General features: G+C 43.2%; 1 protein-coding gene across 1 annotated transcript; it reads right to left on the reverse strand.

Moving 5' to 3' along the window:
- Positions 1 to 42,509: 42,509 nt before the first annotated feature.
- KIAA1210 lies at positions 42,510 to 104,368 on the reverse strand (the record flags this gene model as incomplete). Its single annotated transcript, XM_079728104.1, is given in 12 exon segments — positions 42,510 to 42,658; positions 44,122 to 44,221; positions 45,175 to 45,338; positions 46,791 to 49,508; positions 52,180 to 52,288; positions 59,895 to 60,050; positions 63,333 to 63,482; positions 63,797 to 63,923; positions 70,636 to 70,804; positions 77,735 to 77,798; positions 77,802 to 77,805; positions 104,334 to 104,368. Coding segments are annotated over 12 exon segments (3,945 nt in total).
- Between the last annotated feature and the right edge of the window lie 39,811 nt (positions 104,369 to 144,179).

Here is a 144,179-nt window from a genome sequence, read left to right on the forward strand (position 1 = left end):
GAATTGGCTGACCAATGGTTATATAACTGGAATAAGTGACGGTTTCAGCCCACTTATCAAGGAGGAGCCTGAGGTTGTGTAATATGGCCCTATTGTTAGGAAGGCCTTCAATCTGGGGTGGGGATTGGGGGTTGGGAGTATATATGATGTGTACATGTCTTCAGGAATGGGGGTGAGGAGTGCCCTAAAGAGTGGGAGGACAAAACCTGAGAAAACAGAAAGTCTAAGACTTCATTCTGAAAAGCTTGGTGCTATTCAGACTAGGTAATCCCTGCTGGTCTGGTTCCCTGGCAAGAATGGGCAGGCCTCCTTTTTGGGGGGAAGGGTGGGTGGAGATGAGTACAAGCCAGATGTACTTGAGAGTAAAGTGATGTGTGGGCAAGAAAACACAGGAAGACCAGGATGGCATGCTGACGGGTACCAAAAAACAAAGAAACAACAACAAAAAACCTAGGCCTGGGAACCTGAGGATTTACCAAGATTAAAAGGGCTAAATTGCCCAGTAGACACGTCCCCTGCAGCCCTCAGTCTCCCCCATCCCAAACCTATGACAACAACCGGAAATTCCCATTTATGCTCAGGTAGAAAATTGATGATAAGTATAGAGACTGCTGGAAATGAATACCCACCATTAGTTTCTTTTATCTCAGCCACACCTCTGCAAACCAGATGTAAATAGATGAATCAACCCACTTTCGCTAAATGTGGGGAATTGCAGAGCCTCATATAAGGCAGCTACTTTATTTTGCACCTGTGGATGAGAATGGTGTTTGACTTAGAGAAATTTGTTCCCAGTCTGGGTAATACGTTGAAGGAGAGAGAGAAGGAGATGCATTCTATTTTCTCAGCATCTTGTGGGAGGAAAGTCTGTCACCTGATCAACATCAGCCCCACCAGAGGGGCCAAAGTCCCCATTCTCACCAGCTACGTGAATGTTGAGAGACCGGTCTGGGGGGGCTGCCCAGTTCTTGGACCCTGGAAATTGCTTCTGTGCCAGCCTCCCTTTTGTCTCAGAACACACCTTTGCCCTCCCCATCCCCCAAACAGCACAATCAGGCACCTTATTTGTGTCTTTGATCACATTTGTCTGAGAGAAGGCAGGCGTGTGAGACGGAAGAATGTTTAATTCCGTGGGAGTGGTGGTGAGGGAGGTCAGTTTGGGATAACAACCAGTGCCACAGCACTCATGTGTTGGCTCTAATACTGAAGTCCAGGTCATTTCCAAGTTGCTGAGTGACCTTCGGTCTTCTGTGAGTCACAGCTGCAGCTGAGTCATAGGCGCAAGGAGAGAGGGTGTGCTTGCTTCTTATAAGCCTTCTTCCTTAGCCCCTCCCCATATTCTTCCTAGTTACTCGAGGAAGGGGCTGTGTCTTCTGTTACTATTAGGACAAAAGTTGATGGCTTTGGAGTCACAGAGATCTGTCATTTACTACCTATAGATGACTTCCTCTGTCTGAGGCTTAATTTCCTTGGCTACAATATGGGGAGAAAATAGTACCTCAGGGTGTATATCAGAGGATTATTGTGAAGTTTAAACAAGATCAATCATATAAAGAAATTTTCAGAGTCCCTGTCACACATAAGTACTGACTGAGTGTGAGTCATTATTAAGTCATTCCTCCAAATTATTTTGGAAATTTTTTTTTTTTTTTAGGGTACGCGGGCCTCTCACTGTTGTGGCCTCTCCCATTGCGGAGCACAGGCTCCGGACGCGCAGGCTCAGCGGCCATGGCTCACGGGCCCAGCCGCTCCGCGGCATGTGGGATCTTCCCGGACCGGGGCACGAACCCGCGTCCCCTGCTTCGGCAGGTGGACTCTCAACCACTGCGCCACCAGGGAAGCCCTGGAAATATTTTTGGAAGTTTCTCTATTATGAGCTTGGTTATTGAGAATCATTTCCTCAAAACCTCATCACCCTGCAGGAAGAGGCAGTGATCCAATCTAACTTCTCAAGCGAAGGGCTGAGCCTAAGCATGTGTTGACCACATCAAAGGGCACATACCCCACAAAGTTGTGCATGAAACATCACGTGGGCTTCTCCCTGTGCCTCTCTTGTACACGATAAGGTGTGGATTATGCAGTAAGTACCTCCCGCTTGTTAGACTTCTGTGAGGGGAAGTGGTGTCCCAGGTTTCTCCATGTTTATGCTAATGGGATGGTTTGTCCAAGCCACATAGAAACATGATGCTTTTCCTCATTGTCAGTAGAACCTGTCCTTTGGCCACCTGGGTGCCCCCTGGGTTCCCTGCACACTTGACATCCCTTATAGGTATCCCTTGGGTGCCCTGACATCACACTCAACCAATGGAACTGACCAACCCTCAAACTGAAGGCTATTTTGCTAGTTTCTTTCTCTGGAAACAGCACATTACGTTAATTGAGATGCTTCCCTCTAAACTTCTACATGTACCTTTTTTTTCTTTATTTTTTTCCTCCAGGGAAAGGGAAGTCTGCAAGTGAGCTTCTATGAAATGTCGCTTAGTCTTTTCTACAACAGGTGCAGAGAGACAATTTCAGGACTGGGTGTGCTTTTAATATCCTCCCCCCGAATCAATAAGGACCAATTTTCCACACGGCCTTTCAATTCCGGATTGGAGTCATGAGAAATCAACAGGCTTCCAGGCTCTGGAGAGAGCTTTTTTTTTTCAGGAACAAATTTTCGGTAATGGTTCATGCACACAAAGCCAAAGGGCAGATCAGTGCGATGTTTTAATTGTTCCAGACACAGTCATCAAAGAACTATTATGGGGGTGCCTCTGAAGCACCCCCCCATGTGTTCCACATGCGAAGGGTAGAGGCAACATAAATGTCGATGATAAGGCGTGGGTTCCTCAGCCTCGTTTGGTGTGCTCATGACGCACCCCTGGACTGTGCCAACCTTCTCCTGCAGGTTCCTGCAGGGCTCCCGCTGTCATCCACCCCTCACGACAGACTACAGCCATGGGCAGAAAAGTTCTGCAGTGCTGCTGAGGAGCCTGTGCAACTTTGCCTCTGATCATCTCATGGATATATTCTTAAATCCAGTCATTTACACATTTTAGTTTTTCTTACCTTTGGGCTAGTAAGGAGCAGAGAGAGTGGACTTTTCTGTCCATTTTATGGAATTATTGTGCAATGATATTTAAAATTGGGCAGGTCCTTAGAAACCATCTAGTCCAAGGTCTTCATTTTTTACAAGTGAATAAAGTCCAGAGAGATTTTTGTCATTTACCCAAGGCCATTATGGCAATTTAGTAGCAGAATCAGAACTAGATGGAATCCAGTTCAGTGCTCTTCCTGGGACAACATGTACTTTCCACTGTATTGGCATTTGTTTTACCCTAGATAATAACACCTAATATTTTTTGACCACTCTCTATGTGCCAGGAATTTTGTTAAGCACATTATCGTTTTCAACCCACAAAACAACGTTAAGAAGTAGGGACTTCCATTTTCTCCACTTTTATAGACAAAGAGGTGGAGGCTTAGAAAGGTCAAGTAACTGAGCCAAGGTTACACGTCATACCATACAACTCTCTTAATATTTAATTTACTAAACTAACTAATCTAATCCAAGAAGAAGACCACTCAGACTAGAGGGGATATTTATGTTGACCAGACTCTATAAGGCAGAATGTCAGAATTGATTTGTACATTTGTTAATTTGTATCCTGAGAAGATAATTTCCTGCATTAACATTTACAAAGCTATTTCTAGGAGGTTCTCTTCCCTTCTGAATGCTCTCATTGACATTCACCACTGTGATAAGCCCTTGCAAATGTGCACAAGTTGGAATTAAGAGGGGGAAGGCAACAATTGAAGAATTAAAATATTGATTGAATAGGTATCCTGGGATGTTTGGAAAGGATAAATCCATTTATTCCATTTGTCTTTTCCAATTATTCATAAATCTCCTCCCACTGAATTTTGGTAGAATAAAGCCACTTGAATAAAAGCCACTTGAGGTAATGGATCTATCCTCTGTGTTTGTACCTATCTGGTTTTTCCCCCACAAAATGTCTTCACACACACTTCCCACCTTCCTTCTCCTCTGCAACTGAGCACTCAGTACCCTCTACAGCACCCAGATAAACCATAAAGCAACACTTTGAAGCAACTCATTTAATCCCTCATATGGGCAAAAAACCCACAAGAGAAACCATGCTAGGATGTACAGGTTATGAGGACCTGCCTGATTATTTAGTGAATACCTCTTTCAGTTTCCATTCAAATCACTTGGGTCCCTATTATTTCCATGACACTGTCTAAACATTTTACTGTTCCTTGGAAGTAGAGTTTGAGCTGGTAGATGGAGTTGGTAATCTGGAGAGTTGGACTTTAGTCTCAGTTATCCTTTCAGAGGCTCAGTTTCCCCTAGGCTATTTAATACCTACCTTTCTGACATACAGAGTGGCTATAAAGACAACGAGAAGAAATATGTGAATGTTCTTGAAAAGTTACAGGTTATGAAAATGCAAATTATCATTTGTGATGGCTAATTTTATGTGTCAACTTGACCAGGCCATATGGTGCCCAGATATATGGACAAACATTATTCTGAGTGTGTCTGTGAAAGTGTTTCTGGATGAGGTTAACATTTGAATCGGTAGACTGAGGAAAGCAGATTGCTCCACCCAGTGTGGGTGGGCCTCATCCAGTCAGTTGAAGGCCTGAATAGACCAAAAAGGCTGACCCTTCCCTAAGTAAGAGAGAATTTCTCCTGCTTGACTGCCTGCAAGCATAGACATCAGCTTTTTCCTGCTTTTAGATTCAACTGAAACATTAGCTCTTCCTGGGTCTCAAGCCTTTGGCCTTCAGACTGCAATTACACCATTGGCTGCCTTGAGACCATGATCTGATTTATGTTTTTAAAAGATAACTCCGGTATAGAGACTGGAGTGTGTGTGTGTGTGTGTGTGTGTGAAGAATTAAAGCAGAAAGACCAGGTTGGAGGCCATTGTAGTCATCTGGGAATGAAATAATAGTGGCTTAGCTTAACGTGGTGGTAGTTGAGATGGAGATAAGTGGATGGATTTGGAATATGTTTTGAAGGTAGAGGAAATAAGACTTGATATGAGATTTCAGGTGAGAGGTAAAAGAATGGAAGGAATCAAAGATGACTTTTAGGTGTTGGGCTTGAGCAACTTGGTACTGAAGTGGGAAACACTGTAACTGGAGGTGGGGGGAAATCAAGAGTACAGTTTTGGACATTTTAAGTTTGAGATGCCATACAAGTGAAAAGCTGGATACACATGTCTGGGGTTCATGGAAAAAGTCAGTCCTGGAGATAAACTTTTGAGGGTCATCAGTACTGACAGTATTTAAAGCCATGGGACTGGCTGAGATTGCTAGAGAGAGTGTATGGGGAACAAGAGTCCCAGGACAGGGCCCAACACTTAGAGATTTAGCAGACCAGTGGGATCCAAAAAAAGGAAATATAAAATAAGGAGTTGGTGAGGTATGAAGAAAATCAGAAGAGCGCTTTCCCAGAAGTGAAGAAAGGAGAGTGTTTCATGAAGGAGAGTGTGAGCAAATGTGTTAAGTGTTGCTAAAAGGTAATGGAAGATGGGAGAAGAAATGACCGCTAGGTTTGGCAATATATCAGATTTATGGTGTAAAAGATCACTCTAGTGTCAGCACGGAGAAGGCATTTGAGTGGATGGGAGATGGTGGCAAGATTGGAAACCGGGAGATACCAGTTAGAAAATCACTGTTACCGAAATTTCAAGAGAAAGACCATAATGGCCTGGATTGAAGTAGTGGTATTGAGGGAGAAGAGGAGGAGATAGACAAGGAAAATCTCTTAAAAATAAAACAAAGTTCTCTCATAAACACTTCTTTCTCTCCATTTCAACTGGTCCTATTTCAAGACCTCATTAGCCCTAAAAGCACAGGGCTTAGAAAAACCCAGGGATTATCCAAACTAAGCTCTGATATAATGCTTCCCAAATTAAGCATTAAGAAGTCATTCCCCTGGGCAAAAGCTTTCCATAGCAGAAATAAAATTAATATACAAAAATCAGTTGTATTTATCTATACTAGCAATGAACATTAAAAAATGAAATTAAGTAAACAATTCTAAATACAATAGCATAAAAATCATAAAATACTTAGTAAATTTAACCAAGGAGGTAAGACTTGTACATTGAAAACTACAAAACACTGTTGAAAGAAATTAAAGTAGATTCAAATAAATGGAAAGACATCCTATATTCATGTACTGGAAGACTTACTGTTGTTCAATGGCATACTTCCCAAATTGATCTACAGATTCAAGGCAATCCCTCTCAAAATCACAGCTGTATTTTTTTAGACAAAATGGACAATTTGATTCTAAAATTCATATGGAAATGCAAGGGACCCTGAATAGCCAAGACAATCTTTTAAAAGAAGAACAAAGTTGAAGGACTTTTCACTTCCAATTTCAAAGCTTACTACAAAGCTACAGTAATCTAGACAATGTGGTTCTAGCATAAGGATAGACATATAGGCCAATGGAATAGAATTGAGAGTACATAAACGAGCCCATACATCAATGGTTAATTGATTTTCCACAAAGGTACCAAGACAATTCAATGTAGAAAGAATACTCTCTTCAACAAATGGTGCTGGGACAACTAGATATCCACATGCAGAAGAACGAAGTTAGACCCTTACCACATACTATACATAAAAATTGGCTCCAAAGAGATCCAAGACCTAAATGTAAGAGCTAAAACTCTTAGAAGAAAATATAGATGTAAATCTTTGTGACCTTGGTTAGACAATGGTTTCCTAGGTATGACACCAAATGCACAAGCAGCCAAAGAAAAAATAGATAAATTGGACATCACCACAATTAAAATGGTTTTCACTTTATTATGTATTAACTTGCTCTTATACAGATTGATTTTGTTTACTGACTTATTTTAGACTTTCTGTTGTCCCTTTTCTAAAAATTGAATACTAATGTTGAAGCCTGTGATTTCCTAATTTAGAAGACATGATCTCTAGCCATCTGATCAAGTTATACAGAAATATAATAATATACAGAAATAGAAAATGCCCATTTTATCATCAGTGGCTTCATCTGATCAGGCTTAAGAATGTTTTCACCAACAGGGGGTGAAATTTATAGTTGAATATAAGCCACAGATGTTCTTAGAAATAAAGGGGACAAAAACATGGATTTCCTAATTCAGGAGTTATCCACTATTTACTTCTATTGAAGTCATATTTACTTACTTCCTAAATTTACCGTAAATAAAAGTTTAAAAAATCCTAAAATAGCTTGATAATCACAACTTTCCTTATATTCTTGCAATTCTCTCTTGTTTTATTTGGTACCAACAAAAATGTTTGAGAAAGGGGGTCCAAATGGATAAAAGATGTTCTAGGAACATCAGTCAAAAAGCACAGTGCAGGGAAACCAACCACAAAAATGCCTGAGGGATATGTATTCTGATTTACGGAGGGTTAGATAGAATGCATAATTTACTATGTTTTGGCCCTTACAAAATTTCCTGCCCTTGTCCTAATATTGGTGCTCTTCTCAGCGAGGTTGTCCTTGGACCTCCTGTTTCAAAATCTCACCTCTACATTTCCTATACCTCTTTCCTCTATTTTTCCTTTTTAATTTCTTTTTTCTTTTCTTTTAATTTATTTTTAATTTTTTATAACATCTTTATTGGAGTATAATTGCTTAACAGTGGTGTGTTAGTTTCTGCTTTATAACAAAGTGAATCAGCTATACATATACATATGTCCCCATATCTCCTCCCTCTTGTGTCTCCCTCCCACCCTCCTTATCCCACCCCTCTAGGTGGTCACAAAGCACCAAGCTGATCTCCCTGTGCTATGTAGTTGCTTCCCACTAGCTATCTATTTTACATTTGGTAGTGTATATATGTCCATGCCACTCTCTCACTTCGTCCCAGATTGCCCTTCCCCCTTCCCGTGTCCTCAGGTCCATTCTCTACGTCTGCATCTTTATCCTGGTCCTGCCCCTAGATTCTTCAGAACCATTTTTTTTTTAGATTCCATATATATGTGTTAGCATATGGTATTGGTTTTCTCTTTCTGACTTACTTCACTCTGTATGACAGTCTCTAGATCCATCCACCTCACTACAAATAACTCAGTTTCATTTCTTTTTATGGCTGAGTAATATTCCATTGTATGTATGTGCCACATGTACTTTATCCATTCATCTGTCGATGGACACTTAAGTTGCTTCCATGTCCTGGCTATTGTAAATAGAGCTGCAATGAACATTGTGGTACATGACTCTTTTTGAATTATGGTTTTCTCAGGGTATATGCCCAGTAGTGGGATTGCTGGGTCATGTGGTAGTTCTATTTTTAGTTTTTTAAGGAGCCTCCATACTGTTCTCCATAGTGGCTGTATCAATTTACATTACCACCAACAGTGCAAGAGGGTTCTCTTTTCTCCACACCCTCTCCAGCATTTATTGCTTGTAGATTTTTTGGTGAGGGCCTTTCTGACTGCTGTGAGATGATATCACATTGTAGTTTTGATTTGCATTTCTCTAATGATTAATGATGTTGAGCATTTTTTCACATGTTTGTTGGCAATCTGTATATCTTCTTTGGAGAAATGTCTATTTAGGTCTTCTGCCCATTTTTGGATGGGGTTGTTTGTTTTTTTGATATTGAGCTTCATGAGCTGCTTGTAAATTTTGGAGATTAATCCTTTGTCAGTTGCTTCATTTGCAAATATTTTCTCCCATTCTGACGGTTGTCTTTTTGTCTTGTTTATGGCTTCCTTTGCTGTGCAAAAGCTTTTAAGTTCATTAGGTACCATTTGTTTATTTTTGTTTTTATTTCCATTTCTCTAGGAGGTGGGTCAAAAAGGATCTTGCTGTGACAAAAAGGACATAGAGTGTTCTGCCTATGTTTTCCTCTAAGAGTTTGATAGTGTCTTGCCTTACATTTAGGTCTTTAATCCATTTTGAGTTTATTTTTGTATATGGTGTTAGGGAGTGTTCTAATTTCATTCTTTTACATATAGCTGTCCAGTTTTCCCAGCACCACTTATTGAAGAGACTGTCTTTTCTCCATTGTATATTCTTACCTCCTTTATCAAAGATAAGGTGACCATATGTGTGTGGGTTTATCTCTGGGCTTTCTATCCTGTTCCATTGATCTATATTTCTGTTTTGTGCCAGTACCATACTGTTGATTACTGTAGCTTTGTAGTATAGTCTGAAGTCTGGGAGCCTGATTCCTCCAGCTCCGTTTTTCTTTCTCAAGATTGTTTTGGCTGTTTGGGGTCTTTTCTACTTCCATAGAAATTGTGAACATTTTTGTTCTAGTTCTGTGAAAAATGTCATTGGTAGTTTGATAGGGATTGCTTTGAATCTGTAGATTGCTTTGGGTAGTAGAGTCATTTTCACAATGCTGATTCTTCCAATCCAAGAACATGGTATATCTCTCCATCTGTTTGTATCGTCTTTAATGTCTTTCATCAGTGTCTTATAGTTTTCTGCATACAGGTCTTTTGTCTCCTTAGGTAGGTTTATTCCTAGATATTTTATTCTTTTTGTTGCAATGGTAAATGGGAGTATTTTCTTAATTTCATTTTCAGATTTTTCATCATTAATGTATAGGAGTGCAAGAGATTTCTGTGCATTAATTTTGTATCCTGCTACTTCACCAAATTCACTAATTAGCTCTAGTAGTTTTCTGGTAGCATCTTTATGATTCTCTATGTATAGTATTATGTCATCTGCAAACAGTGATAGCTTTACTTCTTCTTTCCGATTTGGATTCCTTTTATTTCTTTTTTTTTTCTCTGATTGCTGTGGCTAAAACTTCCAAAACTATGTTGAATAATAGTGGTGAGAGTGTGCAACCTTGTCTTGTTCCTGATCTTAGTGGAAATGGTTTCAGTTTTTCACCATTGAGGATGATGTTGGCTGTGGGTTTGTCATATATGGCCTTTATTATGTTGAGGTAAGTTCTCTCTATGCCTGCTTTCTGGAGGTTTTTTATCATAAATAGGTGTTGAATTTTGTCAAAAGCTTTCTCTGCATCTATTGAGATGATCATATGGTTTTTATTCTTCAATTTGTTAATATGGTGTATCACATTGATTGATTTGCATATATTGAAGAATCCTTGCATTCCTGGGATAAACCCCACTTGATCATGGTGTATGATCCTTTTAATGTGCTGTTGAATTCTGTTTGCTAGTATTTTGTTGAGGATTTTTGCACCTATGTTCATCAGTGATATTGGTCTGTAGTTTTCTTTTCTTTGTGACATCCTTGTCTGGTTTTGGTATCAGGGTGATGGTGGCCTCGTAGAATGAGTTTGGGAGTGTTCCTCCCCCTGCTATATATTGGAAGAGTTTGAGAAGGATAGGTGTTAGCTCTTCTCTAAATGTTTGATAAAATTCGCCTGTGAAGCCATCTGGTCCTGGTCTTTTGTTTGTTGGAAGATTTTTTGTGTGTGTGTGGTACGCAGCCCTCTCACTGTTGTGGCCTCTCCTGTTGCGGAGCACAGGCTCCAGACACGCAGGCTCAGCAGCCATGGATCATGGGCCTAGCCACTGCGTGACATGTGGGATATTCCCAGACCAGGGCACGAACCTGTGTCCCCTGCATCGGCAGGCGGACTCTCAACCACCGTGCCCCTAGGGAAACCCTGTTGGAAGATTTTTAATCACAGTTTCAATTTCAGTGATTGTGATTGGTCTGTTCATATTTTCTATTTCTTCCTGTTTTAGTCTCAGAAGGTTGTGCATTTCTAAGAATGTGTCCATTTCTTCCAGGTTGTCCATTTTATTGGCATATCGTTGCTTATAGTAATCTCTCATGATTCTTTGTATTTCTGCAGTGTCAGTTGTTACCTTCCCTTTTTCATTTCTAATTCTATTGATTTGAGTCTTCTCCCTTTTTTTCTTGAAGAGTCTGGATAATGGTTTATCAATTTTGTTTATCTTCTCAAAGAACCAGGTTTTAGTTTTATTGATCTTTGCTATTGTTTCCTTCATTTCTTTTTCATTTATTTCTGATCTGATCTTTATGATTTCTTTCCTTCTGTTAACTTTGGGGTTTTTTTGTTCTTCTTTCTCTAATTGCTTTAGGTGTAAGGTTAGGTTGTTTATTTGAGATGTTTCTTGTTTCTTAAGGTAGGATTGTATTGCTATAATCTTCCCTCTTAGAACTGCTTTTGCTGCATCACATAGGTTTTGGGTCATCGTGTTTTCATTGTCATTAGTTTCCAGGTATTTTTTGATTTCTTCTTTGATTTCTTCAGTGATCTCTTGGTTATTAAGTCGTGTATTGTTTAGCTTCCATGTGTTTGTATTTTTTTACAAATTTTTTCCTATAATTGATATCTAGTCTCATAGCACTGTGGTCAGAAAAGATACTTGGTACAATTTCAATTTTCTTAAATTTACCAAGGCTTGATTTGTTACCCAAGATATGATCTATCCTGGAGAACGTTCCATGAGCACTTGAGAAGAAAGTGTATTCTGTTGTTTTTGGGTGGAATTCCTATAAATATCAATTAAGTCCATTTTGTTTAATGTATCATTTAAAGCTTGTGTTTCCTTATTTATTTTCATTTTGGATGATTGGTCCATTGGTGAAAGTGGGGTGTTAAAGTCCCCTACTGTGATTGTGTTACTGTTGATTTCCCCTTTTTTGGCTGTCAGTTTTTGCCTTATGTATTAATGTGCTCCTATGTTGGGTGCATAAATATTTACAATTGTTATATCTTCTTCTGGGATTGATCATTATGTAGTGTCCTTCTTTTTCTCTTGTAATAGTCTTTGTTTTAAAGTCTATTTGTGTGATATGAGAATTGCTACTCCAGCTTTCTTTTGATTTCCATTTGCATGGAATATCTTCTTCCATCCCCTCACTTTCAGTCTGTATGTGTCCCTAGGTCTGAAGTGGGTCTCTTGTAGACAGCATATATATGGGTCTTGTTTTTGTATCCATTCAGCCAGTCTATGTCTTTCCGTTGGAACATTTAATCCATTTACAGTTAAGGTAATTATCGATATGTATGTTCCTATTCCCATTTTCTTAATTGTTTTGGGTTTGTTATTGTAGGTCTTTTCCCTCTCTTGTGTTTCCTGCCTAGAGAAGTTCCTTTAGCATTTGTTGTAAAGCTGGTTTTGTGGTGCTGAACTCTCTCAGCTTTTGCTTGTCTGTAAAGGTTTTAATTTCTCTGTCGAATCTGAATGAGATCCTTGCTGGGTAGAGTAATCGTGGTTGTAGGTTTTTCCCTTACATCACTTTAAATATGTCCTGCCACTCCCTTCTGGCTTGCAGAGTTTCTGCTGAAAGATCAGCTGTTAGCCATATGGGGATTCCCTTGTGTGTTATTTGTTGTTTTTCCCTTGCTGCTTTTAATATATTTTCTTTGTACTTATTTTTTGATAGTTTGATTAATATGTGTCTTGACGTGTTTCTTCTTGTATTTATCCTATATGGGACTCTCTGTGCTTCCTGGACTTGATTAACTATTTCCTTTGCCATATTAGGGAAGTTTTCAACTATAATCTCTTCAAATATTTTCTCAGTCCCTTCCTTTTTCTCTTCTTCTTCTGGGACCCCTATAATTCGAATGTTGGTGTGTTTAATATTGTCCCAGAGGTCTCTGAGACTGTCCTCAATTCTTTTCATTCTTTTCTGTTTATTCTGCTCTGTAGTAATTATTTCCACTATTTTATTTTCAAGGTCACTTATCCGTTCTTTCGCCTCAGTTATTCTGCTATTGATCCCTTCTAGAGAATTTTTAATTTCATGTGTTGTTTGTGATTGTTTGTTTTCTCTTTAGTTCTTCTATGCCCTTGTTAACCGTTTCTTGTATTTTCTCCATTCTATTTCCAAGATTTTGGATCATCTTTACTATCATTATTCTTAATTCTTTTTCAGGTAGACTGCCTACTTCCTCTTCATTTGTTAGGTCTGGTGGGTTTTTACCTTGGTCCTTCATCTGCTGTGTGTTTCTTTGTCTTCTCATTTTGCTTGACTTACCGTGTTTGGGGTCTCCTCGTGCTTTTAACACGAGCTTATGGGTTTTGAGGGAGGAAAACCACAGAGGTCAAGTGACTTTCTCATCACATCATATCAAGGGTACATGCTAGCAATGTAACTTGTCATTATTGATGTTCACTTTAGTCACCTGGCTGGAGGTACTGTCTGTCAGCTTTCTCCACTGTAACATTACTCTTCCCAGCCCACCCCCTTTACATACTGCACTCTTCAGAAGGAGGTCACTATGCCCAGCACACACTTAAAGAGTGTGGGGTTACACTCCACCTCCTTGAAGGCAGAGTATCTATATAAATTATTTGGAATTCTTTAGCACAGGAGCTTTGTCTCTTCTCCCCCATTAATTAATTAATTTATTATTTATTCAATATCAGTATGGACACATGGATATTTATTTTATACTTTGGGTTATAATCCAATATTCTCATTATATATTTTTTGGCTTAGCTTATTTCAGCTTTGTTCACTGGAAACTCTTTCATATTGGTTCCTGTGTCTCTTTGATATACCCTTATCATTTGGGGATTTTGTTTTTAGCACGTTCTTATTCTCTGTCACTACAAGATGCTCCAGACTCATCTTATGTATTCCCTGCCCCAGTCCTGGAATCAGCGTTTTCTCCAAAGAGACCTGGTTCTCTTTATTGGAGAATAGCATTAGAAACCAATATCAGGGGACTGGGTGTGCTCATTGCTACTGGATTGTTGTTGCTTCTAGGCCCCTTCAGTGACAGAGATAGGAGATATATGCATATATACTAACCCATGTATACTTGCATATCAAGAATTATTTCTCTATCTCTTCATCTGTATCTGTGTTAAGATGGACTTGAGTTCAAACTGATATCTCTAATTGGTTATCACATGTGTCATTCTGGCTTCCTCCCCTTGCTTATCTGTAGCCTCCCGCTACAACCTCCCACTACAGGTCAGAATCTGGTTCCCACCATCTGCCATCCGTTTACTTAATTGGCCAATGTATACATGTATAGCAATTTTAGAATTGCACCTGTACCTCCATGAGAAACATCTTTACCAAGTAGAGTGTTTATGTACTCTCTTATCTTTAGCTTTACATTAGCCAGTCAAAATACCATTTGCAAAGTTACTTAAGGAAGCATCATTTTCCACACTCCCTTCAGGGAGGTTATGTCATATATTTGTAATACAGCTAGATTCATTAGTCTGCATCTCATACTGGGGTCCTCCAACCTCCTGGTTGGTTAGAATTTTTTTTTCATATATTAAGGTTTACTTTTTGTGCTGTAGAGTTCTAAGCGTTTTGACAAATGCATAGTGTCATGTGTCTACCACTAGAGTCGCATACTGATTACTTCTATCATGCTAAAAAAATCTCCTGTGCTTCCACTAGTCAAACTCTCCTCCTCTCCAAACCGTTAGCAACCATTAATCCATTTTCCATCTCTCTAGTTTGCCTTTTCCAGAATGTGATATGAATGGAATTATACATTGTGTAGCATTTTTGGTCTGACTTCTTTCACTTAGCAAAATGCATCTAAAATCCATCCAGCCATATTGTTGCCTGAATTAGTAGTTTTTTACTTGTATCATTGAATTCCATTGTATGGATATAGCACAATTTGTTTATCCATTTATCTATTGAAAGACACCTTGGTTGCTTCCAGTTTTAGCTTCAATACAACGCTGTATATGTTACCATTTCAAACTTAGCCAGCCAAATTCAGAAACACTTGCTGAGTGTTTCAGTGTTAGTAATCTTAACAGGCTTTCAAGTACTTCTAGGGCAATCAGATCTCTATTGCTCCATGCTTCAGTTTGGAAAGAAAGTTTGGATTTAATGCAATAGGAATAGATGCACATCGCCAGGTGACACCTTTCCTACCTATATTGTGTCACCCAGAGAAACTCATCAAGAGACAAGTCTATGGGGGGAAAATATGGGAAATGATGTGAGGCAACTGAAAAGGTTGAATAACGAGAGACTGGGGTCCTTCAGAACTGGATTTCTGTTAACGACTCAACAATGAGATAAAGATAATAGGACTGAACATTTTAGTAAGGATACTTCGCATATGTCAAAAGTTTCCAAAATCATGGCACACAGACCTTCTCCACGTTGTTGCAGTGAGTGGGTTGCTCCTGTGCAAGTAGGGATCTAAATTTAAAGTTTCAGAGATAATTGGTACAGAAGTATGAATTTTAATTTGAATTTGTTATTGTGGGTCTGTGATTTATTCATAACTAAGGAAATACTATACTCAGTTTTAGAAAAACGTTGTCAGCATATTATTAATTGAAAAGATGATGCATCAAAATGTTAAGAGAACATTTTTTAAAAGAAGATATGTTCAGTAGCTGTAATCAGAGTTAACTTGCTTTGAACTGTAGTTCAAATACTTATCTTTTTTTAAAACTAATTAATTAATTTGTTTATTTTTGGCTGCGATGGGTCTTTGTTGCTGCGCGTGGGCTTTCTCTACTTGCGGCGAGCAGGGGCTATTCTTTGTTGCGGTGCGCGGGCTTCTCATTGCAGTGGCTTCTCTTGTTGCGGAGCACGGGGTCTAGGCACGTGGGCTTCAGTAGTTGTGGCACGTGGGCTCAGTAGCTGTGGCTTGTGGGCTCTAGAGCGCAGGCTCAGTAGTTGTGGTGCATGGGCTTAGTTGGTCCACGGCATATGGGATCTTCCCGTGCCAGGGATCAAACCCATGTCCCCTCCGTTGGCAGGCAGATTCTTAACCACTGCACCACCAGGGAAGTCCCTACTTATCTTTTTTTTTATTGAGGTATAATTGATGTACAATATTATGTTAGTTTTAGGTGTACAACATGGAGGTCAATATTTTTATAGATTGTACTCCATTTAAAGTTATTATAAAATAGTGGCTGTATTTCACTGTGCTGTACAATATATCCTGATCTCTTATTTATTTTATACATACTAGTTAATCCCCTACACTTATCTTGCCCCTCCTCCCTTCCTTCTCCCCGCTGGTAACCACTAGTTTGTTCTCTATATCTCTGAGTCTGTTTCTGTTTTGTTATGAGGAAATAAAATTATTTTTAGGACAGGATAAGAACATTTTTAAGCATAAAATTCTCTCTCTGCCCATTTGGGCCACTACCCCCTCCTATTCAGTATGCATTGTGTATCTGCATTATACGTGAACTAGACCCTCTTTGAAGACACAGGAAGTCCTGCTCACACACACACACACAAAGCAATTTTCTCCTGTCTCCAGCAAAGTAACTCCTTGGGAGATAACATTCCCTTCTCAATCCTGTAATAGGTCACAATGACCCACTACTCGCCTGCTGGACTATGTAAACTGTCAATATGCTACTTTGATGTATAACCTTTTGATGCATAACCCCTTGTCCCAAAAACTTATATAACTGTGTTTTGACCTCAGAGCTTTCTGAAAGACTGTCTCCTGGGTTATAATCCTCAAGTTGGCTCGGATAAAATTTTCCATTTCCTTCTTAGATTGACTATTGATTACTTTTTTTCATTGACAGTTATATTCATTTGTTTTTTATTTTTTAGATTCTACATATAAGTGATAACATACAGTATTGTCTTTCTCTGTCCAACTTATTTCACTTAACATAATGAGATTATTATCTTTGAAAAGATTAAGTAAAAGTTTAGCTATTTCTTCTACAAGAGATGTTTAATAGTTAGATTTAAGAAAATGATTTGACAATGTATTATGTAAGCATGTTTCTTCAATGTAGAGTAGGCACATAAAATAAAACTAAAATATTTTTATGCAGGAACACCTTGTTGCTAAGCAATTCTTTTGTACCCACTTTTGATTTTCTGGTCTATATATTATTTTGATACTGGTGACACTGATGAAAAGTGACTATGCTAAACAAAAGGGAAAAACAAATGGGACAATATTAAAAAACTGAAAAACTAAAACTTTACTAGTATTATGCTGGAAATAAATCACAGTAAAATTAATTTAAATTACTTAAAATTAAAATTAACAAGCCAAATATAGAATCATCATCCATAAAAGATAAACTGACACTTATTTCATAATAAATGAAATTAAAGACTATAAAATATGCAAAATATTTTATATTTTAGATTCTATAAACATGTATTTATACTTACTATGTGATGTTCCTTTCCCCATACATTATATTGGGTTTACCGTAATATTTTTATGATTTTAAAGGTAATTTATACACATCATTTAGAAAATTATAAGGGAGAAAATTAAAGTTTCCCATAATCCCACTACCCAGACACCACCATCATCTTTTCTAGTTTTTTTCTTTACATATAAATTTATAGCCATTTAAAAAATAAAATGGGACTCATGCTGCATATATAAAGTAATATAAGTGTCCTATGCTTACAGGAAAAAAAAAGATAATGACAGGATTTAATGCACGTGTCTACAACAAAGTTAAAAAGTCAATAAAGCTTATTAAGTGTATAGCCAAATAGGAACTTGTTTTCATGGTTGGTGGATATATTAAGCAGTTCAAATCTTCTGGAAAAAAAAAACTGGACATATATAATAGAAGTGACAAACACAGATATCCTTCCTTTCTCTCTCATGAGGACTGTAACTCAAGAAACTAAATCTAAAAGCATCAATCAAGAACAGGATAGAAAGCCCAGAGATAAACCCACACACATATGGTCACGTTATCTTTGATAAAGGAGGCAAGAATATACAGTGGAGAAAACCCAGTCTCTTCAGTAAGTGGTGCTGGGAAAACTGGACAGCTACATGTAAAAGAATGAAATTAGAACACTCCCTATCACCATACACAAAAATAAACTCAAAATGGATTAAAGACCTAAATGTAAGGCCAGACACCATCAAACTCTTAGAGGCAAACATAGGCAGAACACTCTATGACATAAATCACAGCAAGACCCTTTTTCACCCACCTCCTAGAGAAATGGAAATAAAAACAAAAATAAACAAATGGGATCTAATGAAACTTAAAAGCTTTTGCACAGCAAAGGAAACCATAAACAAGACGAAAAGACAATCCTCAGAATGGGAGAAAATATTTGCCAACAAATCAACGGACAAAGGATTAATCTCCAAAACAGCTCATGCAGCTCAATATCAAAAAAACAAACAACACAATCAAAAAATGGGTGGAGACCTAAATAGACATTTCTCCAAAGAAGACATACAGATGGCCAACAAACACATGAAAAAATGTTCAACATCACTAATTATTAGAGAAATGCAAATCAAAACTACAATGAGGTATCACCTCACACAGGTGAGAATGGCCCTCATCAAAAAATCTACAAACAATAAATGCTGGAGAGGGTGAGGAGAAAAGGGAACCCTGTTGCACTGTTGGTGGGAATGTAAATTGATACAGCCACTATGGAGAACAAAACTAAAAATAGAACTACCATATGACCCAGCAATCGCACTCCTGGGCATATACCCAGAGAAAAATCATAATTCAAAAAGATACATGCACCCCAGTATTCATTGCAGCACTATTTCCAATAGCCAGGACATGGAACCAACCTAAATGTCCATCAACAGAGGAATGGATAAAGAAGATGTGGTAGGGCTTCCCTGGTGGCACAGTGGTTGAGAGTCCACCTGCCAATGCAGGGGGCACGGGTTTGTGCTCTGGTCCGGGAGGATCCCACATGCCACAGAGTGGCTGGGCCCGTGAGCCATGGCTGCTGAGCCTGCGCATCCAGAGCCTGTGCTCTGCAATGGGAGAGGCCACAACAGTGAGAGGCCCACGTACCGCAGGAAAAAAAAAAAAAAAGATGTGGTACATATATACAACGGAATATTACTCAGCCATAAAAAAGAATGAAATTGTGTCATTTGCAGAGACATGGATGGACCTAGAGACTGTCATACAGAGTGAAGTAAGTCAGAAAGAGAAAAACAAATATCGTATATTAACACATATATGTGGAATCTAGAAAAATGGTGTAGATGATCTTATTTGCAAAGCAGAAGTAGAGACACAGACATAAAGAACAAACATATGGCTCCCAAGGGGGAAAGGGTGTGTGTGGGATGAATTGGGAGATTGGGATTGACGTATATACACTACTATGTATAAAATTGATAACCAATGGGAACCTACTGTATAGCATAGGGAACTCTACTCGGTGCTGTGTGGTGACCTAAATGGGAAGGAAATCCCCAAAAGAGGGTATATATGTATACGTATGGCTGATTCACTTTGCTGTACAGCAGAAACTGACACAGCATTGTAAAGCAACTATACGCCAATAAAAAAATAAATAATTAAAAAATAAAAAGTAAAAAAAAAAACCCAAAAAGCAAAAGAAATTTAAAAAAATAAAAAGAGTAAACAAGAAGGGTTATAAAAACAAAAAAGAAGGAACTTCTGCAATATACGATAACACTGATGCACCTTGAGGACATTATGCTAAATAAAATAAGCTAGTCACAGAAAGACAAATACTGCATGATTCCACTTATATGAGGTATCTCAAACAGTCAAGTTCATAGAATCAAAGTGTGGAATGATGGCTACCAGGGGTTGTGGGGAGGGGGGCATGGGAAGTTAGTAACCAATCGGCATAAAGTTTCGGTTAAACAAGATGAATAAGTTCTAGAGATCTGCTGTATAACATTGCACCTATAGTCAACAATAATGTATTGCACACTTAAAAATTTGTTAAGAAGGTAAATCTCATGTTAAGTGTTCTTACCCCAATAAAATAAAATTTTTAAAAATCTTAAAAAAAAAGAATGATGTTAACAACCACGCTGGAAAGAAGTTTTCACATTTATTTCTCTAAAGATATCTCATTAGTATAACTAAAGAAAATTATACTGCAATCAGAAACACGACATATTAAAAAAAATCACACTATATGGAATCCTGTGTATGATGTATTGAAAAAAATGAAACCACAGAGACATGCATGGGAACAAAGTATATGAAATGTTCTCTATAAAAATAAATATATGACCAAGGTATACGATACCTATCAGAATGACTAAAATTTAAAAATGACAATGAAGAATGCAGGTGAGAATGAATATCCATCACATGCGACAGGTGGGGGTTTGCAGATGCCAGTGATAGAGGAATTCTCCCTGGCAACCCTTCAAATCAGAAGTTGCAGGCCTTTACACACTTGTGATTTTGTGGTTTTTCCAAATGTGAGAAAATTTATATTTGATGAAATGTGCAGATAGCTAGCTGCTTGGCAACATTTCTCAGGAGAGTTAGGATTACAGTAAAAAGCGAACATTTCTAGCACTGTTTTTGTGAGATACTGGGTTGGCTCCAATGGTCTTAAAGGAGCATTGCACAATGCCTTCAAAATTAATTAATTATCCCAATTCATTTTATACTAAAGATAAATCAAAGCATGAAATGCTCCCCCTCCCAAAAAAAACCCTTTGCTCTAAAGTGTATTTTACCCTCCCTTCTTCCTCCACAAAGCCTTCCTAGGCACACTTGACCCTCAGTGAGCTCTTCCTGTGAGAATTCCTCCTGCATTTATGGGCCAAGCTCAGGTGGCATTCAAAGAACCGTGTAATTAGCATATTCTTCTGGGTTCATGTTCTTGTTCTGTTTGCTATCTCTCCAGTCAGGTGGTACACTCCTTGAGAATAAGGTTAGCATCAGATACCTTAGTTATACCACCTTTTCCACCCCCTCAGTAGGTCAGAACAGTTTGGAACCAAACGAATGTTCAAAAACAACACTTGAGAATGAACTGGGGGATGTCATCAACATAAAGTCGATGTTCCTCTAAAGCATTTAAAAAAGAGCTACAAGAGGGCTCCTGCATGAGAATTAGTTAACAAATTATGTTGGGCTCTGTATTTAACCACCCTGAAGTTTGGACCTGGCTCCCCTAGGCTCTTAGCCAGAGATTACAGGGAAAAACCAGCCATGGCTGCAAGTCTTGTTGGGAAGTGAAAAGACACTGTCCAGGTGTTGGTGTAGGAAGAACAGCAGAGAGGAGATGAGTCATCTCCCTAACTGGAGCGTGATCAGGACAAAAGGAAGTATGATGCACACTGGATTGTGGGATGGTGATTTGTTACTAAAAGAAGTCTTCCTCTGTCTCCACAGTGCCTAAGATTGCCTCTGTCATTTCATTTATCCTTCTGTGTTGTATTGTGAATGTTTCAGACATTTCTTGGATTGTGTCGGGATTCTTGAAATGAAACCGAGTGGCAGGTCTGCAACCATAGCCCTCAGTCATTTTAGTGATAATATCAACGTCCTCTAGCCAAAGACTCCCAGGAACACACATGTAGTCATCAAGCTGGGTTTGTCACTTGCTGCAGTGAGAGAGAATGTACACCACGGAGAACTGTGAAGCATCTCAAGAAAAGAGTGCTAAAGAAACTTATAGGATTTGAGCTTTGGTTGGGTGACTTGGGGGAGGGTCAAAGGAAGCTGTGGTTCACTCTAGGTTGGGTGCTGTCAGAAAGCAGAGCAGTTCTGTGATTGAGTATCTCAATAAATTTTATCTGGAGTTGGGGGCAGACTAGAGGGAGGCTGACACTGTAATTGGTAAAGAAGCAGTGGTCACTCATATTAGGCAGGAAGGAGAAATATTCGGTCATTTCTGTGGTTTGGACAATGTTCATATTTTGTCTGTGACTATCCATCATAGTCGCAGAGCTTCCTTGTCCGATATTGATGTCCTGTGAAATTGTTTGGGTTCAACAGAACACCAAGCTCTAGTTTGGTGTTGCTACTAGTGCCAGGCCAGCACCTAGCAACACCAAGGCTAGCTGATAGTACCAGGCTAGCTCCTGGATGTTAGGAAATGCTTTTCTCTTTTTAGTTTGGTGCTTTACCAGTAGGCCATGTGCAAGGGAGCTTCCTTAAATGCATTTCAAAGAGGTCTGACCTCCCCCACCACCCCACAGGCATTTCTGTGTCTAAGCCCACATTCTTTTGCCCCCACTGCATTGCTCTAGCTCCACCTACTCATCCCCTGGCATATTTCTGGATCCTACCGCAAGTCCTACATCTTTCATGAAGCCATTTCTGATCACTCCACTCCAAAGGACTTTCTTGCTGCTCTGATCTTGGTGCTTTTATAGTTTTCTCTACTTTATTGGCACTTTTAGGGCCTAACACTACGTGCAATCTATGTATGTAAGTGATAAGAGGTAACATGCACTGTTAATTGCCTTTTACTGCATGAGTCTTATCTCTCCAAATGAACCCTAAGCTACTTGAGGGCAGGGATCATATGCTGAGAATTCATGTTTTTTATGTCTCAGGCTCTGTTCTAAGTTTTTACATGTGTTAATTCATTTAATACAACAAGTCTATAAAGCACTATTATTATCTCCATTTTTCAGGTGAAAACAAAACACCTCTTATTAGCTCTTCTGCTACCTCGCCTGCCCCTTCTCCATCCAGTTCACTAATAGGCTGGTTAATGATGGATAACAAAAGGCATGTGGTGGAGTGGTGTGTGGAGATTTTCTCCCCAAATACTTCTCAGGTATAACTCACTCTACATAATATCAATACATGTTCTTGAAAATCAACATTAATAAAACTGTTGGCTTAAACAGAAGAGCTACCACTACTATGTGGATTAGGATAGCATTGTGAGGGTTTATGAAGATAGATCAATGCAATTTGGCATGTGGTATCTCCTTAGACTTTCACAACAATGCTACCCTTATCCTCATTTTACAGGTAAGGAAACCACAGCACAGAGCGCTTCCCAAAAAGAAAAGAGGAAGACAAGATAAAAAGGTAAAAAAGAAAAGAAAGAAAAGTAGAGCTACAGATTCAATGCAAACCCTATTAAAATTCCAATGGCATTTTTCACAGAAATAGAACAAACAATTCAATCATATGGAACCACAGAAGACCTCAAATAACCAAAGCAACCCTGAGAAAGAAGAACCAAGTAGGAGGCATCACACATCCTGATCTCAAACTATATTACAAAGCTATAGTAATCAAAATAACATGGCACTGGCATAAAACAGACACATAGGTCAATGGAATAGAAATAGAGCCTAGAAATAAACCAACCCATATACGGTCAACTAATATTTGACAAGGGAGCCAACAATACTCAATGGGGAAAGGATAGTTTCTTCAATAAAAGGTGTTGGGAAAACTGGATATCCACATACAAAAGAATAAAAGTAGACCCCTATCTTACACAACTCACAAAAATTAACTCAAAATGGATTAAAGGCTTAAATGTAAGACTTGAAACTGTAAAACTCCAAGAAGAAAACATAAGGCAAAATCTCCTTCACATTGGCCTTTGCAATGATTTTTTGGATAAAACACCAAAAGCACAAGCAACAAAAGCCAAAATCAACAAGTAGGACGATGTCAAACTTTTTAGTGCTTCTGCACAGCAAAAGAAACAATAAAAAATGAAAAGGCATTTCAGACTACCTAATGGGAGAAAATATTTGAAAACCATATATCTGATAAGGAGCTAATATCCAAAATATATAAGGAACTCATACAACTCAATAGCAAAAAAAACAAATAATCCAATTGAAAAATGGGCAATGGACCTGAGTAGACATTTTTTTCTAGGGAACTCATCCAAATTGCTAACAGGTACATGAAAAGATGCTCAACATCACTCATAATCAGGGAAATGCAAGTCAAAAACACAATGAGATATCACCTCACACATGTTAGAATGGGATCATCAAAAAGACAACAAATAACAAGTGTTATTTGAGGATGTGGAGTAAGGAACCCTCTTGCACTGTTGGTGGGATTGTAAATTGATACAGCTACTATGGAAGACAGTATGGAGATTCCTCAAAAAATTAAAAATAGAACTGCTATATGATTCAGCAATCCTACCTCTGGATATATATTTGAAGAAAGTGAAATCACTATCTGGAAGAGATTTCTGCACCCCCATGTTCACTGCAGCATTATTCAAAATAACCAAGACATGAAAACCACCTAAGTGTCCATTGGCAGATGAATGGACAAAGAAAATGTGATACACACACACACGCACAAATGAATATTATTTAGCCATAAAAAGAAGGAAATCCTTCCATTTATGACAATATGCATGGACCTTGAGGGCATTATGCTAAGTGAAATAAGTCAGATAGTGAAAGACAAATACTGTATGATCTCACTTATATGTAGAATCTAAAAAAGCCAAACTCATAGAAACAGAGAGTAGAATGGTGGTTGCCAGGGACTGGGGATTGGAGGAAATGAGGAGATGTTAGTCAAAGCCTACAAACTTTCCATTATAAGACGAGTAAATTCTGGCTATCTAAGGTAAACCATGGTGACTATTGTTAACAATATTGTATTATATACTTGAAGGTTGCTAAGAGAATAGACCTTAAATGTTCTGAGAGAAAGTGGTAGTACGTGATGTGATGAAGGTATTAACTAACTGTATTGTAGTAATCATTTCACAGCATATACATGTGTCAAATTATCATGTTGAACACCTTAAATTTATTCAATGTTATGGGCCAATTGTATCTCAATAAAGCTGGGGAAAAAAAGGAAATTGGAGGGCCAAAGTGAGAGAATAGTGGTGGAGCTTTGTGGGGGTGGGTTAGGAGAGGTGAGGGAAGGTTTAGGTAGGTTTTTTTTTTTTTTATTGTGAACCTGGAAGGACAAGGAAAAGAATCCAGGACTAGAAATTTCCTGGAGTCACTGCCTAGCCAAGCCTCCTGGAATAAGATCTGAGGTAAGAGTTGCCAACAAACAAACAAACACCCGAAACAAAACCCCACAAAAACTTGTAATTTGTCTTCTCTCTACCTATAGCAAAGCCCAATCTCTACTCCAAAACACAGTCCCACCGCTCCACCCGGTGGCAGTCTTGAGGTAGTGCACTGAGAATGTCTGCCAGAGCCACCCAGACTGCATCAGTACCTCGACGTGGCAGGGAGGAGTGGCCATGTTATTATCTTTTAATCCTCAGGGGATTCTAATGTGCTGCTGTATTTGAGAATGGCTGGCCAAACGTGCATTTTCCCCTATGACACAGAGACTTTTTCTGGTGCCAGTCAGGATGGCAGGCAGCACCTGGGCAAGGTGCTAACCTGGGCAAGGTGCTAACCTAGGTCATTGCTTTGTTTTTTACATTCTCTCCCCAGGAGTTTCACTCTTTCTCATCAATGCCATTTCTCAGTAAGGGACTGTGTATTAGGTGCTGGGAATACAGCATTGCACAAGACAAACAAGGACTCTGTCTCATGGAGCTTACAGTGAGGAAGATAAGCAAATCTGTACTTAAAGATTGTGATAAGTTCTATGAAGGAAATGGACATGGTGTTGAGATGGAAAATGACTGAGGTGAGAGAAGACTTCTTTGAGGAGGTGACATTGAACTGAGACTTGGAGAATAAGAAGTCAGTTATACCCTGAATAGCCAAAGCAATCTTGAGAAAAAAGAACAAAGCTAGAGGTATCATGCTCTGTGACTTCAGACTATACTACAAAGTTACAGTAATCAAAACAGCATAGTACTGGCACAAAAACAGACACATAGATCAATGGAACAGGATAGAGAGCCCAGAAATAAATCCACACTCTTATGGTCAATAATCTACAACAAAGGAGACACGAATACACAGTGGAGAAAAAAACAGTCTCTTCAACAAGTGATTCTGGGAAAACTGGACAGCTACATGTAAAAAAATGAAATTAGAACATTTCTTCACACCACATACAGAAATAAACTCAAAATGGCTTAAATATTTAAATGCAAGACCTGAAACCATAAAACTCCCAAAAGATAACATAGGCAGAACTCTCTTTGACATAAATCATAGCAATATTCTTTTGAATCTGTCTCATAAGGCAAAGGAAACAAAAGCAAAAATAAACAAATGGGATCTAATTAAACTTAAAAGCTTTTGCAAAGCAAAGGAAACCACTGACAAAATGAAGAAACAACTTACTGCATAGGAGAAAATATTTGCAAATGATATGACTGATAATGGGTTAACATCCAAAATATATAAACAGTTCATACAACTTAATATCATAAAAGCAAACAACCTGATTTTAAAAATGGGCAGAACTTTTGCAGCAACATGGATGGACCTAGAGAATATCATACTAAGTGAAGTAAGTCATAGACAAATATTATACCACTTATATGTGGAATATAAAACATAATACAAATGAATCTGTATACAAAACAGAAACAGACTCACAGACATAGAAAACAAACTTACGGTTACCAAAGGGGAAAGGAGGGGAGGGATAAATTAGGAATATGGAATAACAGATACAAACTACTATACATAAAATACATAGGGAACAAGGATTTAATGTATAGCACAGGGAACTATATTCAATACCTTGTAATAACCCATAATGGAAAAAATATATATATATATAAATTATTCACCTTGCTGTACACCTGAAACTAACAAAATATTGTAAATCAACTATATTTCAATTAAAAAACAACAAAAAATAGGCAGAAGACCTGAATGGACATTTTTCCAAAGAAGACATACAGATGGCTAGCAGGCACATGAAAATATGTTCAACATCACTAATTATTAGAGAAATGACAATCAAAACCACAATGTGATATCACCTCACACCTGTCAGAATGGCCATCACCAAAAGAACACAAATAACAAATGTTGGCAAGCATGTGGAGAAAAGGGAACCCTCGTACACTGTTGGTGGGAATGTAAATTGGTGCAGCCACTGTGGAAAACAGTATGGGGGTTTCTCAAAAATCTGAAAATAGAGCTACTATATTATCCAGTAATCTCACTCCTGGGTGTGTACCCGGGAAAGAGGAAAACTCTAATTTGGAAAGATATATGCACCCAAATGTTCATAGCAGCCTTATTTACAATAGCCAAGATATGGCAGCAACCTAAGTACCCAATAACAGATGAAAGGATAAAGAAGATGTGGTATATATATACAATGGAATATTACTCAGCCATAAAAAGGAATGAAATTCTGCCATTGGCAACAACATAGGTGGACCTAGAGAGTATTATGCTTAGTGAAATAAATCAGAAAGAGAAAGATAAATACTCTGTTACTGCTTATATGTAGAATCTGAAAATAAACAAATGTATATAACAAAACAAAAACAGACTCAGATATAGAAAACAAAATAGTGAGGGAAGTGGGGACGGGCAAGATAGGGGTAGGGGATTAAGAGATACAAAATACTATGTATAAAATAAATAAGAGACAATGATATATTGTACAGCACAAGAAAATATAGCCATTATTGTGTAATAAATTTAAATGGAGTATAATCTATAAAAATATTGAATCACTATGTTGTGCACCTGAAACTAGTATAATATTGTAAATCAACTATACTTCAGTTAACAAAAAAGAAGTCAACTATAGGAAGAGTTGAAGCAGGGCTTCTGCCAGCCCATAGAGTGCCTTTGTTCCAAAAGAAAAATTAACTCTTCTCTGAACACACATAGCCCTGCTGACTTGTGCTAAGTGCTCACTGTCACTTTGAGGTCAAGAGATAAAGCACTTTCTCTAGGGAGTTACAGTCCCACACCATGGCGTATGGCTTGGACAGTAGATTGTGGGCTAGGTTTCAGCTCACTCTACACCTCAGCTGGATACCCTTGTGTAGAGAACAACACACACAGTCTTAGATGGGAGTGGGGAGTAAGGACCCAGCTTCAACTCGTCCCATGGCTAACTTCAAGCAGATGGAACTGCATGTGCAGGAAAGAACTTCACGTGTTCTAGAAACTATGTGACCAGTGGCAGGCAGAGGCCAGATCACACAGGTTCTTATAAGGTAGAATAAGGAGTTTGTATGTTATTTAATCCATGAGAAGCAGTGAAGGTTTTTAAGTAGAAGGAGTGAAAGAATCTGAGTTATATTTTAAGAAAATATATCTGGTTGCTGTGCAGAGGATCTACTGGAGGCGCAAGACCCCTCCAGTATTAGCACCCCAAATTCCACCTGCCACCTTAATTCCCCTTTTCCATGCAACCTAACATAGAGTTCCAGGGATTAGGAGGTTATTGAGTAGTCAGATCAGAGATGGTGATGGTTTGGATTAGGACAGTAGGAGTTGAAGAGGTGAGAAATGGACAGATTTAAGAGATATTTTGGAGGTAAGTTGTGTAAAAGAATTAATGAAGGATAGCAGGATTTTGACTAGAGTCACTGGGTGGGAAGAAGTGCTGTTTCCTAGGATGGAGAAGACAGGAGGAAGAACAAATTGGGAGAAGGAGCAAACCAAGAATTCCATTTTCTTACAATAGCCAAGATACGGAAACAACCTAAATGTCCATTGATGGATGAACGGATAAAGAAGATGTGGTATTGGGACTTCCCTGGTGGCACAGTGGATAAGACTCCGTTCTCCCAATGCAGGAGGCCTGGGTTCAATCCCTGGTCAGAGAACTAGATTCCACATGCATGCTACAACTAAGAGTTCTCATGACACAACTAAGGAGCCTGCCTGCCACAACTAAGACCTGGTGCAGCCAAATTTAAAAAAAAAGAAGAAGAAGAAGAAGAGTGGTATATACATGTAATGGAATATTACTCAACCATAAAAAATGAAATCTTGCCATTTGCAACAACGTTAATGGACCCTGAGGGCACTATGCTAAGTGAAATAAGTCAGACTGAGAAAGACAAATACCATACGATCTCACTGATATGTGGAATCCAAATTTAAAATAAAACAAGCTCATAGATACAGAGAAGAGATTGGTGGTTGCCAGAGGCAGGGGAATGGTAGGTGGGTGAAATGAGTGAAACAGGTTTAAAGGTGCAAACTTCCAGTTATAAAATAAATAAGTCACGGGGATGTAATGTACAGTATGGTGACTATAGTTAATAATACTGTATTGCATATGTGACAGTTGCTAAGAGATATCTTAAAAGTTCTCATCACAAGAAAAAATATCTGTAACTATGTATGGTGATTAATGTTAACTAGACTTATTGTGGTGATCATTTCACAATATATACAAATCATTATACACCTGAAATTAATATAATGTTATGTGTCAATTATACCTCAATTTAAAAAAAAAATTCCATTTTAGCCATTTCAGATTAAAGATATATGTGTAATATAGAAGACCCCAGACCTCCCAAAAGGCAAGAAACTCCCCACATACCTGGGTAGGGCAAAGCGGAGAGATTCCCGCACAGAGGATCGGTGCCGACCGGCACTCACCAGCCCGAGAGGCTTGTCTGCTCGACGGCCGGGGCGGGCGGGGCTGGGAGCTGAGGCTCGGGCTTCGGTCAGAGCGCAGGGAGAGGACTGGGGCTGGCGGCGAGAACTCAGCCTGAAGGGGGCTAAGGTGCCACAGCTAGCCGGAAGGGAGTCCGGGAAAACTCTGGAGCTGCCGAAGAGGCAGGAGACTTTTTCTTCCCTCTTGGTTTCCTGGTGCGCGAGGAGAGGGGATTAAGAGCGCTGCTTAAAGGGGCTCCACAGACGGGCGCGAGTCACGACAGAAAGCGCGGAGCCCGGTGACGGGCGTGGGATGCTGGGGCTGCTGCTGCCGCCGCCAAGAAGCCTGTGTGCGAGCGCGGGTCACTGTCCACACCGCCCTTCCGGGAGCCTGTGCAGCCCGCCACTGCCGGGGTCCCGGGATCCAGGGGCGGCTTCCCTGGGAGAACGCACGGCGCGCCTCGGGCTGGTGCAACGTCACGCCGACCTCTGCCGCTGCAGGCTCTCCCCGCACTCCGTGCCCCTCCCTCCCGCCCGGCCTGAGTGAGCCAGAGTCCCCGAAGAGGCTGCTCCTTTAACCCTGTCCTGTCTGAGCGAAGAACAGACGCCCTCCGGCGACCTACACGCAGAGGCGGGGCCAAATCCAAAGCTGAGACCCAGGAGCTGTGAGAACAAAGAAGAGAAAGGGAAACCTCTCCCAGCAGCCTCAGAAGCAGCGGATTAAAGCTCCACAATCAACTTGATGTACCCTGCATCTGTGGAATACATGAATAGACAACAAATCATCCCAAATTGAGGAGCCAGGAGTCAGTGCTGTGCCTCTGAGGTGGGAGAGCCAACCTCAGGACACTGGTCCACAAGAGACCTCCCAGCTCCACATAATATCAAACGGCGAAAATCTTCCAGAGATCGCCATCTCAACACCAGCACCCAGCTTCACTCAACGACCAGCAAGCTACAGTGCTGGACACCCTATGCCAAACAACTAGCAAGACAGGAACACAATGCCACCCATTAGCAGAGAGGTGGCCTAAATCATAAAAAGTCCGCAGACACCCCAAAACACACCACCAGACGTGGACCTGTCCACCAGAAAGACAAGATCCAGCCTCATCCACCAGAACACAGGCACTAGTCCCCTCCACCAGGAAGCCTACACAACCCACTAAACCAACATTAGCCACTGGAACAGACACCAAAAACAACGGGAACTACGAACCTGCAGCCTGCAAAAAGGAGACCCCAAACACAGTAACATAAGCAAAATGAGAAGACAGAAAAACACACAGCAGGAGAAGGAGCAAGATAAAAACCCACCAGACCTAACAAATGAAGAGGTAATAGGCAGTCTACCTGAAAAAGAAGTCAGAATAATGATAGTAAAGATGATCCAAGATTTTATTTCCCAGATCCAAAATCTTGGAAATAGAATAGACAAAATGCAATAAACAGTTAACAAGGACCTAGAAGAACTAAAGATGAATCAAGCATCAATTAAAAACACAATAAATGAAATAAAAAATACTCTAGATGGGATCAATAGCAGAATAACTGAGGCAGAAGAACGGATAAGTGAGGTGGAAGATAAAATACTGGAAATAACTGCTTCAGAGCAAAATAAAGAAAAAAGAATGAAAAGAACAGAGGACAGTCTCAGAGACCTCTGGGACAACATTAAACGCACCAACATTCGAATTATAGGGGTTCCAGAAGAAGAAGAGAAAAAGAAAGGGACTGAGAAAATATTTGAAGAGATTATAGTTGAAAACTTCCCTAATATGGGAAAGGAAATAGTTAACCAAGTCCAGGAGGCACAGAGAGTCCCATACAGAATAAATCCAAGGAGAAATACGCCAAGACACATATTAATCAAACTGTCAAAAATTAAACACAAAGAAATCATATTAAAAGCAGCAAGGCAAAAACAACAAATAACACACAAGGGAATCCCCATCAGATTAACAGCTGATCTCTCAGCAGAAACTCTACAAGCCAGAAGGGAGTGGCAGGACATAATTAAAGTGATGAAGGAGAAAAACCTGCAACCAAGACTACTCTACCCAGCAAGGATCTCATTCAGATTTGATGGAGAAATTAAAACGTTTACAGACAAGCAAAAGCTGAGAGAGTTCAGCACCACCAAACCAGCTTTACAACAAATGCTAAAGGAACTACTCTAGGCAAGAAACACAACAGAAGGAAAAGACCTACAATAACGAACCCAAAATAATTAAGAAAATGGGAATAGGAACATACATATCGATAATTACCTTAAATGTAAATGGACTAAATGCTCCCACCAAAAGACACAGATTGGCTGAATGGATACAAAAACAAGACGCATATAAATGCTGTCTACAAGAGACCCACTTCAGACCTAGAGACACATACAGACTGAAAGTAAGGGGATGGAAAAAGATATTCCATGCAAATGGAAACCAAAAGAAAGCTGAAGTCGCAATTCTCATATCAGACAAAATAGACTTTAAAATAAAGACTACTAGAAGAGACAAAGAAGGACACTACATAATGATCAAGGGGTCGATCCAAGAAGAAGATATAGCAAGTGTAAATATTTATGCACCAAACATAAGAGCACCTCAATACATAAGGCAAATACTAACAGCCATAAAAGGAGAAATCGACAGTAACACAATCATAGTAGGGGACTTTAACACCCCACTTTCACCAATGGACAGATCATCCAAAATGAAAATAAATAAGGAAACACAAGCTTTAAATGATACATTAAACAAGATGGACTTAATTGATATTTATAGGACATTCCATCCAAAAACAACAGAATACACATTTTTCTCAAGTGCTCATGGAACATTCTCCAGGATAGATCATATCTTGGGTCACAAATCAAGCCTTGGTAAATTTAAGAAAATTGAAATTGTATCAAGTATCTTTTCCGACCACAATGCTATGAGACTAGATATCAATTACAGGAAAAGATCTGTAAAAAATACAAACACATGGAGGCTAAACAATACACTACTTAATAACGAAGTGATCACTGAAGAAATCAAAGAGGAAATTAAAAAATACCTAGAAACAAATGACAATGGAGACACGACGACCCAAAACCTATGGGATGCAGCAAAAGCAGTTCTAAGAGGGAAGTTTATAGCAATACAATCCCACCTTAAGAAACAGGAAACATCTCGAATAAACAACCTAACCTTGCACCTAAAGCAATGAGAGAAAGAAGAACAAAAACATCCCAAAGTTAGCAGAAGGAAAGAAATCATAAAAATCAGATCAGAAATAAATGAAAAAGAAATGAAGGAAACGATAGCAAAGATCAATAAAACTAAAAGCTGGTTCTTTGAGAAGATAAACAAAATTGATAAACCATTAGCCAGACTCATCAAGAAAAAAAGGGAGAAGACTCAAATCAATAGAATTAGAAATGAAAAAGGAGAAGTAACAACTGACACTGCAGAAATACAAAGGATCATGAGAGATTACTATAAGCAACTCTATGCCAATAAAATGGACAACCTGGAAGAAATGGACAAATTCTTAGAAATGCACAACCTGCTAAGAGTGAATCAGGAAGAAATAGAAAATATGAACAGACCAATCACAAGCACTGAAATTGAAACTGTGATTAAAAATCTTCCAACAAACAAAAGCCCAGGACCAGATGGCTTCACAGGCGAATTCTATCAAGCATTTAGAGAAGAGCTAACACCTATCCTTCTCAAACTCTTCCAAAAGATAGCAGAGGGAGGAACACTCCCAAACTCATTCTACGAGGCCACCATCACCTTGATACCAAAACCAGACAAGGATGTCACAAAGAAAGAAAACTACAGGCCAATATCACTGATGAACATAGATGCAAAAATCCTCAACAAAATACTAGCAAACAGAATCCAACAGCACATTAAAAGGATCATACACCATGATCAAGTGGGGTTTATTCCAGGGATGCAAGGATTCTTCAATATACGCAAATCAATCAACGTGATACACCATATTAACAAATTGAAAGAGAAAAACCATATGATCATCTCAATAGAGACAGAGAAAGCTTTTGACAAAATTCAACACCCATTTATGATAAAAAACCCTGCAGAAAGTAGGCATAGAGGGAACTTTCCTCAACATAATAAAGGCCATATATGACAAACCCACAGCCAGCATCGTCCTCAATGGTGAAAAACTGAAACCATTTCCACTAAGATCAGGAACAAGACAAGGTTGCCCACTCTCACCACTCTTATTCAACATAGTTTTGGAAGTTTTAGCCACAGCAATCAGAGAAGAAAAGGAAATAAAAGGAATCCAAATCGGAAAAGAAGAAGTAAAGCTGTCACTGTTTGCAGATGACATGATACTATACATAGAGAATCCTAAAGATGCTACCAGAAAACTACTAGAGCTAATCAATGAATTTGGTAAAGTGGCAGGATACAAAATTAATGCACAGAAATCTCTGGCATTCCTATATAGTAATGATGAAAAATCTGAAAGTGAAATCAAGGAAACACTCCCATTTACCACTGCAACAAAAAGAATAAAATATCTAGGAATAAACCTACCTAAGGAGACAAAAGACCTGTATGCAGAATATTATAAGACACTGATGAAAGAAATTAAAGATGATACAAATAGATGGAGAGATGTACCATGTTCTTGGATTGGAAGAATCAACATTGTGAAAATGACTCTACTGCCCAAAGCAATCTACAGATTCAATGCAATCCCTATCAAACTACCACTGGCATTTTTCACAGAACTAGAGCAAAAAATTTCACAAGTTGTATGGAAACACAAAAGACCCCGAATAGCCAAAGCAATCTTGAGAACGAAAAATGGAGCTGGAGGAATCAGGCTCCCTGACTTCAGACTATACTACAAAGCTACAGTAATCAAGACAGTATGGTTCTGGCACAAAAACAGAAAGATCAATGGAACAGGATAGAAAGCCCAGAGATAAACCCACGGACATATGGTCATCTTATCTTTGATAAAGGAGGCAGGAATGTACAGTGGAGAAAGGACAGTCTCTTCAATAAGTGGTGCTGGGAAAACTGGACAGGGACATGTAAAAGGATGAGATTAGATCACTCCCTAACACCATACACAAAAATAAGCTCAAAATGGATTAAAGACCTAAATGTAAGGCCAGACACTATCAAACTCTTAGAGGAAAACATAGGCAGAACACTCTATGACATAAATCACAACAAGATCCTTTTTGACCCACCTCCTAGAGAAATGGAAATAAAGACAAAAATAAACACATGGGACCTAATGAAACTTAAAAGCTTTTGCACAGCAAAGGAAACCATAAACAAGACCAAAAGACAACCCTCAGAATGGTAGAAAATATTTGCAAATGAAGCAACTGACAAAGGATTAATCTCCAAAATTTATAAGCAGCTCATGCAGCTCAATAACAAAAAAACAAACAGCCCAATCCAAAAATGGGCAGAAGACCTAAATAGACATTTCTCCACAGAAGATATACAGACTGCCAACAAACACATGAAAGGATGCTCAACATCTTTACTCATTAGAGAAATGTAAATCAAAACTACAATGAGATATCATCTCACACCAGTCAGAATGGCCATCATCAAAAAATCTAGAAACAATAAATGCTGGAGAGGGTGTGGAAAAAAGGGAACACTCTTGCACTGCTGGTGGGAATGTGAATTGGTACAGCCACTATGGAGAACGGTATGGAGGTTCCTTAAAAAACTACAAATAGAACTACCATATGACCCAGCAATCCCACTACTGGGCATATACCCTGAGAAAACCATAATTCAAAAAGAGACATGTACCAAAATGTTCATAGCAGCCCTATTTACAATAGCCCGGAGATGGAAACAACCTAAGTGTCCATCATCGGATGAATGGGTAAAGAAGATGTGGCACATATATACAATGGAATATTACTCAGCCATAAAAAGAAATGAAATTGAGCTATTTGTAATGAGGTGGATGGACCTAGAGTCTGTCATACAGAGTGAAGTAAGTCAGAAAGAGAAAGGCAAATACTGTATGCTGACACATATATATGGAATTTAAGAAAAAAAAATGTCATGAAGAACATAGGGGTAAGACAGGAATAAAGACACAGACCTACTAGAGAATGGACTTGAGGATATGGGGAGGGGGAAGGGTAAGCTGTGACAAAGTGAAAGAGCGGCATGGACATATATACACTACCAAACGTAAGGTAGATAGCTAGTGGGAAGCAGCCGCATAGCACAGGGAGATCAGCTCAGTGCTTTGTGACCGCCTGGAGGGGTGGGATAGGGAGGGTGGGAGGGAGACGCAAAAGGGAGGGGATATGGGAACATATGTATATGTATAACTGATTAAATTTGTTATAAAGCAAAAAATAAAAAAAATTAAAAAATTAAAAAAAAGAAGTTAAGTGATGGACTTAAATAAAATGTGAGAATTGAGCAATTTAAAAAAAAAGATATATGTGTAAGATAGTCAAGTGGAGATGTCAAGTAGAGTTTGTTATGACACTGTAGCTCAGAGGAGAAATTTGGGTCAGATATATCAATTTGGAAATTATCATCATTTGGGCTATTTTTCAGGCCATGAAAAAGGATTTAATCACTTAGGGAAAGAAAATGCAGAGAGGTAAGTCTCAGAACAGAACCCAGAGAAACTCCAGTTTGAGGGAATCAGGTAGACAGTGACCAAAGTGGGAAAAAACAAACAAACCCAGGAGACTTGTGGCACAGAAGTGCCGAAAGGCGACTATTTCAAGAAGAATTGTGTGGACAGCTGTGGCTGAAGGATCAAGAAAGATAAGAATTAGAAAAGTGATCCATGACTTTGACCATATGGTGGTCATTGAGGATCATAATAAGAACAAGAGGACCAGACTGGAAAAATAAGAGTGTGGGATGCTTGAAGTTGAGATTTTTGGAAGTAATGTCGATTTTCATTAAGAAAGGTCTGGGACCCTGGGCGTGACATGGGGAGTAGATGACAAATCATTGGAAATGAGGAAGCTAAGAACAGAGAGGCTTGGGTGTTGAATGGTGAAGCTGTCAAGGATTTGAGATGGAGAGGAAGTGTAGTGAGGTTGCCAGGCAGTCTTGAGTGTGCTTGTGATCACAAATTTGTGGCCAAACCAGTCAGGTAATTTTTAATATTTTCAGCTGTTTCAATATAGACAAAGAACCATGTGGTTCAAGTAGGCTTGGGGTTTTGCCTAGTGGATATGATAGGCAGCTAAGAGGAGAAAGGAAATGGACTGACTTTAACAAGGGAGTGTGTATTGGTTTCCTATTGCTGCTGTAACAAATCACCACAAACTTAGTGGCTTAAAACAATACAGGTTTATTATCCTACAGTTTTGAAGGTCAGAAGTCCAAAATGTGTTTTACAGGGCTAAAATCAAGATGTCAGCAGATCTGCATTCCTTCAGGAGACTCTGGGGGAGGACCTTTTCTAGCTTCTAGAGGCTCCCTGCATTCGTTTGCTTATAGCCCCCTCCTCCATCTTAAAAGCAAGCAACGTTGGGCTGAGTCTTTCTTATGCTGCCATCTCTCCAGTTTTCTCTTCTAATGCCCTCTTCCACTTTTAGGGACCCTTGTGATTGCTCTGGGCTTGTCGGCATAAACCAGGATAATCTCCTTATCCTAAGGTCAGCTGATTAGCAACCCTAATTCCATTTTAACCTTAATTTCCCTTTGCCATATAACCTAAAATATTCACAGGATTTCAGGGATTAGGTTGTGGACATCCTTGATGGAGGGGTGGATCATCATTCTCCCTACCACAGACTGATTATAACAATGTTAATGGATGGACTCTACACTGGGTAAGGAGGCAAATGGAGGAAACGGTGGGCAGATGAAGAATAAAAAAGTGGTGGAATCAATTAATTGGAGAAGTAATCTGAAAGGATTGAAGAACTGTAACACTAGAGTAGAAATTTTCAAAATGGAGCAGTTTCTGGTGATGAAAAAGGCTAGTGTAGGATCATATCACAGAGGTGAGTATCTGCTGTAAACTTGTAGAAAAGACCAGCTAAAGCAGTCATGGCTACCATATGACCCAGCAATCCCACTACTGGGCATATACTGAGAGAAAACCATAATTCAAAAAGACACATGTATCCCAATATTTATTACAGCACTGTTTACAATAGCTAGGACATGGAAGCAACCTAAGTGTCCATCAACAGAGGAATGGATAAAGAAGATGTGGCACATATATACAATGGAATATTACTCAAGACATAAAAAGGAATGAAATTGGGTCATTTGTAGAGACATGGATGGACGTAGAGTCTGTCATACAGAGTGAAGTAAGTCAGAAAGAGAAAGACAAATACCGTATGCTAACACATATATATGGAATCTAAAAAAAAAATGGTTCTGAAGAACCTAGGGGCAGGACAGGAAGAAAGATGGATGTAGAGAATGGACTTGAGGACACGCGGAGAGGGAAGGGTAAGCTGGGAAGAAGTGAGAGAGTGGCATGGACATATATACACTACCAAATGTAAAATAGATAGCTAGCGGGAAGCAGCTGCCTAGCACGGGGAGATCAGCTCGGTGCTTTGCGTCCACCTAGAGGGGTGGGAGGGAGATGCAAGAGGGAGGAGATATGGGGATATATGTTTATGTATAGCTGATTCACTTTGTGATACAGCAGAAACTAACACACCATTGTAAAGCAATTATACTCCAATAAAGATGTTATAAATAAATAAATAAATCGCAAGCTGGTTCCAAAAGGATGAAAACCTGATACTGTGTATAGGAAGTCTAAGAAAACATTGAATCAGCATATATTGATTGTGGATACATGTAGAGAGTAACAGGCAATGCATGTGAAAGATGTATGCAAATGTAGCATACAGAAAGGCATGCAGTGGAAAGATAAACACCACATTTAGGGTGGTGGTTACCCCTTGGGGAAAGAAAAGGAGGGAGATCCTACTGGGAAGGGCTCCACAGGGGGCTTAACTGTATTTGTAATATTACATTTCTTAAGCTGGGTGGTGGGTACATAGATGTTGATAGTATTATTCTCTATATCTCTGTGTAGGTCTGAAATATTTCATAATTAAAAATGAGAAAAATAAAAAGAGGAAAGGGAGAGAATAAGCTTAATATCTAGACTCTGTTTAAGAGGGGAAAAAAGGTTAAGTCATATTTGCTCAGAGGATCAGAGATAGGGAAAGGCCTGGAGGGTTGAGACTAGACAGCCTCATTTCTGCATTTAGTTAAGGCTTCCTCAGTGCCCTCCTGGTAGCATTGATACCTTCTCTCATATTCTGTGGTAGCACATCTAATATTCTAACTTATATGAGCATTGTTTTTTTATTTGAGGTGATGAGTTCACTTAAAAGCAACCATTTAAAAGCGAACAATTAAATGACATTCACAATTTTGTGCAGCCACCAATCTTTAGTTCCAGACATCTTCATCATTCCCAAAACCCTGTACCCATTAAGCAGTCACTCCCCATTTCCCCAGCCCCCAATTCTCTGGCAACCACCAATCTGCTTTCCATCTCAATGAATTCACCTATTCTGGACATTTCCTGTAAACGAAATCATACAGTATGTGAACTTTTGTGTCTGGCTTTCTTTCACTTAGCATAACGTTTTGAAGGCTAATCCACATTGTAGCGTGTATCAGTACTTCATTTTTATGGCTGAATAATATTTCTGTTGTATGTATATACCGCAACTTGTTTATCCATTCGTCTGTCGATGGACATTTGCGTTGTTTCCACCTTTTGGCTATTGTGAATAGCACTGCTATGAACGTTCATGTCCAAGTATTTGTGCATTATTTATATATGTGTGTATCTACCGCCCCCACCCCACCATCTCCAGGACTGTGAACTTCTGAATGGCTGGGGCCTTAAAAGCTTTTATCTTTCTTTCCCAAAGTCCTAGGCACTGAGTTTTCCACTTAGTAGGTGCTCAACTAATGCCTGTTAAAGTAAACTTAACACTTCCACAATCTTTTTTTTTGTCACCAGTGTTGATATTTTAAAATGTATTATCATGTGTTCCTTATGGCTAGAACCACATGGTGAGACAGAGGCACAGGCCCCTTGTCATCATTACTCAAAATGAAAGGGCAAGCCAATAGACAGTTTTCCATATAGGGTGATTTGAGGGGCTTCAAACTGGTTCTGATTTGTTAGTGTTTATGCTGTGCTAGTTGTTAATATAGTATTGCTTCTAGGCCCAGGCAAGAGATATCTCTGTCTTGAGCTCTATGCTTTAGAGGTCCCACTGGCCTTCTTCCAACCACACCCATCCCTATAGGGCCAGGAGCCCAGCCCATGGAAACAAGGGGTGTGTCCCTCCTAGCCCATGCTCCAGGCACCCCCTGAACAATCCCAAGCCTGCTTCCAGGGCCTGTGTGCTCCTCTTAGAGCTGTCCTGGGGAGGGCTGACTGCACTGCCGAGGTATGTGCTCCCAGGCCCAAGGGGATTGTATGCCCAGAACAGGGGATGGGGCCTGGCCTAGGAGCCAGGGTATGGGCAGGGGGAGGGGAGAGGGGGCAGCTGTTCCCACAGCATTGGAGCACAGCTTAGAGGAGCCTGAGAATTCTAAATCCCAACCTGGACTTTCAGGTCATTATGAAGTTACATTTGTCATGGAAGGAGATACAACTTATTTTATTTAATGGCTTATTAGTTGATTGAAACATTTCAAATATTTTTAGACATGTGGATACCTAACTGAACTCTTTTTCTGAACCCTGAAAATATGACAAATGTTACAGGAGGGCCAGGTTAAATATCCACTCTGTCACCCCTTCCCCTTGCTCATTCTATGTTACACTTTGTTACCTGAGCATAGCGGGGCCACTTCCTTTTGATAATGGCTTGTTCCAGTAGCCCATCTTGCAGTAGGACTCACACCTAGTCCCGGGGCCAGGCTGGAGTACAACCACCATCTTGTCCCCACTACTCATCCCCATCTGCATTTTCTCTCCCACCCGTCTCTTTGCTCCCTAGGTATTTACACATATGAAAACCTCCTCTTCAATACCACCTCTCCCCCATACAAACACCCACCTGGAGGCCATCAGCTGGGTCAGGCACACCTGCGTAGGGGTCTTTATGCCCCACACAACCTCTTAAAATCAGTTTGGTTTTCTGGCAACCCTTGGGTCTAAGTTGTCAATAACCTATTCAATTTCCCTCCCCATGTGACAGACGGAGACAGACTACAGAACAGGCTTTATTGAATTTATTTGCTTTGCATATAGCAGAAATCAAGAATGCTAAAAGAAGCTGAAAACTTGTCAGAATGTGCCTCTAGGCATTAAAAAAAGACTTAACCTCTTTACTGAAAACAGATTTTTGTTGCTAACTGTGAAAAGGAATTTGTGAATGGAGAGTTCTTAGAGTGAGTATAACCTAATAGTGGTCCACCCTGAGAAAAGGGGGAAGGGAGGTATAACAGTTAATCTACCAGGATTGCCTGGGTAAAGGGCATCTACCTTAATGAACTATGGGAATACAAAGGAAATCAAACCCAATCAATCAATCAAAAACCTAGCATTGGGGCCTCCCTGGTGGCGCAGTGGTTGAGAGTCTGCCTGCCAATGCAGGGGACGCGGGTTCGTGCCCCGGTCTGGGAAGATCCCACATACCGCGGAGCGGCTGGGCCCGTGAGCCATGGCCGCTGAGCCTGCGCGTCCGGAGCCTGTGCTCCGCAACGGGAGAGACGACAACAGTGAGAGGCCCGCGTACCACAAAAAACAAACAAACAAACAAACAAAAAACCCTAGCATTATCAAAAAGGCAAAGATATAGTATGAGGAAAAATAGATGTTTTACAGAGAAAACGCAAAACCAGCCTATGATTGTACAATATCACATTATACCATCATCAGGAAAACCAAGCACCAAGGGTTTAAATGAGCTCTGGCACCTCACAGCCTCTCTGAATTTGTTTTTTGCATGAGGCAGCACCCTACTTGGGATTTAAAGGCACAGTTATGTCTAGGTCTGCATTTCTGTTTAAGCAAAGTAGCCCCAAGGTGACAGAGGCAGACACAGTGAAAGGTATACTAAGACACTTCTGGGTTTCCTGAGAAAATGAGCTAGGTACTGTCCAGGCATCCAAAGGGAGCTCTCCATTAGTGGTTAGTGTGTTTGGGGTTGGAATAGAGGGGAAGGACTTGGGGAGAAGTGGTTCACTGGGGAGGCGGGGGCTGTCCAGCCTAGTGACTGTTGAGGTGTGTGTGCCTCCAGGAATGAGGGCAGGGAAAGGCTGCTTCAGTCACTTCAGGCTTCCCGTTAGCAGAAAGTCAGTTGTTCTGTGGCTTTGAGGGTGCAGTCTTGTCTTAGGCTAAAATCTTCTGAAACAGAGACTGCTGAGGGAAACGGACAAGAAACTGGGCTACTCGGAGCTTTCCACCTTAAGGCTGGAGCCAGGGCATAAGACAGCTCTCTAGTGGCCCCAGACTTCCTTGTGGAAGGCTTCCCATCTGCCCCACTGAAAGCACAGCTTTTGGAATCTTCAGAATTTTGAATTTCAACAGGGTCTTAAGTGCTTTAAAAATAGGATATGTATGAAGTGCAGTACACTTCTGAGCAACTAGAGAGGGTCACAGTGGCACTGGGGCAAAAGGTCAAACACTGATGGGCTAACCATCCAGAGGAGTATGATAATCCCCAAGGAATGCTATGCCCCATAGGAAGGTGCTCACTGCTGCCAGACTTGTGACAGGTTGACATGGGGCACGTGGAAAGAGAGCTCTGTATAAGTTGCAGGTGTTGGGAGCCCTCAGGGATACAAAGAAGGTGTTTCAAAGGGCAGTGGGCTGATTGGGGGACTGGCTGTGCAAAATTTTTCTTGGAGACCCAGAATTTTCACTTCTACCACATCTTCTTAGGGGGCTTTGCAAAGTTTGGAAAAGCAACCAAAGAAACTGAAGCATTTAACTAGGCTCATAAAGCCTAAAAGCCAATCCTTGGACCAAATCATCTGGACATTTCCATTAGAATGAATTTATTTGATCAAGGGAAATGACCACCTCTTAGTTGCTCCAACAAAATGTTTTAGCTTTCTCCCTTCTAAAGCACATTGTTCAAAGTTAAAGTTTTCTCAGTTCGACAGCAGTGCAAACATTTTATATAGTTTTTATAGAGGAAATGCTGGGTTTTCAGATGCTGGCAGTGACTGTACTGAAGGTTAGGCATTCATGGCATCTGTTTCATTCAAATAATTATTAGCTTTAATTTCCCTTTTAAGGCTCTTATGCTTAATAAAAATGGTTACAGTAAATAATTCACTACGTGACATTAATACAGCTATTGGCAATTATCATTTAAAATGCTGATACTCCACCCAGGAGCTATTTATTGCATGATTTTTGCTACGTGGCTACATGGTTTCATGCTTTGTCTTTCTTCTTGGCCACGGAGAACCAGCCTGGCTCAGCTGGCTTAGCCGGCTGTTGTAGCATGGCTGGGACAGTTGAAGATCTTCTGGTTTCTTTTTCCACAGAAGGTACTTGAAATATCTTCTCATCTTCGAATCTTACTGGAACCATAGCAAATAACACACAAGCAGTAAGAAGCCCCAGAGATACTGAGGTACGTTTATGGGATGCAGTAAAAATTTTCCTCCTTTCAGGTTTCCTCTGGCTTCTAGAAGTCAGTGCATGGGCAATGCCATAGGGTGGTATGTGAAAAGGGTAACATCAATATGGCTAGAACCACAGGGGCCTGACATGGGAAGGCCTGAGAGAAAATACCTACAGCTATAACTGCCAATCTTTGGGTGGTTATTATTGGATTGTCTTACACTTTTGAATTGAGATCAGAGAGGAAACATGTTGTATGGTATCTGTTCAGTTTTTAAAATTTCTTATTAGGTAATATTGTTTTTGTTTTGCCAATCCATTATGTTGTGTGAAATGATTGTTGATGACTCAATAGATACACCCAGTAAAAGTCTATATGCTAAATAACATGATATCAACTACTCCTACCTAGCAGCCTCCTTCACTATTCCCCAGGTCTACTCCTTCCCTCATCCTGCTTTATGGTTGATTGACTTAGTGGCTTAGACTCAACCAGTGGTTCTCAACCCTGGCCACACATTAGAACCACCTAGGGCTCTTTTTAAAAATACAAATGCACATGCTATTTCCTGAACTAATTGAATTAGAATCTCTAGCAATGGATCCAGGGCCATCTGTAATTTTTAAAAAGTACATCAGGTGATCCTAAAGCACAGTGAGAGTTGAGAACCACTTGATAGGATTACTGTGCCCGTGAGACTATTCACAGCTATAAGCAGGTCAGGTGCTGCTGTATCATGGCCAGATGGTGGGTTCCTAATTCCTAGTTTAATTTCTTCATGAGGCGGACTAAGTCAGAGAACAAAGATGCCTCAATATAAATCTATCCTCCCCTCCCCCTGCTCCTTCTGAAAAAAAAAATTCCTCTGGCACGTGACTCTGCTGATGAGACCCCATTCTGTTCTATCACAGCACAGTGTTTGTTTCAGCTTTCAACATTTCCCCACCTCTCATACCTCTGCTCAGAATACAGAGGGGCTGAAACAAGCCTTTTAAATAGTTAAAAGACAATTCAATACCATTGGGCATTTATAGTGGATTATTTTCCACAGTTTCCCTGGGAATGTAGAAGGTGAGAAAACACCATTTTGCTATGGACTAGAAAGTGGCTTGGTTCTTTCCTCTTGAATACCAGCCACAGGAAAGTCCTAGTGAGTGATCACAATTTTGTTCTGATACAGCTTCCTCGATGGGGTAAAAGACTGGAAGACCCTCTGAAAATTATACATTGGACTGACTTACAGTAGTCATAATAATTGGATTTTCCTAAAACAAGCTAATATCTGTATCTAATGGAAGAACCATGAGAGAATCATAAGCTGATTTGGGGGAAGAGAGACATGTATTGTCTGAAATTGCAAAAGTTTCGCAACTTCTGCCAGGGCTATTTTGGGAGTGGGGGTTGGGGTGTGTTTTTTACCTGTTTTGGTAGACTTCGGTGGCTTCCGTGCCATCTCCTGTCTGTTGACATCAGAAGTGAAAACACTCCTTGGTTGGTTTTCATTTGCAAGGCCAGTTCTCTTTAATACAAAAATGAAAACAGAAAGCTTGTAAGTCCTGACATGAAAACAGCAAATTACTTATTCAGATCACAAGGTGCAAGTCCTGTCCTGGGTATTATAAGTTCAACATTAATCAAAAGAAAAGAGAGAGATAAGGAAAGAAATAGCACAGAAAGCACCTTGGTTCAGAATTTAGGTTCACAAAATCTAAGCTGGTTCAACTTCATCACCTTTCTGAGGTGGGAGAAAAGGCTGTCTAATCATACAAACAGTGTAAACAGGTTAACAAGAGAATTATGTAACTTGACAACAACCTTTTCTCTAGGACTTTACCAGCACTTAACAGAAAGCTAACAGAAATGCGGTGGTCACAAACAAATCTTATCAGTTAATGGACTTGAGTTCCATAGATTTCTACGTAACAAAACCTATTTACATCTGACTTGCGCTCCTTGCATTACAAAGTGATATAACAATAGGTCTTTTCAAAATTATACAGTTTAAGCTTTTCAAATTAACCTCTCCACAACTGGTCTAAATAAATTAGTTTATATACCTTAGTGTATTTCCCTCTGACAAAGCTTTAACTAAGGTGGACTTTGCCCCCTGTATGATCCTGCTCCCTTAAAAATACTAATAATGAAATGAAAAGATCTTTAAAGCAAAGAGTTAAACAGATTTTCACATGATCCCACAACAAATTCAGTAAGCACCTAAAAGTATAGGAACTTAGACATCTCGATATGTAAATTTCATTGAGTTTTCTTGAGTCAGTTTTATGTAGTTTTGACAAGAGGGGTTCTCATTCTAAAACTTCCAAAGACATTGAAAATGGGACATTGGAAGCAAGACATCATCCCAGCATGCCTGGGATGCTGGGAGCTGCATGTCTGGGAAAGTTCCCAATGTAAGCTTAATCAGTTGGCTCCAGCACCCTTTTGGAGTGTTTAGTGGGCTGCTCCAGGTCCTACCCCATATCTAGGTTCCTTAGTCTCAGCCTTGGCTCCAGCTCTATTCTTGGTTTTTGGCTCTTTCACGGGAATGTTGGCCTGGAGACTCCCCTGCCTCTGCTTTATCATGGTTATCCAAGCTGGCTCTGAGGTGGCATGATCTGACTGTCGACCAGGAGCTTTTCCTGAGAAAGGAATGAAAGAAGTTAGAACTAAAGTGAGGCAGGGGCTTCCCTGGTGGCGCAGTGGTTGAGAATCCGCCTGCCAATGCAGGGGACATGGGTTTGAGCCCTGGTCTGGGAAGATCCCACATGCCGCAGAGCAACTAAGCCCGTGCGCCACAACTACCGAGCCTGTGCTCCAGAGCCCGCGAGCCACAACTACTGAAGCCCACGCGCCTACAGCCCGTGCTCTGCAACAAGAGAAGCCACCGCAGTGAGAAGCCCATACACTGCAACGAAGACCCCCCCAACGCAGCCTAAATTAAATAAATAAATTTATTTTAAAATAAATTAATAAAGTGAGGCAGGCAGGGTCTTGAGACTGGCTGGGACCTACCCACAATAATGTCCCAAATGGGGATCCTTGTTAACTGCCAAATGAAAATAAAAAGATAACATATAGAGAAGGGCCCCCTTCTTTTGTGCCCTCCCCACCACTTGGCAAGGCAGGAGTTCCTTGAGTAGATAAGAAGCTGTACTTCAAAGTTTGCAAACCATCCTCTTACTGGTCCCTTTGCCTCCCTTGTCCATCCCTCTTCCTATCCCCATTTCAGGGTAGGACAATAGTTGCCAGGTGGGCTGGGAAAATTCCTAGGAGGCCAGACGCTTAGGTCACTGATGTCATTTCTCTAACTCCAAGGAAAATCTTATTGCATTTGTTACTTCGTGGTCTCTAATGCAAGTGTGTGGTTAAATGGATATGGTTATAGGCATGTACAAGACTGTGTGATGATGAGCCTGAAGGTACAAAGGCTTTGAGAGCGATAAATGCTCAAAACATCACCTAGCTCTGGATTCTTAGACATTTCAGGTGAGTTAAGAAGCTGTGGAAGTACAAACATTTACAATAAATTAAGATTTCAAGCTGAGGGTCTGAACATAGGGCTCTATTAATGAGCCGGCTTTTAAAATCTACATGGTGGGCTTCCCCGGTGGCGCAGTGTTTGAGAATCTGCCTGCTAATGCAGGGGACACGGGTTCGAGACCTGGACTGGGAGGATCCCACATGCCGCGGAGCAACTAGGCCCGTGAGCCACAACTACTGAGCCTGTGCGTGTCTGGAGCCTGTGCTCCGCAGCAAGAGATGCCGCGATAGTGAGTGGCCCCCGCTTGCCACAACTGGAGAAAGCCCTCGCATAGAAACGAAGACCCAACACAGCAAAAATAAATAAAGTAAGTAATAAACTCCTACCCCCAAGATCTTCAAAAAAGAAAAAAGAAAACCACAGCTTTAAAAATAAATAAATAAATAAATAAATAAATAAAATCTACATGGTGCTGAGGGGAGCATAATCCACATAAAGGTATTTTGAGAAAAGCATAAACTCCTATCTACATGTAAGGTGCACGGGGAAAGGGGGATGGGGAGATGGTTATGTGTCCATTACAGAATGTGGACAAATGTCCAGAGGGGACCCCTTTGGGAAACAGAAGGAAGCTTGGTAAAATCTTTTTTCTCACCCTTATACTTCTGTGAGGAAGAGGTTTTTCTCAGTTGGACTCCAAAAACGTTTTCAACAACAGCCCGACTGGTGGATGAATTTGAATGGCTGTTACCTTGATCAGAGTAAGTGCCCCCAGAAGTGGACGTTTGCCAGACAGGAGCATTGGTGAACTTCACAGCTTTGGTAGCAGGAATCAGGATGTTCTTAATGAGGTCTTCAGAGCCTTGGCTGTGTTGCTTGGTTTTGTTTGGAGAAGCTGGGTCTCTCGGTAGGGACCAGCAGCTAGGATCGCTCTCCAAAATGGTTCCCTCAGCAGCAGCACTTTTGGGACTTGAATAAACCTGTTGCTGCTGTTCAGGGGCTGCAGGAGCCTGAAAAGGGTGTCTGGGAGGCAGGTGCTCCCCCGAGCCCCTCCACTCCACAGGTGCACTCACTGGGCCTGTTGAGAAAGTCTGTGGCTGAAATTCAGCCTCATCTTTGGCTTGGCCAGGGTGTCTGCAAGGCAGCTGCTGTTTAGAACTACTCCACCTTACAGGAGTGCTCTCTGAATGTGAGAAGACTTCTTGCAGGCCTTCAGGCCTCCCCAAGCACGGTATAGGGCTTTTCGTAGGCAGCTTCTTCAAAGAAATGCCTCCCTCAGTATCGGTACCCTTGTAGCCTGAGAAAACTTGGTGCTCGATTTTAGGCCTCGACAAAGATTTGGAAGGTTGATTCGAAGACAGAGGATCCACATAGATTCCCTCCTCAGTAGAAGGCCTCTCTGAAAAGATGTGCTGTACCATGAACTTCATGAACAACTGGAAAAGACTGGGACGCACCAATTCCTTAGATATGCCTTCTTCAACTGCCATGCCCTCTAGACGTGAGGACATTTCCTCAACTTTTAACTTTTTAACTGACCGGGCAGGGTGTCTGGGAGGCAGTGACCTCCCAGAAATGCCCACCTCAACAGCAGCACCCTCAAAACTTGACATTTCCTGGAGTTTAGGTCTTACAGTGGACCGGGAATGTTTGGAAGGCGGCAGCTTGGTAGAAGCACCCCCTTCAATGTCGACACTCTCTGGACCTGCAGAGATTGGTTGTTTGACTACTGGTCTCATCGGGGCCTGAGAAGTCACTCTGGGAGGCCGTGGCTCCATGGGAATGCCCCACTCCGCAGCAGCGCTCTCTGGACCTGCAGAGGCTTGTTGCTTGGATGTAGGGCCCACCCAGGACTGGAAAGGGTGCCTGGGAGGCATCTGCTGCACAGAAGCACCCCACGCTCCAGATACATTCTTTGAAGCCCAGGAGACTTGTTTTCGGTCTTTGGGCCTCCCCAAAGCCTGGGAAGGGGGTCCGGGACGCAGATTTTCCTCACAGCTGCTCCAATCCTCAGCCCTCTTGTACTTTTCGACGTAACTCTTTGATCCTGTGGAGACTTCATCTTCAGGCTCCCCCAAAGCCTGGGAAGTGCATCTGGGAGCCAGCTGCTCATCAGAACTGGTCATTTGCACTACAAAACCGGATTCTGCGAAGACTTCTTGGCCATCTTTGGACTTCCTCAAAGGCTGGAGAGAGTGCCTGGGAGCCCGCTGCTGCCCAAAGCCACTCCCCTCTTTGGAAGCACCCTCGTAATGCGAAAAGACGGCTTCCACTTCTGGCTTCCCCAAGGCCCGGGAAGAATATCTAGGAGCCCCCAGCCTAGGAGCCTGCTGCTGCTCAGGACCGCTCACTTCCACAGCTGAACCTTCTGATTCTGGGAAGACTTCTTGTTCATTTTTGTGCTTCTTGGAGGGCTGGAAAGCCAGCTGCTGCTCAGAACGACTGCCCGCCTCTGAAGTACCCTCTGAATCTGAGGCAATGGCTTCAGCTTTCAGCTCCCCGGAGGACAGGGAAAGGCTTCTGGGAGGCAGCCTCTCTGCAGTAATACCTCCCTCTACCAAAGCTCTCTTGGTATCTGAAATGCTTGCTGTAAAGGCCTGGACAACGTTTCCAGGAGACTTTTCTTTGTAGGTATCTTGAGCTGACTTCATTTTAAATTGGACACTTTTCAAATCAAAGCTGGACGCTTCTTCCTCTTCTGACTGGCTATGAGAAGGATCCATAAACACCTGATGCTCCAGTGTCACTGAGAAAATATCTCGGGTTGTAGAAGGGCTTCCTACCACGGGTTTTTTCTTCTTGGTTTCTGTCTTCTTGGCTTCTGTCTTCTTGGCTCCAGAAGCCCCATCTTCATGGGATGGTGACAGACCACTAACCATGGACTCTTCCATGTCTTCAGGTATGGGTTGTGATGCTGATGCTTTTCTGCCTTCAAAATCTATACCGGCATTTCTCCTTCCCATGTCATCTTTATCTGAAAGCAGCTCCTGAGGAGTAGCGCTTTCTATTCGTGCCTTTGGGGGCTGCTCCGTGACTTGCTTCTCCAACGGCAGGTGCCAGGAAGGGAAAGCCCTGGCAGTCTTACCAGCAGGTGGGGACCCAGCTCCATTACCTAGGCCAAGTGCTCGACTGAATGGTTTAAAGCTTCTTCCTTTGGATTCATGCTCACGTGTTTCTGAAGTACTTGAGCCTCTCCTTCCACATTGTCTTCTGTATGCTGCTGGAAATGGGTAGCCCTGGCTCTCAGCAGCATCTCTGTTTGCAGCCTGATCTGTTGTCTTCTGTTCATAAATCCCAGTTTTGTTTCTCTGTTCCCAGCCTGAGGCACCTGTACCAAATAGAAGTAAGGAAAGGAAAGATGTGTACTTTAGATTTTGTAAAATAAGAATACTCCTCCCTGGCCCAGTGGGTACCTATTTGCTATTGAATTCCCTAGCAGGGAGAAGTAGCTATTCAGAACACAGAGAACAACTTGGTCACTATTAGCCTTCTGTGGTGGGAAATTTTTAAATCAAAGTGAAATCCGGTTTTATGAACTGATTCCAAGGTTGGCACATCACCATTAGATGTGAGACACAGCAAAAGGCAATTTTTGAACTTGTAACAACGATTACCTTTTAGGAAACTGACTGGGGCAGGGTGAAGGGAAATTTTACTTCCTACTTAGTATTTCTATTTTCTACTTAATTCTACTTAATTTTTATATAATATGCAGGTATTGCTTTATTTTTTAGAAAGGTGTCAACAGGGGTTATCTGGAAGGTAGGATTATGCCCCCCCCCCCCCATTTCTTCTGCTTTCAACTGTCTTTATTAAAATAATCTGATGTAATATACATGCAAAGCCATTCTTGGAAAGCCTTAACAACTGCCTCGGTCCACAGGCTTCAGGTCAAGCACAAGGCAGCAGTTCTACAGACTGCTTCTCTCCTCTCTAGTACTTTTACTAAGGAACTTATTTTAATCCCCAGGCGGGAGGGCCCTCGGGGGCCTCCCCTCCCTCATCATCCACTGGTCCCTAGCTCCACCTAGTGGTTTCACATCTAGCATATAGTGCTGAGCATGGGGTGCTGTACTCCAAACCACTCCCATGACATGGAAAACCAAAGTTATCTGCCCTATTTCTCCACAGAAGATATACAGACTGCCAACAAACACATGAAAGGATGCTCAACATCTTTACTCATTAGAGAAATGCAAATCAAAACTACAATGAGATATCATCTCACACCAGTCAGAATGGCCATCATCAAAAAATCTAGAAACAATAAATGCTGGAGAGGGTGTGGAAAAAAGGGAACCCTCTTGCACTGCTGGTGGGAATGTGAATTGGTACAGCCACTATGGAGAATGGTATGGAGGTTCCTTAAAAAACTACAAATAGAACTACCATATGACCCAGCAATCCCACTACTGGGCATATACCCTGAGAAAACCATAATTCAAAAAGAGACATGTACCAAAATGTTCATAGCAGCCCTATTTACAATAGCCCGGAGCTGGAAACAACCTAAGTGTCCATCATCGGATGAATGGATAAAGAAGATGTGGCACATATATACAATGGAATATTACTCAGCCATAAAAAGAAATGAAATTGAGCTATTTGTAATGAGGTGGATGGACCTAGAGTCTGTCATACAGAGTGAAGTAAGTCAGAAAGAGAAAGACAAATACTGTATGCTGACACATATATATGGAATTAAAAAAAAAAATGTCATGAAGAACATAGGGGTAAGACAGAAATAAAGACACAGACCTACTTGAGAATGGACTTGAGGACATGGGGAGGGGGAAGGGTAAGCTGTGACAAAGCGAAAGAGAGGTATGGACATATATACACTACCAAACGTAAGGTAGATAGATAGTGGGAAGCAGCCGCAGAGCACAGGGAGATCAGCTGGGTGCTTTGTGACTGCCTGGAGGGGTGGGATGGGGAGGGTGGGAGGGAGGGAGATGCATGAGGGAAGGGATGTGGGAACAGATGTATATGTATGACTGATTCACTTTGTTATAAAGCAGAAACTAATAAAAAAAAAAACAAAGTTATCTGCCCTCATGGACACTGAATAAGTATTATCCTCTGTGTGTAAAAGTGACAGCTATTAAAAATAAATATGAAAAGAGGATAAAAAGAAAGCAAAAGAAATTGCTCATTTAATTTCTTGTTTTGTTGTTGTTATGCAGAAGAGTTTTGTGGTTTTGTTACTTTTCATGGGAAAACGTATTTAGGGATATCCTGCCTTTGAACCCACATGTGAAATCCTTTGTGGCAAAAATATGAAATAGCTGTTTGACTTAATTTGTGGAACAGGAATTTTGGTTTATCAAGTATTGCTTGAAATTAGATTGCTATCAGCTGGAGCTAACATCCACATCCACACACACACACACACACACACACACACACACACCCCACACACACAGATTTTCACTCTAGTGGTTTTTGTTGTTTGGGGATTTGATGGGTGTTGGCTGCCAAGGACATCTGTCTGCAGCTGCCCAAGCCCTCTTTGCCCATGAATATGGGAACTGGTCTCACTGTTAACACAAGACCTTTTCTCTCTAATGGAAGAGAAAGGCAACTTTAAAAAACCAGGGTCTTTTTCGCCAGTTCTGTTATTATTGTCTGGTTCTGTTGCTGAGGGGGAATGCTGAAGGGGAAATCACTGGCTGCCCTCGGATATCTGGGCTCACTGAGGAACTCAGCATGTACATTAGACATAGAATTAAACAAACTTACAAACATAAAACACCTCTCTGGTTGGAAATTCATTTAGGTACAATAGGAATCCAGGTATGACCCTTTACCTAAATCTCACACAAGTGGCAACTGTATTAATTGGGCAGTTTAGATGGATAAACTTGGACAACATTAGTATGCATCTTAAACTGAAGGCTCTCTGAGGACCACCAACAGCAGGCCTGGGTTCCTGTCACATAGCACCATGCCATTAAGCTTGAGGACATGATTCTGAGTGAGGGTGAAGATGTGCCAACCTGTACTGTCTTTTTTCGGCTTCTTTTGGTCAGCTTCTTTCGGTTCGGTTGTTCTTTTCTTCTCTTCAGAAGCCAGTGGAAGGCTTGGCTTCTCCTGCTTTGGTTTTGCCTAAAAGAGGGAAAGAAAGAGCTTGAATCAGACTTAAGTGCTCTGAACCCACCCCTGCATGGTTGCCGAAGAAAAAAGCTTCGGGAAAAATGTCCTTACTATCCAAATAGCTCTGTTGGGAGCATAATAATACAATTCATGGAAATTATTTCCAATGGCACCCATAACCTGGTGGTCATTTTACCTATTGGAAGTGGTTCACCTAGATTTGAGGTTTCTGATCTCTGAGTGATATGCTGCAGGGAACTCTAGAAAACACCCCAGAAACCACTGACCCACACTGCAAGGCCATAAATCTGAAAATGGGGTTGCTGGGCCTGACAACAATCATACTCTCGGCAACACTGGAATTCTTAAATTTGCTTCACCAGACCTGGGAGCCACATTCGAGTCCTGTTTGGTTTCTTTTCAGGGGATTTAGTGAAAGCATGAATTATATCTTTCTAGCTCAAAAGAAGAAAAAGGATTGGGGTTTGGTTAGGAAGGAAGAGAGAAAAAGATGAAGGGCTCAGCCCTCACACTGAAGGGGGTGAAATTGGTTTAGTATAATCAAGGTTTTCAGATAATGACAGTGCAGCTTTGGAAATGTCAGAGTTGCACTGCACTGAACAGGGTCTGTAGTTAGCTTTGTGTAAGCCTTTGTGATATGCATCTAAAGGCAAACATACAACTCTTTATGTTCCTACTCGAAGTGCCTATGTAAACAGACACAGCTCAAAATTATTTCCTTTTGAGTGAATGAGGTCAGATAGACCTGGATTCAGATCTTTGCTCCATCATTTACTCTCTGTGTGATCTTGGGCAAATTATTTTCTAAATCTCTGTCCGCATCTATAAATTAAGGATAAGGGGAAACCTCCTGTGGGACTTGCAGACCTAAGAGATTTCAAAGTAGGGAGCCAGTGGCAGCAGCCTCTGTGTCATAAATGTTCCTGGACTCTTTTGTATTCATCCATGTGTCAGGGAGAGAGTCACAAGGAAGAAGTAGATGTCCTGGCCTTGTTAGAGAGCGCTACCCAGGCCTTTCCTCAATTAGGCAGAAGGAAGAAAGTCAGAAAGAAGAGTCACACTAAGTTTCCCTTAGCCAACATTCCCTGTCTTCCAGGTTTGTGGTGAGGTTTCCAGGTGATCATGCATATACAGGATTTAGTGCATAGTAATTGATCAGCCTCTGCTTGACACCAAACCAAGGAGATTCAGGGCCACCAGAACGCCCTCCTAGGCTGGCGACCCTACCAACTGTTCTTTCAAATTATACTTTGTTTTCCTTTTAAAGCTAAACTGTAATGTTTAAGCTAGGGGCAACATGATGGGGTGAAAAGGGTACTGGGCTGGAAGTCAAAAGACTGGGTTCTGGTCTTAGCTCTGCCACTACCAGAGTGTTTGACCCTGGGCATCTATTTGTGCTTTACTGTCCTTCCCTGTAAAATGCTTGTAACTATGAAATCTTTTCATCTTTTCCAGCTCTGATTTACAGCCCTTTACTTATAGCCCAGAGTCACTGAGACTAAAGATTCACCAAAGTGAATCTTCCAGCTAACTGACACATCCTTTAAAATACCAATATCTTTTAATTCTTAGCTTTTAGTAAAAACCTTTTCCAAAGGCATTACTTCCCTATCTTCCTAAATAGGAATCAGGGAATATAGTCCAACTTTTCTTGATGATTTGGATGAATAAGGAACATGACCTATTACACTGGATACAGTGTGGCCCTTCTGCTGCTATTGCTACTGTTGCTGCCACCTGCCCCCCTTGTAGTCACCCTAGTGAATTAACAAACCAGGGAGGATGGCAGAAATAGCTGAGAAGCTCTCATGCCTGGGGATGGTAAGGGTTTAACTGCACCACCAAAGATTAGACTTTCTGCCTACAAGCCCAAGATTTAACCTATAACAACCTGACTCAATTCTTGAATTTACTAATAGAGAGTTTATTACATTAAAGCAGGACAAATGTTTAGATTGATGTTAGGAAATATTGACTATAAATAATTTAACTCCATTAACCTATAAAATACATAGTTAGCTTACTCAAATTAATAGAAAGAGAAAACTACATGTCTTAAAATGTTAATTTTCTTAATTGTAATCCCCAAGGTAACCACTAAGAAAATAATTTTAAAATATATAGAGAAGGGAATGAAAACAGTACACTGAAAAAAATTAATTAAATCCAAAATAAGGTAGTAATGGAAGAACTGAGGTACAAAAAAGATGTAAGATATATAGGGAAAAAAAGAGCAAAACAGAAGAAGTCCTTCCTTATCAGTAATTGCTATGAATGTAAATGAATTAAACTCTCCAATTAAAAGGGCAGAAATTGGCAAGATGAATTTTAAAAACATGTTCCATTTATATGCTATCTACAAGAGACTTGCTTTAGATCCAAAGACACAAATAAGTTGAAAGTGAAAGGATGATTAAAGGGTTTCCAAGCAAATGGTAGCCAAAAGAGAGGTCGGGTGGCTATACTAACATCAAACAAAACAGACTTCAGGTCAAAATTGTTATAGGAGACAAAGATGGATATTATACATTGATAAAAGGGTCAATCCATCAGAAGATAGAACAATCATAAATGTATACACACCAAACAACTGACCCTCTCCTAAATACATGAAGCAGAAATTGACAGAACTGAAGGGAGAAATAGACAGTTATACAATAATAGAGACTTCAGTATCCCACTTTCAATAATGAATAAATAGTTAGACAGAAGAGCAATAAGGAAATAGAGGACTTGAAACAATACTATAAACCAAGTAAGCCTAACAGATATATACAGAACATTCCATTCAACGAGAGCATAATACATACTGTTCTGAAATACACATGGAACATTCTCCTGTATAGACCATATGCTAGGCCACAAAATAAATCTTAATAAATGTTAAAAGATTGAAATCATGCAAAGTATCTTCTCTGCCCACAACAGAACGAAACTAGAAATCAATAACAGAAGGAAGACTGGAAAATTCACAAATAGGTGGAAATTAAACAACACACCCTTAAGCAACAAATGGGTCAAAGAAGAAATCAAAAGGAAAGTTAGAAAATACTTTGACATGAATTAATACTAAAACACAACATAACAAAATTTATGTGATGCAGCAAAAGCAGTCCTAAGAAATTTATAGCTGTATATACTTGTTAAAAAAGAAGAAAGATCTCAAATCAATAACCTAACTCTCCACCTTAAGGAACTAGAAAGATAAAACTAAACCCAAAGCTAGCAAAAGGAAGGAAATAACAAAGATTAAAGCAGAGGTAATGAAATAGGGAACAGAAAAACAATATGGAAAATCAATGAAACCAAAAGTTGGTTCCTTGAAAAGTAAAACAAAATTGACAAATCTTTAGCTAGATTGATTAAGAAAAAAAGAGACAAGATACAAATTACTAAAATAAGAATGAAAGGGAACAATTACTACTGACCTTATAGAAATAAAAAGGATTATAAGACAGTACTATGAATAAATGTATAGATAGCCTAGATGAAATGGATAAATTCATAGACACATTCAAATTACCAGAATTGAATCAAAAAGAAATAGAAAATCTGAATATACCTATAACAAGTAAAGAGATTGAATCAGTAATCAAAACCTCCCAACAAAGAAAAAACCAGGACCAGATGGCTTTACTGGTGAATTCTACCAAACTTTTAAAGGATAATGCCAATCCTTCACAAATATTTCAAAAAAATATGAGGGAACACTTCCTGATTCTATGAGGCAAACATTACCATGATTCCAAAGCCAGATAAAGGCATCACAAGAAAAGAATGCTATAGACCTACATCCCTCATGAATACATGTGCAAAATACTAGCAAACCAAATCCAACAGCATATTAAGGGCAATTATACTTTACGAGCAACTGGGATTTATCCCAGAATTGCAAGGAGATTCAACATATGAAAATAATGATGTAATATATTATGAAAATCAAATGTAATATACCATATTAATAGAAAGAAAGAAAAAATAATATCATCACAATTGATGTAAAAAAAGCATTTTACAAAATCCAATACCCTTTATGTTAAAAGCACCTAACAGGGCTTCCCTGGTGGTGCAGTGGTTGAGAGTCCGCCTGCCAATGCAGGGGACGTAGGTTCGTGCCCCGGTCCGGGAGGATCCCACATACCGCGGAGCAGCTGGGCCCATGAGCCATGGCCGCTGAGCCTGCGCGTCCGGAGCCTGTGCTCCACAATGGGAGAGGCCACACAACAGTGAGAGGCCCGCGTACCGCAAAAAAAAAAAAAAAAAAAAAAAAGCAGCTAGCAAACTAGGGATAAAAAGCATATATGAAAAACCCATAGCTAACATCATACTTAATGGTGAAAGGCTTAATGGTGAAAGCTTTTCCCCTAAGATGAGGAAAAAGACAAAGATGTCTGCTTTTGCCACTTTTATTCAGCAGTCTACTGGAAGTTCTAACCAGAGCAATTAGGCAAGGAAAAGAAAGAAAATGCCTACAAATTTGAAAGGAAGAAGTAAAACTATCCCTCTTTACAAATGACATAATCTTATGTACAGAAAATTCTGTATATAGATATAGTCATTATACTTATAATGAATGATCAAATATGGAATTTCAAAGAGAAGTGAAAACTATTTTTAAAAGGAGCCAAATAGAAATTCCCAGAACATATGAAAATTACGATGTCTGGGGAAAAAATTCCCCGATAGATTTTGCATGCTCATGAAAGCAGAAGAAAATACCAAGTAAATTTGTATAGAGAAGTCAACATAAATGACATACTATAAAGAAAAGAAATTAAATGATTAACAAATTTAAAAAAAGAAAATTCTGAAAAATCCTCATAAATCTGTTAGAGCTAATAAATGAATCAATCATAGTTGAAAGATACAAAATCAACACACAAACTCTAGTTGTATCTCTGTACACTCAGAATGAACAACCCAAAAAAGGTAATTAAGAAAACACTTCCATTTACAATAGCATCAAAAAGAATGAACTAATTGGAAATAAATTTAACCAAGGGGTTCAAGACTTGCACACTGTAAACTACAAAATATTGCTGAAAGAAATTAAAGAACTAAAAAAATGAAAAGACATCTCATGTTCATGGATTGGAAAACCTAATGTTAAGATGGTGATACTCCCCAAAGTGATCTACAAATTCAGAGCCATCCTTATCAAAATCCCAATGTGTCTTTTTGAAGATATGGAAAAACTGATAGTAAAATTCATACAGAATTTCAAGGGATCTCGAATAGCCTAAACGATCTTGAAAAGGAAGAATAGAATTGGAGGACTCACACTTCTTGATTTCAAACCTTACTACAAAGCTACAGTAATCAGGACAGTGTAGTACTGGCATAAGCATAGACATATAGATCAATAGAATAGAATTGAGAGTCCAGAAATAAGCCCATTCATCTACGGTTAAGTGATTTGCAGAAGGGTGACAAGACCATTCAGTGGAGGAAAGAATAGTCTTTCCAACAAATGGTGCTGGGACAACTGGATAGCCACATGCGAAAGAATGAAGTTAGACCCTTATCTCACACAATATGTAAAAATAAACTCAAACTGGATCAAAGGTCTAAATATAAGAGCTAAAACTCTTAGAAGAAAACATAGGGGTAAATCTTCATGATCTTAGATTTGGCAATGGTTTCTTAAATATGACACCAAAAGCACAAGTACCAAAAGAAAAAAATCAATAAATTGGACTTCAACAAAAATTTTAAAATTTTATCCAATTTTGTTCTCTGATAAAGTTAAAAAGCAACTCACAGAATGGGAGAAATTTTTTGAAAATTGTATATCTGATAAGGGTGTAGTATCCAGAATATATAAAAAAACTTTTACAACTCAACAACAAAAAAACAAACAACCCAACTTAAAAATGGGCAAAGGACTTGAATAGACATTTCTCCTAAGAAGATAATACAAATGGCCAATAAGCATATGAGATGATGCTTCACGTCATTAGTCACTAGAGAAATGCAAATCAAAACCGCAGTGAGATACTTCACACCCACTAGAAACACTGTATATAAAAAAAGGAAAATAACAAGTGTTAGCCAGGATGTAGAGATATTGGAACCCTCATATATAGTTGGTGGGAATGTGAAGTGGTGTAGCTGCTGGGGAAAACAATTTGGTGGGTCCTCAAAAAGTTAAGTATAGAATTACCATATGACCCAGCAGTTCCACTTCTAGGTATATACCTAAATGAATTAAAAACAGGTGTTCAAACAAAGACTTGTGTATGAATGTTCACAGCAGCAATAGCCAATGGTGGATAGGACCCAAATGTTCATCAACGGATGAACAGCTAAACTAAACATGGGACCTCCATACAATGGAGTATTATTCAGCCATAAAAATGACTGAAGTACTGATCTGTGCTACGACATGGATGAACCTCAAAAACATTTGCTAAGTGAAAGAAGCCAGATACAAAAGGCCATATATTGTATGATTACATTTCCATGAAGTATCCAGAATAGGCAAATCCAGAGACAGAAAGCAGATTAGTAGTTACCAGGCGCTGAGAGGGAGGAGGAATGATGAGTGACTGCTTAGTGGGCCTGGGGCTTCCTTATGCAGGAACCAAAGCTGTTCTGGAACTGGAGAGCGGTGACGGTTGCACAACATTGTGAGTGTACTTAATGCAACTGAATTGTACACTTCAACATGATGAATTTTATGTTATGTGTATTTTACCATGATACAAAATGTTACCTAATTCAATCCTTCCACCAGTTCAGACTGTTCCAGTTTGTCTGACTTAGTGTTATTGTCATAGCCTAAATTCATAAATCACTGAGCATCCTAATTTGGTTTGAGAGTTTGACGGCCATCTGTCCTGAGCAGGAGCAGAGCCTATGACAGAAGCAAGCATGTCAGCTCCATGACAACAAGGAATGTTAAAGCCTGTGCCTTAACTTTGGTCCTAACCAAATTGTATTTTTGTTGCCATATCTAACTGAAGGCTGCTTCCCTCCATAGAATCTTTTAACATCAAAACAGTGTTTTGTGCTGACTGGTTAATTATCTTCATCATAAATTACCTTTCTGTATACTTTTTAGTCCCCAAGGTTAATTGTTCTAAACTCTAAAAGCCCTCTCAAGTTCAAAAACAACCAATCAAATTAACCACACAATAGTATGAGAACGGAAGTGTTGATATGAGCAAAATCTGCTGATTTTCCAGTTGTTGATGGGTATTTTTTGGTTGGCAAAGCTAGACATATGAAATACACATACCTGCCCTCTCGTGTCAAATGACTTTTCATACAAATATGTGTCTATCAAACAATACTACATGCCCTAACCTTTGAGATTTTGGCATTGGAATCTGTAGAGGCTTTACTTCCATAAAAATCTCTATTGTTTTCTTCATGAAATCACTGCAAACTTTTTTTTCAGAAATACTGTCTTCCATTGCTTATAAATTACAGTGCTGATTATTTGGTTTGTAGAATTAGACACAAAATGTAAACCACCAGACAAATCAAAAGCAAGAATGTCAGCTCCTTCCCCAGACATCCCCCTAGTATTGAGCTACAGTAGGAATAAAAGCGTCCCCCACAACCTGAGACTTAGGATGGAGCTAACACTTGCCTTCTTCAATGTCAAGGTCATGTCTGATGAACCCTCCTTTCGTGGGCTCTTCGGTGACTCATCCTCAACAGAGATTTCTTCAAAATCCCTAAAGACTGTGTCAGATCGAATAAGACGTGGGTTGGTCCTGGGTTGGCATGGGCGCCATGGTGGGATCTGTCAAGGAGGAGGACAGAAGGAAAAAGTTAAAACTTGTGTGCCTTCCTCCAAGTTACTTGTTGCTTAATGACTGAAGGGCTAAGAACCCAAAGTGCAAACAATGAACCAGTACGTACTCAAACCAAAGACGAATAGCCTTGGTTCACTCTCTGGGTTGCTGCACACTTTTGCCAGTCCCCAAAGACAGAAACTTCAAATTGCTTGTTTGATCAAAACCAGAATCCTGGTGTTACCTCCTACTGATGCCAACTATAAATCTTGTTTGAGTCTGATTTTTGTTTTGATCTTGGCCCTGTCTTTGGAAGTCCAGATCTTGTGAAGGTGAGTCTTTGAGTTATGGTCTGGGCTTGGCATCCAAACTCCAATCCTGATTTCTATCATTCTATCAGTCCAGGAATTGTCTGGATCAAATCTTGACCGTGTTGGTTGCTTATCTTAAGCCTGTCAAGATTGATTTTCTGGGATTTTTAGAAAATCTACAGAACTAGTCCTGGTTAGAACTGGCTTACTAGTTTTCTGAAGTGGATAAAATTGATCACTTGGGTTTACCTTGAGCTTCAGCAGACTGATTTAGTTGATTCCAGTTTGAAGTTCATGGTACACTTGAATTTGAGGCACTGGTCCCTGCCATGGTCCTCTTGATGTGGATCAGAATAGCTGATTTTATCATTAACAAATACTGGCTAAGCATGTACAGTGTACCGTACCCATTTTAGGCAGTGGGCCTACAGCAATAAACAAAACAAAATCCTTGTTGTCATGGAGCTGACATGCTTGCTTCTGTCATAGGCTCTGCTCCTGCTCAGGACAGACGGCAGTCAAACTCTCAAAGCCAAAGAAAAGGGGCCACAATGAGTTTCTGCCTGTGGGGTACTCCCAGCCAATGTCTAAGGTGCCCTCTTATTACTACCAGGTCCCACTGGGGGCTCTTGAGGAGAGACCTTGGGGATTAACCATCCCCAAGCCCAACTGTGATAATAATCACTATACTAATGGCAGCTAACTTTTACTGAAGGCTTTACTCTGCTTTAATCTTTATTATTTCCTTCCCCTTGCTAGCTTTGGGTTTAGCTTGCTTTACTCTTTCTAGTTCCTTAATCTGGAGAGCTAGGTTATTGATTTGAGATTTTTCTCCCTGCCAGGCAGGGAGTGCTCTCCATAGATGTATTTCATTCGAACCTTACACTTCTTTGAAAGCATTTGCTCTTGTGGTCTCCATATTACCGATGGGGAAAACCAGGTCTGAGAAATCACATGACTGGCCCTAACTCTCACAGTGGCAGAGCAAGCATCTGAAAAGGTCTGCTTGTCTTTAAGCCTACGTTCTTAACCAATCCGCACTCCTGTCTCCTAACTACAAGGGCCAGGAGTATGTCCCATGCTCAAGTTCAGGAAGTTTAAAGGCAACAGTCAGAAGAGGTGGTGTGCCTGCTTCTTTAGGAAGGGCTGCAGAGGGAGAGTTGGGTCTGTGAGCAATAAGAAAAGCTGCTTTGTAGTCTCAGTTTCTTAAATGACTGAATTCAGTTTGATTCAACAATAAGAAGATGCTAATAATCTGCTATTACCTCTTCTTGTCAATTTGTCCTCAAATAAAAAGAACATGAAACATCTTGAAGAGTAATCTAGGCACCCACATTCCTAACACTTCAGATAGGACATCAGATGAAAATTTGCCAGTAGCATATGCTTGTCAGAGATGAATCCATGCGTGTCTACGTACGCACAGCCGGGGTGGTGAAACTCCAAATGGCTCATGAAATCACTTATGGTTCCTTCGGCCGTTCACTCCTCTCCTACTTAGATAACTGTGGTAATTCTAGAGCTAATACATGTCGATGGGCACTGACACCCCCTCTCGGGGGGTGGGGGATGCGTGCATTTATCAGATCAAAACAAAAAATTGGCTCGGTCTTGGTATTTCTAACAAAACTGTATGCCTGGATTTCCTCTCCCGCAATCTCCCAGTTGCTCTGAATGTCACTTAATCCATTAAGAATCCTGCTCCTTCAAGGGACCCAACCATTGGCCAAGTCCGTATTTACCCCAGCTTCTATGCAACACTACATGTCAGGACCCTTGACTTAATGCTATCAACCACCCTGTCATTTAGGAATGTCACCTTGGCACTTAAGGGAAGTTTCCCACGCAAACATCAATCTGGTTGTTGATGACTCAGCTTCTGTTAACACCCTACTCCATCTTCAGCCCTGTTTCCCAGGGGAGGGACTAAGGGAGCAAACCAAAAGTATGAGGTGTGGGTCCAAACCAGACACTTAAAAAACTTGTCTTTGGGTTACTGTGGTTTTTTCTGCCCCCTTCATTGTGGGAAGAAATGCCCCTAGAATCATTTTCTTATCTTTTTTTATTTTAATGGACTATCTCTTCTATAAGAGTCTCTTTGTTTCTGGGACTGAGAGGAGGGAGAGAGGGAGGAGCCCAGGAAACAGTGTTCCCCTTTCTGAATATGAGAAATAACCCCATGGCATTTGCACGTGTGTACCTGGATTTTTGCCGCTGGATGCCAAGGGAGTATAGCTGTGGAGACAAGTGAAAGCTGGTGTTGATGTTTAAAACTGAAGACTGGAAAGTTCATGGAAGTGACTTTTCCTGCTGTAGTGTGAGAGGCCAACAATCTGCTGACCTAGGGGCTGCTTTACAACCATAAGATCAGCGCTCCTGGTGACCATCTCAGTGTTTGCTTCTCCACCCTTCATGGCTAATGTACCCAGCAGAACTTCCACACACAGTATGAAAACCAGAGCAAGAGATAGGGGGTCTTAAGCAGACATGTCAGAAATAAGCCCCAGTTACCTCTTGCCAAATGCAAAACAATCAGCTCTCTAGTGGAGAAGAGTCTGACTGAGCAATGGGTAGGGGTAACTGGAGGTAAGAGGCTGTTCTACGTATGTGTTGCATTTTACAGAGACTAAAGATGTACCCTCCTTCCTGTGGAGGCAGGGCCAGAGAAGCTCAACATCTTAGAGACTGGTGTAAGGGAAAGACTATGGGTTTGGAGGTCAACACATTTGGCTCAGAGTTCCGGGTCTACCACTAGCTATATGGGTCAGCTTGAGCAATTTCTTTAATCTCTCTGAATCTTTATTCAATCCTCACGAGCAACCCTTTGAGGTAGATATTACTATTATATCCAATGTAGATGAGAAAAGGAAGGCTTAGAGAGATTAAGCAATCAGCCCAAAGTCTCAGAGCCAATAGTAGCAGAGCAAGGATTCAAGTGTAGGTCTATCTGTCCGACTTTGAACAATTCTCTTCTATTACCTCAGTGATCTTGGAGCCTGCTACCTCAGTGATCTTGGTGCCTGAAACCCAGACTCCACTTCTGGGCACATATTGCTGCATAGCTCCAAACACAGCTCCATGCATACTATCAGTCCAAGCTCTAGGCAGACCTCTAAAAACATGAGGTCTCTGAGGAAGAAAGAAAAAATATGGGGGTTGGAATGTCTGCACATTAACAGTGGAATGTCACTGTCATAATACTTAAAGCATTCTTGGGGTGTGTAAAGAGGAGTGAATATGGTGATACCAGCCAACACTGTGTGCCGGGCACTAGGTAAGCACATCATGTATTTATTTGTTCTCTCATCAGTGTTTACAACAGTGAGGTAGAATCAGCTGAGAAGCAGGTCCAAATTCCTCCCTCCTTGTTTTTTGACAGGAGAGGAGTCGGGAATGGAAGATGAGTAGTCCAATTAGGCACTGATGCTCGTGTTCACTATTACCTGAAGCGGTCTGTCTCTCTGGACCTCTGGAGTGGGGCCTATTCTGCTTCCTGATCTTTCAGACTCAGACTCCAACATGAAGGTGCTGTCATAGGACAGGGCTTTGTTCCCCATGCTGCTCTTGGCCCTGGACGGGAAGGAAAAAGTCTTATGAAAGCAGCCAAGGGAACCAAAGGAACCAAAAACACATGCATCAATATGTCTATAATATGGCCTACCATAGACACCTCAGAAGCATATGTGCTGACACAGAAAGTTGTCCGTGAGATATAGAGTGAAAAAAATAAAGAATAGTATGGTCCCATTTAATACATATACGTATATTACATACATATGTAGGTTGTGTTCATAGAGAAAAGTCTAGAAGGATATCCACCATATTGTTAGTGGTGGTTCCCTCTGAGGAATGGCACTAGGAACAGGAGGGGTATTTTCATTTTATACTCTATGTACTTCTGCATAATTTTGATCTTTTTTAATGATCAACACGTACCTTTTTTATATAATAGCTTTACTTTTACTGAGATATAGTTTACCTACCATACAATTCACCATTGAAAGTATACAGTTCAGTAGTGGCAACACTGAGGAAGGGGAGGGAAGACCCTGAATCTTGCTATTATTAAGATGAGAGTTATAAAAGATCTTTCACACCCAATTTGTCTCTAGTGGTTTTTTTTTTTTGATTAAAAATACCACATATGTGCCCAGATGCTGGATACTTTCATCCACCAGGTCTTTTCCTCTTTCACACAAGGGTTCTGCAATACATTTGTCCTATTTTCAAAGTCATCTTATGCACCTACCCTACCCACCTCCAGCTTGCTAAAGCCGGATGGAAAAACCTTCTGATTGGGAATGGAACCAGGTTGATAAGAATTACGTTAGGACAAATCAGGGGAAAGTTAAAAGCAAATGAAAGGCTAAAGGCACAAAACACTCCTTTGGGGATGTGGGAATATATTTCACCTTTTAAAATTTTCAACCAAAGACATCACAAGAAAAGAAAACTACAAACCAATATATCTTATGAATATAGATGCAAAAATCTTCAATAAAATACTAGCCATCTGAATCCAGCAACATATAAAAAGAATTATACACTATGACCAAGTAGGACTTGCAAGGAATGCAAGGTTACTTTAATATATGAAAACCAATTAATGGAATATACAATATCAATAGAATAAAAAGAAGAAACCACGTACATGGTCACTTCAATAGATGCAGAAAAAGCATTTGTAGAATCCAACACTTTTTCATGAAAAATACACTCAACCTTGATGGAGACATCTGTGAGAAACACACAGCTAATATCATAATGATGAAAGACTGGATGCTTTCTCCCTCGGATCAAGAACAAGACAAGGATGTCTGCTCTCACCACTTCTAGTCTGCATTGTACTGGGTTCTAGCCAGGGAAATTAGGTAAGAAAATGAAGTAAAAGGCATCCATACTGGACAGGGAGAAGTGAAATTATCTCTAATCACGGATGACATAATCTTGTGTATAAAACTCCTAAGGAATCCATTAAGAACTACTAGAACTAATCAATGAGCTCAGCAAGGTTGCAGGATACAAGACCAATATACAAAAATTGATTGTATTTCTATATTCTTGCAATGAACAATCCAAAAGTGAAATTTAGAAAACACTTCCACTTACAATACCACCAAAAAGAATAAAATATGGATGGACCTAGAGAGTATTATGCTAAGTGAAATAAATCAGACAGAGAAAGACAAATACTGTATGATCTCACTTATATGTGGAATCTAAAAAACAAAACAAAAAACAAGACAAAACAGAAAAAGACTTATAGACACAGACAGCAAACTAGTGGTTGCCAGAGAGGAGGGGAGGTGGGGGGCTGGGCTAAATAGGTGAAGGGGATTAAGAGATACAAACTCCCAGGTATAAAATAAATGTCATGGGGATGTACTATACAACATAAGGAATACAGTCAATAATACTGTAATAATTTTGTGTGGTGACAGATGGCTACTAAACTTATCATGGTGATCATTTCATAATGTATTTGATCAACTCAGTATGTTGCACAGCTGAAACTAACATAATGTTGTGTCAACTATACTTCAATTTAAAATTTTTATAGAAAATAATAAAATAGGAATAAATTTAACAAAAGCTGTGTAAAACTTATACTCTGAAAACTATAAAACACTGATGAAAGAAATTAAAGAAGACCTAAATAAATGGAAAGACAACCTATGTTCACAAATTGGAAGACAATCTTGTCAAGAGGGCAATACTCCACAAATTGATATACAGATTTAATGCAATCTCTTTAGAAATTTCAGCTGCCTTAAATTTTTTTTTTGCAATAATGGACAAGCCGATCTTAAAATTCAAAGCGAAGTGCTAGGGACCACAAATAGCCAAAACAATCTTGAAAACGGTGCATAAAGTTGGAGGACTCGGGGCTTCCCTGGTGGCGCAGTGGTTGAGAGTCCGCCTGCCGATGCAGGGGACATGGGTTCGTGCCCCGGTCCGGGAAGATCCCACATGCCGCGGAGCGGCTGGGCCCGTGAGCCACGGCCGCTAAGCCTGCGCGTCCAGAGCCTGTGCTCCACAACGGGAGAGGCCACAACAGTGAGAGGCCCGCATACCGCAAAAAAAAAAAAAAAAAAAAGTTGGAGGACTCACACTTGCCAATTTTAAACTTACTACAAAGCTACAGTAATCAAGACAGTGTAGTACTGGCATGATAGACATATAGATCAATGAAATAGAAGGGAGAGTCCAGAAATGAACCCATTAATCTATGGTTAACTGATTTGCAAAAAGGGTGCCAAGACCATTCAATTGGGAAAGAATAGTTTTTTTAATAAATGGTGCTGGGACAACTGGATAGCCACATGCAAGAGAATGAAGTTAGACCCTTATTTCATACCATATATAAAAATTAACTCCAAATAGGTCAAAGACCGAAATATAAGAGCCAGAACTCTTAGAAGAAATCATAGGGGTATATCTTCATGACCTGGATTTGGCAATGGATTCTTAGACATGACACCAAAAACTTAAGCAACAAAAGGAAAAAAAACAGATAAATAGATTTCATCAAAATTACAACCTTTTGTACTTCAAAAGACAACCCACATAATGGGAGAAAAACTGTATACCTGATAAGGGACTTGTATCTAGAATATACAAGAAACTCTTATAATTCAATAATAAAAATAAAAAAGAATGAAATTTTGCCATTTGCAGCAACATGAATGGACTTGGAGGACATTATGCTAAGTGAAATAAGTCAGACAGAAAAAGACAAGTACTGTATGATAGCACTTATATGTGGAATCTAAAAAGTACAACAAACTAGTGAATAAAACAAAAAAGAAGGAGACTCACAGATATAGAGAACAAGCTAGTGGTTACCAGTGGGAAGAGGGAAGGTGGAAGGGCAATATAGGGGTAGGGGGGGAAAAGGGTTACTATGGGATTATATGAAATCATGTGTGTGAAACTTTTGAAAATTGTAAAGCACAATAGAATTTAAAGAATCTTTCATTCAAAAAGTAAAAAATAAAAATATAGATAATCTAATTAAAAATGGACAAAGGATCTCAATAAACATTCCTCCAAAGAAGGCATACAAATAGCTAACAAACCCATGAAAAGATGCTCAACATCATTAGTCAGCAGGGAAATACAAATTCAAACCATAATGAAATGCCATTTCATACCCACTAGAATGGCTAGAAACAAAACTAAGATAACAAGTATTGGCAAGGTTGTAGAGAAATTGGAAACCCCATACACTGCTGGAGGGAATGTAAAAGAATTCAGACACTTTGGAAAACAGTCTGGTGGTTCCTTGAAAAATTAAACATTAAATTACCATGTGACCCAGCAACCTCACTTCTAGGTATATACCCAAGAGAAATAAAAATATATCTATCCAAAAACTTATACACAAATTTCCACAGCAGCATGCTTCATAATAGCCAAAAGGTGGAAATAACCCAATATCTGTCAATTGATGAGTGCATAAAGTGTAATATATCCATGCAGTGGAATACAATTCAATTTTTAAAGGAATAAAGTACTGATACATGTTACAACATGGATGACTCTTGAAGACACGCTAAGGGAATCAAGCCAGTCACATAAGACCATATATCGTATGATTCCATATATATGAAATATCCAGAATAAGCAAATTTATAGAGGCAGAAAGTAGGTAAGTGGCCACCTATGATTGGACTGGGGTTAGGCAGGAATGGAGATTGACTGCTAATGGGTACAGGGGTTCTTTTAGGGAGGGATGAAAATGTTTTTAAATTAAAGTAATTTTTAATACTTCAAATACTTTTTTCCATTTATTATCTTTATTGCCAAATTATACATGTAGGTTGGCATTTTTTAAAAAGAATCTGTAAATGGTAACTAGAGTAGCAGCTCAGGCAGTGTAGGGCTAGCACCCACCTTGTCATTGTGAGCCCGCCTGGCTGAGCGATGAGCACATGGGATATTTGATTGTGACACACTCCAAGGACGATGTGGTGTTCTGGGGATTAAAATGGCACCCACGCTAAGGTGGCTTGTGGGCCAGCAGGGAGGAGAGGAGGCAAATGTCTGCCACTTTGTAGTAAAGTCCTACCCACATTTTCCCTAAAACTCTCCTACCCAGGTGGCCCTGGTGGTGAAGGCAAGGTTCTCTGCTTTATGAAAATAGCAGAAAATGAACGTGACTCTAGAGAAACACAATGGAGTTGTTTCTGACGCAGCACTGGGAGAGCATCTCTACACGTTCGCTCATTACGCACACATACACACTTCCATTCACTGCTTCTCTATGACCTGCTGGCTCAAATCAGGCTTGAGACCAGTGTAGGATCTGTGACTACTCCACCTCCCCTGCTTTGTGCAGAAAAACTGCAAGGAAATCTTAGGCCATAAGTGGGCTTAGAAACTCTGTCATTTCCATGCCGTGCATCAGCCAGAGTATAACCATTGAACTGGCCCTCTAGTGTCAAGCCCTCCCTCATCGAAGGATTACATTAGCACCAGCTGTGGTCAGGTTTGTCGGAAACCAAACCTCCTGTCCACTCCCTGGAGGCAAAGAAAAGAAAACACATCCAAAATCCAAATAAAATCTTGGCCTTAATTAAAGGCAATAAAGTGTAGTACACCAGCACCCACGAAAAAATCAAATAGAGGAATGGGATTTGTCCATTCTATCAGATACAACTTAAAACACTCTTGGAAATAGATACTGGACCTATTGTACAGCACAGGAGAGGGCTGGCCATAAGTTTTGTTATGATTGATCGCTTCAATGGATGAAAAAAGCTGATCTCTCTAACTCCCGAGTGATATTCTCCAGGGTTTGTCCCCTAGCAATTAAGCAAGAGGTTTGGGTCAGGGGTGAACTTCAGGCCTCCTAAGGTATATTCCTAATTAATTTACGCTCCTTGCAAAAAAAAAAAAAAGACCAATCTCAGGTCCTTAGAAAAACACCCTTCCTCATGTATGAACTAGTTCATGCACTTATACTCACTCCCTCTCACTCTCCCTTCCTCCCTTCCCCCCCGCCCCAGAGGTGCGCATGCACACACCTTCTTAGTCTGGAGAATACATCAGACTAAGTGGGCCATTTTGGAGGGAGAGGCACAAGTAAAAAGGGGCAAGGTAGAACTTCAGTAGAGACAGCCCTTGCCAATTTGTAGAGACAAAGCAGAATAAACCCAAACTTCCCTCTCCCACCTCACTCTCTGGGTTTTTTGTAGGGCTAGTCTCAGTTTTCCTTAGACCTCTAATGCAATGGTTTATAATGGTATGATTTGTGAGGTATGAGGCAAGCCCCTTTGCAAAACCATCTCCCTTGCTAGTAAAGCTATCTGAAATACCTCACATTCAATGCACTCATGAAGGTCCTTTTTAAGGAGAACTACGTGCTGTTAGTGGGCAGTATAACATGCTTGCTAACTATCCCATTACCTCCAAGTAAAGCCTTGAGGGAATGGGTAGCAGTACCCGTGAGCTCTGTAGGGAGTCCAGATAAGTCTGGAGTTTAAGGCCAGGGGAACAGACCCAAGTGGAACTCCATAGACAGGGATCCAATTGATCCAGGAACAGCTGCAGGTACTGGGTGTCCAGTTTTTCCACAATAAGATGTGGAAGTTGAGGCTTCAGAGATGAAAATTTGAATAGGAGTGGCAATGGTGGCTGAGAAACAGTCTTCCCCATACCTTCTGTGACCAGTTACAGCATTTCCCCCAGTCTCCTGGGGTGGAGGGAGAAATGAATTTGGGTTCTTTGCTTGCTTGCTTTCTTGTTTTTACATTAACACAGTGATTTCATCCTTATGCCCCAACCCAGCTAGATGGCTTCACTATCTAAGACTTTAATCACACATTAGGAGATCTGGAGTCTGAGGGCTGGGCAAGCAAACCAGCTCAAGCTTCCTAAACGACGGAGGCCATCCTTACCTTATGAAACAGAGTCCTCCGGCTCCTAACTAATGATAGGCCCCTACATCTCACTGTAGCTGTGACAGCGCAGGTTGCCCTGATCCACCAGCACCCTCTCACGCAGCACTCTTGGGGGAGGGGGTATGTGTTTGTCATACTCCATCCAACCCACTGAGCTGTGCAGCCCAGATGGCAAACATGTATATATATATATATATATATATATATATATATATATATATGCACAGGGAAAGGCCTCCAGACCCAGCTCCCACAGCCAGGGAGGCCAAGAGTCCCTGGGACCAAAGGCCCATTGGAGACTTAGCTGCCAAAGGGGGACCCGGATCTAGCTACCTTCCCCTTGCCCCGCCCCCACCCTCTGCCCCACCTGAGCTTACCTAGGCTTGGTTTGTTGACCTTTGCAAACTGGCTTCACAAAAAACATGTCAATACTGTCACAGGACAAGCTTGATTTGAGCCTCCTCTTTCCCCAGGCATCTTCAGGCTCTTCTTTCTTCTTCTTCTCAAAAAATTTCTTGAAGCCTTTAAATTTGGATTTCTCCTTTCCTGGAAGTTAGAATTGAAAGTGAGGCAGAGTGTGACGGTGGAAGGGAAGACAGGAGAGGAAACGGCCTTCGTTGCAGGAATGAGGACTATGATCCCAGAGGCCCTCCAGGTCTCGGCCCTAATCCCCAGTGCCCACAGCACCATTCATCTGGTTTGTTCTCTTCTTAGTAACTCACTAACAAAGTAGCTGAGTTTCTGGTGAAAGCAGACGCTCAGATCCCAGCTTGTGGCCTCTGGGCAGCCTCTATTCTGGCTCAACTCACCCTGCGTTCACTTGCCACTCAATTTCAACTATTAACACACACCTCTTTCCTGGCCCTAAGAAGTTCATTCATATGCAGCAATTCTTGAGCCAACATAAGCACTTGGTACCCCGGTCGCTGGAGTCATGGTGATCCAGTTGGGGAGCGAAGCTTCCACATGTGACAGACCATTCAGGACCCTTGGAAATCCCTGTGGGAGTTGGTACTGCCCAACCTGTGTGCTGAAAGGATGCAGACCCAAGGAGTGAGTGCAGTGAGGTTGGTGCAGTCAGGGAAGATGTCCTCAAGGAAGGGATTTATGAACAAGGGAGAGGTCTGGGAATGGGGAAGAAAGGGCTGCTGGGCAAAGAAGCTCCCTGTGCAAAGGACATGACAAAATCACCTACCCTTGCAAAGAGTTTTGCAAGGGAGGATGTGTGTGAGTGTGTATGTGTGTGCGTGTGTGTGTGTATTATGTGCATTGTGTATGTTCTTCAATTATTACTGATTGGTTCAGATTATCTACAGTGCTGATGTCCTCTGCACATGCAGATAATTGAAAGTTTGCTCTATCATCATAATAAAAACCACGGCAGCAGTGAGGAATGTGAGCTTTAAATGCTCCTCAGGCTTTGTTTGGGCTTTCTTGAGCTTCCTAGTAAGCACATATATCTTTATCGGGGCTCAGCAGAAGAGGGGAAAAGGCAGGGGAGTTTGCACTGCATTCTTCAGAGGCAAGGAAACAACTCTTACTGCTTCGCATGCAATAATTTACCAACTCAGGTGTCTCATTCCAATTTCCAACAGCCTGGTCTCTGGAAGGCCTCTTGTCAGCACAGCAATGCTGCAGTGGCAGCGAAGGGCCCAGCCAAGGGAATTGCCGACAAGGCTGCCATTAGAAAGACTTAGTGGTGTGATGGAAAGCACCACCCAAGAGTCAGAAAACTCTGGAATCCTGGGCTTGGCTCTGCTATCGATTAGCTCTGTGACCTCGGGCAAGTCACTCAACCTCTCTGGGGCTCAGCTGGAAAATGAGGGAATCACGCTAATCAGCATCTCCCAGAGTATGTTCAGAGGGAAACTCATAGGTCTGTTGCATGAAAAGGGGGTCTGCAGTCTCGTCAATCTGGGAAATGCTGATTCAACAGAGTTTAAGGGTGTGCCTTGCAACAAGACTCTTCTGAAACTTCAGCATGCCTATGTGTATGGTGAAGCGCCAAGAAACGGGGTAACAGTGTTGTCTCTCCAATGCATGTATGCAGAATGTCTGGCCAAACACACTTTGGGAAATGCTGAAGTAGGGCCCCTTCTAGAGCTGAATGCTATGGCCGGTTTGTGTACTGATTAATCCTAGGCCTGCCTATTCGAAAGGTTTCTAAACTTCAAGACCTGCCTTAAGTCCAGTTTCCCACCATCACTACAATTCATGCTCCTCTCTGTACACCTAAAACTTGACTGCTGGCACCACAAGTTTTGCACCTGAATGTTCTCTAGTCTGCGCATTCATTCATTCATTCACCTATTCAATGAACGTTTATTAAGGTCAAGCACTTACTATGTTTTGGGTATCAGTGAGAAAGGAATAAGATACGGTTCTTGGAGCTTCCCTGGTGGCGCAGTGGTTGAGAATCTGCCTGCTGATGCAGGGGACACGGGTTCGAGCCCTGGTCTGGGAAGATCCCACATGGCGCGGAGCGACTAGGCCCGTGAGCCACAACTACTGAGCCTGCACATCTGGAGCCTGTGCTCTGCAACGGGAGAGGCCGCCATAGTGAGAGGCCCCCACACCACAATGAAGAGTGGCCCCTGCTTGCCACAACTAGAGAAAGCCCTCGCACAGAAACGAAGACCCAACACAGCCAAAATTAATTAATTAATTAATTAATAATCTCCTACCCCCAACATCTTAAAAAAATGTGTAGCTTTATATTAAAAAAAAAAAGATACGGTTCTACGTCTTAGCTACTGTCCCCCACATCTAGGCTGTAGGCGGGCCCTCTTTAGCATCCTCTTTAGCAACTAGCACAGTGCAAAGCACGCTGTGACACTCGAGAGAAAACTGAGTCCACTGAGGGGTGCAGAGTACCAACACAGCTTGTCACTTCCTTTAAACTGAGATCACTGAGCAGAGCCATCCTTAAGCATCCTACAATTTATACACTGGCCCTTACTGGGGTTGACATAAATTATAAATAATGTGGTAAAGAGCTTGGCATAGGATCTGGCATGTAGTAAATGCTAATAAATGTGAGCTCAAATTAGGGAATCAATAATTGTCTATTAAGACCAGATTCAATTCTATCTGTAGAATTGATCTATCAATTCTATCAGTCTACTCTATCTATCTAGCGATAAGGGGAAGAACCCCATATCTATAACTCAATAGTGAACTCTAAAATATACATGATTAGAAGCAGAAGCCAGCACGGGTTGGGGCAATACAAGAAGACGGTAGGCCTGTGTGCTTGGTAATCGTTGCTTAAGTAACTTCAGTTTTGAATGATTTGAGGAATTTCTCATCTACTAGGATGTACCTATATAGATAGGGTCATGGTTAGGATAAACTTGGCAATTCTACCTTGAGACAGACAGAATAAAGAGCAAAGATACAATAGGAAAAACATGTTTTCCCAAGCTTCCTTCTTCAATTTTTTAAGGACAAAATTAAACTAATTTTTATGATAATAAATTATTTAAAATGATATTTGACCTCATAGAACTACTGTGAGGATTCAACGTGAAAGTGCTGAAAAGTATACAGGATGGAGTAAGCTGGCTCTAAAGTAATCTATATTTTGCTCTCTGGCCTTCTTTCTTAATCTTCCCACCCCCAAAGGATTTCTAAAATCCATGAAATAGTGAGATTTTTATGTAAAATCCTGATTACTATACTATACTAATTACTATAGTCAGTTTTTTAAAATACATTTATTTATTTATTTATTTTTGGCTGCATTGGGTCTTCGTTGCTGCGCACAGGCTTTGTCTTGTGGCAGTGGGGTCTATTCTTTGTTGCAGTGTGGGGGCTTCTCATTCTGGTAGCTTCTTTCATTGCCGAGCATGGGCTCTAGACCCGCAGGCTTCAGTAGTTGTGGTGCACGGGCTTAGTTGCCCCACGGCATGTGGGATCTTCCTGGAAGGAGGGCTCGAACCGGTGTCCCCTGCATTGGCAGGTGGATTCTTAACCACTGCGCCACCAGGGAAGTCCCCTATAATCAGTTTTTTGCTGGGATGTATTTACCAACTGGATCTCTGGGGAAAATGCCCTTATTTGTAATATTTGCCTACTTCTTTCAAGCTACTAACATGACATTTAGGGAGAGACGTGCACAGCCTCCCAAGCCAGTGTAAGGTAGCTCCAACACACCACTAAATAACTCCTGCCCAGTGAGGATGAACTGGGCAGTGTCCCCTCACAAACGGGAAGGAGCCTTTGCAGGCACTGCCATTTTTCAAACAGAAGGAATGAGATTTATTGATTCTTGACAGGTGGATCTCCTTCTGGCCTTCTGAAGCGAGAACAACTTTCTGCTCAGAGTGTTTGGAAACATAATGATTATTGCCCTTCTTGCTTTGAAATCCCAGAATGGAAGGGAGGAGGGCAAAGCTAGACGATTTGGAGTTGCAAACCTACTTCTCACAAACCAGCAAAGACAGAGGGGACAGAATCAGTAGGTGGTAGCTCAATCTGTGACACAATCTACAAACACTTAATAACTGAATAAAAACACTGCTAATAAACTTTTCAGGCTGTAAAACTGAATGTACCAAACATAGTCATTGTATGAGCAAACCAAATTATGCATTAACACATTTTTATGTTCCTAAATTAACCAAATGACTAGTGACTATAGAACTGTAAAAGGTGTTAAAAATTAAGTATGCGTATATTCCAATGTTTCCCCAGTCTTCCATTTTTGCTCGGCAGAAACAACTTATTTTCCCACGAGGATTTAAAATACCTTAAGCAATGCATGTTTCTTTCAACCTTGGCCACTAGGAGGCAAAGAATGTTTCCTTTCCTCCCTCGGGGCTAGCTCTGGGTATAGTGGTGGTATAGCTTCGCTGGTAGGGAGTTGGGGAGACACCAAGAGGTGGGGTGGGCTGCCCATTGATCTGGGGCAGTGACTTGAAAATTGGACATAGCCGGGCTTCCCTGGTGGCTCAGTGGTTGAGAGTCCACCTGCCGATGCAGGGGACACGGGTTCGTGCCCCGGTCCGGGAAGATCCCACATGCCGTGGAGCGGCTGGGCCCGTGAGCCATGGCCGCTGAGCCTGCGTGTACGGAGCCTGTGTGCCGCAATGGCAGAGTCCACAACGGTGAGAGGCCCGTGTACCGCAAAAAAAAAAAAAAAATGGACATAGCCTTACTAAGCAATCCATTGCCAGACATCCAGCTCAGCTGCAAGAGTCCAAGTCTTCAGCCTGCTCTGGCTTAGGAGAGCTCTCCATCCCCGACAGCATCAGACCCCATGTATGGAGACCCTGGGAGTGAGATACAAAGCTGGGAGCTGTCCGCGTGCTATGTTACTTTCGAAACCCTAATGGAATCCGAGACACTTGCCATATATTCACTGGTGTAAGTTGGCCTTTCAAACTTTCTTTTGCAAAGGGGTGCCTTTAAGTTGCCAGCAGCTGGGGCTTCCCTGGTGGCACAGTGATTGAGAGTCCACCTGACAACGCAGGCGACACGGGTTCGAGCCCTGGTCCGGGAAGGTCCCACATGCTGTGGAGCAACTAAGCCCGTGCACCACAACTACTGAGCCTGTGCTCTGGAGCCCGCAAGCCACAACTACGGAAGCCAGCGCGCCTAGAGCCCATGCTCTGCAACAAGAGGAGCCACCGCAATGAGAAGCCTGCGCACTGCAACGAAGAGTAGCCCCCTGTCGCCACAACTAGAGAAAGCCCGCGTGCAGCAACAAAGACCCGATACAGCCAAAAATAAATAGATAGATAAATAAATTAATAAATTAATTTTTTAAAAAAAATTGCCAGCAGCTGAGCTCTGTGTGGGCTGGTTTCCAAAGTTGCTGAAAGTGTAAAGGGTAGATAGCCCTAGACAGCAGGTTTGGGTCAAAACCCACATTGGTATCCAGCAATGTCTATGGAGGTCACCTATACACTGGGTAACTTATGCCACCACAAGGCACAGCAGTGGCGGTCAGTGAGCTGACAGCTGTTTGGACTTCTCCTGTAACAAAGCCATTGACTTCCCTGTCCAAGCCCAAGGACTACATATCCCCAAACAGGCAGTAGCTTTCAACATCCTCATCCACAGAGGGCCTGCAGTGCATCACATACCAGAAAACAGCCCATGGAAGCAGTCCTCTCCCCTTCCCCCAGACAAGAACACACTTAAATCCAATGAAGAGATCATTGCTTTGGGTTGTATATTTGCTTATTTACCATGCACACAGGCAGCCCTTCTGGGTTGAACTTGAGCTTTCAAAATGCATCGCGCATAATGGTGACCTTGTGCTCTTGTGTTGCTGCTTGGAAAGAAGACTCTTCTAACCAGCCTTTCTTCCCTTCAACCTCCCAACCGCACCTTATTCTCTGGCTGGCAATGACTAATACTAAATATGTACCCAAATGCTGGGTCTCTGTAAGAAAAACATCTTGGGAACAGAGAAAGGGCATTTCCTTACCTCCACTCTTTATCAAGATGCAGCTCATTGACACCTTTTTTTCTAGGCACCTGTCTAGCTCATATCCAGAAAGATAGATCAGTTCATTTGGCAGTTGGGGTTGCCTTGGTGAGGAGGCCTATCATTCATTTATTTATTCATTCATTCATTACAAACTTTTGAGTGTCTAGTCACTCTCTCTGAGACCCAATACTGAACAATGGTGACACAGAGGTGAAGAGCCAAGCCCTGCCCTCGAGGATCCACGCACCATGTTCAGATTCCCCAACTCACATCATTAGTGAAGTCAGGCCTCCGGGAAGCCACAAGAAGTTTCCCCTCTCTCTGTCCTTCCAGACCAAGTCTTCTGCACCACACTAAGAAAACTCAGCAAACATTGAAGAACAACCACAGTGAACTGTTAAATTCAGTTCTGCCTTTAAATTCAATGGCTCATCTTATGTCTTATGGTTCCTCCCCTTCCCCCCACCTTTTTTCAGTGTCAGTAAAGCTTATCATTGTTTAGTGACCTTTGCCTATTACCCCACTCATGGTCTCCTATCATTCACAGGTGGCACCATAATTTATGCAATGGATAGGTTTTGCGAAAGAAATTTTTGTAAATTGATTCCCATTTAACAGAAGCCTACGGTGTCTTCTTTGTTACTATCCCCCCTTTACTCCTCAAATTACAAATTTATCTGTTGGTTAAGTCTGGATTACTATCTACAGCAAAACCTCAGTTGAATCTCTCAGATCCTGGCCTGCTCTGATTTTTTTTTTCTGATTAAGCAGAAATACTTCTCCTGCCTTAGTAAATGGAACCTGCTAACCATCCCCAAAGAAGATTGCAGGGCCTAGACAAAACTCTTTTGACTATCAGAGTTTGAGATGAAAGAGAAGAGATTAGAAGATGGAAAACTAAATATGGACTGAGTCTATCTAGTGTCATTAGAAATTTGATAGGAACTTGTTTTCTTGTGACTTGATTCTTTTTTCTAGGGGTTAAACACATTAAACAAATCTAGTTCTAGTTATCAAGATTTTATTGGGTTACTTACCCTCATCACTGGGCTCCAGAACTTCCATACTGCCAGAAATTTCACTTAGTGATTCAGCCATAGTTCAATCACTAAAATAAAATATAGAGCAAAAAACAAAAAATCATTTACTGTCTAGGATATAATACAATCATTTTACCCTACTCCTTATCCTCCAGTTAGATTCTTAAACTATGCAAGAAAACATATACAAAGGGAATTGCCATTAGAGAGAATTATTCTTCCTTAAAAAAGACAATGATTCCACATATATGAAATATCCAGGATAGGCAGACACATAGACACAGAAATTGTCTTGCTTAGGGCTAGAGGGACGAGGGTGTTTTTTTTTTTTGAGTGATAGAGGACAGAGTTTCTTTTTGAGGTGATGACAATGCTCTTAAATTAATTGTGGTGATGGTTGCACAAATCTTTGAATATATTAAAAAGCATTGAATTGTACACTTTAAATGGGTGAATTGTATAATATGTGAATTATAGCTCAATAAAGCTGTTACCAAAATATAAAAGACAAATGTACAAAACCTGATCTATTGCTTTGTGTTGGGGCCCATTACATTTGGAGACCTGTTACTATTCATGGGTATGCCCAGGCAGACACAATTGTATTGATAAGCCATAAAGAAAAAAATTGAGATATTTGACTACATAAAAATTTTAAACTTTTGGCCAAAAAGAGTAAAGAGTCTACAAAAGAATAACAAACTAGGAAGCAATACTTACAACAAATATAGATAAAAGGTGCCAATTTTCTTAATTTGTCAATTGTGCATATAAATCAATAAATGACAAACAACTGGATATAAAATGGGGCAAAGGATACAGCAGGAAGTTTATAGAAAAAGAAATACATAAAGAAAAGCTCAGTCCTACTCATAATTAAAGAAATGTAAATCAAAGTATCAAGTTAACATTTTTACCTATCAGATTGTCCAAAAGTTTTAATTTTGATGATATTCCATGCTGACAAGGATGAGAAAAGTGGACACGCTCATACATTATGAAGTGTAAATTGCTCTCTGAAGAACAATTTCACAGTATCAAAAGTTAAAAATACACCTACCTTTTGATCCAGTAGCATCACCAATAGAACTTCACCCTGTAGCTATACTCACACTTGTACACAAAAATCTATATGCAAGAATGTTTATCACAGCATTGTTTTAAGCAGCCCAAAGTGGGAAACAACCAAAGTGACCATCAAAAGGATAATCCTCCCATGACTCTGATTCTATATCACGGGAGAATTATCTGTCCCTGGGCTCCTTTCCATTAGTGCAGATAATCAATTGAGAGCCTACTGTACATTTTCAGTCTAGCCTTCTAGCCAGGGAAGCATGTCAGTTGATAATCAAACCTTTATAAATCAATGCTGACATTTTTGATGGGAGTTTGTGGGTGGAGGGGAGGGGAGATCTGACCAGCAGACCCAGAGAAAGGAACAAGAGTGCTGTGGAGAGGCAAGCAGAGACTGCCCTCATCATAGCTCGCCTCGGGGTCTTGATGTGACTGACTCAAGTACCATCAAGTTGGATTAAGTAGATTCTGGAGCCCCCCCCCACACTAGATCTGTCCTGCTCCCAGAAACAGTCAAGCTGCCATTGCTGCTTCATGGATGGGCTCCAGGCCCATCCTGTGCTGCCCTCTAGCCGTTAAGCCCCTGATACTTCTCTGGAGCTAGAGAGGGGTGACCACAGGCTCTGAGGTTAAGGTGAATTTGAGAGGTCACCCACTGAGAGTGACTGAGGCCTTGGAAAGCAAAAGCTTCCAAACCACAGGGAAAGCTGACAGGGTCCTGGTGTCAAGATGGCTTGAGACCCTCTCACTGAGAAGTCTTATGGTTCCCCACAGTGTATGTTCTTTCTTGCTGCAATGAGGAATAAACCTAGCTTGTTCAACAGCAGGTGTGTTGCAGGTGGGCTTTGGCTGAAAGGTATCGACACTTTATCCAAGTCACTCAAACTCTATGAGCCAATATCATAATTCTACCTGAAGATGACAACCCCAGGCCCACACAATGCTCACTAATTACCACACACACATATACACACACATACACAAGTTCCATCTGGAGATCTGGACAGAGCAAAGGGGTAGGGAAATTCAGAAGGCCCTCAGAAATTCAGCGGGAGAACAGGAGAATTCCTTGGGCCAGGAACAATTCACATCACTGGTGAGTCCCTGGGCCATCTTAATAAACATGGCAGCACCCCAGCCCCTGCCACTAAGAAAGGCTTCTTAGACACTGGGGAAATAAACTACCTCTGAGCTTTAGAGAAGCCCGTGGAAAAGGAGCCCATTTTCCAAAATGCCAGGCCACAGCAGGCTAACATTGCCCCTGACCCACCACTATCAGGGGCAGAAGAAGAAAGGGGAATGATAACCAAAGAGAAAAATATGAAAGACAAAGGGAGAACAAAGAAAGAGGGCATCATGGCGGCATCTGCATCCCTGGAGCGCTAATAGAATCATTGGATCTAACTAACTTTTGAGTTTAAACTGTCTCAAATTCTTTCTGGCATACTTACCTTGTATCCCCGACTGCAGGCCCTGAGGACGGTAGAACCATCAGCTGAGCTATCTCCTCTTCCAAACGAACAAACCAACAACCACAGCAAAACATATAAACCTCCCCTTGATTCGAAATCCTCTTCCTGTTACCACCCATTTCTCTGCCTCTCTTTAAAGCCAAACTCTGAAAGGTTGTCTATACTTACTACCTTTATGTCTTCACTTCTTATTCTTTTGCACTCTCTCCAACTGGCCTTCCAAATCCAACTGCTTCCAAACCGCTCCGCTGAAACTGCTCTCGTTCAATCCACCCATCTGTTACTTGACCTCCCAGCAGCATGTGACACTCTCTCTTTTTTGAATAATGTTATCACTTGCCTGTCTGAACATCACACTCCCTTCATTTTCTTCCTACCTCACTGGCTGTTCCTTCTCAACCTCCCTTGCTGTATCTTTCTCCTTACCCTGTTTTTGAAATGTTGTAGCATCTGAGGGCTCTACCCTTGGCCTTTTTCTTGATCTACAGTCATTTCCTAGACCAGCGCCATTAAATAAAAATGTTAACGTGAACCACAATTGCAAGCCACATAGGTAATTTTAAATTTTCTAGTAGCCATGTTCAAAAAAGCAAAAAGAAACAGGTGAAGTTACTTTTAATAATATATCTTATTTAGGTCAGTAGAACCAAAATATTATCATTTCAACATGTAATCATTATAAAAATAATATCAATGAGATATTCTATGTTCTTTTTATCATACTAAGTCTTTGAAATCTGGTTTGTATTTTTCACGTAGAGCACATTTCAATTCGGATTTAGCCACGTTTCAACGGCTCGGTAGTCACATGGGGCTAGGGACTACCATATTCTAGATGATCTCATTCACACCTTATGAATACTATCTAGACACTGAACTCCAAAATGTCTATGTCTAGACTGGATCTCATCCCTGAACTCCATATTCCTGTAGCCAACTGTCTATCCAACATCTCCACCTAACAGTGCATATCGGCCAATTGGGTCCCCTCACACTCACTCCTCCTGGGTTTTATGTGCTCTGGCCCCGTGCCCACGCCCCCTGACTGACCACCCATCCTGCTACCCTCCTACTTTCTCCCTGTGCTCCAGCCTCACTGGCCTTCTTGCTAATCCCCAACACAGCCAGCCCCTTTCAATCTCAGGGTCTTTGCATTTGCTGCTCCCCCTGCCCAGAGGGCTCTTTCCCCAGCTAGCTGCATGGCTGCCTCTTTTATAGCATTCAAGTCAGCTCAGAGGGTGCCTCCCAGAGAGGACCTCCATGATCATCCTAGTTAAAGCGTATAGTCTCTCTCCATCACATTAGCCTTTACTAACATCTTCGTAGTGCTCATCGATGTCTGAAATTATATTCTATATTAATTTAGTTACAATCTCTTATCCGTCTCCTCTACTAGAATGTAAATTCCATTAGGGCAGGGGCCTTGTCCATTTTGTTCATCACTGGATCCCCCAGCACCTGAAATGGTACCTTGTACATCTGTCAGGCGCTTGCTAAATGTTTGTTCAATGAATGCGTAGATTCAGTGAAAGAAGGAGAAGTAATGTAGGAACCATCTTTGTGGTCAGAAATTTCTTAGAAGCCGAGGCATGCTACAGGACTCAGAGGAAGACTTGTCGTGGGTGGGGGGGAGCTCCTTATTTGCCAGCTTAGCAGGACCTGCCTTCCCTCCCAGCAAGATGGGCACCTCTTGTCCTTGTCACAGACAGCCTACTCCCGGGTGTCCCGGCCATGAGACTCCTGCGTGTGGAGCCCCACTCGGCTGGGCGAGGCCCAGATCCTCCTAGAGGAGGTTTCAGGAACAGACACCACCACTAGCAAAACTTCTTTCCATTTACACCAGGCTGACTTATTAACCAGAGCTCTGCTTCCCCAGTATCTCCTCACAGAGGACGAAAGACTGTATTTCTTTCATGTGTCTCATTATGGCTAATATAAGTTTAAAGTGAATTGGTTCCTTAATTATACCAGGGCTCTTTAATAGCGGCCTTGGCGCTGCCTCCAGGCTGGTCTCTATTTTTATTTATGATGTTTAGCAAAATGTCACCTCAGTGGTATCTCAAAAAAAAAGTCACAACGCTCTCTCTAAAATGCCAATCTGACCATGAGCTTAGACTAGTTCACCGACTTCCTGCTGCCTGCAGGACAAAAGCCAAGATCTTCACAAAGTTCTCAGCGATCGGGTGCTCCCTGCCCCCCTCCCTCCTCCAGCAGTCCAACCCCACTTGCACCATCATGGTTTGGTCTCCCAGAATCACCAGTCATTCCCTAAATACACCGCGTTCTTTTGCATTCTCTGTGCTCTGCACAGGCTGTTCACTTAGCCCGGAACCTCGCCTCCCTCAGCTCTACAGCCTTGAAATTCTACACATTCTTCAAAATCCAGCTCAAAGGTCACCACCCTTGCCTCACGCTCTCGCCCCTTGTACGTGCCCCTGTCATAGCTGATACCCCCTTGAAGACAGGGACCCCATTTCACGTATCTGGAGATCCCCAGCACCTAGCACGACACCAGGAATGTGGAAGGTGCTCACTGTGCGTTTTTATGGATGGATGAATGCAGGAGTTGGGGGAGGGATGCAGTGACAAATAGGCATCAGTGGGGAAATGACCCCCTTTTTTAAACATACAGGGACAACCTAAGACGCACTTGCAGCAAAAGACCCCTCTGCATGAAGTCCCATGAAAAACTGGCAAGCTGTGTAAGGAAAGAGGAAATAATGTACGTTTTTATCCAGTGAAGGATGAGGGGCCTCCAGAACCACTTCCAAAGACCATAAAGTCCTGTAATAATGGTCATCAGGAAGTCTGGCCCAGTCGAGATATAAAGTTGCATTATCAGTCATTATTTAAATGCTTGCTTGCTCTCTCTAGGCCAACCTCAGGGGCTTAAACCCCAGAACTGCCTTTTCCTTCTCAAACTGACTGAAGGACTGAACAAGGGCTCTATGGGGGAAAAAAAAGAGAGAAAAACAAGGAAGTAGGCCTGTCTTCCAAGGTTGTTGAAATTTTTTAACCACAGCCTGGTTCAGATTCAAGGATTCAGAAGACTTTGCTTGACAGATTTTCTGCCTTCCCAGAGTGGGGAATGCTAATGAGAAGCAGCTGGCCTCATTTTTTAAAAAAAATCTGATAGGATGAAATGTTTTTCATAGAGTCTGTGGTAGGCAGATGGCCCCCAAGGTTGTTGCCTCCCTGGTCTGTATGCCCTGTAAATCCCCTCCCCTTGAGTGTGGGTGGGCCTGGCCTAAACAGGTGAGCTCTTTTAAAAGAGGGTGTAGAGGTCAGATACAGAAGTCAGAGAGATTCAGAGCTGCAGCAGACACGCTCCTGTAGGCCTTGAAGGAACAAAGTGCCATGCTGTGGAGAGGACCAAGTGGCAGAGAATGGCAGTTGCTGAGAGCAACCCTTGGTTGACAGCTATCAAGAAAGTGGGGACCTCAGGGTTCCCTGGTGGCGCAATGGTTAAGAACCCGCCTGCCGATGCAGGGGACACGGGTTCAAGCCCTGGTCCGGGAAGATCCCACATGCCGTGGAGCAACTAAGCCCGTGCACCACAGCTACTGAGCCTGCGCTCTAGAGCCCGCGAGCCACAACTACTGACCCCGTGTGCCACAACTACTGAAGCCCGCACGCCTAGAGCCCATGCTCCACAACAAGAGAAGCCACTGCCATGAGAAGCCCACGCACCGCAACGAAGAGTAGCCCCCACTCGCCACAACTAGAGAAAGTCCGCGTGCAGCAACGAAGACCCAACGCAGCCAAAAGTAAAATAAATAAATTTAAAAAAAGAAAGTAGGGGCCTCAAAGAAACTGTATTCTGCCAATAACCAGTCAGTTTCGAAGATAAGCCTGAACCTCAGATGAGCCCTCAGCCCTGGTTGATCCACTGATTGCAGCCTCGTGAGGCCCTACGCAGAGGACTCGCTAAACCATGCCTAGTTTCTTGACTCATGGAAACTGAGAGATAGTGAATTTGTGTGGTAAGACACTCAAATTCTTGTCATTTGTTACACAGCAATGAATAGGAATAGAATATGAATGCAAGCCCTATGGGCCCCAGCTCTAATTGAGAATGAAGCAAAAAGCAAAAAAACGAAGCAAAAGCAAAAAAAAAAAAAAAAAAACCTGGGGCAGGTTTGGAGCTATGTAAGCTGCAACACAGAACTTGGTAAGAGGCCCATGAGGGGACTGTTTGCCCCCTTCCCCAGCCCATCCCCCCACAAACACTTCTTTATGAAGAACATAAGTTGCCACTCTCTCAAGTGGGTTATCGGCTGAGCAGGTTGGATAGACCTTGCCAAAATGTTAGAACAAACAAAAGCCCCCTGAAGGCTCACCTTGTTTGACATGGCTTTCCTGACCTTCAAGAGAATGTCTCCAACTCCTTTCAAATATGGCTATACTCTGTTCCCCCAACCAGGTGTGTGTGTTGTGTATCCACCAATCCGTGGATGAAGAGCCTTGGAGCTGATCATTCCCAGGCATGACCCAGGGAGGGGGAGGGGAAGAACCCAGCTACGTCTAGAGGAAGTGTCTTTTGCGGGGATGCCAACTCATTGAGGAACCTGGGCTCCACCTGAAATGAAAGTATGAGAAAGGGCCCCCTTTCCCCTTACTAGTTGTAAAATAAGCTAACCTCTAGCGGAGCATGATCACTCCCCCTTCCTCTTTTCCTTGTGTGAGGTTGGCGGGAGGACACCAGAGATTCACCCAGTTCTTGAAATGCAGTTCTCGGACTCCACGATGGAGACGGCTGCCCCTCAGATCACACAATGAGCTCCAGAACTCCCACCCCTCAAGCCACCAGTAATCAGAATGGCTCTGACGTGGATAGTCACCCCACTGACTGGCAGCATTCACTCGGGGTGGTAGGGCTGTGATGCCGACTTCCACCCAGGCTCTGACTACTTCCATGTACAAATCAGGGCTTTCCGAGGTCATTGGCATGACTGGCATTTCCACAGCAGGGGCCAGGAGTGGCAGCAGATCTCAGCAGGCTCGAGGCCAACTAGTTAGCTCTGGGATGTCTGTTTGCTCATGCCCCTGGGTGCAGAGGTGAGTGCCCTCACGGGATACTGGACTTAGGAGAACAATCTTGATGGTCATCTATCTTGGCTCTGAGAGCCCTGGGTGGGTCTCTGCCCAAAGCAAAAACTGCTGCATGGCTTTGGTGGTGCATTATTTGAAAAGACCTCTTCAGCAGCCTCTGCAAAGCCAACCCCCAAATGCCCATGGATGCCAACAGGAAGACGTCCGAGGGCTAGAGGGTCACTCCTCTATACTCCACGCCCTCACCTGTGGCCATTTGGCCACCAGAGCCATCGATCAGATGCCCAGACACGCTCTAGGGGACTCCTGCCTCAGACACCTGCTCTAGAGTAACTGTCCCCCAAGCCTTTCTTCCACTCCTGGAGGCCAGAGGAAAATGAGAGCCCACCACCCTCCACTGTCCCACCACAGGGAAGCCCATTTCAGGAATACCTTCAGCACCCTGATCATCATCCAGGGAGCACATCTTTGTCCTGGCAGCCTCAAAAGAAGAGGTCATCTTGGCTGGAAGACTGCTCAAAATTTCTGTGGAGCAACATCCCACCACTAGGAGAACACGGGAACCAGAAAGATCCACTCCTTATCTTAGACAAGCAGCTGCAACAACTTCCTCCTCCTCCTCCTCCTCCTCCACTTCTTCTTTCTTCTGTTTCCTTCTCTGTGCCTTTTTCTCTTCTAGCGCTTCCACTTAAAAGGGTTCTGGGTACTATAGTCATTTTCACAATGTTGATTCTTCCAATCCAAGAACATGGTATAGCTCTCCATCTGTTTGTATCATCTTTAATTTCTTTCAGCAGTGTCTTATAGTTTTCTGCATACAGGTCTTTTGTCTCCCTAAGTAGGTTTATTCCTAGGTATTTTATTCTTTTTGTTGCCATGGTAAATGGGAGTGTTTCAGTAATTTCTCTTTCAGATTTTTCATCATTAGTGTACAGGAATGCCAGAGATTTCTGTGCATTAATTTTGTATCCTGCTACTTTACCAAATTCATTGATTAGCTCTAGTAGTTTTCTGGTAGCATCTTTAGGATTCTCTATGTATAGTATCATGTCATCTGCAAACAGTGACAGCTTTACTTCTTCTTTTCCGATTTGGATTCCTTTTATTTCCTTTTCCTCTCTGATTGCTGTGGCTAAAACTTCCAAAACTAAGTTGAATAAGAGTGGTGAGAGTGGGCAGCCTTGTCTTGTTCCTGATCTTAGTGGAAATGGTTTCAGTTTTTCACCATTGAGGACGATGTTGGCTGTGGGTTTGTCATATATGGCCTTTATTATGTTGAGGAAAGTTCCCTCTATGCCTACTTTCTGCAGGGTTTTTATCATAAATGGGTGTTGAATTTTGTCGAAAGCTTTCTTTGCATCTATTGAGATGATCATGTGGTTTTTCTTCTTCAGTTTGTTAATATGGTATATCACATTGATTGATTTGCGTATGTTGAAGAATCCTTGCATTCCTGGAATAAATCCCACTTGATCATGGTGTATGATCCTTTTAATGTGCTGTTGGATTCTGTTTGCTAGTATTTTGTTGAGGATTTTTGCATCTATGTTCATCAGTGATATTGGCCTGTAGTTTTCTTTCTTTGTGACATCTTTGTCTGGTTTTGGTATCAAGGTGATGGTGGCCTCATAGAATGAGTTTGGAAGTGTTCCTCCCTCTGCTCTATTTTGGCCTCAGAATGGGAGAAAATATTTGCAAGTGAAACAACTGACAAAGGATTAATCTCCAAAATTTATAAGCAGCTCATGCAGCTCAATATCAAAAAACAAACAACCCAATCCAAAAATGGGCAGAAGACCTAAATCGACATTTCTCCAAAGAAGATATACAGATTGCCAAGAAAGACATGAAAGGATGCTCAACATCACTAATCATTAGAGAAATGCAAATCAAAACTACAATGAGGTATCACCTCACACCAGTCAGAATGGCCATCATCAAAAAATCTACAAACAATAAATGCTGGAGAGGGTGTGGAGTAAAGGGAACCTTCCTGCACTGTTGGTGAGAATGTAAATTGATACAACCACTATGGAGAACAGTATGGAGGCTCCTTAAAAAACTAAAAATAGAAGTACCATATGACCCAGCAATCCCACTACTGGGCATATACCCAGAGAAAACCATAATTCAAAAAGAGTCATGTACTACAATGTTCATTGCAGCTCTATTTACAATACCCAGGACATGGAAGCAACCTATGTGTCCATTGACAGATGAATGGATAAAGAAGATGTGGCACATATATACAATGGAATATTACTCAGCCATAAAAAGAAACAAAATTGAGTTATTGGTAGTAAGGCGGATGGACCTAAAGCCTGTCATACAGAGTGAAGTAAGTCAGAAAGAGAAAAATACCATATGCTAACACATATATATGGAATCTAAAAAAAAAAAGAAAAAAGAAATGGTTCTGAAGAACCTAGGGGCAGGACAGGAATAAAGATGCAGACGTAGAGAATGGACTTGAGGACACGGGGAGGGGGAAGGGTAAGCTGGGACAAAGTGACAGAGTGGCATCGACTTATATACACTACCAAATATAAAATAGATAGCTGGTGGGAAGCAGCCGCATAGCACAGGGAGGTCAGCTCGGTGCTTTGTGACCACCTAGAGGGGTGGGATAGGGAGGGTGGGAGGGAGGGAGACGCAAGAGGGAGGAGATATGGGAACATATGTATATGTATAACTGATTCACTTTGTTATACAGCAGCAACTAACACACCATTGTAAAGCAATTATACTCCAATAAAGATGTTAAAAAAATAAATAAATAAAAGGGCTCTGGTTTTGCCTCCAGTTCTGCCTTCCCTTCCTCCTCATTGTATCTCACCCCTAGAGTAAACCAGGAGAAGCGTAGAAAGGCCCAACTCATGCCACCCCTAACCCCTTAGATCTTCTGCTGGGGGCGGGGGTTAGTAATGCAGAGAACTTGTCCTCAAAGGTTCTTTCTGCCGTCTCCTTAGCGGCCTCAGAGCCTTGTTGATGGGGAGTCCTATTCTGTCTTGTCAATCCACATAGCCTCTAATTAAAAGCTCTGCTCTTTCACAGTCAAGGGCAGTTCATATTACACAATTAATACAATGAATGGAATTGCTGAGTCCTAACTCTGTGCCAGCCTGGCATTGTGAAAATGGTTTTCCATGCATTATCTCATTGAATCTCACAAGAGCCCTATGAGGTAGGCTTTGTTATTTCATTTTTATTATTTTCAGCCCCATTTCCCAGATGAGGAAACCGAGTCTCACTGAAATTAGGTAATCTGGACAAGGCCATACAAGTAATAGAGCTAGGACTCAAATCCAGTTCTGGAGGATTTCAGAGCCCATGATTTGACCACTACACTCTGCTCCCTCCTTACTTGGCAAAATCTGGTAAGTATTAAATGACCACTCACTCCTACCCCAAAGAATCTCATGTATTAGCCCATTACAGGACTTGAAGGCAGGATAACTCACCAGGTCATTATCAGCCCCTAATATCTTTGCCAAAGATTTGTTGGTCATTTTAACAATAGAGAGTCCTGCTAAAAATGGCTCACTGGACACATATATTGTGATGAGAGATCACACAATATTAAGAGGGGATAGGTCTGTAGCATGGGCCCCTTGGGTGGCCAGGCTGAAGTGGGGTACCAGCAAGGGGCGCGAGAAGCATGGGGACCCTGAAAGACTCAAGGAAGAGCCAGAATTGAGGTGAGGGGCCCTGAGGATAAATGTCACAGCTTTAGGTGCATGTTGGATGCCAAGAGCTCTAGACCCAAACTCTCCGCCAGCTCTCAAGTCCATCCCAAGCAGAGTATGTCTGAGGCTTTTTATTTTATCCTGTATTTGTTGTGGTTGCTGTTATCACTGCTCCCAGCAGGCAACAAGCCATCAGTTGGGGGTGGGGGAAAAATCTCCAAGGAGGGAAAAAAGGCAAAAGAAGAAGAAAAAAGGTTGGTGGTGCTGAGGCAGGCTGTGACTTCTACGTGGCTGGTTAGATTCTGGCGGGAGACGCAGGGGAGATAAAAGAGGAAGAGAACTCAGCCACAAGAATGTGCCCCCCTTTCTGTTTGAATTAAAAAAAAATCCCACAAGGACTCAGAGGCAGAAAATATACACATCAATTTTCACTGCCAAGTAAAGGAGCTGTTACAGTGGAAGATTCCTGGACTGAATGTCAATATTATGACATAGTATGAGTGTGTTTTGTGTTTGGTAATTGCAATCATTGTTGCTTTTGTTGTGGTCATCCATTTACAATGCTTGGTGTCAGTCTAGTTATCTCCCTTAAAAATAAAATACAGTGTGTGTGTAAAAAATAAATAAATAATAATTCCTTATGATGCAAAAAAAAAAAAAAAAGAATGTGCCCCCAGCCCAAGCTGAGCTATCTGTGACTTTCGTGAAGCCAGCTTGTACTTTTGGGGTTTTATCTAAGGTCCTTTAGCCCACAGGGAGGGAGGGGGCTGGAGAGGCAGTCACCTCAGGGTTATGATGAATAGCCTTTGGTCTCCCGGTTCCAGGCTGAAATAGAGAGAGGTCTCAGAGTGGACTGCATCACCCCAGGGAGGGGACGGGCAGAAGGAAGGGTGTGCCGCTGTCGCCAAGGGGCCCAGGCCCACGGAAATAAACATGCCTCCAAGAATCTGAGAGCCCTGGCCAATCTCAGTCAAGGTCATGTTTAGGGGTCTTTAAATCCTCAGATTTCCTTAGCCCTTAACCCCACAGACAGCCCTGCCACAGGGCAAAGAAGCAGCTGTTTATCTGGAGCTGCAGGAAGAGTTTTCCAAAGGTCCTCTGGTCCCCAGATCTCCCCCTTTCTCCATGGCCTAAAATACCCACCATTAGAATTAGGACCATTAGACTTAGAACCCACCATTAGAACCAGACAGCAAAGTCAGAATATTATTTCCCAGGACCTCTCTCTTTGCACCCCAAAATCTTCATGGAGACCTACTATATACTCAGTCCTGTTTTAGGGGCCATGGAGACAGTGACAAAATAAAACAGTTAGCATTTACTGGGCATTTCATATGTGCAGATACTGAAGTGTTTTGCATACACTGTCTCATTTAATCCTCAGAACAATCCTGTGCAGTAGGTACTATTTATTTTCACTCCTCCCCCACTTGGTAGATGAGGAAACCGAAAGGCTAAGTAACTGCCCGGGGTCACACGCAAGTACATGGTGAGGGCAGGATTTAAAGTGAGGTAGTTTGACTCCAGAGCCCATTAAGTGCTATGCTAAAACAACCCACTCCCTGATGACGAAGAAAAAAATACACATGAAAAATTGAGAGCAGTGCTTGATTGGGAATCAGAAGGCCTGGGTCCTGGCTGTGCCCTTCCTACAGATTATCCTTGTGGTCTTGCCCCAGACATAGCTCCTCGCTGGGCCTCAGTTCCTGCATTTGTGTTCTTTTGTTGTTGTTGTTGCTGTTGTTTTTTGGCCACACTGTGTGGCTTGTGGGATCTTAGTTCCCCGACCAGGGATTGAACCCACGCCCCCTGCAGTGGAAGCGCGAAGTCTTAACCACTGGACCACTGGGGAAGTCCAGTTCCTGCATTTGTAAAATGAGGAGGTGAGAGAAACTTGTCGTGTGTTCTCTTGTGATATTTTAGGACAAGCATTCATTTTAAGATGAGAACTCAAAGGCTAAACTCTTGGATACTGACTCCATATAGGAGGGGTCTGCAGGGCCCAAGAGTCATGGCACAGGAAGCCAGAGTGTGTGTTGCATGCATGCGTGTGGTACAGGGGACCGGGAGGCAGAAATGAGGCAGAGAGCCAAGGTTAAGCTGGAGAAGTGTGTCCAAAACTTATCACCAAGCCGAGCTGGGCACAGTGTAGCAAAGCAGGGCTAGAACGCTGAGATCTAGCTATAAATGAGGTCAAGGAAGAGGGAATGTGAGAGTGAGGGGGAGCCTCAGATGGGAGGATTGGGGGATGGGAGGCAGCACAGCTACAGGAGGTTCTGGAGGGCGCTTGTGTTGGTGGCTCCATTTAAAGCGAAAGGGACTGGAAGGGGCCTCTCCATGTAGGCTGGAGTCATAATGAAAGGTCTGGGAGGAGAAGCCCGCCTTCAGAAGGGCCATTTGCTGGGCAGAAAAGTTTGACAGCTTGCGGCCTGAAGCACTGAGTGTCAGCATAGGTGAGCTGGGGATGAGGGCAGAAAGGGCAGGTGACAGCCACAAACCCTGAGTGACCAGGAAGAGCCTGAGGACTCTGGCCCGGAACGATGTGTTTGGGGCACTGAGGCTTGGGTGGTACCTGGCTCACCTACATCCCTTTTGCCCAAGGTCAAGTCTGCTCTCACACCTGACTCTCATATCTCTTTGGTCCACTGCCTGCAAAAGAAGCCAGAAACTTCTGGAGAAATATTGACAAGCCACAGGAAGGAGATTCCAGGACAAGGGACACCAGATAGCAGCGGACTGGAAAATGGAGTGTCCCAGGGCCTGGGGCTAGACAGGACACCAAGAGGGTGGAGAAAGAGGGACCCCCTAAAAGAGGGCCCACAGCTGGGCCAGGCTAGATGGCAGCTGGTAGGGGAGGAGAGAAAGGCTCAGACTGCCAAGGGCAGAAAGGAGATTCCTGGTTCCCTCCTGTGCTCACTGCAGGCCGCAGAAGCAGAGGGGACCCCCCATGCACAGCACTCAGGGCATCCTCACACTCATTCCCTCATTCGGCTGTCATCACTCCCGGCAGGGAAGGGCAAAGGATCGCCACTTTGAAGAAGTCAGTGATATGTGCCAGGCTCTTCCCACCCGGGTAACAACCTCATAGGAAAAGAAAAGTGGCAGTGAGACCCAGGAAGGAAGAAAGCTACCAGGCTTCCTTCAACTTTAAGGTGTAAGAATCCCTAGTCAGAATGGCCTGGGGACAAAAAAAGCCACCCTGGGAGCAGTGCCCGGGAGGGGTGCTTACATGGTGGTGCGAGGTGGCCGGCCCCTCCCCAGGCTGGACACTGCTCTGTGGTCTACTTGAGAGTGAGAGGGAAGCACGCAGCCAGCATCTGAGGAATACATGAGATAATGCATGAAAAATAGCACAGCACCTGGTACAAAGTAAGTGCTCAAGAAATAGTGGGGGTGGGGGAGGAGAGATAAATTAGGAGATAGGGATTAACAGAAACACACTACTATGTACAAAATAGATAAACAACAAGGACCTGTTGTGTAGCACAGGGAACTATATTCAATATCTTGTAAAAACCTACAATCGAAAAGAATCTGGGGGACCTCCCTGGCAGTCCAGTGGTTAAGACTCCGTGCTTCCCATATGGCCAACTTATCTTTGATAAAGGCGGCAGGAATGTACAGTGGAGAAAGGACAGCCTCTTCAATAAGTGGTGCTGGGAAAACTGGACAGGGACATGTAAAAGTATGAGATTAGATCATTCCCTAACACCATACACAAAAATAAGCTCAAAATGGATTAAAGACCTAAATGTAAGGCCAGAAACTATCAAACTCTTAGAGGAAAACATAGGTAGAACACTCTATGACATAAATCACAGCAAGATCCTTTTGGACCCACCTCCTAGAGAAATGGAAATAAAAACAAAGATAAACAAATGGGACCAAATGAAACTTCAAAGCTTTTGCACAGCAAAGGAAACCATAAACAAGACCAAAAGACAACCCTCAGAATGGGAGAAAATATTTGCAAATGAAGCAACTGACAAAGGATTAATCTCCAAAATTTATAAACAGCTCATGCAGCTCAATAGCAAAAAAATAAACAACCCAATCCAAAAATGGGCAGAAGACTTAAATAGGCATTTCTCCACAGAAGATATACAGACTGCCAACAAACACATGAAAGAATGCTCAACATCATTAATCATTAGAGAAATGCAAATCAAAACTACAATGAGATATCATCTCACACCAGTCAGAATGGCCATCATCAAGAAATCTAGAAACAATAAATGCTGGAGAGGGTGTGGAGAAAAGGGAACACTCTTGCACTGCTGGTGGGAATGTGAATTGGTACAGCCACTATGGAGAACAGTATGGAGGTTCCTTAAAAAACTAAAAATAGAACTACCATATGACCCAGCAATCCCACTACTAGGCATATACCCTGAGAAAACCATAATTCAAAAAGAGACATGTACCAAAATGTTCATTGCAGCTCTATTCACAATAGCCCGGAGCTGGAAACAACCTAAGTGTCCATCATCGGATGAATGGATAAAGAAGATGTTGCACATATATACAATGGAATATTACTCAGCCATAAAAAGAAACGAAACTGAGCTATTTGTAATGAGGTGGATAGACCTAGAGTCTGTCATACAGAGTGAAGTAAGTCAGAAAGAGAAAGACAAATACCGTATGCTAACACATATATATGGAATTTAAAAAAAAAAAAAATGTCATGAAGAACCTAGGGGTAAAACGGGAATAAAGACACAGACCTACTTGAGAATGGACTTGAGGATATGGGGAAGGGGAAGGGTAAGCTGTGACAAAGGGAAAGAGAGGCATGGACATATATACACTACCAAACGTAAGGTAGATAGATAGTGGGAAGCAGCCGCATAGCACAGGGAGATCAGCTCGGTGCTTTGTGACCGCCTGGAGGGGTGGGATGGGGAGGGTGGGAGGGAGGGAGATGCATGAGGGAGGGGATGTGGGAACAGATGTATATGTATGACTGATTCACTTTGTTATAAAGCAGAAACTAATAAAAAAAAAAATTAAAAAAAAAAAAAAAAAAAAAAAAAAAAAAAAAGACTCCGTGCTTCCAATGCAGGGGGCATGGGTTCAATCTCTGGTCAGGGAGCTAAGATCCCACAAGCTGTGAGTCGTGGCCAAAAATAAATAAAAATTTTTTAAAAAGAATCTGAAAAGAATATATCTATATATCTCTATATATATCTGAATCACTCTGCTGTACACCTGAAACTAACACAGCTTTGTAAATCAACTATATTTCAATTTAAAAAAAGAAAAGAAATAGCAGGGTTTTTAAAACTACTAGTACAGATATGGACAATGGTGTGAAAAATGGGTTCGAGGAGGAAGGCTGTAAGTCACCAGACTGCGTGACAACCACTGATTCCGGGGACCTCACCCCCAGGGATTCTGATTCTTCCACTGGGGCGGGGCCCAGAGATCTGCATGTTCCGTAAGTTCCCAGGTGATGCTGAGGTACAGAGTCCAAACACCCCGCTTTAAGGAGACCCTGCTATAAATCATGTTGGCTACTGGACCTGGCTGGAACAGAAAAGCTGAAATGGGAGCCATAAGAAATGGATGTGGTGGTGAAGAAAAAGCAACTCGAATGACATGTAGAGAGAAGTGTGGCCGCAAAGGAAGGCATTTTGTTTTTCTAATGAACGTCTCTAAGACTTGAATCTCCAATGAGTCCTAGAGCAGCTGATGGAGAGTTGACACCCCAGTACTGCTATGAATTAGCTGTGAGGCCTTGGGCAGACTGAGTCCTCTCTCTGGGCTGCAGTTTCCTCACCTAAGAAGTAAGGGATTGGGCTGGACTTGGATCTAGGGGTCCTGTTAGCCCAGGCATTCCAGGATCCTATGATTCATTGAGACAATCAAAGTTCCCAGTTCATCCCTAGAGAAGCCAGATTTTGAAGAGGCCCCCTATAAGCCTTGCTTGAGTTGGCCATCAGGGGACCAGCCTTCAGAAGCCTGCTGATATTTTCAGAAAATGCTCCTACTTTTAGCTTGTTTAGAAACCTAAGCTATTTTTCCCATTAAAAAAAATGCACAGGGTCACAGGAGATTTGATTTAAAATTCACCATTCATTTTTTCTTCACCTTTGAAAGAAATTTAAAATTTTTTTTTTCAAATCAGGAGTTCATCCCTATCAGAGAATTAATATCTCAGAGTTTCCTTCAATTCTGAATAAGCAAACATAGGCCATTTCTACATGAAATAAGGTCTTCAGATCATTGACATTTGGCTTCGGAAACCACAGGCACAGAAGGAACAAACACTCTTCACAAGTAAAAGTAAAATTATGTCCTTCAAAAACTGAAGATGAAGGTTTAGTGGGGAATTTTTTCCATCTCATTCCCTTAAAGGGCTTCTAAAGACCCCCTCCAAGTATCACAAATGAATAGTGAACTAATCCAGAAACCTCTGTTCATATGTTTTATGCAAACCCAGGAGAGTAGACTTTTCCTGCCTTACCTACTGGGCTCTGCTCAAAATGTGAACAGGCAGATATGCCTGGGTTTCCAGGACCCTTTCTGTTCCCTAACCTCCATGGGGCTCAGAAGAGTCTCCCTCTGACTTACTTTCCTCTCCATTCTTCCAGAACAGTTGGGCTTATGGAAAGGGGAGATCTGGATGCAATAAGGAAGGGGAAGTAACCATGACCCACAGCTTACAGGATGGGCTGGTCCCTGGGCCATGAGGCCCCCGGGATAGGCATAATGACCTTGTCGATGTGAAAATGTAACATGACTTTATCAATCTTTAGTAGAATCTTTTCTGAAATACAGTGCCTACCGTTTGTTGCTTTTTTCCTATCCATATCTAGACTTTCCCATGTCTGTATCTCTTCTTTTTCTTTTTTCTTGTTTCCATTCCTCATTTTGAACATCTACTGTATATGCTATAGTAGATAACTGAATTATATTGTTATAATGTGTTGTATTCATAACAAGGAATAGAGTTCCAAATGTTCAAATAAGATGTGTACACTGTTTTATGTTTCAACTTTTTAAAAAATTCAAGCAAGTTGCTTTAACAATATGGGGCCCTTTGTTTATTTTTTCCCATTTAGCCTTGGCCCCAATAGATGACACCCTTCCCCTCCCTATCAGGCTCTGAGTTCTTTGAGGGCTAGAACATCAAACTAATAAAGATCCCGACAAGCTGTGTGACCTTGGACAAGTCATACAATTTTTTCATACCTCAGTTTCTTTATCCACAAAATGAACCTGTCTGGGGACAGAACTGGGGGGATGGAGGGAGTAGGTGGGATGAAGGAGGTATTGATGTCACAGTATCATGTCTTTGTGCAGTGTTCTTGAGTCTCTGATCCAGTAGTTTCTGATCCAGTAGTTCCTTTGTCACAGAAAGAGAAATATGGCACCTTGACCTTCTGAGGAGGAAGCATGATGTAGTTGCAAAAGGATTAGGCTACGGAGTGGGGCAAATCTAGGTGTGAATCCTGGCTCTTGTCAATGACTAGCCTGTGACCTTGGGCAAATCACTGAACTGTTTAGAAATGAAATTTCCTCATCTGTCTAGTGGGGCTAAGAGTACCTTCAGCATAGGCTAACTGTGAGGACTCATTCACTTAATAACTGTTTGTTGAGCACCTACTATGTGCTGAGAAGAAATCAGAATAGTGCTCAAAAAAGAGAAGGGCCCGCTCTCACAGACAGTTTGGTGAACTAACTCACATAAAGCTCTTGGCATGAGACGTAGCACATAGTAAGCTCTCAATACATGGTAGCTACTATCATTGTTAGCCTCCCTTCTCCATGGGAAGGCTGTCCTTCCCCTGGTATTAATGACCTATGTCCCCCTATGTCTTTATTGGTTTCCCAAAAGCAGGGGATGAGACTCCCTGTGTTATCCACACTCTGGCCAGCAGCCAGCCCTCTGGAGACCAGCAGTGTTGTCAAATGGCTCTGTGCACTGGGGCCTGGGGCCTGGGGCTGTGTGAAGACAAAGCCAACGGCATCCAGCTTGTGTCCTTTGCTCGTTAGCTGTCACCGGGTCAAGCAGCCACAGATATGGCTTGAGTTTAAATTCCAAATGCCTGGAAAACCCACTGTCCCCAGGAAGCCTCTCTCTGGGCACACAGAGTATGGTGACTTCTCTCAGGGGAACTCCTGAGCCCAGGCGAGGCTGTCCAGGCTCCTCATTTACACTGTGTCGTGACTAACTCAGAGCACTGTGCTTTATCCTTCATCCTAGCCCGTCCCTAAACAGTTCAGGCTGCTCTTCCGGACAAGTAGTAGCACAGCAAGGAGAATCCTTTCCCCCTTTCCTCTTCTCAAGAAAGATCTAAACAGTTCTTCCAGGCCACCAGCAGAAAACTCTCATTTTCCTTTTCCCTCTCAGAAGAATGAAGACGGGATTATGACTCATTAGTTGGTTCAAAGTTGTTCTTTTTTTTGTCAACGTTAGGCGGCAAGGGAACTCACATTTACTAAGGGCAACCTATGTGCCTGTCAGTTACCTGATTGAATCCTTGCGACAACGCTGTGAGGTAGGAGTCATTCTCTCCATTTTACAGATGAGACAACTGAGGCCCAGGAAGGCTCTGGCAGTCACCCATGGCCACACAGCTAGTAAGTAGCATTGTGAGGATTCAAGCCCATGTCTGACTCCAAAGCCCCACGCTCATTTCTCTATATGGTTCAGCAATTGTACGTGTGTATCTCTCAGGCCAGACACTATGCCGGGTGGCTGAGCCCTGGGGCAGCGTGGCCTTCGATAGCACACCGTAAGCTGCTGTGAGGTGCCCTCTTCTCTCCTTTTGGGCCAGATGCCTTGCTCCTTCATTAGCAGCCTGGGGGCCAGGCTGGTCCATACACTGCTCTGGTTTCCCAACCCCAAACGCCAAACTTCCACGTATCCTTAAAGTGGTACCTGGGCTCTCCCACCACATTACTGGCTGGGTGTCAGACAGAGGAGGGCCTGACATTGTGAAGAGCTCCTAACCTCTGCTGCTTTTCAATACGACCTCCCCGATTCAGGCGCTCCCATTCTGAACTTAAGATGGTTCTACCAAGGCAGAACTTTTGCACCAAATCTAAACAAAAGCACACTTGTGTGCAAACTTATAACATAAACCTTATACTTATAGATGGCCTTGTGCTCTTCAAAGAACTTCCATATCCATTTGACCATCCAGACAATTCTGTGACATAAACAGGGAAGCGACATTATTATTTTTATTATTCCCATTTTACAGATAAGAAAACCAAGGCCCCAAAAAGGCATGGGGACACATCTATGGTAATGCTGTGAGAGCTGAGTGTTAGGGCTCTGCTTCTGAAGTGACCTTTAAATAATACCCCAGGGGAGGACCCATTTGTAAGCCCTGCAGAAGCCCTATTTACATGATGACAATTACTATATTAATCATAAATCTCTGGCAATAATTACTAACATCTCTCAAACGCTTACTGTGCTGGGCACTGCACTACATGCTTCATTTCTCATGCATTATTTCTCAGTGGATACCATAATCCTTCGAGGACTAGGTCCCATTATTACCCCCATTTTACAGCTGAGGAAACTGGGGCTCAGAAGGCTTAGAGGAACATACACAAGGCTACAAAGCTAGGAAGTGGTAGACAGGGGACACAAGCCCAGGACTCTCTGATCCCAGAACCACGCTCCACTAGACTATAGCGCCTCTAAAGTTGAGTCCAATATGGAAGCCACTAGCCACATGGGGTTATTTAACTTTAAACTCATTAAAGTGCAATAAAATTAAAATCTCACTTCCTCGGTCACATTGGGTGCACCACATTTGCTCAATAGCCACACATGGCTAGTGGCTATTGCATTGGACAGCACAGATAGAGGAACTTTCCATCACCACAGAAACTTCTATTGGATAGTGCTGTTCTAAACACTTAAGGGTGGTCCTCCTCAGACCTCTACTTTGGTAAAATGTTATTCATTGAAGGCAGGGTTTCTCAATCCTGACACTATTGACATCTGGGGCTGGAGAATTCTTTGTTGTGAGGGCGGTCCTGTGCATTGCAGGATGCCTAGCAGCATCCTTGGCCTCCACCCACTAGATGCCAGTAGCACACCTTCCCCCTAGGTTTTTTTTTGGGGGGGGGGTACGCGGGCCTCTCACTGTTGTGGCCTCTCCCGTTGCGGAGCACAGGCTCTGGACGCCCAGGCCCAGCGGCCATGGCTCACAGGTCCAACCGCTCTGCGGCACGTGGGATCTTCCCGGACCGGGGCACGAACCCGTGTCCCCTGCATCTGCAGGCGGACTCTCAACCACTGCGCCACCAGGGAAGCCCCTTCCCCCTAGTTTTGATGACTGGACAAGTCTTCAGATATTGCCAACCATCCCCTGGGGGAGCCAAATTGCTCCCCACACCTCTGCTAAGGACCTCTGGGTTAAGGTCAGCGTATGTATTTGAAGAATCAAATGGCAAATCTTATCATTACCTTACCTTAGCCTCCTGAAAACAAGCCATTTCACTGACACTCATTTTTTTCTAGTGCATCACAGTCTATACGGTCATTTGCAGTGAATGAGTGGGTTTAAAAGCTATTGAAGATTTCATGAAAGAGTAAGACCATTTAACACAGCAGGATGAGTGTGAAGATGCCAAGGAAGGATAAGAAATGCATTGGTATAAAAAGCTAAAGGAATGTCAGCATAGAAAATCAATGAGGAGACCACAGGAGCAATCACATCACATACTGCATTTGGGCTACTGATTTCCAGAAATAACAAAATATTGTGCTATTTGAGAAACTGGTGAAAGAATCCCCAAAACGCTAAAGTTGGCCCAACAGAATATGGGCTTTCAAGGAATTCAAAAGAAACTAGTGTAAACATTCCCATACAAAGTGCTGAGATTTTGGTTACTGATGAAATAATATACTCTTCCACATTTTTCATACAACAAATGGAACACTCCTTAGAAAGCTGCCAAAGACCAAATGGAATTTGTCAACTGCATCTTCAGAGAAATCTCTGAAAGCTTTTATAACCATTCCCTCCTAAATGAATTTTCACAAAGAGTTAAATATTTTAATGATGTTATAGTCAAAGGAGACAAAGTTTCGGTAAACCAGTAAATAGGGCAAGTCGTTTATTCGAGAACTTTCCAGAGAGCCGGCTTTCTCCCCACGTCCCCAGCAGAGAGTGAGGCTGGGGGCCTAGGGTGGCACCTCCTGGGTACGCACCTGCCACCCCATGGCTCCCTTATCACGCTCATGAATGGACAGTGCCTCAGACAGATGCCACAGGGTGAATGCAGGTTAGCAAAATGCAATAGTCAGTCTGGGCCCCTTGCCAGGGGAACTGGAGTTAATAGCTTTTCTTCTAAAACTAGAAGAAGCAAAAAAAAAATGGAAGAAGGGAAGGGGAGAAGGATGCAAAGTGCCACAGGGATCTCTAGTGACCACATTAAACACTCTTAATAACAGTAAGGAGTGGAGGTTGGGTCTGAGCTGGCAGGCTGAGTGGATGCAGCTACGTGCACATTTCTGGTGCTTTCTGCTAGTCCATATTTGCCTTCCCCAGCTGGAAGGTCAAATGGAGCCAGGCTTCAGGTTCATCATAGCTCCCTGGATGCAGGTCGGCCTCGGGTTCAGGAGAACAGATTGCAGGTGGGAGGGGAGATAGCCCTGAAACCGTCAGCCACTGGAAGGACCTGGGGGTGGGTCTCCTCCAGCATCTGGGTGCCAGAGGGCTACCCAGGGCCAAGAAAGAATGCATGGGCCCCCTGACTACCAACAACTGGAATTCAGAAAACGTCAATATGTGTGTCCTCTGATCTCAAATAGCAGCCTGCACTGCTTTGCGGGGCATCAGGAAAGTTTTGCAGCCAAGGGGAGAAGACTGGCACATCAATTACAATAGTTCTTCCCTGGTTGGGGGTCAGGGGCTTGTGGTAGAAGCTCTCAGCCTCAGCTTCCTGCATCCTGTTCTTAGAGTAGAAGCTGACCAGCATAATGTGAGGGACCCACCAACCTGCAAACTCCCCCAGATGACCCCCGAGCATCAGAGAGACACAAATGCATCCAGGTCATATCGAAATGCACATCATCTGGAGTAATCCATCCAGGCCCATTAACCTAGCATCCATCGGCCAGTCTGGACAAGAGCTAGCCCCTGGGCCACAGGATGGCAATGTGTTAGCCAAGGGGAGTCCACAACCTGGGACACCAGAGGCTGGGAGAGGAGGGCAAGATTCAGGCCCAGAGCACCAGAGAGGGAGGGGGCTGAAATGGGAAAGGGTTGTGACAGGAGAGACTGAGGTTGCCAAAACCAAAGCTGTCCTAGCTCACTATTTTGCCTCGGGCTGAATCGACATCTGCAGCAGCCCAGTGAGGGGCCACTGTATCCCATGATGCATGCTTTTCGTCCTTTGCTCAGAGGATGATTTTTCCTCTTTCCCAGGCTGTACAGCTCTACACCGGAAGACGGGGTACCCAGGACTCTAATCTTACATTTGTCATTGACTGTGTGACCCAAGGAGAATCACTTAACATCTTTGGGGTCCGGTTTCCTCACCCTTAAAATGAAGACATTTTCACCCACCCCACCATTACAAGATCTTGTCTGGTTAAGACAGTTCTTGGGCTTTGCCTCCATCTCCTCATGTACTTGTACAAAACGGTCTCGCATAACTCAAGAAGCCTACTATTTTCTCCCTTCTACCAATACACATATTAATTGATCCCTTGATAATTTGCCTGTCACCTGTTGTCACTCTATGGCTATGAAAAGAACAGAACTTAACAGCTAGTTATCTTAAGCAAGAGCTATATCTAACAAGAGCTAGCTCCGAATTTAAACACCAAAACCGGTACCCTAGCAACTCACTTGGTTACAGTGAGGGGCCAATGGGGCTAGTGGCATGGAGTCAAGCCTACAAGGATATGGATGCCTCTGAACATATTTCTGCCACTGGCCAAACAGCTCCAACTCATATCATAAATGTATCTACCTGTATATAAAATCTAGAATGCAACTGTGATGTGCACAGGAAACTGTGAACCAATACTGTGTTTCCACCCAAATTCAACTTTCAAAGCCTACTGGGCTTCCTTGAAAGGGTGCAACTCTCCTGAGGTGGCCAAGCTGTGATTCTAGGACATCCCCCTCTGGGGGGGGGTGTTGAGGGGATGGAGGGTGGCAAGAAACCCAAGGCTCACAAGGGGAGCAATGAATGTTCCAGCAGCCCAATTTCCCTCCTGGTCTTCCTCTCCCACTACCCCCTCAAAAATCTCAGAGAAGGGACCCTGACGCCCCATCAGATACCTGGAAGACTGCATATTGTACAGGTTGCAACAAATTTCGAAAATGAAGACAACTCAGAAAACGTAAGGTGATTTTCTCCACTCACCCAAATTCTGCTTTATGTTTCCATTCCTGTCGCCTCCTTCTTCTGGTCTCTCTCCCACTTCTCGCCCCAGGCTCGTCCATCTCCTGTCCTCCTTTACATTCTGTCCTACTGAGCCTACACCTCCCATCCCACCTCCTGCAAACTGCTGCTGACTGGGCTGACCACTCCCTAAAAAGGGCAAGCTCCTCAAGGGCATGTTGGTTCAGTCAACAACATTCCTTCAACAAATATTGGTGCCAGGCACTGTGCTTGCTTGGTTCCGGGAAAGGAAAGCATAAGTTCCTTCCACGATACTCAGCACAAAGCTTGCTACAGAGCAGGTGCACAATATTTCTGAATGCTTACTGAGTCTCCATACCATCTAGGTCCTGCGAGGGACTCCAAGCCTCTTATTTATAGAAGCCTTGACTCTATAATAATCTCCTCAAATGCTCTCTTATCATTTCTCTTATTCCTTCAGCCCAGATTCCATAAATCATCAGATGAGCTCCGGCCTATAACGGTGGCCACAGGAAGTGGCCATTTGGTCCACTGAGTCCCCTTTTCCAACCCCGAAGACCTCAGGCTTCCCCAGATCCCCTGCATGGAAAGTGGACATTAGGACGAAGGGCCCCTGCTGCATTTGCAAGCAGGAGGATCTAATAGAAGCCAGCACTGAACCCCACGGAGGAAGGGCTTGCACACCACCTAGGAGCAGCAACAATGCCCTTAGCATCTCCCACTGTAATGACTGTCACCTCCCTCCTCCTCCCAAAGGCTTCACCGTCTACCTCTCTGTCATCTGGTGCTATGGCGAGTTCCGCAGAGAAAGCCTATAATTTCCACAGCATCCATCCGAGGCCATAGGTTGAGGGCACAACAGTGAGCCCGGGAGCCGGGTGGATAAAATAGTTGCAAGGCCGCTTTTCAAGCTTCAAGACCCATTCCCCACCGGAAGAGCGGGAGCGCGCTCTGGCACCGATCGTGAGGAAGCAGCAGAGGGGCAGCCAGCCCTACTCACACCTCCATGCATGAACCTCCCGTCTCTGGCTCCTCAAATGGAGTGCCACGAAAAATCACATGGAATACCACGGTGGTGCCTTTCCATGAAGGCAGAGGACTGCAGGGACCAGACGAACCCGTGCAACTCTCGACTGCTGGAGACCTGCAATGAGTGAGGTGAGTTTCTGGCATGATTCCAGATTGTGATAGCTGAGGCAGAAGAGTGTTAGCTTCATGAACGAAAATTGAAAATAATTGCACACCCACTAATCAACCATATGACTAGATCTATTGTGCTTCTTCCTGTTGTCACTGCTTGCAATCCGTACACACGACATCCAAAAACACCTCCACGGACACGTAGTGAGCATAAACTGGAGCTAACACCACATCAAATAAGTGGGAGACTGCGTATTGTACAGCTTGGAACAGATTTAGAAAATTAAGACAACTCAGAAAATTTGAGGTGATTTTCTCCACTCCCCCGAATTTCCCTCTTTCCATCCCTCTCTCCTCCTTTCCCTCCTCTTTCTCCCATTTCTTGCGCACGCTCCCGGGGACTCAGGTGAGCCAGGTGGAGACTGCGGCGGAAAGCAGAAAGCCTGCAAGACGGGAGCCTCTGGGTCCAGCCACCCGGCCCCGCCCCGCCCCCTCCAGGCTGGCCGAGTCCTGGAAGCGCGCGCCCCGCGCCCGCGCCCCCGCCGCCGCTTTCCCACGCACGCACACACGCACACGCACGCACACCTGCGCGAGCCCTCGTAGGAGCTGGCCGCCCGGACGCGGCAGGCCTGTCGCCGCGAGTTCGAGCCCCGGAGACGGCGAGTTCCCCGCCGCGCGCCCTCGGCTGGCTCACAGTTGCTCCTCTTCGCGGCGGGCGCCCCGATGGGGTGGGAAGCGGTGCCCGCACCGGCGGCCGGCGTTCTGCCACTCTGCACTCCGTGCAGTCCAGTTGCAGTGCTTACTGCGCCCACCACTTACTCTGGAGTCTTCAGGCAACCATAAAACCCAGCCATGGTGCCTCCCAGGGAGCCGGAGGCCGGTTACGCGCCCTGTCCGCTGGGGTGCCTCGGAGCCCGCGCTGTGGGCCTGCCCTTGGGGGCTGCCACGTGCGGGCAGCTCTGTACGCCGAGCGCCCACACGCACGCAGCCCCAAAGCCACCGGCCAGTGCAATCACCAGCCAGATAAAGTTTCATCTCGGAGGCTTCTCGCTGTCTTTTGAACTAGTTCCAGAAAGGGCTGCGCTTGTTCCTTCCATGGTTAGGAACTAACTCTCCCTTTTTCCTCTGCCTCCAACTTCCTGCCACCACAGCATGCTTAGTGCAAACTACCAGATGCTCTTTCTTAGCCTCCCTGTGTCCCTGCAGGGCTGACGAGTGTGAGGGGTAACTTGGAGGGGAAGCCCTGAGGAGTTAGAGACTTTGATCCAGGCGGGGAAGGACACTCAACAGCTCTGGGAAGGAGATGTAAAGGAGTCGCTTTCTGGCATTTTAGATCTGCAGGCTGAGGGCAGGGAGGAACAGAGGGAGGGAGAGAGAGAGGTGAAGCCTCAAAGGGAATTTAAATAGCAAGGCTGCAAGTATTCCCACCTCAACCTGAACACTATTTTTTGACCCGTTTGTTCCTGTTAAATCTCAAGGGAAACGATTTACTCCCTAAGCAAGTCCGGGGTCACAAACAGAAAGAGCAAGAATGTCTTTAAAGTTGTGCGATCTCAGGGGATGACCATAAGATAAAAGTCCCCACCAAAGGTTGCGTATACACAGTGGATCCCAGTCATAACATGGCTCACCTTACATGGATCCTGAGATACTGCTGATCAGATTGTGTCTGCCCCAAACCAAAAGGTCTGGAGAGAGCGCAAAAGTGTGACCTAACGCTGGCTACCCGGAAGGTCCAGTAGGGCATCTCTCCCAGTCCCAGTTCGATGAAGGGGTGTCCCTGCCTTGGCATCTGAGACGCAGAGATTTGCAAGATTTTCACTTTTGAAGTGTCTGGTGAAAGCATGAAAAGCAAAGCAAATGCAGATGCGGGCTTTAGCTTCTTAAAATTACTGAGCCAAATCAAGGATTTTGAAAGGTCAAGATTTCTCCTATGACTGCATTCAGGGAGGTCATTAAGCACCGCAGGACTGGGCTAATCTGACAGCCTTTCTAAATCCGGCTTCCCTGAATAAAAAGAAAGAAGAAAGCCAGGTCAGAGCCCCTCAGGGGGTTTTGGCTGATCTGCAGCACAGGGCCTGCTTTCTCCTTCAGGCTGCAGTGGGCAACACCCTCCTTCTGGAATTTCATTGGGTGAATAGACTTGGGCCTTTGGAGCAGGGAAGTGCATGGAACTCTCTGTTAACATAACTGACCAAGGACTAGATTTATATTGTGGATACTGAACCCTGACCTGTGGCTGAAATTTCTAGCTAGAATTCCTTTTTAGCTGGAATTTGTGGTCAGTTCTCTATATATGGCTTACCTACTTAGTGGATTTCTGCTATTGTGCTTTTTCTTTTAACATCTTTATTGGAGTATAATTGCTTCACAATGGTGTGTTAGTTCCTGCTGTATAACAAAGTGAATCAGCTATACATAGGCATATATCCCCATATCCCCTCCCTCTTGCGTCTCCCTCCCACCCTCCCTATCCCACCCCTCTAGGTGGACACAAAGCACCGAGCTGATCTCCCTGTGCTGTGCGGCTGCTTCCCACTTCTGCTATTGTGTTTTAATCAAAGAACTTCTGGGGTAGCTACCCCAGTTGTAATGTCAGTGGGTGGTTGGGAAAGACCAATTTTAATATTGGCCAGAGAAGAAACTAATTAGGAAGGCAAATCTGTGTCATTCCCCTCCCACCCAAATAGAACACTATCTGAAAACCATGGAATTTGGTTTTTTGATTGTGCACGCTTTGTGATTATTTGGCCAACTCCTTTCTTCCATTGCTATGAATAATTAGGAGTAAGGGTCCACAGAAAATCCATCCTGTAATTCCCAGATTACACTGATGGCTCCTTCTGCTGAACTCTCACAGAACTTGCCATTTGTACTCTGGAGTGAGAGCTGGGTTCAAATGCTGCCTCTGGCTAAGTTTGTGAGATGTGATAACTGCATTGACTTTTTGTGGGGAAATGTCTTTGTTCTTAGGAGATACACGTTGAAGTATTTAGAGGTGAAGTGGAATGATGTCTGCAATTTATGCTCCAGTAGTTCAGAAAAAAATGTGTAGGGGTGTGTGTGTGTGTGTGTGTGTGTGTGTGTGTAGAGACAGAGACAGGGAATGATAAAGCAGAATGTGGTAAAACGTTAACAGTTGGTGAATCTAGATGAAGCATACGAATATTATACTATTCTTTCAACTTTCCTGTAGCTTTGAAGTGTCTTTAAAATTAAAAGTTGGGAACAAAATCTTAGTTCTGCCTGCCTGCTTTTATCAAATATATAGCAGCAAATTATTTACTCTTTGCAAATCTGAGTTCCCTCAGCTCTAAAATGGAGATATTAATAGAACCTACCCCATAGGGTTGTTAGGAGGATTAAAATGAGATAACAAATGTAATGCCCTAAGCATGGTGCCTGTTTCTTAGGAAGGTCTCAAGAACTGAGCGGAATTGCTATTATCATGCCGTTGTTATTTACCATTAGGTTATATGCTGGTTTTTATTGCTCTTAAGGTGTTTCAAATGCATATATCCTACCTCCTTAACTTTGGTTTTAAGCCTTCAGAGGCTAAAACACATTTCTTACACTTTTTTTTTTCTTGTATCTGCCTTAGTGTCTGGCACAGCACTTTGTGAATCATAGATAGTGAACAGAATGCCTTGTTGAGTTGACTTTGAGGTTACTGTTCTGTGGGATCTGGGGTTGGTCGTAACATGACTTGAAAATGATCACATGCCCAAAAGCATGTTGTTTATGACAGAGCAGTAGAAGAGAATGTTAGCATTGCATGGTGGGAGCTGGGTAAGAAGATAGGACTACAAAAACAACTATTTTGGGGAATAGATTTTTTTCAATTCTTAAAGTTGAAGGTAGATACCTTCATGCACATCCAGGCTTTTGGGAAAAGTGTCGCCTTTTGTAAATGCCAGAAAGGCATACATTCCATTATTTGGCTTTCAGGATGGAGATGGCCTCTACCAAGCAAGGTGGGCACATCCTTAGGATGCCAGGCCAATAAGGCAGATTTCCAGAGGTAGCAGGGTACAACTGCTCCCTCCCAACAAAAGGGGGCGTGCAAACACTGCAAGTGACTGCCCCGTTCTTGGATAAATGCCTCCATTGCTTTTGGAGGGAGTCTGAGCTTCCTGGCTCTAATCAGTCATTCCAGTGAGTCTAAAACATGCAGGGTAAATTCAGCTGAAACCTTCAGGACTGACTTTAAAACCATGCCAAGACTTTTAAACATCTGGCTCTTGAAAAAAAAATCTGTAATCACTAGAGCCTGAAACAGAGAATGGTGAGACTCACTTCTGAGCAGATGCAAACCATTCCAGAAGGTTCCTCTCAGTCCCGTGGCTTGTGGCTTCTGTCTCCCTCCTTCCCCTTTCCCTCTCCCCTCAGCTTACCTCATGAGGCTCACTGTATGAGTTCCCACTAAAGTCTGGCAAAGAAATGGTGGGTTTAGGGGTTAGGAATGAGAAACACAAAGCAGTTTAGTGTCTGAATCCGTGTAACCCTGCTGATGACAGCATCCCAGATGGAGTGACATCTCAGAAAGCCTGGGAGGATAAGCTAGAGAGCTGACTTACGGCTTCTATGGAGCCATTGATCCAGGCATTTCAGTGCCTTCAGAAAATCTGCCCTCACAACACCCTAGGGAGTCTGGGGGCAAGTGAGATTCAGGAATTAAAACCCAACAGAGCCAGAGCTATCTCTAAGGGAGCTGGACTGGGGGAAACTGCACTTGGTGGGGCAAGGACCTCCCCCAGTCTCCAACATTTTTAAACAGGTCAAGTCTCATGCAAATTCACATTCAGGGCAGAGGAGGTAGGAATGGGGAGGGGAAAGCCAATAAGATACTGTGATGGGAGAGTGGCAAGGAAAAGATGCCTCCCTGGGATTGGAGTGCTGAAAGGGAGGAATGCCTACATAATGAGGCTTATAAAGCCATCGGCTAATGGTAGACTGCAGTCCTGACTACTTCTTCCTTCAAACCCTCCTCCCCCTTTCCCTTCTCCTCCTCCTCCTCTATCAGGCAGTCTTCAGAGTCATTGATCATCTCCTTCTGCCTCGACACCTTGGATTGGGGAGGGGACAACCAGGAAAGTCACCATCACTTGCCACACTCCAGGCTTGTTCTTGTGGTGGAGGAGAGCAGCCAGACTTGGAGGAAGTCTGTATTCTATAGAGTGTTTAGGATGTAGTTTTATTACTTTCAGGCTCTGTATCCAATAACACAAACTTGGCTCCAGGTGTGGTCCTAGGGGACCCTCCTGACTGAGCAGAGATGAGAAGAGTCTGTAAATAGACATTGTGAAATGTTTCTAAATGCACACCGGTCCATCTGCCTGCCTGCTTGGTTTGCCCGTGTTTCAGATTTTCCCTTTCCTGAGTGGAAACTGGAGCTCAGATGGGGCCAATGATGTTGGGAGTGAAGGTGCAAGGAAGTGGGAGATCCTTGCCAGTTTCTTGCTGGATGCCTTCATTTCCTTTCTCCTGGCTGTGTGAAAACTCTAGAATGATTCCCCCCACTGCCGCTCCAGCTCCCCAGCCCTCAAGAGCCTGAGGATGGAACAGTGCTCAGGAAGGAGGAGGAATCCAATTTTCTTTTTCCTTGCTTCCCTCGTGGCCAAAGTAATGATCTCCAACCTGAAAATCACCAGGAAAGGGAAAGCACACACGTTTATCACTCACAATTTACTTAGCCCAGAGCTAAGAATGAAGGCTTCCTTGCCCGGGCAGCTGAGAAGGAAGCGACCCCCCCAGGTCTGGAGTCAGTGATTCACACTGGCCGACCTCAACAGCCTCCTGCTGTCATTTTATTTCCTTCATTACTTAACATCCTGGAGAAGGGGCTCCTAATCCTCCCTCCTAGGCCACTGGCATCCTGAGTCGAATGACTGGTCAGTTGGACAAGTAAAGGCATGTAGCCAGGGCAGCTGGCCTTCAAGAACTCCAAAGAAAGAAAGAAAAAAATGGTTGAAAATTCTAATGGCACACAAAGGTATAACATGATGAAACTTGAAAGCCCCTCTCTACCCTTCATACCTAACAAGTCCATATCCTCATTCTTGGCTTCTTTCCAGGAAACAAAAGAGTTGTATGCATATATAGTTTGGGTTCTTTTTATTTACAAAAACAACCACCAACCAAACAAACAAACAAAAATGAATCACGCGCTACACTGCTTTTTCATTTGCTTTTTTTCCACCTAATAAGCAATCTTGGCAATCTCTCCCTCCCAGGCCAAGGACGTGTCCCTCCTTCTTTGATAACTGCACACCAACAGACTATCAGTTGATCCTTGGGAATGAAAATCTGAGAACTGCTCACTCCCAAAGTCTGTCCTGTTTCCTCAGTAGCTTGCTGTGTGGCAGGTGACAATAGCTGATAACAGCAATCATGTCAACAAATATGTTGCTTCTCTGAAGCCACAAAGAGCGTAGGCCTGCTAAGAGACGGTCCCAAAGAGTGGTGTCAATGGTGGGAGGTTTAGGTATCATGGCAGGTCCAGTGCAGAAGCTATTTGAGTTGGGGTGGACCTGACTTTGGGCAGGAACAGAATCTGAAAAATTTCAAGGGACTTGAAGTCTGGCCTTGACTGGTGCTCAGTGTGACTTCTTATCCCCAACTCAGCTCCTCCATCTCCAGTCCCAGATAAGAGGCACAAAGGAAAAGAGAGAAGCAGTACTGCATAGCCTTGAGCCTTTGGTCACATAGTTTCTCCACACTCTCCAAATCTCCCTTCCATCCTTTGAGGCCTAGTCTGGAGCTTCTTTCTCCGTGAAGAAAGGTCATTCTCACCCCAATTCGACAAGGAATTCCCCCTCCTCTGAACTCCTAGAAAGGCTATTTTCCTGGGTAAGTCTGGCACCCATTATAGACCACCTTGTTGGGTCAGTTAATTGGCTTTCCAGGGAATCTCAGAATGTCAGAGCAGGAGAAACCCCAGGAGATCATCTGGTCTGACTGTCTCGTTGTGCCCAGGGCCCTGAGGCTTGACGAGAGCAGTAGCTTGCCAGAGATTCCAAGTCTCCTGGAAAGTGTGATCAAATAGGTTCCTAGACTCCACCCTAGACCCATAAAATCAGAATAAGGTTCTGAATAAGCCCCAAACTGCCCTATGCTACATGCTTGTTGTGTTTCCTCAAGAGGCTAGTTGATGGCAGAGGCTCTTTCTTCCTAGCTCTCTGTGTCTCCCACAGCACTCAGCACAGTAGTGCCCTATAAAGTTTTCTTCAGTGATAAGCCCCTGGGCTATTCTCCATGAGAAAACTCAGACATAGAAACCCAACTTGAAGTTAGTCTAGCTGAGGGTACCAAGGAAGAGGTGCTGCTTTCTGTCTGATTTTCCAAGTCATCCCTGACCAAAATGATTTCAGGTTAGAAAATTCTATTTCCTAGGAGGACAAAGGGTCAACTACTTGGACCCCCTCAAACATTTTCCTTAACTCTCCTTTAGGGAAAAAATCAACATTCCAAAACACACACACACACACACACACACACACGCATGCATGATTACCCGGACATCTACTAGGGTCACAATATTACACTCTATTGGTGTCTATCCTCTCAGCCCAGGCCATGATCCCAGAGAGCCAGGAAGATAATCACAAAGGCTCATTACAGTCACAAGGCTGAGCTCAGGAAGGCAGGAAGAAGGCCTCAGACACTTTGGTGCCTCTTTCAACAGGGAGGATGACAAAATAGGCTTTCTGCTTGAGCCTCAGTTTCCCAGAAATTCCCACAAAGCCCCTTCCCCAAGATTCTGACCAGTCAAGGTTTCCGTAGGCCGAGAAGGCCAGAGATAGCTCAGGCTCTCTCCCCACTGGCTCCACTGACCCTGGGAAGAAAAGTGGCCTACCTGCTTGTCAGCCATCAGAGAACAGCCATGGAATCAGCCCCAACCGGGTCCCAAGGTTCTTTCCATTAACAAAAGGCCACTGGCCTGTCCCTGGATCTGTGAGCACAGTTGCACAGGCAGGAGCACTGGCTAGAGGAAGGAAGGGGTGCTCCCTCCCTCACTAGCCATCCACTTACAGCAACCTGGACAGCGAGTGCCCTCTGGAGCCCATTACTACTCATTTACATCCACAGCTTATCTGGCCACTCCCCTGGGGATGGAGGTGACCAGGCAAGCTCCCCTGAGCAGGAGGCCCAGAGGCAGGACAATTACCTGAAGTCCCCAAAAAAGTATGAGCTGTGTCCTGGGAGAGCAGAGGGTCTGCGGGGGCGGGGTGGGGGGTGGGGAGCAGCGGGAGAAAGGCCACGTTTGGTTGATAATTTCCAAGGGCTCACGCAGAGCCAGCAACAAAAGATGTGACCTGAAAAGTCAGACACCAGGTAGACACTAGAATGGAGTTAGGCTTGGAAAACAAGGGTGGCAGCAAGTGAGAAAGTCCAATGACCTTGAAAAGAGTTGGGGGTGGGCGAGTTGAGGCCTCAGAGTTCATGGGCAGATCATCCTGTTTTAAAGCCCAGGGAAGCTGGGTAGATGCTACAGTTTTCTGGTGAGGCCTAGACAGGGCCTTGTCCTCACAGAGTTTAGCCTAGCAGGGTCTTTCCCTCACATAAAGAAATCCAGACCCAGCACTGATGCCTCCCAGCCCTGTGTCCCCAGAGACCACCACGGTTTGGAAGCTAGAAAAGGCCATTGGCATCACAGTGAGGCCTCGTGCATGTGAGAGGATGTCAAGCACTCATCCCCAGTCCCCCATCAGCTGGATGTGAGCTTTGAATTATTTTCCTACAAGTGAGAGGGACTAGCCCTGAGTCATCCACATTCTCTCCTGGAGCCTCCTGTGTGGCCAAGGAAACCAATTCACCAAATCGGGCTGGCTTTGCTATGGAGGGTTTCCCAACTGATGTACCACTTACCAAACGACTGAGATAACAAGACCACCAATGCCAGGAAGGCGCCTAGGGAAAGAAACACTCCAGTTCCACCCAGGCCCATGCAGCTTGACAATACCTCAGCCCATCAGTTTACTGAGCTTCATTCTTGTCAGCTGAAGTCAGTAGAGCCCAGAAGACCCATGGATCATATAAACTTTCGGATACATTTTAGATCTAGACAGTTCTATGAGAAGGACAGTAAACCCTTATAATCCTGGGGGGAGTAACGGGAGCCCTTCCAAGGTCTGTCACTCTGGGACATTTTAACGAGAAAAAGAAGAAAAAGATCTACCATCCAACTGAGCGCCATCCTTCATGCAAGGCACCACTCGCATACTTTACGTGTATTATCTAACCTAACTCTAACAACCGTAGGGCAGAGGTGCTATAAGTAGGCCCACTTCAGAGAGGTTTCATGACTTGCCCGGGACCACACAGCTGATGTGAGGCAGAGCCAAGGTTCAGGCCCAGGGCTGTGGGACTCCAAAGCCCGTGCTCTTAGCCACCACACCTGTGCTTCTCAAAGGCAGAGCTTGGTAAACACGAGCAGATTCCCAGGCCCCATCTCAGATCTACTGACAGAATCCTAGAGCGTGAGCCTGGGAATCTGCATGCTTAATGCCACGCCAAGGGGTTCTGAGGCACCGGGAAGATTTAGGGTCCCGCTCGACACTCTGCCACCTCCTGAGGTGGCATACAATGTAGGCCGGAATGCTAAAGCCTCCACGCCAGGCCCAACGTTGCTCGGCAATCCTCCCAGCAAAGCTGCCACCTGGTCCTGGCCACTAAAAACCAGGAGTGTTTTAGCCTGGCCAGGTCTGCTTAGCCCCTTCCTCTAGACCAGGGACTCCAAGCTTTTATGGGGTCACACACGTCTTTGAGGCTTGTTGAAAGGTCTGGGTCTTCCCCCTCCTCCCCCCAGACATGTCCACGCAGAGTCCCGCACTCCTTTGGTGGCCCCCTCACAATACACACATAGTCCTTTGCATAGTTTCGGGGAGGATATAGATCCTCTGAAGCCCCTGCATGACAACCCACCCAGCCCAAGGACCCCACATTACAGAAGCTTCCAGTCTAGAAATCTGAACCCAGATTAGCTCCTGTGGTTTTATTTTATTTTCATCCTTTCTGTGTTAGAGATACACAATGGAGTATTATAGGTGAAATGACGTGTTTTCTGGGATTTGTTTTAAAATACTCCCAGGAGATGAACTATAAAGGAAGTGCTTTATTCCTTCATAGAATCAAACCTCAAAATCCTACAGTTCATAACAAGTGAATGCAACTCCTGACTCTGAATGCTGTACTGAAGGAGAAAAAGGGTACAAAGGACATCACTGAAACATGGATGGTGGAGTAGATGAAAGTACGGTATCAATATTAACCTTACTAAAATTGAAGTGTACACGCTTATGAAAAGAGAAAATCTCGATTCTTAGGAAGCCCATACATGTACATGAAGCATTCAAAAGTACAGAGCTTTGATGTATGTAACTTAGCCTCAAATGATTAAAAATATTACATATAATAAATCGGAAACAAAATATAAATACATAGAGAGTGAGCACAAATAATAAAGCAAATGGTGTAAAAGGTTAAAAAAAATAATAAAATAAAATACTCCCAGGTATGTGAGGGTGAGGGGTGAGGGAGGAGTGTCAGGATGGATGCCACAAGATTGGCCACTGTTGAAGCTGGGAGATGGGTACATGGGAATTCATTCTACTCTTCTCTCTACTTTTGTCAAAGTTTAGAAATGGTCATAATAAAAAGCTATAAAAAGTTAAGTTGAACGGCCTGGTATGTGAATTATATCTCAATAAAGCTGTTTTTTTGTTTTTATTTTTTGTTTTAAACTAACCTACTATTCTAGACCTGCCTAAATCTGCCAATGGACACACTAAAGGCCAAGACAGAAACATTTACTTTCCCGCCTGCTGTTCCTTCAGGCAACAGAACAGTTAGTCAAGATCTCTTGGTCTTGCTAAGATGGCAGGAACGGCCCCCAGCAGGCCGCAGTGAGGTGGGGAGGATGAGGGGGGAGGGTGTCTAGCTAGTTGCTGTATATGAAGGGCCACAAGCTGGAGGCCTAATTGCCTCTAGTAATAGGCGTTACTCTGCTAATAATGAGCACAATAATGATAATTATCACTTACATTCCATGTTCAGAGCACTTTACAAAGAGAAATTTAAATGTAACGGACATCCCCTGAACAGGCCTGCTTCCCTGCTGTCTAAAGCTTGCAATAAGAAAGAGGTTTCCTGAATGATTTCTTATAAAGGAAGATAGTTCTTAAAGCTAACAATTGGCCATGAGATTTGTTAATAAGACAGACCACAGAGTAATCACCAACAGGCTTTCTATACAGAAGCCTGTGGGGCGAGGGGCTGAGGAGTGACCCCACTGCCTATATACAAACATCTGCAAAGAGTCTGCTCACCCCGCTTCGTACCTATGAAGCCTGAAGCGGCCTCCTCCCGTGGGTCCCCCAAATACTGCAGCCTTTGCTTGGGGAAGTGACTAAACATACAGCAATCTGCAGAGCTGGCCTAGCCACACCTTCATGTTTTACAGCATGGGTCCCTCTGTCACTGTAATTTCTTTGTAAAATGGGGATGACAATGGTTGACGTGAGGTTTCCATGAGATTACGGGCATATCTCATTTTATTGCACCTCACTTTATTGCACTCTGCAGATACTGTGATTTTTACAAATTGAAGATTTGTGGCAACCCTACGTCGAGCGAGTCTCTGGGCGCCATTTTTCCAACAGCATTTGCTCAGCACTTTTTAGCAATAAAGTATTTTTTACTTAAGGTATTACATTTTTTTTAGACATAATGCTATTACACACTTAATAGACTACAGTATAGCATAAACATAACTTTTATATGTACTGGGGAACCAAAAACATTGGTGTGAGTCACTTTATTGAGATATTTACTTTATTGCGGTGGTCTGGAACCAAAGTGGAGATACCTCTGAGGCGTGCCTATATCTAGGTAAAGCCCTCGGAACTGGGCCTGGGCACAGAGGGAGTACTCAGTAAATGTTATTCTCATTCATGCTGTTTTCTTTGGATGGCTGCACTACAAGCCAGTCCCCCAGAGCTCATGTGGATGTGCTCTAGGCCCGAGAGGAAGTGACCAGAGTGTGACACTCCAGTCTTCACTCAGGGTGGGCCATCCAGTGGCCAACACTTCAAGTGCAATGACAAACTGTGATGGATTACAGTGAATCAGCACCTCGTGGTCAAATGGCAATTAACTCCTTCCTCGAATTCTCCAAATGGAAGTCATACATTAGCTACAAATGGAGAAGAGATGGCCTCATCCTGTAACCTACTTCTTCGCTATTCTCTTGCTTTAATTAGTTTTGTTTTTAATAACTTTATTTCTTTAAACATTTTTTCTATCCAGAATGGTATTAAGGCATTTTTAACCAGTCCAACCCTCTAAGGATGCCCTCTGTAGTCCAACCAGTCTGCAATTCTGTAAGCAGAGCCCTGTAATCTGCTCTTACACATACACCCTGCTCCTTATTTTGATTTCCTGTGAGTGGTACTTAATAAGAATGCCAGCTTAACAAACAAGACTGAAAGAAACCTCTGCAGCTCCTAGGAAATAAGCAACATGGGGCATCTGATTTTTCCCTACATAGAATCTTGAGGGTCTCTTGGATGAATTTTTAAAAATAGAAACAAACCCTGCTTTAGGAAACGTAGCAAAAACCATAAGGAAAGACTGACTAGCAAGCTCAGGGCAGGTCCAGCTACACAACAAAACAGACCCCACTGCCACAGTCACTGCCATTAGTCACAGCCATGCTCCTCTGGGACCCTGGAGACCACATCTGCAAAGAGCCACAGGCTTTGGGGGCTTGGTGAGCAAGGGTCAACAGATGACAAACTGTGTGGGACCCAGAGCCCAAAGAGCCTATTACTATCTCTCCAACAATAGCCCCTCTGGGTGACACTGGCCCCGTTGTTCTCCCAGTTCCATTGTTCTGCCCAGGACCCAGGGTTTCAGGGGCAGGCTCTAGCGGTCTTTGATGAAAAGGCTCGGTTGTGAGAAACCACAAATGGGAGATGGTGGCATATGCACTCTGGGCTGCACTTACAGAGGGTGCTACAGCAGGGGCGCTCAGCATCCCAGCCATCTGACCCCTGTGGCAACAGAGTAGGGGTCTCTACCTTTTGAGGAGCCCCTCGGCCACAAGCTTACTGCCTGCCATACAGTCCGTTGTCTCTGGATCCCTTTTTATATCCCTGCCTCTCTACCCTGAGCCTGATGCCAGATGCCAAAGCAGTAGCCACATTGTGGAGCGGAACAAGAAACCCACATGGTAGCGAAGCAGCAGATTCCTCTGGGCAATCTGGATCCAGCTATAAATGTGGGGAGCATGAGGGAAGGCACACAGCTGGGCAAGAAATGCAGCCAAGTCTATTTTTCCTTAGGCAGATGGGATTCGTCTGCTTTGCAGATCACTATGATAAATTTAAAAACAATAATTCTGGGCTTCCCTGGTGGCGCAGTGGTTAAGAATCCGCCTGCCAATGCAGGGGACACAGGTTTGAGCCCTGGTCCGGGAAGATCCCACATGCCACGGAGCAACTAAGCCCGTGCGCCATAACTACTGAGCCTGCACTCTAGAGCCCGCAAGCCACAGCTACTGAGCCCACGTGCCACAACTACTGAAACCTGCGTGCCTAGAGCTTGTGCTCCACAACAGAGAAGCCACTGCAAAGAGAAGCCTGTGCACAGCAACAAAGAGTAGCCCCCGCTCTCCACAACTAGAGAAAGCCCGCGCGCAGCAACGCAGACCCAACGCAGCCCAAAACAAATTAATTAATTATTTTTTAAAAAGATGAATTTGTAAAAAAAAAAACAATAATTCTATCACAGGTATGAAATGTACAGTGTGGGGAATCTAGTCAATAATTATGTAATATCTTTGTAGGGTGACAGAAGTTAACTAGACTTCTCATGATGATCATTTGGAAATATACAGAAATATCAAATCACTATGTTGTGTACCAGGAACTAACATAGTGCTATAGGTCCATTATACTTCGAAAACAAACAAGTAAACTCATAGAAAAAGAGATCAGATTTGTGGCTACCAGAGGCAGGGGTGGGGGTGGGAGAGGGCAACTGAATAAAGGTGGTCAAAAGGTCCAAACTTCCAGTTATAAGATAAATACTTACTAGGGATGTAATGTACAGCATAATAAATACAACTAACACTGCTGTATGTTACATATGAAAGTTAAGAGAGTAAATCCTGAGTTCTCATTACAAGGAAAACATTTTTCTTCTATTTCTGTAATTTTGTATCTGTATAAGATGATGGATGATCACTAAACTTGCTGTGATAATCGTTTCATGATGTAAGCAAGTCAAATCATTATGTGCTGGGCACCTTAAGCTTATACAGTGCTGTATATCAACTATATCTCAATAAAACTGCCGGGGGGAATAAAAATAAAGCAATTTCTTTAAAAAAAAACAATTCTAGATTAGCTTCTCTCTGATGCCCAAATCTCTACTGCTGACTGTAGTGCACACAGGGAAATCACACTGGTTTTGTTATGAGTGTAAGTCAGGAATGGACTGGAAAGGCATAGATGTGCTATAACAAACTCTCAGACTGAAATATAAAAATATTTCAACTCCCTTGGAGCTAGACCTGAGCCTCAATGAATTAAAACTGTATTGACCAGCGACTTCAAATAATCAGCAATTTTGTCCTGGCTTGCCCTAGCCCCTTATAGGGAAATGGGCCAAATCACAAGACAGTGGGGAAATGTTTGAAGTGGGGAACATTTTGAGCACATCCACAGGCAGCCCAGTCTCCCATGTCTCTCTCTCTCTCTCTCTCTCTCTCTCTCTCTCTGTTCTTGGCCATTGGTTGTCAAATTTTAGTGGCACTGAAATCACCTGGGACACTTGTTTAACAGGCAACGTCCGAAGCTTGCCCCCAGTCACTCAGTTGGATAGTCAGCTAATATTCACAGAATACTACTACATGCCAGGCACTGTTATAGGCACTAGGGATCCAGTAGTGAACAACACAGAATCCCTGTTCACAAAGAATTTACAATTTAGTGGATGAAATAGGCAAGAAAGAAAAAAGGTAATTGCAAAAATCCATGAGTGCTATAAGGTAGACACAATATGGATGTGATATGGAGAGACTAGCATGGGGGTGTGATTTTAGAGATGGTGATCGGGGCAGGCTTCTCAGAGAGGGTGATATTTGACTGAGGCCTGAGTGAACAGAAGGAGTCGGCCATGGTGAGGGTGTTATGTCAGAAGGAAGAGTGCATACAGAGACCATGCTGAGATAGGAAAGTGCTTGATTCACTCCAGGGTAGAAGGACAGACAGACGGAAGGCCCAGAGAGTCATATTCAGTAGATCTTAGAAAAAGGCCAGGAAGCTGCATTTTTTTTTCTTTTAAAGAAGATGTTGGGGGTAGGAGTTTATTAATTAATTAATTTATTTTGGCTGTGTTGGGTCTTCGTTTCTGTGCAAGGGCTTTCTCTAGTTGTGGCAAGTGGGGGCCACTCTTCATCGCGGTGCACGGGCCTATCACTATCGTGGCCTCTCATTGCGGAGCACAGGCTCCAGACACGCAGGCTCAGTAGTTGTGGCTCACGGGCCCAGTCGCTCCGCGGCATGCGGGATCCTCCCAGACCAGGGCTCAAACCCGTGTCCCCTGCATTGGCAGGCAGACTCTCAACCACTGCGCCACCAGGGAAGCCCAGAAGCTGCATTTTTAACAAGAGCCCCCTGCCAGGTGGTTCAGAGGTGCAGGCCCACTTGAGAACCCCCAGACTCCACTGTCATTCAGAACCCTGGCCTCAAGGCATGCAGCATCACCCCACTCAGCAGACATGTGCTAAGTGTTATTCACTGAGAAGGGAAAGGTTTCAAAAATAATTCCACTGGAAAGTTCCTTGGGAGAAGTGATTTTGTCTGTTTTCTGTCCATGGTGCCTAGAATTGTGCCTGGTACACAATGATAGCTGATGAATGAATGAAGGGCGGCCACACCAAAAAGCTCCTGGTGCTTGATGAGTTAATTTTCAATGAACCAGAGTTTTTCTTAAACAAACCTTCATAAAAACCTAAATAAAAAGCTCTTGCTTCCTACCCACTAGTTACCCAAGAATGCTTCATGAGAAGCTCCCACTTTCTGAGCCGCCATGTCCAGGGTAGTCTCTGCATTTTGAGGTAGGAGTTCAGTCTCACTGCAGGGCCCTGTGGGCTTAGAGGAAGGAGAACTGGTTGAATCAGCTGAGCTCACACTTGGGACCAACCAGTCATGGCCACAGTCACTGGACTCCCTGGAAGACCCACATCTGAATTCCTTGATGCCAGGTGCCACCTACAGGCTGCTGGGAGTCTGGCCGATTCACTCAGGCATCCTGGTCAAAGCTGCTATGGGGCCTCCCCAGGCCTTCTGAAGCCTTGGCATGATCCATTTGGATAACTTGGGTCTGGGCCATGTTTGGGGGCCTCGCACCTGCCCTTTTATGCATCCTTCTCAATACCTCTTACCTCAGGCAACCAGGATCATTGGGATGACTTGAACCTGGACCCATGATGGTACCTGGCCTAGAGGCAGGCCCACAATACCTAGGCGGGGCTATAAAATCTGAATTCCAGGTATCTTTCTCTCTCTCCGGCCTCCCTTACCAAACAAAACCTTCCTGTGGAGACTTCTGCTTCCAGGAAGATGGAGTGCATGTACTTTTACCCATTCCTCCTGCTAAATACAAATAAGAACTCTGGACATTATGAAGAAGAAGGAGGAGGAAGAGGAAGAGGAAAATGGGGAGGGGAGGAGGAGGAGAAGAAGAAGGACTCAAAGGTGGATAGAAGAAGACAGACTAGGGCTTCCCTGGTGGCGCAGTGGTTGAGAGTCTGCCCGCCGATGCAGGGGACGCGGGTTTGTGCCCCGGTCCGGGAAGATCCCACGTGCCGCGGAGCGGCTGGGCCCGTGAGCCATGGCCGCTGAGCCTGCGCGTCCGGAGCCCGTGCTCCGCAACGGGAGAGGCCACAACAGTGAGAGGCCCGCATACTGAAAAAAAAAAAAAGCTATTATACCAATATTCCATTGCAGAAAGTTAGAGTAAGGCCCTCACTCAAAAACTTAAATATGACACTAACAGCATTCACTGTTTCTAGAAAAAACAACCACCACCTTATGATAATTCCTGCATCTATCCATTCAGTACTTAGAGTTTATAAAGCATTTTCACAAATGTCATCTCACTTGAGTTATTACAAAGTACCTCACAAGCAAAGAAAAAATACCCTCACAGCATTCCAGCAGCCATGTTCACAGGAAGCTGCAAACCCTAATGACCACTATGAGATAAGCCCTGAGCACAATTAAGAAGTAGAGATTGTCAAACCCCAAGCTACATTTTCTTTCCGTCCCCTGAGTGACACTTAACCCAAAGGTTTGGAGTCTCACTCTAGTTCTCTTTTATAACAGACATTTAGCTTTCAAATAAAGAGACTCTTATGACACAAGGCTTTTTAAAATTTAAAGTTTTGGGCTTCCCTGGTGGCGCAGTGGTTGAGAGTCCGCCTGCCGATGCAGGGGACACGGATTCGTGCCCTGGTCCAGGAAGATCCCACATGCCACAGAGCGGCTGGGCCCGTGAGCCATGGCCGCTGAGCCTGCGTGTCCAGAGCCTGTGCTCCGCAATGGGGGAGGCCACAACAGTGAGAGGCCCACATACCGCAAAAAAAAAAAAAAAAAAAAAAAAAAAAAAAACAGACTAGAGGCCTTAGGACATGAAGAACAACAATGGTGGAGACTTCCTTGGGCTTTCTTTTTGCCTCACGTATCTCAGACTTGGGCTGGAGAAGCCAACAACTGAGAAAGGACAAGAGACGCAGTCCAAAAAAAGCCCCAGGAAAAGCCTGCTCTCCCTAGCCAAAGAACCAGAAAAAGGAGAGGCCATAAGATAGAAAACAAATTTTAAATAAATTCTCTACTCCAGACAGACACCACAGAAAAACTGTGGCCCCATCCCCATTAAAGGCAGCAAAGGCCTAGTGGGGATCCCACACTTCCACCCTCCCACCAGGATGGCCTCAGAGGAGGCCTAGTGGAAAATGAGGAATTTCACTGCTGCCCAACAGTAATGGGACGCCGCCACATGGGAAGGCACACAGATATAAAAGGAAGAAATAAAATTGTCCCTATTTGCAGATTACATGGTTGTATAAATAGAAAATCCCAAGCAAGCTACAAAAAATCTAGAACTAATAAGTGAGTTTAGCAAGGTCACAAGATACAACATAGAAAAATCAATTATATTCCTATATGTTAGCAATGAATGCATGGACACAAAATTTTAAAAATACAATACCATTTACAATCCCTCAAAATTTTAAATATTTAAGTATAAATCTAACAACATATATACAACACCTGTTTGCTGAAATTTTCAAAACACTGATGAAAGAAATCGAAGATCTAAATAAATGGAGAGACATAGGGATGTTCATGAATTAAAAGATTCAACATAGTAAAAATGTCATTTCTCCTCCAAGTTATGTATATGTTTAATGCAAAACCCAACAAACTTACTCAAAACTGCATATGGAAAGGCAGAGAAACTAGAATAGATAAAATAATGTTGAAAAATAACAAGTGGGTGGAATCAGAGTGATAGACACATAGATTAATGAACAAAACAGAGAACCCAGAACTAGATACACAAACACACCCAACTGATTGTTGATAAAGGTGCAAATGATGCTGGAGCAAGTAGGCATCATAGACCAAAAAAAATAACTCAAAATGGATGATGGATTTAAGAATAAAATGTAAAATTAAAAAACTTTTAGGCAAAAAATGTAGAGGAAAATCTTTAGGATCTAGGGGGAGGCAAAAGTTCTTAGACTTGATACCAAAAGCGTGATCCATTAACAAAAATGGATAAGATGGACTTCATCAAAGTAAAAACTTTTACTCTGTGAAAGACCCTGTTAAAAGGATGAAAAAACAACTAGAGAGAGAAAATATTTGCAAAGCACATGTCCAACAAAGGACTAGTATCTAGAGTATATAAAGAACTCTCAAACTCAACCTCAGGAAAACAAACAATCCAATTAGAAAATGCCAAAATGACATGAACAGTTATTTCACCAGAAAGGATATACAGATGGCCAATAAGTACATGAAAACGTGCTCAATATCACTAGCCATTAGGGAAATAAAAACTAAAATCACAATGACATACCTAACAGAAAGGTTAAAATGAAAGAAAATAGTGGCAACGCCAAGAGTTGGTGAGGATCTAGAGAAACTGAGTCATTCATATGTTGCTGGTAAGGCTGTAAATTGGTTTGGCTACTCTGGGAAGCAGTTTGGCAGTCTCTTAAAAAAATAAACATGCAACTACTGTATGATCCAGAGATTACACTCTTGTGCCATCTATCCCGGAAAGATGAAAACATGGTCACACAAACACTTGTATATGAATGTTGATAGTAGCTTTGTTCATAATAGCCAAAAACTGGAATCAGCCCAGATGTCCTCCAGCAGGTGAATGGTTAAGGAAACTGACAATCCATACCATCGACTACTACCCAGCCCCAAAAAGAATCAGGTCTTGATACATGCCAACAACTTGGATGAATCTCCAGAGAATCATGCTGAGTGAAAAAAGTCAATCCCTAAAGGTTACACATCTGTATAATTTTATTCAGATAACATTCTTGAAATGACAGAATTATAGAAAGGGAGAACAGATAAGTGGTTGCCAGGGATTGAGGAGGGGGTTGGCGGGGGGGATGGAAGTTGGTGTGGCTGTAAAAGGGCAACATCAGGGATCCTTGTGGTGATGGAAATAGTCTGTATCTTGACTGTATTAATGTCAATACCCTGGTTGTGACATTATACTATCGTTTTTCAAGATGTTCCCATTGGGAGAAACTGGCTAAAGGGTACATGGGATCCCTCTGTATTATTTCCTACAAGTGCATGTCAACCTAGCTCAAAATAAAACGTTTAATTTAAAAAGAAATGACGCTTCTGTTCCTCTGTTTGTCCCCTTCCCTTGGACCCTGCTACAGTAATCCACGCTGAGGTGTTAGTGGTTAGTCAGGACACTGAAATTATCCCCATCTCCCATTACATCTCAACAAGGGCTTCTGGAGATCATAGAAGGGCAACTTTTTTTTTTTTTTTTTTTTTTGCGGTACGCGGGCCTCTCACTGCTGTGGCCTCTCCCATTGCGGAGCACAGGCTCCAGATGCGCAGGCTCAGCGGCCATGGCTCACAGGCCCAGCCGCTCCGCTGCATGTAGGATCCTCCCGGACCGGGGCACGAACCTGCGTCCCCTGCATCGTCAGGCGGACTCTCAACCACTGTGCCACCAGGGAAGCCCGAAGGGCAACTTTTTATAGAACTGCCTTGAATTTAAAATCAGGACACTTTGAGGCCTGGTCTTAATATGCTTTGTGACCTTGGACAAATTGCTTAGCCTCTCTGAGATTCCATTTCATCCTTGTAAATAAGTTTTGAAGATTAAATGAAAGTGTGAAAACACTGGGTACGTTGTAAAGCAGTACACAAAACGGAAGGTCTTCCTCCCTCTCTCCCTCCTTTCCAGTCCTCATTGCTACTGATTGGAGGAGGGGACTGTGTCCTAGGTCTTCTTGTATCACCATGGCTTAGCCTGAGTCACTGCCCCGGAGATGTTTAGTCAGTGCTTATTAATGCTGATAATGGCAGAAGGTGTAAAGCCAGGGGTTAGCGCCAGTGGGGGAGAAGGAAGGTTCAGGGCCCAGCAGGACAGTGGTGAGACTTTGAAGGGCCCTTCGTAACATCCCATGTAGAGAGCTCCCTGCCCTGGGAAAAACTCCACTCTGAGATGCCATGGGATGGAGAGCCCGGGCCCATGGAACAGGCCAGCTGCCAGTTTGGGGAACCAGAGATGATGGGAGAGAAGAAAAGCTTCTCACTTTGACTAAGAACTTTCCTCTCCGTTATCACCTCCGCTCCCCATCACCATCCTGAAGCAGGCCTGGCAGGGAGCATCCTCACTCTACATTTACAAACCCTAAAGCGAGACAGGGCTGAGACCTGCCCAAGGTTCACAGAGCGAATGAGTCAGTGGCACAGCTGGGGCCAGACTCCTGGGCCAAGCGTTTCCCACAGCATGGATGGCATCCAAACAGAAAAGCTGAGACAAGGGAAACACAGCCCTGCCCCCACCCCGACCTGGAGCCTCTCCTGAGGGAATTGTGGCCGGCCTCCCCAGGCCTTTCCCCACAACTTCCCATCTGCAGGAGGTGCTGTCACAGTGGGCCTGGTGGTCTCTGTGGGGTGCTGCCCAGGGAGGTTGGCTTCCCTTTCTCCCAGCTCGGAGCTCTCTAGGTGACCTATTTAAAGGCAGAGAAACCAGTCTGGGGTTTGGGTCTCTCCCAAGAGGGTGTCTCCCACAGGTGGCTCTCCAGGGCCTTCCCAGGCGCCTCTTCCAGTGGCGACAGCTGCAGTGAGGTGGGGAGGGTGTTTTCTTCTTATCTGTCCCCGCAGGCCCAGTGTCCCTGGGGGGAGGTAGCAGTCCCCCACCCCCTGCCGGGCTGGGGGCTGGTCTGGATGCTCTCCCCAAGGGCCCCATCTCTCCACAGTGCCCCACTAGGTCTCTGATGATAAAACTGAAATAGGAAAGTGCACGTGCTGCTTGGGAGACGGAGAACCGGAAGCTATGTTCTGGGATTAGTTCATCCATTTGCAGATTGCCAACTTGGAAAGCCGAGCAGCTCTGAGGCCAGGGAGGTTTGGATGGGGGATTCGGGGCAGGGGAGCTGCCGCAAGGACTCTTCAACTGTCAGCAAGCCACTGGGCCAGCCCTTCGTGAGGCCGGCCTTGTGTCTGGCCCCAAGCTGTGCCCGGAGGCCACTGCTCCTGCCCTCTGGTTGCTCTCAGTCTGGGATGAGGGGACAGGGCAGAGCTCCCAGGGGAGACACGAGGACAAGAGCATATAATCAGGCCAGTCAGTTTTGGCTTCCAGGCAACTCGTTGGACCTTCAGAAATTCACCTAACCATTCATTCGTTCCTTTATGCATTCACTCTTTACCCATTCCTTCACTTAATAAATATTTATGCTGCGCCTATTACTTGCTGGGCCCTGGAAGCACAGTGGTGAACAGGGCAGGCTCTCTGCCCTTCTGGAGCTTACAGCCTAGTGGAGGAGACAGGGGCAGGGGGGCTTGTTTGGATAGGGTACTTAAAAGAGGCCTCTCTTACCACGAGGCCACACCCCGCCTCCTAAAGATCCTAGGATGCTTTCCAGTTAGTGCTGCCAAACCTGAAATCTAAGTGTCCTGAAGAAACTGCCAACATTTTTCAGACATGGGTCCCTAGCACCTCATAAAAACCTTCTCCCTTCTCAGGGCCTCTCACCCGTAAAGGAAGGTTGGAAGAGGGAGGAAAGAGGAGGATGAGGTTACAGCGAGGAGGCCTCTTGAACAACCAGCTGTTCAGCCAGTGTGTCATTCAGTAATCCCTGCCTCCCAGTAGCTCCAGAAAGTCCCTCCCTGTCTTTTATTTTTTATTTTTTAATTTTTTGCGGTACGCGGGCCTCTCACTGCTGTGGCCTCTCCCGTTGCGGAGCACAGGCTCCGGATGCGCAGGCCCAGCGGCCATGGCTCACGGGCCCAGCCGCTCCGCGGCACGTGGGATCTTCCCGGACCGGGGCACGAACCCGTGTCCCCTGCATCGGCAGGCGGACTCTCAACCACTGCACCACCATGGAAGCCCAACCTCCCTGTCTTTTAAAGTCACAGTAACTCAGGACCAGTTGGTTCGACTTTCCTTCATCCGTGTGCTCAAGAAGAATCTGCTGAACAGCCACAAAGCACTGACACTTCTCTGGGAACTGGAGATGCAAGGGTGAACTGGATAGCCACGGCCTCCTTGGGAGCTTAGAGTCTAATCAATGGAAGTGACAGAGATTAATTCCTTTCATGAATAACTAATTAATTACAACTGTGCTAAATGCTTTGCTAGAGAGGCCCTCATTATGTGGAGGGGTCTGGGAAGGCTTTCCAGAGGAGGTGACATTTAAAGCTGAAACCTGAAAGATGAGCAGGATTTGGCTAGGTGGAGAGGCGGGAAGGGACATAGCACATGGAAGCCCAGAGGCCGGATGGTGTGTGCTTTCAAAGAACAGAAAGCCACCCAGGCGTTGGGGCTGAGGGAAGTAGGAAGAGAGGCTCAAATGAGTTCTGGGGGATAGACAAGGAGGGACCAGAGAGCCGGGGCCTCACAGGCCATGAGAAGGATTTGGGTTGCAGCCTAAGAACTTTGGGGAGCCACCGAAGGGCTTCTGGCGGGAGACAGAATCAGGTTTGCCTTGACTTTGGGGGTGGCCAAGAGTGGAAATGGGGAGACAGTTAGAAAGCTGCTCTAGGCATTCAGGTGGGAGGTGATGACAGAAGCCTCATGTCGCGCGGGCGGTGAAGATGGAAAGCGATGGGCAGGCTCCAGGCACAGTTAGGAGGCGGAATCAACAGGCCATCGTGGTGGATCGGCTGTGGAGCTTCGGGGAAGGGAGGATTTGTTCCCATTCTCTAGAGTGGTGGGTGAGAACACACAGGAGAAAAGCTTCAGAACCAAGAGCTTGTTAGAGTTCTTAAACAAGATACCAAAAGCACTAGCCACCCATGAAAAGAAGATTCAAACTATCAACAAATGCAATGACTTGGATGGATATCAAGGGGTTATGCTGAATGGAAAAAGCCAACCTCTAGAGGCTACATACAGTATGATTCCATGTATATAACTTTCTTGGAGTGACAAAATTATAGAGATGGAGAACAGATGGGTAGTTTCCAGGGGTTAGGGATGACAGGGGGATGGGAAGTGAACGGATGCGACTATACGGGGATAGCTAGAGGGAGGTTTTCGTGGTGCTGGAACAGTTCTGGATCTTGATTGAGGTGGTGGTTACACCTGTCATGAAATGATAGTGAACTACATAGACACATTGTACTGGTGTCGATTTCCCGGTCTTGATACTGTAGTAGAGGAACGTAAGATTTAACCATCGGGACAAACTGGGCGAAGAATACACAAGAACCCTCTGTAGAATCTTCACAACTTCCTGTGAATTGTTTTTCAGTTTGAAAAAAAAAAGAGAGACGAAACACGGTACCTGGCATGTAGAAGCATTTGTTGAAATGTAGCTACTATTAAAACCAGATGTTGCCTCCTGTTTTCAGGGAGCCTCTAGCTCAGCCCTGCTGCAGGGAAATAAAAGAGCCTGTGTCTAGGGTGACATTCTGAGTCTGGGAGACTTAGGCTGTGTTAAATAGAGGGGACAGGAGGAGGGCACAGAGGAGAAGGGAATCCATGAGAGCTTTTTTAAAAACTAGAAGTAAAAATTAGGCAAATTAGAAGTTGGGATTACAGAAGGAATATCTTTCAAGGTCTTGAAAGACCAGCCTGCAGTTATGATTTTGTTTACAGATCATTAACTCTAACCAAGTTAAAGTCTGAGAACGGATGGTCAGGGCAATCTTAGCATTTGGAAGCCCCCTTGGTGGCATGTCGCTGGAAATGACTGTATCTTACTAGGGCCATGTGACTTCTTTAATTACACCTCCTGATGAAAACAGCCTTTTTTCTTGTGTCTGGAGTGGGCTGGGATTTCTGGGGGCACTGAAGCAAATCCTCCCCATCCGGTTCTCTCCCATCCACTGCTTGATGCTTGGTATTTCCCCCTCAGAGTTTACATCCTCCAGCTTAAGGCCAGACTCCCTGTTATAGCCCTAATCTTACCTAAGAGTAGATTTTGACCAGAGGAGACTGCCAGCTCTCAGTTGAGGGAAGAAGGGAACACAGGATACAGGTAAGAAGGGGAAGTCTTCCCTTCTCAGCCTTTGTGGATATCTCAGTGGTCAGGGCGCATTCCTCACCCTTCTTACCCACTGATGAGAGCTCAGTGCAGCGAGGCAGAGTGAGCAGCCTGAGCTGCCATGTTTTAAGTGTCTACTATGTGCCAGGAACGATGCAGACATTTTGTCTCATTTTCACAACAAATCTTACAAAGAGGATACTATTTTTAGCATCTCTTTAAAGATGTAGAAACTAACTAAATAAATAAAGATGTAGAAACAGCTTCAGAGAGGCCAAGAAGCTTGATATACCCAGGTTAAGATCCCAGGTCTAGTCTGGTCCCAAAGAACTTCTTTGAAAGAGACAATAATTGGAGGGGTCAGGGAAGGCATTCCAGAGAAAGAGTCCAAAGGAGTCTTCTCCAGACCCCCCTCCATCCTCGGGACTCAGCCAGCACTTGCACATCCACAGCTGTTAGGCTCCCAATTCCCTGGAGACAGGCTGTAAGCTGGAGATCAGATAAAGAGCCAGGGGACGATCAGGACCCCAATTCGGTTACATGTTTGGTTTCAAACCTCCTGCTCCATCAAGTCGGGCATCTCCCAACCCTCACCCAGAAACCTAAGTGGCCTAAAATCTGAGTGGTGTAATTTCAGGGTGCCTCCCCCCACAATTTTCTAAACCTGAACTTCCATCCTTCCTTTAGTTTAGGGCTGTTTTCTCCTGTGTGGGGTAGGGACCAGCTAGGTCCCCTCAGCTGCCAAAATGCACCTCCCCGCCGCCGCCAGGAGAGGGTGCGTGCTACAATGTTCTCACGGTGAATCTCAAGTACGAAAAAGCTTTCAGTGGTTGTGGAGATAAGAGAGATGGTCAAGGGCTTCCCTGGTGGCGCAGTGGTTAAGAATCTGCCTGCCAATGCAGGGGACACGGGTTCGTGCCCCGATCCAGGACCCGGTCCGGGAGGATCCCACATGCACCAGAGGGCTGGGCCCGTGAGCCCTGGCCGCTGAGCTTGCACGTCCGGGGCCTGTGCTCCGCAATGGGAGAGGCCACGGCAGTGAGAGGCCCGCGTACCGCAAAAAAAAAAAAAAAAAAAAAAAAAGAGAGAGAGAGATGGTCGGCTTGGAAGGGAGAAAGACCATACTGGGATGAGGGCAGGCCTGAAGAATCATGGGGGTGGAGTGTCCTAACTTTGTGGATGTCTCAGAGGAGAAATCAGTGTCTCCTAAAGTAGCCAAAGAGCAGGCTTAAAGTCTTTATGCAAAGAAAACCAATAAAAATTGGCTTTCTTTTATGAAAAGTCTTTATGGAAAGAGTTTTATGAAAATAAAGTCTTTATGCAAATGAAAACCTGGGCACTGAAGAAATAACCAGAAGGAAGAACACTAAGTTAATACTAGTTGACGCTACGTTATGGGAATATGATATATGTACATATACAGTCGCCCCTTGGTACCTGCGGGGGATTGGTTCCAGGACTTGCTGTGGATGCCAAAATCCAAGGATGTTCAAGTCCCTTATATGATGTCATAGTATTTGCATATAACCTATGCACATCCTCCTGTATACTTTAAATCATCTCTAGATTGCTGATAATACCTAATACAATGTAAATACTATGTAAATAGTTGCCTGGAGCCTGGCAAATTCAAGTTTTTCTTTTTGGAACTTTCTGGAATTATTTTTCCTGAATATTTTCCATCCACAGTTGGTTGAATCTGTGGATGGAGAACCTATGGATATGGCGGGCTCTATATATATATACACACACACACACATATATATGTATATATATAAAAATATAGGATTACAATATGATATGATATGATATGATATGATATGATATGATATGATATAGTGATATGATATGATATACGGAGAAAGGGAGAAGCACTCCCCACCCTCCAGGAGCTGGCCTTGCACTCACAGCTAGACTGTGCTCTCCTGTTGAATATAAACAATTTCATGAACAGTAACATTGCAACAGGCAGGAGCCAAATCTGGTTGCATGTTGGATCAGCTTCTACTTTAACCTTTGCTTCCCTTTGTTTTTGCTCACTAAAAGGATACTGTCTATACATAATGGCCTGCCTCGGGAGACCCTGCCCCTCTGCCTGAATGTTAAAATAAAGTGCCTTTGTTCAGGGAAACATCTGGACCCTGTCCCCCTGTGAATGGCTGCAAGAAAGAAGAAATTAACACATCCCCTCCCTGAGGCTGGCCATTCCAGGGGACATTTGCAAATCTATGGGCTTTTTATTTTACTTCCTCATCTCCTCCCCTTCTCTGTGCTATAAAAGAAACTGGCATCCAAACCCCGACAAGATAGTTATTTTGAGACTGTCGTGTGCCATCTTCTTGTTCTGCCGGCTTTCCAAATAAAGTCCTATTCCCTGCCTCAACACCTCGTCTCTGATTTATTGGCCTGTCATGCGGCGAGCAGAGTGAGCTTGGACTCAGTAACAACATCAGACAAGGCCGCTCTGTGACAGTGATGGACCAAGGCAGAAATATGACCACTCCTTAATCGGGTCTGAACCCAGGCAAAACATGACCGTTGTCCAAACCACAGAAATGACCAAACATCTCCCTCTCCTGGCTAATATGAATGGCTGCTGCTTGTTTACCAATTACAGTTTTAGCATCTCTCTAGTCTGCCCTCCTTCTAGACAAAATTTATTGAAATATTCAGTCACAGAAGTGGCCCTGCTTCCTAATAGCACCCAATCTAGAGCAAACCCTGGCTTCCTTAAACCCTCCCCAAATCACAGAACACAAGCCCATATCCTGTAGGTACCTTCTAACACCCTCCTTGTTAGATGGCCATGGTTCCCCATACTGTGCACGGCTCCTAGCTGCTGGAGAGTGCTGAATGTGTGTGTGTGTGTGTGTGTGTGTGTGTGTGTGTGTGTGTGTGCGCGCGCGCGCACGCGTGTTATAGGTAGATGGACAGAAATAAATATATAAATGTTGATATAAATGTATCTCACACACATATAGTTTTTTCCTACATGATTTGGTCTTAAGTTTAAACTCTTCACTTAACATTAAAATGGAGCCTTGGTTGGACCTCTGAAAAACAGTAAAATCTCATTAATTGAAAGAGCCATGATTCACAGTACATGAGTACAGGCAGCCGAAGTTTACCTTTGCCCCAACTAGTAAAAAAAATGAGTAAGCTATGAAAATTAATCATCTGAGTATAAGTGGCTGGAGACAGTTCAACTAGTTTGGAAGGAGCATCATTTGCATGCAATTATGTACTAATTACCTTACCTATTCATTAGCAAAGGTCAAGGTTAACCTCTACTTAGTTATATCCTGTTAGGCATTAGTTAAGTTTACTGTTTTACTTGAAGATAACTTATTCTTAAACAGTCTATGAATTGGACTTTTTACTATTGTAGGGGGCCTTCATCTACTAATTATTCAGAAACAGACCAACTACCTTCGGGGTTCTTCAACTGATTTGTGGGGCAAAGGCCTGTGAATCAAAACAGTTATTCAGGCCATTTTGGCAGACAAGTAATTTGATAATGATAGTGATATATCTTCACCATTCAGGGCTGAGCCCCGCCTCTCAGTCCTCTCTAATCCAGGGCTTCTCAAACTTGCATTGTAGACATTTGGGGCTGGATAATTGTCTGGGGGTTGGGGAAGTCTGTCCCGTGCATTATAGGATGTTTAGCAGCATCCGTGCTTTCTATCCACTAGATGTCAGTAGCACCTCCCTTCCCCACCCGGCCCTCACGTAACAATCAAAATTGTCTCCAGACTTTGGCAAATGTTCCTGGGGGGCAAAATCATCCAGTTGAAAATCAATGTTTTCAGCCCAGAGTCTTGCTAAATGGTTTGCACTTCTAATGCTTTCACCTCCGCTCCCCACTCACTTAAAATAGACAATGGAGAGTCATCTGTAGTCTTGACCCTGGCCTACTGCTGCCTGCACACAGGTGAAAGGGCTACATAAAACCAAGGCACAGTTGGAAGACTGAGGCTCAGAACAAACCCCCAGTCAGCCTCCTGCAATGGAGGAGGGTTCCCAGGCCTCTCTCTGTCACCGGCCCCTTGGCCTTTGAGGGATTTTCAGAGGTGACCAGTGCTTAACTCCCTTTACCCTACAACTGTAGGAGGGAGCCCTTGCCACCCAGCTAAGTGCTAAGTACTGGGCACCTACTATGTGTTGGCCCTGGGTTAAGGAGAGGGCTAAGGTGACAACGAACAGACAATTCCAATAGTTTGACCAGGGATCTGAGAGAGGAAAACCCAAGGAGACTGTGGGATCCCCAAGAAGGGTGCCTGGCTCAGGGAAGGGGCCCCAGAGAAGGTGATATTTATTGCTGTTATGAAAAAAGAATGGGAATTAGCCAGACAAAGGCTAGGCTAGGCTGGGCTGGGCTAAGCTAAGGCCAGAGGGGGGTCTAGAGCAGATGGTTGAGATAGCATGGTGTGTGTGTGGAGGTTAGTAGTTACCCCAGGTTGTTGAATATTTCCCCAGCTTCAGGAGGGAAGAAATAAAAGATGAGGGCAGAGTGGTAGGCAGGAGCCTGCTCACAAAGGGCCTTGTGTGCCAAGCTAGGAAGGGCATTCTTTATCCTGAAGGGATGTAGGTCTTGAAACACCCCAAGAAACGCCTGGGGGACTTGTTAAAATGCAGATGGCCTGCTCCTGCTGCCAAAGGTGCGGATTCACTTGGTCTGAACTTGAGGCCCAGGCATCTATATTTTCTTATTTAGACTGTTAGTATGGTGGATTACATTGGTTGCTTTTCAAATTAGAATCTGCCTTACATTACATTATCAGATAACTCCACTTGGTTGTGGCATATTCTTCTTTTTCTACGTTGCTGAATTCTATTTACTAATATGTTGCTGAAAATTGTTGCATCTGTATTCATGAGGAATACTGGTCTGTAGTTTGATTGATTGATTTTTGGACCATCTTTATCTGGTTTTGTTATCAGGCCAATGCTGGCCTCATAAAATGAGTTGAGAAGTGTTCCTTTCTCTTCTGTTTTCTGAAAGAAATTAGGTAGAACTGGTGTTATTTCTCCTTTAAATGTTTGGTAGAATTCACCAAGGAAGCCATCTGGGACTGGGCTATTCTTGGTGGAATGTTTTAAATTAGTAATTTAATTTCTTTAATAATTATAGAACTATTCAGGCTATTTAATTCTTCTTGGGTGAGTTTGAGTGGTTTGTGATTTTCAAGGAACTGGAACATTTCATCTGAATTGTCAAATTTATGATAGAATTGTTGGAGGTATTCCCTTATTATTCCTATGATGTCTGCAGTGTCTGTATTGGTATCCCGTTTCATTCCTGATATTAGTAATTTGTCTTCTTTCTTTTTCTTTGTCAGTCTTACTAGGCGTCTGTCATTTTCATTGATCTTTTCAAAGAATCTGCTTTTGTTGTCATTGCTTTTTCTCTGTTGTTTTTTTGTTTGTTTTCAATTTCATTTTTTATTTCCTTATTTCGCTTGCTTTGGGTTATTTTGCTCTTCTTTTTGTAGTTTCTTGAGGAGGAAGATTAGATCATTGATTTGAGACCTTTCTTCTTTTCTTATATAAGAATGTGATGTAAGTTTCCCTCTCAGCACTGCTTTAGCTGCATCCTACAATTTTTGGGTTTTTTTTTTTTTTTTTGCGGTACGCGGGCCTCTCACTGTTGTGGCCTCTCCCGTTGCGGAGCACAGGCTCCGGACGTGCAGGCTCAGCAGCCATGGCTCACGGGCCCAGCCGCTCCACGGCATGTGGGATCTTCCCGGACCGGGGCACGAACCCGTGTCCCCTGCATCGGCAGGCAGACTCTCAACCACTGCGCCACCAGGGAAGCCCATCCTACAATTTTTGATATGTTGTACTTTCATTTTCATTCAGTTAAAAATATTTTCTGATTTTCCTTGAATCTTATTCTCTGACCCATGGATTACTCAGAAATCTGTTGTTTAGTTTCCAAGTATTTAGAAATTTTCCTCTTATCTTTTTGTTATTGATTTCTAGTTTGATTCCATTGTCATCAGGGAACTTACTCTATATGATTTAAATTCTTTTAAATTTACTGAGGTTTATTTATAACACAAGATACAACCCATCATGGTGCATGTTCTATGTACACTAGAAAAAAATGTGTATTTGTGGGAGTGGGTGGAATGTTCTATATATGTCAACTAGATCAAGTTGGTTGATGATGCTGAATTCTTCTATACCCTTGCTGATTTTGTCTCAGGCATCAACATTTTAAACCAGATTTGGGGAAATGAAATGCAGCCCTCACTTAAGACTCACTGCTCTGGGGACTGAGTAGAGGATGTTGAAAATCTGATTTAAGGGCACCAGGAAAAAGAACTCCCTGACCCCAAGTCTCTCCCACACAAGTGCAGAATGTAATGGTTTCACTGACCTAAAGCTCCATGTTCCCTGGGAGGAAGCACTTGAGATTAGATACATTTAGCTGATTAAGTCTTTTCCACCCACAGAGCAGGATGTAGAGATTGTTTGGCCCCTAAGAGAGTATTGACTGGGGGAAGGGAGCACAAGCAGGGGAAGCATTACACTGGAGTTTCTATTATAATTGTTTCTATTACAGCTTTACCTAAGGCCTGCCCCCTGGCTCTGTGGGCCTGGAGGAGCCTGGTGGGAAGGCCCTCAGAATGCTGGCAGCTCCTATAGTGCAGGTGGGAATGAAGGAAACCTAGATGTTCCTCAACTGGCCTGGCCTGGCCTGGGCCTCCACCCCAGGATGGTCCTGCCCAGCCCAATGCCCATGCTCATCTGAGCACAGTTCTCTGGGGTGCAGGTAGCCTGGAAAGTCAAAGCCAAAGGATCAAAGATAGCACCTTCCTTCCTTTCTTCCCTGGGGCAGCACAAGTAAGGGCCATCGATTTCCTCCTAGCATGTACTGTTTGCTTGTTCCAGCCCCAAGGAGCACACTGCCCTCTACTCCTCTCTGAGCATGGGCCCCACAAGCCCCCAGCCCCACACCCCCAACTGCAGTTTTCCCTGGGATCAGCAAGGTGGGGGCAACAGTGTGAGAAATTGTGAGGGGGTGCATGGAGAACCCCAACTTTTAGCCAGATCTCTCCACTCCTCTTCTCCCTTCCTCCTCCCAAAGTATGGCTGGAACAAAGATATGGGCTCCCAAGGAGCCAGGTACAGGAAGGGGAGGTGGAGACCAGAAGAGAAAGCAATCAAAGGTAGTGGTTCTTAACCATCAATGGGTCCCAGAGTCTTTTGAAAATTTGATAAAATAGTTTTGGACTTTCTTCCCAGAAAAAAAAAATGCCCCTGGGATGGACCCACAGTTATGCCTTCAGTTTTGGGGTGTTTGCAACTAGCTAAGGAGTAATCCTTGGGCCCCACTCTAAGATCTTCTGGATTAGAGGAAGTGGCACCTGTATGTCCCTCTTCCCCTTCAGGGGGCAGAAAGCTTCCTTTCTCTCTGACCCCCAAGGCATTCTCCTCTCCATCTTCTTGGGTAGCCAAGATGTTATATCCAATGACAAAAGACAATAGGCAGAGTCTTAAGGGACTCCAAATAGCTAAAACAATCTTGAAAAAGAAAAACAAAACTGGAAGACATATTTCCTGATTTCAAAACGTATTAAAAAGTTACAATAGGGCTTCCCTGGTGGCGCAGTGGTTGAGGGTCCGCCTGCCGATGCAGGGGCACGGGTTTGTGCCCCGGTCCGGGAAGATCCCACATGCCATGGAGCGGCTGGGCCCGTGAGCCATGGCCGCTGAGCCTGCGCATCCGGAGCCTGTGCTCTGCAACGGGAGAGGCCACAACAGTGAGAGGCCTGCGTACCACACACACAAAAAAAAGTTACAGTAATTAAAACAGTGTGGTATTTGCATAAACACTAATGGAATAAAATAGAGAGTTCAAAAATAAACGCTTGCATATAGGGTTTTTGACAAGGGTGCCAAAACCGTTCAATGGGGGAAAGGACAATCTTTTCAACTAATCGTGCTGAATAGTGCTGGGAAACTGGGTATCCACCTGCAAAAGAATGAAGTTGGACCCTTACCTAGCACCATATACAAAAATTAACTCAAAACAGATCAAGGACCTAAATGTAAGACCTAAAACAATAAGACTCTTAGAAGAAAGCATAAGACAAAAGTTTCATCACATTGGATTTGGCAATGATTTCTTGGATATGATGCCAAAGGCACAGATAATAAAAGAAAAAAAAAGACAAACTGGGTTTCATGAAATTTTAAAAATTTTGTGCATCAAAAGACACTATCAGGGCTTCCCTGGTGGCGCAGTGGTTGAGAATCTGCCTGCTAATGCAGGCGACACGGGTTCGAGCCCTGGTCTGGGAAGATCCCACATGCCGCGGAGCAACTAGGCCCGTGAGCCACAACTACTGAGCCTGTGCGTCTGGAGCCTGTGCTCCGCAACAAGAGAGGCCGCGACAGTGAGAGGCCCGCGCACTGCGATGAAGAGTGGCCCCCGCTTGCCACAACTAGAGAAAGCCCTCGCACAGAAACAAAGACCCACCACAGCCAAAAATAAATAAATAAACAAATGTGGCGTTAAAAAAAAAAAGACACTATGAATAGAGTAAAAAGGAAACCCACAGAATGGGAGAAAATATTTGCAAATCATATATCTGATAAGGGGTTAATATCCAGAATATATAGAGAACTCCTAAAACTCAACAAAAAGAAACCCAGTTCAAAAATGGGCAGAAGATCTAAACAGACATTTTTCCAAAGAAGACGTACAGGTGGCCAGCAGGCACATGAAAAGATGCTCAACATCACTAATCATCAGGGAAACGCAAACCAGAACCACGATGAGATAGCACCTTACACCTGTCAGAATGGCTATTGTCAAAAACAAAACAAAACAAAACAAAAAACACAGAAAGCAGTTTTGGTGAGGATGTGGAGAAATTGGATCCCTTGTGCACTGTTGGTGGGAATGTAAAATGGCACAGCCACTATGGAAAACAGTACGATATTTCCTCAAAAAATTAAAAATAAGAACTACCATATGATCCAGCAATTCTACTTTTGGTATATACCCAAAGTAATTGAAAGCAGGATCTTGAAGAGTTACTTGTATACCCATGTTCATAGCAGCATTATTCACAATAGCTAAAATGTGGAAACAACCCATATATCCATTGATGGATGAAGGGATAAGAAAATTGTGGTATATACATACGATGGAATATCTTTCAAACTTTTTTTAAAAAAAGGAAATTCTGCAAGGTGCTACAACATGGATAAACCTTGAGAACATTATACTAAGTGAAATAAGCCAATCATAAAAAGATAAATACTGTATGATTCCACTTATATGAGGTACTTAGAGTAGTCAAATTCATAAAGAAAGAAAACAGAATGGTGGTTGTCAGGGACTTGGGGAAGGGGAGAAATGGGAGTTATTGCTTAATGGATATAGAGTTTCAGTTTTACAAGATGAAAGGAGTTCTGGGGATAAATGGTGGTGATGTTTGCACAACAGTGTGAATGTATTTAATACCACTGAACTATGCACTTAAAAATGGTCAAGATGGTCAATTTTATGTTGTACATTTTACCACAATATTTTTAAAGACAGTAGGCAGACAGGAAGGCCATAGCTAGCTATTCACCTAGCATTTGATCATGAAAGAACGATTCTCTCTCTCTTAGTTTCATGTCCTTCGGCCCACTTTTGATCCCATTGACTTGTACTTCCAGTCCTTAGCCATTTGGGTTTTAGCCATTTGAGTTGTTTCCAGGATGCAAAATCCATTGATTTCCTAGGTATCACTATGTCTGGAGACAGATGATGATGCCTAGGATATCTTCCATGATTTCAGATTTGTGCAAAGTAAGATATAAGGAGTAAGTTACAAGGGTGAAAGGTTGCTACACACTTGAAGTTGGTCGCAGTACCAAAGGAAGTTAGAAAACGTACTATATAGGGCTTGAGGGATGAGGGGAGGGAAAAAGGGGGTTTTGTGGGGGCTCTGAATCCCTGTTAAAGTAACTTCTATTTACCCCACAGGGGCAATGTAATAACCCCAAGATCAAAATGCACCATGCATCATTTTACGATGTCACTTACTTTAACTCTTTAACTGATGCATCTCAGGCTTTCTCAAACCAAGAACATCCTTTGTTTTATCAGGCAAGAGGAACAAAAAAATTGACGTGGCTCTCTTACTCCACCTCACCTCTAAGCCCAGTGAGCATTTTCTCGGGGAACATTCCAAGGATTGTGGCTAAGTGAGAACAAAGGCCTGATCTGCATTTCTCTCTTCCCTTTGCCATGTTCAGATCATTCAGTAGCTATTATCCTAGACATGAGGCTCCTGCTCAGACCCAGACAAATACAAGTAGTTGTAGCCAAGGAGCTCTATCTCCTGGGGCTTGGAGGTACCTCTGAAGGCGACAAAAGAATCCATCTGCCTGAAGATTCATTGGGTATCTCATCAGATTCCTGCCTGTGTATGTATATTTCCACCACATGCTGACTTCTGTGCTCTAGTGGCCCTGAAGGATAAACAAAGACTGTGGTCAAGTTGGGGGAAGTAGTTGGATACTGTGATGCCCTGGAATGTTTGGGACATATACCTCGCACCTTAGGATACTGGCCTTCAGACCCTGGAGCCAGATAAGGGCTCCGTTTCACAGAGTGCAGTAAATGAAACCATTTCAGGACAAGAGCTGAAATACCACCCTGTATCTCACTCAGCGATGCAGTTTTTCTTTTTAAAAACTTTACATTTTCATTTGCTTTTGAAATTGTGAGGGTATTTCTATGGTTGAAAACTCAAAAGGTACAAAAGAGCATCCAGGGAGAAGCCTCTCTCCCACATCTGTCCCATTCAGGGTCCCTCCCCTGAGACAAGCACTAGGACCAGTTTCTTCTATGTCCTTCCACTGACACTTCGCTTCATTCTTTATTACCTCCTCTCCAAGTTCAGACTGGGAATTTTTTTTCAGCATTTCTAGTTTGTTCCTGCAAACACGGAAGGGCTTCCTCTTCACTCGCAATCAGAGGTCACAAAACAAGTCTTTCCTTTGCAAAGCACCGCTCTGCATGGCTTGCTATTGCTTGGACTGCATTTTAAGCACTTCGATTCTCTTCCACAAGAACTAATGCTTTGTACCCTGCTCTAGGCCCTGTGAAGGACCCCAAGATGAGAAAAGCCTTTGTCCTGACCCTAGGGAACTTCTTTGTTAGTTGGGGACACAAGACTACCCATCCAAAATAAATGGCTAGAGCAGATGGGGTGCACTGGGGATTCGTGGGACTGGTATCTGGAAAGCCTCGAATGCTAGGAAGAGAAGTTTGACCACAGTATTGTTGGTCTTCAGTAACTTGGTGATTAAATATCTTTGGAGTCAGAAAAGATCTAGGCTCGAATGCCAGGTTTGGTGCTTGATCAATTCTCTTAACCTCTCAGAGGCCCAGTTTCTTTCTCTGTAATATAAGGATAATCATTTGCTACCATGGGCTTGTTTAGAGGATTAGATGAGATGGTGAAGATGCAGCACTTGGCAGGCAATGGATACTCAAAAAGTGGATTGATTGTACTTATTTGTAGGAGTATCTACATGAAACTTGGGCCCACAAGGACTGTGTGTATATGTATGAGTGTGTGTGTGTGTGTGTGTGTATGTGTGTGTAAGAAGCACTGACAGTTAAGTTCATGAGCTCTAAGGGGTGTGAGCAGGGACAGGGCAGCAGAAGAGACCAGATGGGTGCCTTGCCTCCATGTGGAAGCTGATGCTGAATCCACGGGGTTGAGCTTTCCAGTTGACCACTAGGGCAGGAAATGGGGTGGAGGATCTTTAACAGATTATGAGCATAATCATGACATGGTAAAATTAATGTTCAATGGGGGTCATTTAAGAGGAGTGTGGAGGCTGGTGTGGAAAAAGGCAGGACTAGAGGCAGAGAGTCCAGTAAAGACTGTCATCAAGGTGACAGATTCTGAGGCCTGGTGCCTTGGTGGGTATAGAGGAAAGGGATGAGTTAAGGGTGACCTAAGGGCTTCCAGCCAGGGGACCTGTGATACTGCCTTTAAGAGAAGAAGGAAGGGGGCCCAGTCTGGAGGGAAAAAATAGGGTGGTACGTGCCAGCTGTGTCCTTGGGACAGCACGACACCAAATTGAAGCAAAACCTTCTACAGAAGTAGGTACCTTGAGACTGATTCCTGTAAATGAAAGGAATACAACTGGAAAGGTTGCTGAGCCTTAGGGGATGCTGAGATAGGGCAGATCATACTGGGCCAGTTCCGCAGTTTTCTGATCCTCCAATGTATTCAGCAGAAGAAATCTGCCTAAAAGGAGAGAGGGAGAAGCAGAACATGTGTCATTAAATGGTGATTTGATATCAGGGGCTGTCTGGATTGCCATGGTGACGAAGATGAGGAACATGATGCTTTTACCATCAATCATATTTTAGGTTTGCGTTCCTTTGTGCTGCCTGGTAACAAAGGTTCTGAGCAGCTCTGTTTGCCTCATAGTCTGAACTAGGTGAGGGATAGACCTGGGGCTGCATCCTGACAGTTTGTGGAGAAGGATTTGGAAGGGCTCAGCTACACCACACTGCCCGGTGAGCACTGGCCTGGGGGCAGCCCCATGGTTCCATCATCCCTGGTCTCTCTGGATTGGGAAAGAGAGAGATGCTCTCCATGATACCAACTTTTCAAGTCCTCATTACTCTAGGTACATTCCTAACTCCCCTGTTGTGATGGGCTGAGTGGCATCTTCTCTTGGGCTTGTTGCCTAGAGGATGATGTGTATAAAAGTGCTCAGAGGCACATTACAGGGACGTGACATGAGACCAGAAAGGGCACATATTCCATTTGATGGAATCGTCTGATTCCATTTGTATGAAAGGTCCAGAATAGGCAAATCCATCGAGACGGAAAGTAGATTAGTGGTTTCCAGGGGCTGGGGGAGGAGGGAATAGAGAGTGACTGCCCATGGGTACAGGATTTCCTTTTAGAGTGATAAAATGTTCTGGAATTAGATAGTGGTGATGGTTGAACAACTCTGAATATACTAAAAACCACTGAATTATATACTTTAAAGGAAGGAACATTATGAGAGGTGAATTATTTCTCAATCAAGCTGTTATTTCAAAGAAATCATCTTAACCCTGGTGGTCCAGTGGTTAAGACTCCATGCTACCAATGCAGGGGACCCTGGTTCGATCCCTGGTCAGGGAACTAAGATCCCACGTGCCACAATGAAGATCTGGCGAGCTGCAACTAAGACCCAGGGCAGCCAAAAAAAAAAAAGACCAGATAGATGTCTGTATTCACGTCACATACGAAGCCCATAAATATGTATACACACTGAGGGGTAACTGGATTTTCACTGTCAAATTGCTCTTAAGAGTTGGTATACTATATTAATATTTAGCCATTGCTTTTATGTTTTCTAAATGCTCCTTTGCTAAAACTAAGAAACCCTAGGGATGGGATAAAGGTGGGTGGGTGGAGGACTGTTTTCTCTGATGATGAGGCTACTGGGAAAAAAAAAAGGTTTAAACGAAACCTACCAAAACAAAACCAAAGCCCAAGGAACCCCATGAAAGTGATTAGTGTGTACATTTCAAGTAACCTAAGGTTTCATTGGCCTTGGCAATATTGCAGAGGAATCTTTCCATAAGGATGAACTGTGCTCACCCCATCTCCCCGGGATTCTAGGCATGAACATGGTTTTCCTCAACAACTGGCTGACATTTCATTCACCTCCCCATTTTGAATGTGCTATTAAGGGTGTTTTCAATGCCCTGTCAGCATACATCCTCATCCACACTGCAATGAATATTTGCCCTCCGAGCTATATGAAATTCAGCTCAGCCAATGTTTATTGAGTGCCTGCCAAGTGCAAGGCACCTAGAAGAACAAGATGGCTCCTCAGGCTATCTTCTTCCCCTGGCTGCACAATCTCTCTCCAGAGCAGTGTTTACTGGATGCCAAAATACTCCAGTGAAAAGGGAGAGGCATGATGACCACGTGCCAAAATCAGGCTTCATTCCTGTCCCAGGCTAGCTCTGCTGCTGGGTCCGGCTGAGAGTCCTTAAACAACTCTGTGGGACAATTCATAGTCATGCTTGACCACTGTCATGACGTGGTGGTTTTAATTTGTACCCAGGAGACGTGCCTGGCCAGTCATTTGGACACTGCTGTCAACTCTGGCATCTGCCTCAAGAACTTATAAAACCAATGCAAGGCTGTATTTACAAAGCTCCCAGGCCCTTGGCATGGCTTTGCCACAAACTCAATGTATGACCTTCACTAAATCACACCACTCTACCCCTCTGGTGCATTTCCTTTGTAAAATGAGGGAGAAGAGTGTGAGTATTTGTTATCTATGGGTGTTTCTCTTTTTAAAATTAATTAATTAATTAATTAATATTTATTTTTGGCTGCATTGGGTCTTCGTTGCTGTGCACGGGCTTTCTCTAGTTGCGGCGAGTGAGGGCTACTCTTTGTTTCGGTGCACGGGCTTCTCATTGCTGTGGCTTCTCTTGTTAGGGAGCACGGGCTCTAGGTGCACGGGTTTCAGTAGTTGTGGTGCGTGGGCTCAGTAGCTGTGGCTCGTGGGCTCCAGAGTGCAGGCTCAGTAGTTGTGGCGCACGGGCTTAGTGCTCCACGGCATGTGGGATCTTCCCAGACCAAGGGTTGAACCCGTGTCCCCTGCATTGGCAGGCGGGTTCTTAACCACTGCGCCACTAGGGAAGTCCCCTTTACGTGTTTTTCTAACGTGGCCATCTTATGGTTTATAGAACCATAGCCAATGAGGTGTATCAACCTAGAAGGGCAGCCAGGAGGGGGTTAACGCTGAGACCAGGCTTGGGAGTCAGTGGGATACTTCCCAGAGACCAAGAGAAAAGGGGCAGGAGGCAACAAACAAGTTGTGACAGATTCAGTTACAGGTTGATTTCCACAGAGAAATGAGCTGATGATCTGGGGCGGAAGGCGGTATTTCTGCTTGCCCTGGATTAAGAAGCAAGCCAAGGGAAATGGTGCTTGTTTGGGTGACTGGTTAGAAACTTTTCTTAAGTTCATAATGGTCAAAATAACCCCGGGGGGTTGACCTTAGATGTTGCCTGTGTTTAGGAGTGTCGGGAACATAAAGACTCCTTTGCCCCCATCAAATACCTCTTTTCCCAGCTTACTGTTATAAAACCAGAACAAAGCAAGATGAAAAACCCACACACAATCAACAAATCTCCAGATGATAGTAACATACATGGGGGGAGGGGCTTACAGTGTGCCAGGCTCTTTGCTAAGAACTTTATTTCCATCCAATATCTCGTTTAATCCTCCCACCGACTCTGTGAGGTAGGGGCTATTGCCACAGTAATAGCAGATGAGGAAATTGAGGCACCTAGTCTGTGTTCAGCACTCTTCCAGGGACTCTGGGGGGATAGCGGATAGTAGATTCCCGAAAAATCTGGAATGGTTCTGTGAACAAAAATTGTGTCGGTTGTTTAGGATAAAATCACTGAAATGATCTGCAAGAACTGAAGGAGAGCATGGATAGTTTGCGACTGGTAAGATTTCATTTTCTAGCTTGAGGATAAATTTTCGATGTTTAGACTAGTCTGTCCCAGAAAAAAAGAGAACCATAACTCATCTCTTGTAATTTATGTAGGAGACTGAATGTGCCTTCAGCTGTTTTATCGTGCGTCCTGCAATGACCATCTTTCACTCTCTGGAAAGCAGAGGGGTAGCATGTGACCTCCTGTCTCCGTGCATCTGCAATGCCCGGCTTTGCCTCCAAAATGAAGAAATGGACACCTTCCCTGGGAAAAGAGAATATGTATTTCCAAACATGGAAGGAAGAAGACAGGACGGCACCCGCCCCCGGCCTCCTGGCCCCCCTGCCCCGGCCCTAGCCCTGGCCCCTGAGCGGGGTCAAGAGCG

Source organism: Hyperoodon ampullatus (assembly GCF_949752795.1).
Source record: "Hyperoodon ampullatus genome assembly, chromosome: X".
Taxonomy (NCBI): domain Eukaryota; kingdom Metazoa; phylum Chordata; class Mammalia; order Artiodactyla; family Ziphiidae; genus Hyperoodon; species Hyperoodon ampullatus.